Below are 140,879 nucleotides of genomic sequence, written 5' to 3' on the forward strand. Positions count from 1 at the left end.
GAAAGAAGAAGGAAAAAAACAGTGATGTGGAGGGCAGTGAAGTCAGATTTTACAGTACATTCAAATATATTTTACAGAGTATAGGCTATTTCAAAGGATGAGGCCGCGACAGGCCTACTGTAAAAGTGAACAGCTGATGGGATGTTGTTTGCAGTGGTGGAAAGTTAATTAAATGCAGGAGAATGTTGTACTTGACAAGTAGCCTACAAAAGAGAAAAATGTAAAGTACACTCTTTAATTCAGACTTAATAATTAACTTCAGAGAGAACAATTTATTTTTACACAACTTAATTCATATGACAAGAAAAAAAAAGGTCAAAAAATAACATGTGATAGACTGATAGAAAAAAAAAATCAGCCAGTGGCTCTTAAATATTTAGGATGGTTTACTTTGAATCAACCTTTTTAGGTGCAGATAGGTAAAATTATCTAATATGTTATCAATAATTCATACATGTATTTTAGCAGAGCTTTGTTTAATACATCTTCCCTTTCTCATCTAAAACCTATGACTCCCTCAGATTTATCTTGTTACCTTTTGGATGGGCCCCACACTCAGTTTGAGATCCATTAGACTTAGCTTTAAAAAGTATCAAGTAATCAACAAAGTAAACAAAGCTTCAACTTGACCTGCTTCAACAGTAAATGCTGATCACACATCAATGTGGAAATACTATAATATTTTCGACCAGCGCAAGAGTTTTAAAGAATTTTTTTTTTAAGTCTGGATTTAGAATGTTTTTATAAAAAGGAAATACCAACACACTATATACAATGACTTTTAGGAATTGAACCATGCTCACGACAGTGTCTGCTTTCCAATAAATACCTACATATTTATTATCAGTGTGTAATCTAAATGACATATGGCATGAATGTGTTTACACTAGGGCAAGCAGGAACTGTCTTGTTAAAGTGTTAAACAAACATAAAAAACAGCAGACAAGAGGAACTTCCAAAAATAGATAATAGTCAATATGCTGTCAAACTTTACGAGTGAGGAGTCTGCTTAGGTGTCTTTGGAGAATAGAAGCCTAGGCCAAGTTTATTAGTTTGAAGTAGCCTATGAGAAGTGGAAACACGACTTTCAGAAGGGAAGCCAATGCCATAGTATGTTGCAGCTTCACTTTCAGCAGGGGGACTACACTGGTTGAATTAGAAATGTGCTTCAGTATGTATGTCACTAATAGTCAAAAGAATACAATGATAGTTTCAAGACATTATCCTTAATCAAACAAAAACCTGTGATTTCCCTTAAGACAGGTGAAAGGTGAACAACCTGTCTGCTTGGGAAGGCAGCCAAGGGACTGCTAAGATGGGCTGGACTGTTCAGATAATGTAAGAAGTTTTGTTATTGCCTGCTTGCCCATTCAGGGGTTTGTTTGTTTGTATGCTCTTCCTGGGGTCTCCATATCGTCATTGACAAGACATCATTACTCAGATTTCATGAAAACACACCCATGACATTCATACTCACATTACAACAAAAGACACGACAAAAGAAATACAACACACAACATACAGCGCAAACTCAAAGACTGTCTAATACATACAGTAGCTCTACATAAATATTTTTCAATTTAATAAGGAAAGAATTAACAAAAGAAAAAAGTACCTGGCAACTACATCACAAGAAAAGAATGTTTTTACGATACTATTTATTGTCTAACTAAATACAATCTAAACTTTTAGTAAAAATCTTGTTTTTGAAATCAGAAAACTTGGAAGCCTAACAACTTTTAGCAACAATAATTTCAAAGTGCTTCACATAAACCATAGCTATAGACAAAAGAAACCTTTAAAAACGTTGTTTAAAAATCATTAAAACAACCATGAACAATCCCCAAGAATATCAAAGGTAAAAAGGTTTTTTAAAGATGAAAAAAAAACAGAAATAAATCATTAAGCAAAAACAAGACATTAAAATACTAAATATCTAAATAACCCGTAAATGTACTGTACATGTCCATAAAATTAGAAGAAAAAAAATGATATGCCACCATGACAATTACCACAACTGGCAAGTAGGACAACCTAGAGTGTGTCCTGAAGTGTTGGAGACTGAAGGAACATTAGCACACCAAAGCAGATAGTTTGAAAAAGAAAAATAGCCTAAACACTGTAGCTGCAAACAACATGAATAATCTCGCATAATCTCCCATGCATGAAAATGTGTATAGCCTACATTTATTGTTGAGCTAAGATTTTTTTATCCTTACCTTTGTCAGCGTGGAGTTAGGTCAGGTATGGGTCAGGTACGCACAATGGGATTGCCAGATAGATACAGGGTAAAGGTGCAAGAAAAATGTCAGCAATGTCTGTGGCATAAGGTTGTATTTCTCCATAGTCTATTAGCTTACTAAGATATCAATTATGTGTTATTTTAAGCATTTATTGTAACATATGGGGTAAAATGTCACTAAAAGTTGACCCAATACAACTTGAATATTTAAAAAAAGGATAGCAAAGTATGAATAAAATACTTCTTGTAAAGGGGTATATTTATGTTTTAGGTGACGTGCCTTTTCACCCCAGTAGCCTACAGTTCATGTAGACAACATTTATAAGACTATTTAGAGGAATGTGTAATGTCTGAGATTGCTAAACCAAGCCTTGGATTTATTAAGTTTAGCTTAGCAGTTAGCCTAACATTTAGAGACAGCAGTTCGCTTCATGAAAACTACAACATCACAAATCCCAATGCTTTAATTCATGTGTGGATGGTGAATTAAATAAATAAATAAAATACAAGTAGTTTGAGGATCGGTTTGTTGCATTGGAAGTAGGCTACAGCTAACATGATTATTGACTGAGTGGCAATTCAGTTGTGGCCGAGTTTACAAGCTGGCTAACAAGGCCGTTGTAGGTGTTGGTGGAAGTTCAGTAATTTCGCTTCTTACCCCTGAATGTAAATATTAGGCTTCTTACACTTTAACCGCCCTGTTTATAGTAGAGGAACTTGGGCCCCTAAAAGTTGAGATACCCCCTATCCGAGGTAGAACAAAGCATAACCATATTTTTTCATAACTTGAACATGTCTAGTTTATGAAACGGATGGTTGTATGAAAATATTTTACTGCAAAATAACTTTTTTTTTGATGTTTTATGCATCTTACCAAAAAATGAAAATAGGTCAAATTAGGGCTTCTCTGAAAGGGACAGCTCTAGCCTCATCACATGTATCTCTGGGAATCAGAATCAGAATGTCACCAAATGTGGACAGGATGTTCACAGATAGTTATTAGTTACAATTAAGCAAAGTTTTTATCAATACCATTTTCAATTTTTAAAATTTTCACACTTAAACACACATGCTGGTGACAGAGAAGAGGACGCTGTGCTTTTATGTCATGCAGTGAATATGTGAAGTTCTGATCGGAGTTCATTTAAAGTATAAATGTTTGTTATTTGACATTCCTGGTGTTCATCTTATTATCCATGGGTTCATATCTGGAGGAAGCATCTTTTGTTGTCACATGATTTCAGAGAAACGTTTATTAGATTCAAACAAACAGAATGTAAGAAAGAGAGGAGAGACTTGATAAGCTAATCATTTATTGCTTTGATAAAACATTTACAACACAGGTCGGACAAACTGTCATCATCACTTTATAGCACTTTCTGAAGAGAAGCTGCAGCCGTTGGTTCTGACCTCAATCTGACCTCGACCTCCTGACCCTCTCCTCCCAACATTTCCTGTTTCTCTCCTGCTTTCCGATCTTATAAAGACAAAAAGGCCAAAAAATATAACTTCAAACAAACAAAGAAACAGACGTGGTAAAGAGAAGAATTGTTGATAACCTCGGCTGCTTCAGCGCCACATATTAGTCAAAGGAATCCAAACTTGTTCCCTCAGAAATCTCATCCACACACGTCCACGCTTCAGGCTCCAATAACTCCAAGTGTGACGAGAATACGATCAAGCGTAAGGAGCAAGAGCAAAGAAAGAATCTTGTGGCCTCATGTGTCCCGCTCACAAACGTTTTTTCATTGACAACGCCACCCGACAAGTCGCCTCCTGTTGATGACTCCAATAACGTAAACGCTACTAGCCAAGCAAATGTTAGCCAGGAGCACCCAGCTAACTCCGTGAAGGAAAGTAACAGTGCTAATGACGATGGTGAGGTTGAGAATGAGATCATTGAAGACACAGCTGGTGATGGAAGTGGAAACTGTGATGATGATGATAGTCATAGGCCTATGGAAAATGCTCCTGCTGAGCTAATAAGGGATGAGGCACTCTCCCTTTCCTCCAATTTGTGTCTCAGGTGGCACTGACACTACTACAGGTGGTCACCCACCAACATCTGTTTCTTTCAAACTTAATACTGATATATTAGTACTACTAATTCAATTAGAGCTTTGTCGGTACAAGCTAGTGTCAGTCATGCCATATTCGCTGTTATGCTAATGTAAGTGAATATATATATTCACTTGTTTAGCGTTACTTGGCTTACATCACTTTCAACTGATACGTACGTCCTATTTCTCAAAAACTGATAAATGTAAGTTCAATATTGACTCGACTTTAAGCTAATTATTCTTCATTTATCTGTCGACCAATTATATGGCTCTTCATCTAGCTCAGAGGTGGGCAACTGGCGGCCCCCATCAACCCTCAATGTGGCCCTCAGGTCAATTTTGACATATCAATTAATTGGAATCATGAAGAAAACCTGCCATGAAATCATGAAAACCAGAAATATGTCCATAATAATATTTGATCACTGGTATATGTTAAGTTAAATTGGAGAAGAAATTGACTGTAATCATTTTTGTATTCTACAATTTGGCCCCCTGGCAGTGAGAATTAAATGAATGTGGCCCCTTGCTGTGACCAAAGTTGCCCATCCCTGATCTAGATATCGTTTTCGTAAACAGAAAGCTGACGTTAGCTTAAAACTTTCTGTTAGCAGTAAGGTGCTGCGTAGGTGCGTTACCTTTCAGGACTATACTCGCAGTATCCCCTTCCCGAAAGCAGCTACCGTAACTGCTGCTGCTTCAGGAAACGGGTTCGTTACATTGGCCAAAACATACAAGAGAGTGCTACAAAAACTAGCTGGAGAACTTATTAAACTACCTCACAAAATAGCTGCTTCAATTTTTTTACACTTTCTTGCTAATATAAAAATGTATTTTATTTTGTAAAGGTTTTGTGTTCTTTTTTAAGTATTTATTCCTAAACATTCAAATTTTGCCTGATAATTCTGACTACTGTGCACAAGTAATATTTTGACAAACATGTGCTCTTTATTTTAATTAGTTATCTTTTTGTTGCTTTTATCTATCTAGACATATGGACTTTAAAACAAATACATGTTTTAAAAGTTTTATTTCTGGGTAAAGTTGTCCTTTATGAGCTCCTTCGCCAATGTAGGACTCATGTACGTATTTTATACATTAAAAATCTCACCAACAGTCCAGTTCACACTAAACATGTCTGCCATGAAGTGTCTTTAAGAATGACACAAGAATGAGAGCTAAAAGCTTTGATTAATTTTGCACTTCACCTTTGTGTTTACATTAACTTTAAATTGTTACTCAACTAAATAATAGGTATTTTCACTTCTCCATATTGACAACTTGACTCGCTTCCAGATGAAAACAGTTATTATTTACATCGGCTACAAACCACAGGATCCATTATAGTCAAATAAATAGTTAAAACCAGCACAACTTTGAGCTACAGGGACATTTTCAAGTGCCGAACTGAACTGCTTGGTGGAAACGGGGCTTTTGTGTTCAATTGTTTTCAAAAGGTCTCAACAATGTACCTCTACTATGAAGACATAACCCTTTTTTACTGTGTTTCTTAGAGTTATTGTTTTCCAAGGGTAACCATACCTTTACTTAAAAAAAAACAGAGTTAACAAAATCAAATTAATACCTAAAAGTACTCATATATTATTTGAAAATGTATAGGCTACGAAATACTCTGTTAAGTAAAAGTGTTGCATTGAAAACCATACCTGTCTACAGAAGTATATAAGCATTGACATAAATGTAACCTAAATTAAAAATAGGCCGACTGTACACATTCCAAAATAAGACTCATTAGCATATTGTTTGAGTAAATAGGTAAATAATTATTGGGTAAGCAAAACTGCTGGATTGATATCTAATATTGCTGCAGGTCATGTTTGAGCTGCTATAATCTGGAAATATAGGGTATTCATATGTTGAATCTTTTAAGTAGGCTAATAGCTTACAAAAAATTAAAGCTGTGAATTAAATAGTAGATGGACCCACAAGTTGCCTCTGACGTGGTGGAGTAGAATCAAGATTAACTGAAATACTCAACAAGTTAAAACGAGAAAAAAAAAAAAACTCAATATTGGGTATTTAGTACAGTAAACTTTTCTACTCGTGTAAATTGAATTTGAAAAGTTTTAATTGTGTTAATTGTAACATTTTTGGAATAATCACCCCCGGTCATGAACCGAATTCAGAGCTCCACTCTGAACATGCTCACATTTTGTTGCCCGTGGTTACTGTTACTGTAAAATCAGACATTATTGAATAACAAGATGAAATATAGGCTACTGTTTCTTTGAAGCAACACTCCTCTTAATGAAAGAAAAGTTCAACTATGTACGTGTATTAGAGTATTAATTGATTTTTAAGCCAGCTAAGACAACCCTGACACCCCCGGCAGAGACATTCAGTTAGTATGGACCTGAACGATGACGCTCCGGTCCTTACGGTTTAATTTAGCTCCCGTATTTTTCCTGCTCGCTTTACCTTACAATTTCCCCTCGATGTAACATTTGTTTTCTTATCAAGGAGCCAAACTTAGACTCACTATCAGCTGAGCTTACGTGTTAACAAACGCGTTTTCTCCCCCATTATATTGTCGCTCCCGCATGCCGCTGCCCCCGCTGTCTTTTACTGCATATAGCTCGATGTATTTTGTGTCCCTTGTTTCCTCCAGTAACCCATGTCTGTGTGCATCCCGCCTCCCTGCGCTCTCAATAGATGGTGCAAGTCAAAATGTCCAAATCGCCCGTAGACCCACTCTCTGCTGTGGAAACAGGCTCTCAGTCGCACTATTTCCAGGTAAATCCACACACCTTTTATTCACAGCATTAGATGTTATCATGTCAATATGAGTGAAGAACGGTGAAGAAAATCGATTTGCTAATGTCTTGTTACGGCTTCTTGTGTTTGGAAATTGAGGCGTCGCGTTTTTGCGTACAGCTTGAATCTTTTTTTTGTACCTCTGCCTTCATTGAAACTACAGATAAAGGCTTGATCGTTGAAAAATCATCATAAACATGCTTAATATGCCTCCTACCACAAACAGGTTTCCCCTACATGTTGCTGTTTAAGAACACGCATCTTATGGATTCTGTTTGTTTTATCTTGTATTCAAAACGCATTTCCTGTTTTATTTACAAAATGCAGGAGAATAATGGGACATAATCTGGACATGTGTGCTGAAATTTGTAGGTGTAATGAAACGTAGGCTACAGACTGGCCATGACTCTGACTCACCTGTAGCCTGAATCTACTGGGCCTGTCTGGGCACACACACACACACACACACACACACACACACACACACACACACACACACTGCAACATCCAAGCTTTCCTATTAATCGACTGTGTTTAAAGTGGCCTGAGTAAATGTGTTTCCTGATTTACACCAACCAGTATGTGCAGATAGATTCATTCCATCATGTTATATTTGTGATATTGGCAAAGCGACAGCTGGTTATAGTTATTGCTTTGAACAAAGCAGCTCTTTTTCACCAGTTTTCCTCAGATGTATGCCTATATTTTGTCAAAATTACAAGTTTAGTACAAGCTGTGTGTATTCTGTCTGTCTTATCTTATATAATCTTATCAAATCTTATTTTATGATATCATCGTTACCTGCTGCTGTTCTCTTTCATCCCAGCTGCCCAGGAAGTTGCCTAAACGCAAGAGCCGCTTCAAACGCTCAGATGGCAGCACATCGTCTGACACAACATCCAGCTTCATCAAGCGGCAGGTAAGAAACAATTTGAACTATTTGTTGGCGTCTCTCTCCTTATTCATGCATGCATTTTATGTTGAATCTTTCTTTGGCTATCAGAATCATAGGGCTCATTATCACAGAGATCATGTAGGCCATGTTATTCGGCTGAAGGCTGAATAAAGCTGTAAGGATACAACAGCAGTTTCTGGATTGTTTTGTTGGAATTTGTGCGACACCTGTATTGTTTTTCCAAGCATTATATGCTACCGTTGTAATGAATCGTTCGAACTAGTTCCAAAATGACATTAGTAGTTCTGTGAGTTTCATCAAACACATGAATATTTCTGCCCTGCATCTTCATCCACTTGGCTGTTTCTTTTTTCTCTCAGTTGTTGTTTTGCCCAGCAGAGAGCAGCAAAGTCTTGAAAGTGGCAGTGTGTTACATCAAAATCCCAACAGAGCCCAGATTTTTTAATTAATGTTTTCAGGTCGAGCACGTGCAGTAGATGCAGATGGAGATTTGGTGTTACTTAAGACGATCTCTAACTGAACAAGCAGAGAGAGAAGGAGAATTCTGAGTATCAAGATTCCCCACACGCTCTCCCTGCGTGGCTGTGTGTGAATCATCTGGATCAGCTGATTTGATTGTGTAATAACCAAAACACCTTAAAATACTTGTTTCTTGAGATTAATTTGATTTGGGTGTCAGTGTGCTGCAGAGCTGGTTGTAGTGTCACTAAGAGCCCAGCAGAGGGGAGAACTTGATTCTCTGATACCAATGAGGTTTTGGGGAGTGAAGAGGTTTTACCTGCCTACAACTCATACCTAACCGCTTGACTGCAGTGCTTCTGAAGTCTTAATACAGCAAGGAGAGGTGATTTAGATAATAAAAGTAACCAGTGACTATCGGTACCGGCTAATTTTATGGCAGATATGTGCAAATATTACTAGATTTATTCACCAGTCAAAAAGCATTTGAGTATCATTGGATTACACAGTACTCTTTCACCAGCAGAGGGCGCTATATGGATTACAACAAGCATTATTACTCTCCAGAGTGTCAAGCAGTGGCTTGCCCAGTTACGTTCCAGTTGAGTGACCATCTAGTCGTCAATAAATATCTTTTCCACAAGTGTTTGATATCTGCAATTGATGGATCATCACAATAAATGTGTGTATCTATTTTTTATTTTAGGGATGCAACAGTACAGTAAACTCACAGTTCGATACGTACTTCAGTTTTTTGGTCACGGTTTTTTCGGTATGGTTCGTTTCTGATGGCCCGGGCTGTTGGAGTATTTTTTTTGTTTGTTTTGTTTTTCATTTTTCGGAGTTTTGTTCACATTTCACAGGAACAGCAAGGGGCCGAATAAAAACTTTTTTTTTTTTTTTTTTTTCAAAACTATTTCTTAATTAGATTTTAAGGCACACACAAAAACGGTTTCCATTAATACACATTCCTTGTGTGTGGTGTAACTGTTAGTGAAAAGAAGGCAGCTTTTAAGTAGTGCCATGTTGAAATGTACAAAAAGGAACACATTTCAGTATTTTAAAATATATTTTTTTGTATAATTTTCGCAGACTTTCACACAGAAAAAGGTCATGAAGCGTTAATATTTCATTGTGTATAGTAGCTTTGTTTTAACCGCTGCTTCTCCATTCAGGGGATCAGCCTTTATGCCTTTATTTTAGACAGGATAGTGGATAGAGTCAGGGAGAGAGGGAGAGAGAGAGAGTGGGGAATGACATTGAACAAGGGCTTAATGACAAGAACAGACTTATATAAAAAGCTGCATCATTCTCACTAACAGTATTGGTTACCGAACACAGGGCTTATTCACAGCTTCTTATTCATCTTTTTTTTTCTGACCAGCAATCGGTAAAAAAACAATATTCTGCTACAAATTAAATTAAATTCAACAGAAAATCACTGACAGAAGCTGGAGCCTAAGAAAGGAAGGATGGGACTCTTTGATTGCACTGTGGATGTGTATATGTGATACATACGTGTGTGTTGTTTGTTTTTGTGCTGTGCTGTCATTCATGCTAGCTGTGTCACACTGATGCTTTTTACACGACTAAAGTTCCATATGGAATAATAAAGTTATATGATAAGAATGAAATTGAATTTCAGATTTAGAATAACTTCCATTTTAAAAAAAATCATGAAAATTGTTGCTGACATATTGTTTTTGAGCAATAAAATATGTAAACTAATTGTTTCAGCTCCAAATGTATGTATGAATTCACTCCTTTTTGTAAAAAATACAAACCCAAATGACTAAAAATCAGCTGATTAATCAATCATGAAATTCTTCATTATTTGAGCGCTATGTCTTTGTTTTTATGTTTGAAATGTTCAATATCAAAGTTCATCCAAGAAAAGCTCCTCCCGTATATAAAAACCAAAAATGCCATGTCTGTTGAATTCAACCTTCAAAACTGGTGTGAAGCAGATGTGTAGTGGTGCCTGAAGAAGTGGGTATACTCTTGCTTTTTTACCCCAAATGTTTTTTTAAGGGTCCCATCCCGCAGAGGATAAACAGCCTTTGTGACATATACGACTGCTCTTGCATATTTAGTAAGTGTTTTCCAGCCAATTAGACCGTCCTTTACCGTCCTAGGAAAAGCATACAACTTAATATTGTCAATCAATCAATGGTGTGAATCACAGGGGATTTAGAAGTGGGTATACCCAATGGAGACTGAAAAATGAGTGGGTATACTCCATATACCTGCGTATACCCTGCACTACACCACTGGTGTGAAGGGAACACACTGTCTTTTTGACATCATTGTGCAGAAACGGTTTAAGTCCATTTTTTGTTCTTTTCTCTTTATGAGGTCCCACAATGTAATAAAAAAAAAATGTAAGCAACAAAACAATAAACAATTAGACACTAGACAAATAGTCAAAAAAAATCAATTTACTCCCCTATGTGAGGCAAACATCTGAAAACCATCATCCAGAAAATACTGACATCTTTGTTCTTTAGTTCTTTGCTAAACTAATGGTTGAAGCATTTAATGAAAATATAACTTAAAAGACACCTGATGAAACAGTTCATTACAATACAAATCCACTTTAAAATCTAATCATGAGCTTAAAACGACTGGAGGCAGGATCCTCTTTCAAGTTCAGCTTTATTTCAAGCATGAGATTTATACATTAAGACCTCTGTTTAATGCAAGGCATCGTTGGTGTGGGCGACTGTGGAGAAGAATAACTGTAATGGAGAGACGTTGGTGAGAAGAGGAGGGAAAAAAAAGGCTGAGCAGACATCTTTTACTGGAGGGGGACATTACTTATCCTGATCAGGGGGCTTAATGACAATTTCCAGATTCTTCGAGAATATTGCACGGCTTAAAATATTCATGATGCTCATTTTGAAGGCCTCGGGCGATGTGATGTGTGGGTTCATTGTTCGCACAAGCAGCACCTTTAGTTTCTTTTCATTCATTACCATCTCTCTGTCTGCACACACAACCCGGCATCAGCTCCATAGGTGATATGATAAAGTGTTTTATGCAGAAGGAGTGAATTTCACACACCAAGCAGATAGTTTTTTGTCTGTGATGGGGTGGGGTGTCTATGGAGGAGCAGTAGAGTATGACTCATTTCTGCAGCAGGATACAATAAGCAGCATGCTGCCATAAGTGTGGATATATGTGTTATATGTAGGGCAGGAGGCTTGGAAACTGGAGTGGAGATCTGCAGCTGTGTATGTAATAATAACAGCAGTTTCTTCATTGTTCCCTCTCCACCTGTGTATGTTGAATTGATCTTAAATTGATAGCAAAGTGATTTAAATCTATATAGGTTTTTTGATCAAGTGACGCAAAAGCTGCGTTGACTGTTGTGTGTGTAGTGGGATGGGGTGAGGTGGGGTAAGAATAGAAAAGAAGGTGTTAACGGTGTCTGCTCCAGTACAGGTTTGTCCCTGGTTAGGGGATGGGACACAGTGCAGTGTGTCTGCATTTTACAGCATGTAGTAAACTAAGAGGGAGGGACCGTCAGCAACAGCATCACAACATTAACTGAGTAAGTACAAATGACTCCCAACACAGTCAAGCTTCTTCTTCTTCTTCTTCTTCTGCTCCGTGTCTACCCACACATCTCTTTGTAGCATTTCTGTGGCATTGTTGCCGCTCCTGTCTCTATGTTCCTTTGTCTTCCTCTTTCACCTCACCTCCTGTTGTCAGCAAATGCTCCTGTTTCCCCTCATTCTTTACTTTTTGATTACCGTCATCTCATGTGCACTCTTCACGGGTCCTCGCAATGCTTTGTGATTGATCAATTGAACATACAGTATGCCTGATGTTGACTTTGATATTGATGTAACCACACAGTGATTTATTGCGTTGTGTATCAGCTAGCTCTGTGCATGTGTGTAACTTGCTGACGTTGAATTATGACTGCACAGTTAATCGAACACTTTTTGAAATTGGATATTTGGCTCCTGGATTTCCAAACCGCTGGAGCTTGCAGTTTTCTTTATGTTTTGCTCGGAGGGAAAGGTGTTTCAGCATCCTGAATAATACATTCTGCTATTGTGCAGAATCTACTTCCTGAAAATAAAGATGGAGAAATAAGATTTTAGGATTAACAGTCCCTGCATTTTATTTGATATAGTTTCAAAGGATCATGGAGTGTTTCTAGTTTTTGTACCATTTGTTACAGACAATGCAACTTAACCTTTCTACCAACCATTTTTAAGTAGTGCACTAGACATTTGAATCACATTTTCCTGCTCTCCAGGTGCCTATTGTTTTTGGCCTTGTTAGTGTTGGGATGGCTGGAAGGGTGCTTTGTCCTACTGAATTCTACAACAACTTGTAAAATGTTTGAAGACATTCTTAATCCCCAGAAGATGACATGAGGTAACATTGGTGATTCAGTAATCACCAATTCAGTTCAATTCTTCACAAAAGTAATTCAGTGCCGTCATCAGGTCAAGCCATTGGTTTTTGCACTTCAGTCCCCTCGTCTTTAATCCAATGGGGTTTTTTCATTGGCGTTGTTTGGTGGGATGCCTGGAAGAAGGTCTGAGGTTGTTCAAAGGCATAAAGTATATCGGTAAATGCCCCATACTTGAAATTGAAACTTAAGCATATCTCAAAATGGGCAGTGCAAGTGGCTAAATTAGACCACATAGGTTGTTCGTCTGTGTCATCACATCCAACACAGCAGGTTTGAAGCTTTCTAGTGGTGATGCTAAAGTCGTGCGACCTCAGAGAGTCTGGTTCCTTAACTTAACTTTTCACTTCTGGCGATGGGATTTTGTTGGAATTGTAAAATGATCATAAAAGTGTTGTTGGCTTGGGAAGAATGGCTAGCTAAATAAACATGCTATTACGATTAACTTGTTTGACACAGACATTATTTTTCTAAAAATACTGAAAAAGCCATGGACAGATCTCATTGTTGGTTATTTTGAGGGAACAAGGGTTGATGCAGACTTCCAGATGGCCTAACAAAAACATGTCATACCTGCAGCAGCTTACACAACGAACTTTTCCATCAGCCTCAGTTGCGTACTTGTTTTTTTGGGCTAATAAGCATGTGTAAGTAATGCTAACATACTTTACAATGATTGCGAACATAGTAAATATTATATATGCAAAACAATTGTTTGTCTTAGCATTGTAAGTGTGAGCGTATTAGCCATACTAGCATTCATGCAGTTAGCTTAAAGCACTTATTTGGCAATTTAAGCTGCGATTTACCAGCTATGTGGAGGTTAGAACCGCTTTAAGATACAATAAAAGCTACATAAAACTAAAGTTTTTTATGAAAAGGGCAAGATATATAATGGATACCAACTTACATAATATGTGTCAGATAATATTATTATCTTAAATGGGCTATAATAGACATATCTCTCGATATACATTTGTCTGAAATGTAATGTAAAGGAGTCCCTCAAGATGATCAGACATTAATCCATAGAGAATTTTCAACCAACTCTGCAGCTAAATTAAGTGTTTCGTCCACTTGCTACAAGCCCATTGTACATCGTGTGCTCAGCATACAGTACAACCAGCTAGTTCAAACCTTGGGGTATTTAGCAGATATAATTACTAATAGTTTTCTGTGGAGATGGTGAAGACTAAAACAGAGCTGAAATAAAAGTGAATTTGATCATCTTGCTTTCTGAAATGTTCACCATATTAACTATTTAAGATGGCAATAATGTGTGTTTTGTTATCGGGCGTACAGCTTGTTGTGTTGTCAAAAACATCTATAAACGCAGGTGTAATTACAACAGAGAAAATCAAAAGCAGATTTGGCTTATTCCTTTTGTTACAAAAACCTCTAAAGCAAATTCAATCAATCAGAGTGTTGCATGATCAAACACGGCTTTTACATTTATATGTATGGTGTTTTGCCATTTATATTTGTTGCTTTTTGAGACCAGAGCCTGTACAGTATGGCTCTGTTGGAAAAGCCCAGTATTGAGGTTACACCGCTTCAGCCAACAACAAAAAACACAATTAACTTACAGATAAAAAGATCCCTCAGGTTGGCACAATCCACGGCAGAACAGAATCCTGAGTCAATTTGAAGCAGATACTCGCAGTTTAGGTTGGTTCAACTTTTCTCCATTTACTATCAGCATGTCTGCATTTAAGAGTCAGTAACTTAACGATAGTAACGTTGTGCTACAGCCTGCTGTAGTCTGTGAACTTCTCCACACAGACTCGGTTGAAGTGTATGCACGTGTTTTACTGATGAACGTTGCTAATTTGTTGAATGATGTAATTTATATTTGATATGGTCTGTTGTTGTGTTTTATGGAACTTTTTTGTGCTTCTGTCTTGACCAGGACTCGATACATTAATGGGAATATTCCTGGATAAATTAAAGGTTAAACAAAATAAGTAAATAAATAAAAGCAACACAAAAACAGACATCCTTTGTCGAGACAGTAAGGTGTACTGGAAACGTTAGTCACTGCAATGCAGCGTACTGTCACCTAAAGTCTTTATCTTCAGTTACATTGGAAGTAACACTATTTTGTGCACAGTAACAGTATTTTGTGGCGGATATTTGACAGGGGTTCAGGACAGAGTGAGTGCAGCAAAGGTCCAAAGCCTCATGTCCAAACATTACCCAGCAATCCCAGCCGGTCTGGTGTTCTAACATCATTAAGCAGCTCTCTGACATAACGCCTTTCCCCTGCGCCCACCACCATATTTAAACCACTTCTATGTCTGTGCGTGTTTGACTGCGTTCCCAGTGAAGACAGGGAAGCCGTTACAGTGAGAAAAATTCCTATTCATGTCTTTATCAGGCTCTAGCGCAGTCCTCCTTATCAGCCAGGTATGCTTCTCTTTCTCTGACTGTCTCTATCTGTGTCTCCGTCTCTAGTGGTCATGCCCCCCACCCCCCACCTCTCCTGCTCTGTTTCCCCCTTCTTTTCCTCTATCTGCGATCGAGGATAGATATCTAGGTCTCACTCCACTCCTTCAACGCATTTTGTTATGTTCTAATCTCATTTTACCCTCGAGATAGCATCACTTTATCTTGTCGTATAAATCGTTTATACCTTCCATCTCTGCAACCATTCCTCAGTCACTCTCTGTCATCGTAAACATCCTTTTCTTCTCAGTATATCTTGTCAACGATATTTAACTCCCCCACCTCATCCTCTGTCTCTCTCTATATCTATCCCGTTCTTCCTCACCCTCCTTTCTCTCTCTCGGTGCTGCTCTGGTGCTGGTGCAGTGTTGCCTTGCAGAGCTTGTGAGTGCTAGAAATCAGATCTAGTTATCTAACATAGACACAAACACACACACACACACACACACACACACACACACACACACACACACACACACACACACAACTAAAATAAACGAGGGAGAGGTGTTCGCTTGCCTGTTCCCTGGGACGTAAAGCGGTACTGTAGATGACATTTTACCTTGGATTCTCTGTTTGTATTCTGAAGTGCAGGGATAGCAAAGGTGGCGGTTGTTTTTTTGTGTCTGGGCAATTTTTCATTTTTTTTTTGTATTTTGAGCCTGAATTTCTTTTTGTTGTGCTGCTAATTGGTCCTCCAGAGGATTTGTTTGTATATGTTGGCAAGATGGATGACCACGACTAAGTCCCTGCACTCTGGAGGAGAGGAAAACCAAACACGAAACTGTATTATTATGTGTTGTTTTTTTTGCTGCTTGCTTTGTGTGCAAAAACATTGTTTAACCTCTAAGTATTTCACTGTTTTACTTAAATGAATATATGGATGTTAGTTAGAATAATCTAAGGATTTTATTGTCTGCTTAATTTGTCACTATTTTCATTTGTTCATTTTCTTTTGCTGTCTCACGTCCTACACCTCTGTCAAGTTTTTGTGTTTTTGCTGCAACGGTCGTCTTTACTGACAGATTGAAGACTGAATTCCTGCACAGAAAACACATAGATACCAAATATAGGAGAGCTCACACACACACACACACACACATACTCACATACAGTACCCAATGTGCATCCAGAACACTTCTTCTGTTCATGTTTTTCTCTTGATAACTCTGCTTCAAGGGTTACTGTCACTGTTATTTTTTAAGAAATAACAAATAATTTTTATCATCGTAACATGTTTATCATCTGTTGTGTTGTTAAACAATATATTCCTGGTAGTATGGTAGTAAACCCATTATATAAGTATAGTACTGTAGGGAGCTGAAACGAGCTAAACGCTCCAATAATTGCTTCAGAAAAAAATGACAATTTTGCGTTGCCTATCATTTTGAAAAACTTCTAGTAAAACTCCACTTTACACTGACATGAAAGATGTTCTGGAAAAAGACCACGTCTGATTAAAAGCCTGCAGCAGCCCTTATCAAGAAAGTTTCACCATTTAACTGTATGTAAAACAACTCTTTGTTAGCTTTATCGTTGGCTTTTAGCATTATGTGCTCCCCGTCCCTGAAATACATTCTTAAAGCGCCTACAATGAAAAATGATAGCCAGCATATATTTTGCTAATGAGGAGATGTCCTTGGAGAATAAACAGGGGAATAAAGGATGTATATGTGCTGCACTGTGGGGGATGATGGAATGGATTGGGGCCAAGCAGGAGAGAAGAGGAAGCAGTTGCCTCCTTTGTGCTATATTTGGTCTACCAGAGGATGGCTGGTGTGGGAGAGCGGAGCATTGTGTTGTAGATCCACACAGGCTCACATACGAATGTGTTCATGAATACAGTACACGTATTTGCATGCACACCTGCACACACAGAAAGATAGATGAAAGCAGGAGTATATGCAGAAACAGCAGATCTGCATATCCAAACTCAGTGTAACACATCTCCAAATGTTTGACTCGACAATATGATGATAATGTGCATTAGGTTATGAAATGATCCATTCTAATACCGTGTCTGCCTCTGACTCTGTTCGGTTAGGGGTCGGCTGATTCGTACACCAGTAGACCGTCGGATTCAGACCTGTCAGCAGAGGAGGACCGCGAGGCGTATCGGCGTGAAGCCGAGCGCCAGGCACAGCTGCAGCTCGACAGAGCTAAGGTACAGCACTCTGCTACCAACTGATTGTTTTACCTTTTAACACAGCATTACAAAGTGTGGGAGCCATGTGTGTTCCTTTTCCGTTCACCCATCATCAGACCCTCCTGCAGTTGAAAGAAAGCTAATGTGATTTAACTAGATTTGTTTTCAAACTCCAAAGCATACCACATGCACAGCACTTTTTGATCTTCTCCTGCTTTATGTTTATGTCAACAAGAGACAGTGAACACAACAGCTTGTTCCTTAGCCTCTGCAAGCCGTGCACACATAAGCTATTTAGACACACTGACCACTTAAATGGTGACACAAGTAAAACATGTTTGTAAAATATCACCCAGTTCAAGCTCTTGAACAAGACAAAGGGCATAAATAAATCATGAATCCTGCCCAGAACTATGGTTCATACAATCTTCTACCTTTTGAAATACAGTTTCCATTACTGAAAAGTTGTTTGCCTGTCCTTGTACTTGAACTTCTATTAGTTAGTACTTATTGTTTCATGTATTGTTCTCGTAGTCCAAACCTGTAGCGTTTGCAGTAAAGACCAATGTGAGTTACTGTGGAGCTCTGGATGAGGACTGTCCCGTCCAAGGAGCTGCAGTCAACTTCGATGCCAAAGACTTCCTGCACATCAAAGAAGTGAGTTATCTTCTCATCATAATCATGACGACCTTACTATTTACTTTGAAACTAGAACGATGTACAGTACGTGACATGGATCGGTTGTTGCTCTAAACCTAACAGAAGTATAATAATGACTGGTGGATCGGTCGGTTAGTGAAAGAGGGAGCAGACATCACATTCATCCCCAGCCCGCTAAGACTGGAGGCCATGAGACTCAAACAGGAGCAGAAACAAAGGTCAGTTAACAGAATGGAGCTCCTCAGAGGATCGGTTTAAATAATATAAGTTTGATGATCTATTTATAGGTTTTTTGTTGTTGCAGGAAAACAGGGGGTAACTCCTCTAGTTTAGGAGATATGGTGACTGGAAACTGGAGGACCACACCGCCATCTGCAGGTGAATGTAAGTACTTCAAATATTCATCCTATTTATCCTGGAACAAATACTTTGCCTTCTGCTTCTGTTTTCTATCCTTGATTGTAATTTCCTTATTCTCACAAGCCAAACAGAAGCAAAAACAGGTAGGGGTCTTTTTCTGTACTATGATGACACAGCATGTGCTCAAAATACTGTAAATGATCAGGGACATTATCTGTGTCTCTGCAGGATAATTCAAAATATAATTACAAAATGCATTGAAAAACTGCTCCTGGATGCTGTGGGGTTGTGGGTTTTGCATTTGGGGCTAGTTACTGATAGTTACAGCAGCTACCAATGTTATTATAGCAGGAGTGACTACATTTCTAAAAGTAACTGTTAAATACAGTCCTAAGTGTTTTTATTGTGATTTTATGTGTGTTAAAAAATTCCTCTATTTTATTTAGCTGTAGTCTGCAGAAAACGCTAGCCATCTCTTTTCAGAACAAACAAACCCAACCCCTAAAATGTCTCACTCCTGCTCTCTCTCTCTCTTCCTCTCCAGGAACATGTTCCTCCCTATGACGTGGTGCCCTCTATGAGACCAGTGGTTCTCGTGGGACCATCGCTGAAGGGTTATGAGGTCAGCCTCTCTTAGTTTCACCTCCAGGAGAAGGAGAATGTCTGCCTCCCACCGTACTCCTTTTCTTTTTTTTAAACTATTGCTGCACAGCCTTATTTAGATCTTTGAATCAGAATGCATTTTTTTGTTAAAGTATGTTGTCACTGAGCATATGTCTGAGCAGTCTGCTTATGCGAGTACTTTGAGATAATTCAATAAAGTTATGAACAAAAATATTTAAGAATATGACAGTGCTGGGGTGGTCTTGGGTTCAACCCACCACTGTTGCATGTCCACTCTCTTCACTCGAAATGTAATGTGCCTCTTCACTGTGCTATCTATTAAGACTTTATTTATATAGAATAAAAAACAAAAATCATACTTTTATAAAAGAATATGATTGCACTGGTTCCTATTTAGTCCTCTAACCCTGAAATGCAACGCATCGCATTTTTTAGTTGATGATTAAACTTATGGAAGTTTGAAAACAGCATGTTGATTGCTCTTTCTTGAGTCAATTTTGGTAGAAAACTCAAGATTTCACTTGCTGTGTGGAGTTCACTTTAACTTCTCTTTTCCTCTTTTTCACGAAGTTACTTAGTTCAGTTCTCAAGTTGTGTTTTTTCTAAAAATAATTTGGCTGTATCGGCTTTATTTTAAGGACTACTTTTAACTCAAGTTGTTGTTTTCATAAAGTGGCATTACGGCTTGAAGACTTTTTTTTGTGTGCATTTTTTGTGTTGATGTGCGGAAGAAGAAGCTGTCCCTGCCTATTTTTTTTGTATCCTGACTTTCATTCCCTCTCATCGCCCGTCTAGGTGACAGATATGATGCAGAAAGCTCTATTTGACTTCCTGAAACACAGATTTGAGGGGAGGTAAGTAACATGGACAAATGATGTGTTGTTGGTGAGAGAAAGTCCTAAAGCTGACCGAAAAGCTTCATGGCACAATTTCCTTCCCTGCAGGATCTCAATCACACGAGTAACTGCTGACCTGTCTTTAGCCAAGAGATCTGTCCTCAACAAGAGACCCATAATGGAGAGATCCAACACCCGCTCCAGCTTAGGTGACCAAGCCAGTGTCTGCACGAAAAATACAGAAATATTTTGGTGTACGCAAGCAATGCCTTTAGTTAGAATGTGTCTTCTGTTTGCAGCGGAGGTTCAGAGTGAGATTGAAAGGATATTTGAGCTCGCCAAAACCCTGCAGCTGGTGATTCTGGACGCAGACACCATCAACCATCCCGCACAGCTAGCCAAAACCTCCCTCGCCCCCATCATTGTCTATGTCAAAGTTTCCTCACCAAAGGTACAGCAGGAGGTCTCATCTCTCACAGACATCACATTTACGCTGCTTCATCTTCCTTGACCTTCACCTCTATCTGCCCTCTCCTGTCAGGTGCTCCAGAGGCTCGTCAAATCCAGGGGGAAGTCTCAGAGCAAGCACCTGAACGTGCAGATGATGGCTGCAGACAAACTCTCTCAGTGCCCCCCTGTAAGTGGAGGAAGCGGACTCATTTTGTCTTGTGCTTTGTTGTTCATAATTTATCCTTACAGTAAGAAGCCATAATGGGGGGGGGGGGGGGGGGGGTAGGTGAATGCACATGGCCCCACAGTCTCATGCCCTTCTATGGGCATGAAAGAGGTGCTTCTCGATTGTATTTCGGAAAAACTTTGCCCTTATAGGTTTGTCTTCTGAACTTTCTTAACACCAAATTGACAAAATGTAACGTTTTTGTAATATCTTAAGAAGATTTTTCTTTTAAGGTTTATTTTTGGGGCTTTTATGCCTTTATTTTAGAGATAGGACCGTTGATAGAGTCATCAGGGAGAGAGAGAGAGTAGTGAACAGGAAAGGAGCCACAGTTCGGATTCAAACCCGGGCCATCCCGTTTGGAGGATTAGGGTAGTCACTGGTGCCTTAATAAGGTTAAACTGTACATTTTGATCAACTCTGCCATGAATGCTATGCAAGTATCCAGTTTGTAATGACACGGTCAGAAAGGCATGAGACTAACTGTACTTTACGTTTATTTTTCAAGTCAAATTTGGCGGTGGTGTTGTTCTGGGGTTTATCATGGAACATTTAAAAAGTGGTTCTAATGTTCTGCCCCTGGTTTATGGGAAGCACAAAAAAAGTAGAAACGCCACAAAACTGAAACAATGAGCTGTTGCACATCCTCACAGTCGAGTGTACAGGTGAAGCCAGTGGAGAGGTAGCTGGTTACACAGTCTTAGATATTGTGACTTTTTACACACAAATATAGAACAAATACTGCGGTGTAGAGACTTTCCCATGATAAGGGATTTAACTGCTTGCCAGTTGTACAACATTACAAAGATTTCATTTTTTCAGCGCTGTAGGTAAAACGACGTAATGACGTATTCATCATGCAAATGTTTTCTTTTTGCTCCCCTGCAGGATATGTTTGATGTCATTTTGGATGAAAACCAGCTTGAGGATGCATGTGAGCATTTGGCTGAATACATGGAGGTCTACTGGAGAGCCACTCACCTCCCAGGAAACACCCCTCTTAACCCCTTATTGGAGCAGAGTTTGATGACCCCACCTTCTGCCATCTCTAGCCTACAGGTGAGTCTGTCTGCATCTGTATAAACAAAGAGCAAGAGAGCATGAACATATTGTTTAAACAGTGTTACGTGACTCTTAAGTAGGAACCCTGCTCTGAACATGTTGTATGTTGTCACTGTCTTTACCAGCTCTTCCCATCTCCGATTCTCACTCCTTTGTTTTTGTTTGTTTCCAGTTGTCTTGTCTGTCCTCTCACTCATCCATGCTTAACATTTTTGCAGTTTTCTGAAACACAGGAATTAATTGAATGAGCGCTTACAAAACTGGGTGAGTAGTAGGGTTTATACAAAAATATAACTGTTTAATGCACTCTCGACCTGAACAATCCCCTCTGACACACCTCCCTACACCTGAATACGACACAACGGCTGAGACAATGAATGAAGAGCACTTTATTCATTCAGAGCTCACCTGAGAAAATATCTTTTTCTTACATTGCATCCTGCCTCCTTTCCTTAAGTTGATGGTCTCAGGTGAATCACTGCTCCACAAACTTTCAGGGAGAAAATTTGCAAAGCGGCTTCAGTTTCATACCATAACTGAGTATGTCCTGTTTTAAGTTTCCTTTTTTTTTATTTAAAATTTGAATGAAATGTCGAATCTGACCATCTGTTTTTCCAATTCATTCTTTTTCTCGCATGCTTTGTGAATGGTGTTTCCTCTCACAGCGGCACACATTAGCTTGGATTACCACCCGAATAAAAGGCATATGATCAATCAATGCTTTAATAATAGATCCATCATTATCCACACAACCATCATCTAAAACCCATAACATCCGTACAAATGCATTTCATGTCCCAGAATAACCACCTGACCATCCGTTCAACTATGTCACTGACATTTGTTCTGTTGAGTTCTGTAGTATTAATCTCTAAACACACTAACAGTGTCAACACATTACCAAAAAGGACTTTGAATTGTGTTAGCGCAAACACTGCTGCATGAATACCAACGTTGTCGACTCCCTATAAACTGCACAATGTCATTTCAGGTCTTTTTGTGGTCGAAGGGGCTTTGGCTTTTATTGGAATAGGAGGGCTGTAAGGTTACAATAAATGCGGGGAGGGAGAGTGGGGGGATGACAGGCACCAAACAGCGTCAGAGTTGGGAGACCGACCAGGACCAGAGTGACGAGTAATGTAGCCTGTACTTCAGGCGCCTGCTCTTCAAACTGAACTAAACCAGCACACCTACAAATAATTAATTCTATTGACTTTGGAGGTATTCTACGCTGGCTCTACCATAAAGTTCAATTTTGTTCTGTTGGTATATTGCTCAACAATTACTGGATGACTTTTCATTCCAACGAGTTACTAGCTGGTTTAGCCTTGCAGTAAGACTGTTGGCCCCATGTGTAGAGGCTAATGTCCTCGCAGTCATCCCTGGTGCAAGTCTGGCCCCTAACATATGCAGCATGTCATCCCCCCACTATCCTCTTCCTACATCTGCTGTCTCTCTCCACTGTCCTATATACTGAAGGCTCATATATACCAAAATTTTCCTTCAGAAAAAGAAGAGTATTTAGGTAATATTAGCATATTAGGCGTTCCAATGGAAGTATTTAGCTTGTTCATATCAGTAACTTCACAATATCTCATCATCGACTAGAGGCACCTAATTTGTATTTCAATGCATTTATTCACAAAAAGCATATTTTTAATGGTTATGCTTAAAAACATCAATATAGCATTAATAAGCACAGTTACAAAAAACAGTATTTGTTTATAAATCAGACTTTCAAAATCAGCACTTGTTTTTAATGATCCATGTTTTGATCAATGATTTCTATGCTCCCAAATTGGCTTCATCAGTGCTGTTTTGCTGCAGTGTTTGTTGCCGTCACAGCCAGCCCTTCTAGATTAAGATGATCAAAGTTCATTTTTTAAATAACCCAGAACTGCGTCTTATTCTTCTGAAAAAAATCTGCAATATGCCCTCTTTTTTTCTTTTTTATCTGATCTGCTGAAGGCTGTTATTTTCTACTTTCTCTTCAGTAGATTTATTCCCACGTTTTACTCTAAAACCCCTTTAGGATCAGATCTCTTTGCAGGCATGACAGTTCAACCAACATACTGACAATCGTTGTTTTACACAACATTTCCTTCAAAGTCCTTCTTGTTGAGTGTTTGCATTTATTTCGTTATCCCTGTGTGTTTACTGTCTTATGAAAACTGTCTGTGCTGTTAGATTAGCAGTTAACAGTCTGACGCTACTTTGCGATCTTTTCCTGGATTTCAGTGTTCTTTTGACCATTTCTTTTCTTCCTTTGTAATTAATCACATGCTCAAGAACCAGAACAAGAACCAGCCGCAGCCTCGTGAGGGGGTGGGCTTGCAGCGTAACGAGGAGGAGGAGGAGGCAGGCGAGGAGGCCCACTCCCCCCTGGAGCAGGACAGTCTCATGCCGTCTGACGAGGCCAGCGACTCCCTGTCTCGCGGCCGGAGGGGGAGCCCGTGCCAAAGGGGGGGCGAGGAGGAAGATGAGGAGGAAGAAGAAGAAGAAGAAGAAGAGGAGGAGGAGGAGGATGAGTATGCCTCCCCTGTCCATGGTCGCACATACAGGGACATGTACCCCCCTCACCGTGGGCACACAGGCAGCGCCCACAGTGCTAACGGGCACGAGTCACAGGACAGGCTGCTCCAACGTGAAGCTCAGCAAGGTCACAACCAGAGGAACAACCGCCAGCGGAGCCGCCCCTGGCCTCGAGACACCTACTGAGGAAGACGAGCCCTCCTCCATCGGCCTTCAGACCACAATGAGATCCCCCTTCCCCCCCCCCCCCACCCGCCTGATGTCGTATGCTCCCAGTGATGAGATTTTAAAAAGTTGTCCTTAAATCTGCTCTTAACTTTAATCAGACACAAACCAAATACGACATCTTTATTTAAAGCATTGCAGTCACAATCTTCTCAACTCGTAGATAATTTAAACAAAGGGGATGTCTCGACCTCTCCAGGGTCGAGTCATTCAGATAAAGTCAACAGGGCTACCAGCTGTAAGCAAACTCAAACTGCTTTGCCTAAGGTTCCTCTATCGTAGGATGTCTCATATACTGGCCTTAAAATTCCTTAAAAGACTTTTAACTATCTTTACTATTGCATGTATGAGTATAATTATTTTAAGACTATTTGCACATTAATGTCAGAACAGGAACTGAATGATCTTTACGGATAAACTTACGTAGGAATGTCTACTGTTGAATCCATGTATGGGAAATAGTGATGCATTTGATTACAATGTAGATATATACTGAATGGGCACCTGGTTTTGTTTCATTGCTACTATATTTGTTTGATTTTGTTGATATAGACTTTGTTGTTCCAGAGAATATGTTTACCATCTATCAGTCAGTATGTCCTGTGAAGACGGCAAATGGCATGTGGGAGACACACACACACACACACACACACAGACACACAGACACACACACACACACACACACACACACACACACACACACACACACACACACACACACACACACACACACACACACACACACACACACACACACACACACACACACACACACACACACACACACACACACACACACACACACACACACACACACACACACACACACACACACACACACAGACACACAGACACACAGGGTTGGACTGAATCTCTGAATGGTCACAAGTAGAGCCCGATCGATATATCACATGGCCCATATTGTTGGCAGATAGCGATCTACCACATATATAGATGTTTTCTGATATTGATGCATTTTTTCAGAACATGGGATTTAGAAAACTGGGTTTGAGCTTTTTTGGATACATCATCTAGCCAATGATGGATGCAATCAGATGCAATAGTTTGTGTTGTTAAATATAGTATTTAGTTCCTTCTGCATTTCTTTGCATTGTCATATTGCTGCAAAGTCTTTATAGAAAAGGTCATACATTCCAAGCTAAAAACAATTCTCTATACTGACTGCTATGTCAGAAATGGGTTTTTTTCCCCCCATTGAAATAAATATTGGTATCCACCAATAAAATCCAATATTGATCGGGCTCTATATGTTAGTATGAAACTGCAGTACAGCATCAGTGTCGCCTATAAGAACAGTACAGTGCATTCTGGGCACCCCTTGCCTTGGCTGTTGCACAATCACCTCTGAAATCTTTTTTTTTTTTTTTAAGAACGGCCAACCGAGAATGTAAAAAACAACTAAGGAAGGGAATGTTATCTTTTCGAGGATGAATGATTTGCCAAACTGCTTGTTTACATGAAATCATTTCCACATTTATCAAGCACATGCTGCACAGCTGCAGCTCCTCTTCAGATCCAGGCTTCAGAGAATGTAAGCTTGCATGCCTTTTGCACCTTCAAGCATCACCGGGTGTCTCCAGCCCAGCCGATCGCCCTGTAATTCGATTGTAGCACGTTATTGATTGTAGCATCCACAGTAACTTCTCTCACCCTCCTTTGTGCGTCTTTGACAAACATCACATTTACGTTGGTGTACTGCGGGTTTACAGATGATTATCAAGGCAGATCCTCAGGTGTACACACTCTTTGCGCTCCACAAAACAAATGTGTAGTGCTCCTAAAAAGGACTCGTAGCACCGGTTGACATGATTCATTCATTCTGTTCCTGCGTCATTATTCATCAGTGAGCCGATTATTTGAGTTTGGAGGCGATGCCAATGAAGTATCGAAAACCCCTTTTGTTTTTTGTTTTTTAGGAGTTTACTTCTTCCATGTCTCACAGGTATCTCCTTATCTAGTGTTCTGTATATTTTGAAGAGAAAAAAAATCAGCATGATTGATTAAAAAAAAACAAAAGAAAAAAATCTATGCAAGTGTTGCATGAAATTCTGATTGTTTCTTTTGAACGTTAAGTATTTTAGTAATGCATTGATTCTGATTCTCCTCGTTGTCTTGTAGTGATGGTCTTGTCTTTGGGGCTACTCACTCCTCACGCCACTAACAACCCTCTGACTAAAAATCATTTGATTTATCCATTTATAGTGGGGACACTTTTTTTTCCACAATATTGGTTTTGACACTCGTTGATGCACTTTTAAAAGTCACTGGCTAAAAAGAAAACTTACCGGGTCCCAGATCAGGCCTCTGTTTTTTTTTTTTTTTTATTATTGGTTAAAAAAAAGGGGAATGAGTGAATTAGTAAAGCCCTGCATGTGTTAGTTTACCAATTAGCTATTTTCATTCTATTTTGGCAGAGTATGTTTTTCAAAGCGGACCAATTTAGCAACTGATAAAACAGTTAAGGTTTTTCAATTTTTGAAGCACAATTTCTACAAGGGTTATAATTTAGTTTCCTCAGTCTTATTCTGTATGCAATACTAAGCCTAACATTGAAAAACTTTAAACGCCTTAGACCATCTGGACTTCCTCTTTTGTGTGAGTAGAGAATAAATAAAAAAAAATTGCACTACTTTTTTTTGGGATGGTTGCTTTGTAATGCAATAACTGCACTAAATATAGCCGTGTATCCACCAGACTACCACAGCGTGCTAGCGTGACCCAACACGCCTCTTCCCTCTATTTATCAAGAGACAGCAAATGTGTAAAAAGTGACATTTCCTGCCTGATGCTGTATAGAATGCTTTCCTTTTGAAAATAGATTTACAATGCTAAGTAAAATATGACTCAAACAAAATAAACATGACATTTTATGTACTTTTAATTGTGTGGCTCCTTTTTTTGTGTTAAACATCTCAAACAACTTTTGGTGCCTCTAAATTTGCCAGGTATGGATGAATTTGAAATTCTTTGTTTAACCTCTAACTGTTCATTTAGGATCTAAGATTAACTCATTACTTCAACACCTTTCTGCAGTGATCGTCTTCAGCTTCAGCCAAGTAGACAAAACTCTTAAAGCAGCAGGTTCAATATTACGTCTGTGACTGATCACGACTTGTTCAACAATACATATTGATTACAATTGGCAGGTAATAAAGTAGAATTACACAGCACAGTATTTCATGTATCCATGTCTACTGTTAGTATCCTTCTTTAATTTATCGCTTCATTTTTGCATCATTTTCAAAGTACTGTATTAGTGGTGTAGTGGAGCCTGAAGAAGTGGGCATACTCGTAATCCCCCCACCCCCCCCCCACCCCCAAGTGTCCCATCCAGCGGAGGATAAACGGTTTCTGAACAGTGACATAAGACTCCTCTTGCATATTAGGTTAGTGTGTACGAGCCATCTAGAAACAGAGCAGGGAGGGTAATCTCTTAACCATCCTAGGAATTGCAGCATCATCCTGAATATTGTTAATAAATCAATAGTGTGAATCAGAGGAGATTTATAAGTGGGTATACTCTATGGAGACTGAAAAATAAGTGGGTATAATCCATATACCTGCATATGCCCTGCACTACACCACTGCCTATTCTTTGTATTAATAAATGACTCTCCCTTTCTCGTATTTCTTTTTTCATTAAGAAACCATGTAACCAGGAAAATTCACTTTTAATCAACTCATCTACATTACTTACTTATATTAGTACATACAAAACCAAGTCTGAATTATTCTCTTGTACAGGTTTACTTTTTTTTTCCTTAGAGGGGCCATAAGGGTTAGCCCATCACCATCACCATCATTTAAGACTTCCACAGTCTTTGACTTACTTTAGTGGAGGGTAATGAGTCAGTAATCACTTCCATGTGTTGTTTTCACTTCATACAAATGTTTATATTTAAAACAATGAATTACACTGAAGCGATCATGAAGGGCCTTCACTTGACACATTGGTCTCTTCAACAGTCAGGAAATGATACGTTTTTGTGAGCAAAAAAACAAAAAAACAAAGCACTAACTACTTACCCACCCCCGCCTTCAGACTGACATCCAATTCCATTTTCTAACTGAAGAAGCCTTTATACAGTTCAGATCAGTGACATCAGGGTCCTGTTCACTTCTCATTTGAACAGAAGCAGAAACAAAAACATATCTAACACGGAGTCCACATTTATACAACTTGAAACTGAGCCCTGAAACAAGTGCAGCGAAGACGTATGCAATAATATGCAGCGTATGCAGCTAATAATCTGTATTTTCCACCCACGGAGTTATTGTTAAAAATAGATTTACAAAGGGGGGGGGGGGGGGGGAGCAAGTTGCAAAGAGGTGTAAATAACCTGAAGACAAAACTCAGGGTGTAAAACAGAGATGTGCGAGTCCTTAAGAGATGTGACATGATAAAACAGTCCGAACATCCTGCTGTGTGCTTGTGTACGTAAATCAGGCAAAGATTGTCTCCTCGCGTCTCTTCTTGGTCAGGATGGTTCCAGGTTTGTGCTGGGCGTCTGGGTGGTTGGCCAGCTCTGGGGGACAGTTGGAGACCGGGCTCTCGAGGATGGCCTGCTTCAGGTCGTAGAACACAGCAGAGTCTTCTTTCGTCAGGAAAGTCATCGCCACACCGCTCTTACCGGCACGACCCGTACGACCAATACGATGGATGTAGTCTGAAGGAGAGAAGGAAAAAATAAATAAAAAATGGACCCATAAACAAACAGTCTTTAAATTCTGTTTTCCACAAAGAAAATGTCAACAGTAACAAAGATTTGGAGTGAGGCTTCTTACCTTCAATGTTCTTTGCCATGTCGTAGTTAATGACCATGGAGACGTCGTGGATATCGATACCTCGACCAGCAACGTCTGTGGCCACCAGGATGTCTTTGGCTCCCGCTTTGAGGTTGGAGAGAGCAAACTCTCTCTGCTCCTGTCCTTTGCCACCGTGAAGTGTGCAAGCATTGTACTATGAGAGAGGAAGAGACAATTTCAGTTACATTCTTTTGAAAAATATTGTTTGGACTCTGGGAATTAAAGGATATAACAACTGAGTAATCCAGTTTTCCTCAAATGAATACCGTTAGGATTATTTTTCATTATTACTGATTTTTTTTTAAAATCATTTGGACAACATTAAAATACGACAGACTCACAATAACTTATTTTTTAGACTTTACTGAGATATGACGCAGCTTTGATCTAATAGCTCTCATGCTCATGATGGTTAAACTAGCATGATGTGCGTAAGAGGATTTAGTAACATTTTCTTATTAGCACTGAACACACACAAGTAAAGCTGTGGATCATTATGTACTTTGTGTTTTAGTCATTGGTTTTTAAACTTAAGTACAGGGTGAGGTCAACATAAGATGTTGGTGATGAGGAGATCAGAGACCATGCACCCTTAAGTCTGAAATCTATGAAAAGCTTTCTCGCTGTAACTTCAGCTTTTAGCTTGAGTAAAGGCTGGCTGTCAAAAGATGTCATCACCTCCTCTGTAGGTACAATTAAAACCAGGAGGCATGTAAAGAACAATGATTCTGTTTAACACAGTCAAAAGAAAGAAGTGACTTGATAGATTTACTAGTTTCTTATTAATATAGTATATAAAGTGAGTAACAGTTGAATATTTTTCAGCAAGTCTCTTCTGTAACATTTAACAGTTTATTGCATTTTCATTTGAAAATGGGGCTACGGTGCTACTCGAAATATAGATTTTTAGGTCATGGTTGTCATAAAGGTGAGTGTCTTTTTATAATTTACAGACTTTGAAAAACTTTCGGTCTCAAGCTAAATTGTGACGAGGTGACGAAGTTTGGGAAAACACAAACTTTATTATTATTTGGCATGATAGATTTCTGTTTTTGAGAGTGGGACGTGCATCGATCAGTGTGTAGTAAACTTTGGATCGGGTCAAACAGACCTGATGATTATCTGAGTTTTTGAGAATAAATATCTAAGAATGTAATTATATTAATAATATAAATGATGTGGTCATGTCTACAGCAACTTACCCCCATCTTCTCCAGGGACTTGGCCAGCACATCCACACCCTTCTTCTGGTTGACGAAGATGATAATGGGAGGCTCGAACCCATGCGCCAACACCTCCAACATCTTCTTCCTACACCACAAAACATTTTTTTTTTTTTTTTAACAACAGTCAGCATCACACTGACAGATATAAACATTATGTTGAAGATTTAAAGTCACATAATTTGTGAATCTCACCTCTTCTCTCCCTCTGACATCAGCAGAACCTTCTGTTCAACCCTCTCGTGAGGTTTGCCAGCAGATCCGATGTAAACCACAGCAGGGCGTCTCAGGTAGCTCCTGGCCAGCCGCTCCACAGCCGGAGGCATCGTAGCTGTGAACATGACCGTCTGAAAAGGTGCAAAAAAATAATAAAGACAAATAAGCGGTGAGAGCGCTCTCTGTTTTTAGACTGATGTTTCAAAACGTCCGACCGATCAACATACTTGTCTGTATTTATGTTTTCCAGATTCAAAGTTCATCATCATCTTCTCAGGGTCCTCCGCCTCCTCCGTGTCTGGTTTCTGATTGGTCACTGGGATGTACTCCAGAATCTTCTGGACGTCTGGCTCGAAGCCCATGTCAATCATACGATCGGCCTCGTCAAGAACCACGTATGTACAGCGTCCAAGAACCAGGTACCGGTTCTCCAGTACGTCGATCAAACGACCGGGGGTGGCGATCACAATCTGGTAAGAGAGGAAAAACAAAAACAAACAGTTACTGAATGTTTGTTAACGCAGCATGGACACCTTGTGAATGCAGCAGGACGAGGGGCTGCAGTAGAAAAGAAATCTGTTTTACTACAGCTTTAGAACTGCTGTGCTCTTTTTAACCCTTTGAAGTTTTGCACTGGATTTACAGGCTTTCAGCAGAGTGGCCTCATTTCTCACCTCACAGCCCATCCTGAGACGGAAGCCCTGGTCCTCTCTGGAGATTCCTCCAATTACAGCCACCGTCCGGATGCCGAGCGGTTTACCAAACTTTATGGTCTCCTCTTCGATCTGCTGTGCCAACTCACGAGTCGGAGCCAGGATCACAGCATAAGGACCCTGGTCTGAGTCTTCGATCCTGCACAAACAGCCAATCAGAGAGAAGAGGAATGTCATAAACGCTCATCTGAGTTAACTACGATGAAGTGAAGGTCGGTAGAAATAAAAGTTAATGAAACATTATGAATGGAATTAAAATGAACGTTTTAAGTTTGGGCTGTTACCTGTCAATCTTTGGCAGGGTGGTAATCCAGACCAGCAGTGGAATCAGGAAAGCAGCTGTTTTACCACTACCTGTCTCGGCCACACCGATGATGTCACGGTTCTGTAAACCAATAGGAATGGCCTGCCTCTGAATAGGTGTTGGATCCTGGATTTTGAGAGAAAAAAAAGGCAGAGTGACTGATTAATTGTGGGAAAGAAAAAAATCCAGTTGCAGGGTTAATTGAGAAACAAAAAAAAAAGGTAAAATAAATGAATTGTAGCTTTTAAAATCAAGAGCATGAACAAAATAATGTCTTTTTTTTTTAAACTCTCCATCACTCTGTATTCCTCTTTTAAAAGCTTCAACACAGGGGGCTCTGTGAGCTGACCTTGTAGCCACATTTTTCGATGACCTCCAGGATGTGAGCAGGCAGCGCATACTCCTTCCAGTTCCTGATGGGGTTGGGAATCTTTCCTCCCTTTGTGGTGATGCTGTAGTCCTCTCTGAAGATTCGCCAATCTCTGTCAATCATCTCTTCCAGCTTCTTCTGAGACCAGTGTCTGTCGTCCCAGCGCTGCTTGGCTTCCTTCTTACGCATCTTCTTGAGCCTCGTCCTGAGGGACAGAGAGGTTTGAGGTCAAACAGATGGCAAGGTGACTGTTACATATCAAGATTTGTGGGATTTTCTCTCAGTACACTTTAACTGTTAGCAAGGTTTAAACTGTTAGCAAGGTTTACTCACTCTTCCTGCTCCTTCTCTTCCAGCGTCCGCCTTTTCTCCATCAGGTCACCATAGAAATGTGACTGATCTCTTTTCTGCTGCTTCAAGTCGATGCCGGCGATGAAGCCTCGTCCGTAAAGCTGCACCTGATGCTTTTCTTTGTAGCTGGGGGACGAATGGGAGAATTAAACAGTTTAGACTGGTTCACATTCTGACCAAACACACACCTGCTTTGGATCGAAACAAACAGAGATCCAGAGGTTAAATGAGTTGACTCACATCGGGTTGTAGTCCACTGAAGTGTCTTCAGAAGCATCCCACTCAAAGACAAACTTCCTGTCGTTCAGGTGACGAGTTCTCCGGCGTTTCTTGAGTCCTCCCAGGTAACGCTCCTGCAATAGACAGACATTTGATTCATCAATTACATCACTTCATGTTGACTTTTAAAACAAGGTTTGATCATGTTTTAGAATCTTGAGGAGCACAACATTTGTCAGGGAAGTTTCTCATGCTTGGATCCAAACACAAGTCCACACTCTTACTTAGACTTTACCTTGATGGCGTGGAGTTCTTTGCTTTTATCTTTCTCCTCTCTGAGCTTTTGTCGTCCATCGTCGTCTTCATTCCCGTTGTTCTCCCGCTCCATTCTTTCTCTTCGCTCTCGTCTCTCTCTTTCTTGGGGATCCTCTGCAACACAAATCCTCAATTAGCATCCGCATCAAACTCTATAACAGTAAACAGATCATTTCTGAACTGAATGTAACTGAGGCTAATACACACCCATCATTTTTCTCCCCATGTCCTGGAACATCCTTCTCTTCTTCCTCTCCTCTTCCACCAGTCTCCTCCTCTCCTCCGTCTGTTGTTCCCTCCGTTTCAGAGCCTCAGCTTCTCGCTCGGCCTTGGAGAGGAACTTGGGCTGAGAAGAAACAAATGACAGTGAGGGGAAAGAAATAATAAACTGTTTAACATTTAAAGAAAAGGTAAAGAAGATGTGAACGTCAGGGAGGTCCTCACCTTTGCCTCAGCTTCCTCTTCTGCTTTCTTCTTGGCGAGAAGCTCTTCCAAAGACAGAGGCTGGACCTGAAAAGGAAGCAAAAAAAGGTCAAACAACCAAAATGACAACCAAAGATGCATGTGGATTCTGGTAAAGATTCAGCCTCACCTTTTCTTTCTTCTTTTTCTCATCCTCCTCCTCTTCTGCTTTTATATCCTTATCTCTCTTTAACTTTGCATCCTTTGACCTGGGGGAGAGGCTTCTGTAAAGCAAAGTGTATTAAACGGGTTTAATCAAGAGCGCAAACACATATTTAACACATATTACTGACACTTTAAAATACAAATAAATAGACAAACAGAAGGATGCCCTTTGTAATGACACCTACTATCATTTTCAAAACTTCAAAGTAATTTGTTGATGTCAATTATCAGGGCATTGCCAGAACAATTTGTAAAAGTGATCTAGTCTGGAAGCTCTCTGTTCATTTAAAAAAAAAAAAAAAATCCTAGGAACATTGGTGAAGAATATAATGCCTATTAAGCAACAAAATGTGAGACATAACAGATGGAGCACAAAATATATATAACGGACGTCTGTCAGATGGCAAGAATGACTTTATTCAGTAGCAAACCCTTACAGCAGTAACTTTCTCAGTAGTTTACAAAGGTAAATATTTACATACCTGGACCTCTTGCTGCGATCTTTATCTCGTCGATGTACATCTCTGTCCTTGCGGCCCCTCTCTCTGTCCTTATCCCTCTCTCGTTCCTTGTCTCTGTCCTTGTCTTTCAGGCGTCGGTCTCTATAATCAGACACATTTCAGTTTAATTCAATGTTACAATTCACTTCACAGACGCTTTTATCCAAAGCGACTTACTGAATTTAGCCATCAAGATTACAGCTGACCCTCTGCACCCCCTTTGGTCAGAGTATGAACTCTTGAATTCAGGGCGCAGGTACAGAATGCCCAGGATGAGGACTAAAAGAGGCATTACATCCTTTGTACCGCGCAGTATTCAGCTGCTTAATAAGAACTGATTATAGAGGACGAACTCGGCACTCTGCACTTCATTTAACTTGCTGAAATCCCTCATTGAATCATGTGATGCTTTAGTGTGTTTTTAAGTGTTCTCATGTGCTGTCCTGTACATTTTTTTGTTTGTATTGTGTTTTTTTAGCTCTCTGTGCAAGGCAAATTCCCCAAGGGGTAATAAAGGTTTCATTCATTCATCACAGAGTAGGTACAACACTAATCCATTCATACACCGCCACAGTAGCAGCGGGAGCAAATCGGACATGTCGCCCAGCTGGGGATCGAACCTTTCAACGACGACTCTACCAACCGAGCCACAGCCACTGGAAGCTCAGATTTGAGAATAAAATGCTGTTTTTGTTCATACACAGAAATTCTTGACCAAACACCGACTTGAATTTGCATGTTAAATAAATGTATTTATTTATACTATTTTTCCTATTTACTGATGTTGAATACACATAACGACTTTCATTCCTGTTAATGTCGTTTGTTCATTTATTTATTCAATTTTTATTTATGTTTGTCTCGTCAATTTTCATTATTATTATTGTTAGTAATATATTTATTTATTTTTTGATACTACTCTCGAATGTACTTTTATTTTTTCATGCTTATTTATTTATTTTTATTTGGTTATTGTATTTTATTTATTTACTTTTTTTTCTGTGAGTTTTCCAATCTTACACTTTTATTCTTGTCTTTAAACTAAGAGGTGTATTTACTGGTCTGGGAGGGTTGTGATACTGGGTTTTTGAATGTTTCTGAGGGGGGGAAAAAAATAAAAATGTTGACTGCATCCCAATTGCACTTCAAGTTTTGAACTTCCTCTAATTAAAATATGTTTTTTTTAATGAATTTATTGAACATTTTAGTTACCTTTCTGCAGATTTGGAGCGATTTCTTTCACGGGATCGATGTCGTTTTCGATCCCGCTCTCTCGATCGGCTGCGTTTCCTCTCTCTGTCTTTGGACACTGAAGATTCAGCCTCCTTCTTGTCTGCGGGGTCAGCTGCCATCTGCAAACACACACATGTAGCTTTGAGATAATGTTGTCAATGGAGAAATATTTGTTTAGAATAACACACCATCTTTTCTTTACATTAAACACAACTCGGTCTAAATGTGACCTAAATGTCAAAGCTCCCAGGTCAGTAAAGATGTATCACACAGGACGCAAATCAAAGATAAAGTAACACAACCTCTTGTTTCAAGTTTTTCCATTGAGAAGTGAAGCAAGCTAGCTACTTAGCAAAAAGTCTATTTGTCTTTGAAAAAAGAAAACGCCCAAACATGCAACACTAAGCGCATATTTCCTCCAAAGCTTTCCAATTAACAAGATAAACCCTGCAGCAGTGTGTAGTTTAAAACATTTGGAGCATACCTTAATCCCTTGTCAACAAAACAATTACGATTTGTCTGCGCTTCAAGAAGACGCCATGTCGTCCAACACGAGCAGAAGAAAGAAAGGGTTTGTGGGAGTTGTAGTACTGAGCGTTACATACTGAGCGGAGTAAAACGGCTTATAGAACTACACTAACCAGCAGAGTGAACGCATTTTCGCACGGACCCACTTGTTTGGTACTTGAATACCTAAATGCCTGATCAAAAAAAAAAAAAAAAAATAGTTTCACTATCTGTTTGCAGGTTTGGGCACAAGGTGGCAGCCGTGTTACAAGTTAGCACGACAGTGGATTTTTTTTTTTTTTTTAATAGCCTGCTGATGGTATATTCCAGTTATAACTACGTGACAAATATATACAAAAGAAACATTATTTGTGTTGGTGTATAAACAGTTTAATATGCGTGTTATGGCTGTTTTTGCTGGTACATTATCATTGCTTCAAAGCCTTTTGTAATTTACATCTATATGCAGTTGTAAATGTGGATAAAGTCCCGTTATGTCTAATAATAATATCTGTCTCAGTCTGTTTTAGTTCTAACTCATCTGAAAGCTTTAGGCCTATAGAAATGAAAAAGAGAAATTGACTAACATTTCTGCACATCTATCAGTCTATTGTTTACCACAGCATGGTGAAATAGGTGTGTCTCTTCATAACCACTTATAAAACACTGTACCCTGTAGCAGATTAACATTCAAGAAGTGCTGCTGATGCAGAGACAATGTTATATCCCCACCCCACCCACCCCTGTAATCTTACACATTCCTCTGGTGTGTAGGCTATATGTCCGTGTTCATGCTATTGTAGACAGATAAAATACATTTTAGAGGCTGCTTTATGTTTGACTACAGGTCGGATTGGCTAGCTGCTTATTTATATTCAGGACCTGTCTTTTTTATCCACCGGGAGATCTGGGGAGATTTATGGAGCATCTCTGAAGGTGAAACTGTTTCAGTAGGAAATGATCAAAGTTGATGGTTGGAGCGAAAAGAAATACACACAAAGGAATAAAAGATACAGTGGAAGAAAACAAAAGAGTGGTTACAAGTTAAAAGTCAGAGCTGTATCTCATCTGCCTACTGAGGTCATGGTATAAGCCTGTTTTTTGTTTCACCTGATTATATTTCATCAGTTACTTAACCAGTTTGATCAAATCTGAGCCCATTTATGTTTTGAAATGGAGGGAATCTGTGTCAGAACTAGTCATTGATCCTGATTCACAGCAGTCATTGGTCTTATCCTAGCATGATCAGAGGTCTTGCTTAAACTTAAAACTCTTTTTAATCTTTAATTACTTGTTCCAGTAAGCTCTGAAAGTATGCCAGTGAGTCAGCATGCATGGTACTTGAAGCCTAAATGTAAGTCAGGTATAACTGATTTTCTTATTAGAACCTGTAAAACCGGTGTGTCAAAATGTCTAACTGACAGTCTGCAATAGGTGGTGTCTCACACATAAGTAGGCTACATAAAATGTTAACAATGCAGGAAGTCGAGCCAGTCGATGGGAGAAGTCAACTCAGATAGGCTAACTGGTGAGTAGAATGGCAGGTCTTAGGTAACTGTAGAAGTTGCTAGTCAGATAATGTCAGATTCATTTAATGTTGATTATAATTTGGCAGGAACATTAATCATTGTTTTATATGTTGAATGTCTAAAGAATGTCTATATTATTATGTTTATTAAAGCAGATGTTGCAACAGAGATATTGAGTTTTTTTTTCTTTCTATTCAGTGCCTGTAACACTTTGTGTCTCTCTTCCAAGCGCTTACATGCATCACTCACACACAAAAACACTAGCTTTCTTCGTTGCCATGGCTACTCTACATTTTGCAATCAGAAGCATGTCTTATACAATGTCTACAATTGCCGGCAGCAAGTTATGCAAAGACTGAGGATCTGAGGATAGTTTAATTATAGGATTCATTTTGCATCTTTTGGTGTTTTAACAGTGAATATTCAGCTGAAGTACAGTGACCAAATGAAGGAAGAGGCCAAAACAAGACATTTACACACAGGGGCATTACATTGAAGATTGTCCATCGCAACATCCAAGTCAACTATTTTGTTAAACCTTTAATTATTTAAGTGTTTAATAAGTCTGCTGCTCAGATTAAATGTGTAATAAGAAAGATGGTGGAGATTCATTCTGTCAATAGGCAAATATAATATAATAATATTTCCCTCTGACGATAATTGTTTGATTATTATTTTCTCACAGAATGCTCTTCATGTTTTGTTTGCGTCATTGCCAGTTAATGATCGTTTAGGTTGGAGGCTGACCTGCTTTGTCCGCCGTTGCATAATGTTGATGATTACCTCATTCTGATCACTAACAACTGACTACTGATGACAGTTAAAGCTTGGCTTTGTGCAAGCGAAGAGATCGATATATAGGGTCAATTCTTGTGCTCCTAACACTTTCTATTTAAAGATACAACATGGAAGTGATTGTGCTCAACAACAAATATTTACTAGTTTTAAAGCCCTATAGAAACAGACCTTTGCTGGGGATCTCATGATTGAGTGGCACAGATATGGCTGCTGTTCTCCTGATGTACACATCACATCTCCAACAGTAACCCTCTTCAACTCCTAACTATAGCCGACCCCCATCCCAAGCACCTCCTGTGCCCGAGCCTTGGCTCCTCTCCCCCCATATTCCCTGATGCCAGCCATGGTTGTCTGATTAAAGGGCTAGAAGAGCACTCGCTCTCGACATGCCCTCAGGGTGTGCCATACAGGGCACATGGGCATGAAGTGGGAGGAGGCGGGGGGGGGGGGTGGATTAGGGGAAGGTGAACAGTGTGAGTAAATGTGAGTTTCTGATGGTGTCATCATATAGTGGATTAGAGGAGTGGGATCAGATAGTAATACCAGGGGGAGGCCATTTGTCTTGCAAAGGCACAAGGGGTCTTATCATTCCAGCAGACATTTGCTCCAGCATCGGTGTGCATGAACCTGGCTCACTTCGCTGCACTTGGGAACGAAACAGTATGCAGAGCAGACGAGAAAAACTGTTTAGTATACAAAGCACACGCTGACACATATTCATACACCAATTCACATGTACAGGGTCATGCATGGATGCCCTTTGATGCAAATACAGTCGTCACAGACACACTTGAACAGATAATGGAACCGCACTGGCACAAGGGAAGCAAGCAAATGAGACAAGCTGTAATGTATAGAATTAATTTCTAAAAAAATCACAGGAGAAGCCTTACACTTACGGAATATTTGGTGTTCAGGACCACATGCACTGTATGCTAATTCAGTTTAAAAATGCTTAATATTATGGTTCAGGGCGATTAAAAGGCTGTTGTGTATGCTGTCTGGTGATGTCTGTTTGCCTCACTGAATTTAGCCCAAAGCACACAGACATACACAGGCTGCAGAGCTGCCCTGCTGCATGAACCTGTCACATCAGAACAGCTTAAGACGGAGAAATCAGACAGAGAGATCGGATAGATTGAAAGACACTTCTCTTCACTGAGTCTGGTACAGTCAGAGAATGTTTTTTTTTTTGTTGTTGTTGGAGCCTTTAGGCAGTTCAAGGTGTATGAGAAGATGACAGCGATGAATCAGCTTTTGGAGAAATATTCAACAGGAATATAGAGTGACAGATAATTAGGGTGTAGAGAAGAAGATCAATACCCCACTTGTATCTGTTAATACAGTAAAAAGGACTACAGCCAGCCGGTTATTTTAGCTTAGCTTAGGAAAGAGCTAGCCTGGCTCCGCTAAAGCTAACTCTTTTATCACGGTACCAAACATACTGCAGACTTTGTGTGTTTCCCATGTGTTACATATATGCAAAAGTAAGCAAACCAGTTACTAGCGTGATATTAGATTACAATGTCAAAGATTTTAATAAAAAAATAAAAAATAAAAAACATCTGTCAAGCCACCATATATCATCTATTACACTGTGGCCCCATGATGAAGGCAATAAATGGCATTTGAGGTATCTCAAAAGTATTTCACCTTTATTTCACCACTACTCAATTTCCCATTTACTAAAAGACAATGGTTTATGAAATCTTACAGATGTGTTGTACCAAAAGCCTACAAGCGTATATTAACGTTAGCGAGGAGTGTTCACCATTGTATTGTGTTTAACATTACTGTTAGCTAGCACACTAGCTAATGGGTTTTCACATATTGTTCTACCACCCCTCCAGATTTTCACTATTAATTGTCTTTTCAGCTACATATCAATAAAAACGGCAGGGATTTGATAACCATCTGTCATGTTTTACCATTGGCATCTGAAACATATCATCCTTTTCATTACAGCATCTGAGCTTCCCAACCTGAACAATACACCAGTTAAAAATGGCAGCTGTTTGATTATGGTAAATTGCCGAGATCCAAAATACACTTGCAGTTTCCCTTGCTGCATAAAAACCATCAATAAGAACAAATCTGAGATCTTTAGGATTTTGACTTTGACCCTCAATAGACAACGGTGTCAAACGTATTAAATATCTATGGGCCGGAAAGTAAATCCAAGAATTTAGTAAAATGTCAAACAAAACCATGGATTTTAAAGACATACAGTGGGTTGCAATTACAGAAGAAAAAAATATGTGGGAAAACTATTTTAATGGCCATGTCTGCTGGATTGAACCAACGAGAGGCAGATGGTCATATGGGGCACTGGAGAATGTCGCTCCTCACCCAGCTGAGCCTATGACATATAACCCAATTTTCCTTCCAGAGACAGGAGTTATGACCCTTTTTGAGCAGCTGAGGCAAAGCCCGGCGTGTGTTTGTCTGTCTGTTTGGCGTGTGCAGGCATTTAAGGGGAGTGTAACCTATATGTCAGTCTGCAGATAGCTCATCAGTAACCAGGCAGCATAGCTCTGCAAACCCCCCTTCTTCTTTGCTTCACTCTCTGCTGCTGCGGTGCTGGAGAGGTCTGATAGGTTCATTGCGCGGATGTGTGAGACTGCATCATGTGTGTGTTTTTTTTATGGGTTTCTGTGCTGCCATGTCTGATAGATGATGTGCTTATGTGGTAATAGGCCATGCAGCACCACAACCATTTTCTCAGACTTCCCAAGAGGGTTTCAGATGGCGGTGCTCTTCCCTAGATCATCCCCCCCTCTGCATCATGATCCTCAACAGCCTCACCACCATCTCTGCTGCAGGCACCAATCATTCCAATGAGGAAGGGAAAAAATGTCTAGACTGTACAGATCAAGTAATGCTGACCTGTTCATTACTTCACATCAATATGTCAGTATCATGCATGTATGGTTGAGGGCTTGTACAAGTCTATTTTCAAGCTTGGACTGATTTCTGATATTTGTCATAGATGGGTAAGGAATTTTACCAGCAAGTTGGTGTCCTTGTTTCCTTTTGTGGTTAATCTTTAAACCATAAAATGTAAAAATCTATCTAATTTCAGGAAACAGTAAAGTAGCCCCCTGTTTCTGAGTCTGCTAAATGTAAATATGGGGAAAACAGCTCAGTTTAATGAACTTGATTTAAAGGAAGAGTACATTTTTACAGTGTGGGTTGTACAAATGGTCGATACTAGCCATTATAGCTTAGGTCATTATGCAGGAATGCAACTTGAAGGAAATATTTGATAGTTTTGAAATGCATTTACTTGATTTCTTAACCAGAGGTTGATGCAACACAGTATTATTACCAACAACTGTTAAGGTTAGCTTTGCATAAAAACCAAGGGGCAACCTCTGGTGTTGTAAAATGAAGCCAATGAAGAAGTGGTCACGATATTTTCTTTATGCAAAGCTAACCAGCCACTGGCTGTCACTTTATATCTAACATGTAGACATGAGTCATGGTTTAAAGCTTCTCTTCAAACTCTTGTTAAGAAAGTCAATAAATGCCTTTTCCCCCTTTTAACAAAGTCAGCAGCTCTAAAAGATAGAAAGCCTTGTTAAAAATGTGCATTCTTTGTCAGAGCACAGTTGCATTGCTTGAGTTCCACATCCACTAAGCGCTGGATGCGGTACAATTATGCCTTGGAGCAACCTGCCATGGATGACAGGCTCAATATGGCTTGTCAGAGGTTTATCTGATTTACAAAGACATGTTGTGTACATGAGCCAATTTTCTGATAAATAAGTGTATGTGTCTGTGTCAAAGAGACAGGCATGGAGACGGAGAAACGGTAAAAGATAAGGGAAAGCAGTGTTGTAGACAGACAGGCTGGCAGCTCTGTTTATCCTAAAAAGATCAAACCACTTCCATTTCCCCCCGTAGAAAATCAAGCGAGATGAATTCTATCTGGGACTAGTGATAAAGAGTTTAGTCCCACAATTTTTCTTGTCTGCGCAAAAGGTAACGGATAAGGAGGTCATGAGGCGCTGCTGTATCCTGTATGTGATAGTTCAGGAATGGCAAACATTCAGTCACTTCATCCATGTCATCTCACCAGCAGGTTCAGTGTGACAACAGGACATAGAGAGATCCTGATAAGCGTAGATATCCGTCCAGTGAAAGACTAAGCAAACATGGTAGTGGAGGTCAGGGAGGATGGTTAGTTACGTAAGAAGAAAGGAAAAGAAAAGGAATTTGCCCAGGCAGCAGTATATGAGAGAGATGGAAATGCTTAAGTTTGAATGTTCCTCAACCTCCTTGCAGCCTCAATCTAATGAAAACAAATGGCATGAATTCTGTAAAGACACCATTTATGCTAATCTGAAGCCTTAGCCACGTGATCACTTAACTTTATACAGTACACAAGATTTATATTACTTGTGTGTGCAACATATGGATTACATCATTTCAATCAATCAATCAATCAATCTTTATTTGTATAGCGCCAATTCACAACACGTTATCTGAAGACACTTCACAAAAGAGTGGGGTAAAATATCTTACTCTTTGTTATATTACAAAAGATTCGTGTTAAAGACAGTACTCCTTGATATATTATTTACAGAGACCCAACATTAATCCATCATGAGCGAAGCAACATTTAGCAAAGTTACAGTGGTAAGGAGAAACTGCTTTTAGGAGGCAGAAACCTCGAGCAGAACCAGACTCATGCTGATCAGCTATCTGCAGAAACTGTGTTGGGCTTGGAAAGTGGGATAGAGGGACTTGCAGAAAGAAAAAATGTATTACTCTACTGCTTAAGAGTATCCAATCTTGTGTTACTCCTGCATACTGTTAGGAAACTGAAGTAGTTAGTAATAAAACTACCTTTAGCATGCTGATAAGCTAACATCCTAGATGGACTAATTAAGAGGGGGAATGTAGTGAACACTTAATGGAACTTAAAAAGAAATGTGGTTAAATAATATTGTTTAGGGGTTTAGAGTCACTTTCAAAGAGTACTGTAAACTACATTTTAGAGGACTTACTCAGGAAATTTACAGTAAAAATGCAGCAACAGTCAGTAAATAACTCTACAAGGATTCTGGATTTAATGTGTCATATAAATGTCCAATTTAAGTCAAATTTGATTTGATTTCTCTTTCAAATGCAAACAAACACATTAATCCCACAAATACAACCACAATAAAACAAGATGCATAAAAAGACTCCCCAGATAAGCTTCAAAAAGTTTAATGAAGGGGACACAGCATTAAGAAATTGTGCTTTGTATTAGATATAAAGAGGGCTACTTAATGCATTAAAATGCACCATCTGACTGTACTGTGAGCGAATACATTTGATTATTGTCTTATCGTTCTTCCTCTTCTTCTTAGGAAAAAAAAGTCAACAGAATGTGACATGTTTTCCAAAACTTATCATGTGTGTAACATGATGTATGCATATGGCACTGGACATGTGTATGTTTGTGTACGAGTTTGGAGTGGGGGTTTATTCCTTAAGGCTGAATTCACGCTTGGGTGGTATAACATCCACAGGCTTGCTTTGACACCATACTGTGTCGCTGCCGTCATCATCTAATTATTGTGCGCACACTGCCTGATATGGGCTGGTCATTCATTTTCATTAACACAAAATCTTGCTGTATCTCATTTAACGCTAAGTTATAAACTATATATTATGTGTTAATAACCCTCTGGAGTTCACAGTTTAATCAGTTAGCCTTTCACTTAAATTCACTGTACAATCATTTTGTGAAATGAACCTTTGTGCCCTTGAGCTAGGATATTAGTTTGTTATCATTCTTTTTTAGGACAAAATAGACGATGTGCTGCCAAGTTATCAGTGTCTCTCTCTCTCAAGGAGCCTTGAATTTGATTACATTTCCCAAATAATCTTTTGCTCTAATTTGATACAGCTTCTGGCCATCCTCTGCATGAAGAGTGCTGTTTGTTAGTCATGAATAAAGCCACACAGACGTAAACAAAATAAAGCTCATTTACATCAACATTGACCCGGCTGTCCTCCCCAATTTTGTGCAAGAATTGTGCAAGTGCCTAATACATCGTGCTGATATTTACATGGTTTTTACTATGTGGCTTACATTTGTTTAATAAACCCCCTAATGAGAATATCTTCTTAATCAATTCATCCATCAAAGGTCTTGTTTTGATGGATTTAACAAGGAATCAAACACTGACTTGATAATGAATTTCAGACATATTTATTTAAATAAAGGTTAAAAGAAAGAAGTCGACATTAACAAATACAGAATTCACTCCATAATTTAAGCCATCAAAGGCAACTTCACACAGGCATTGTGTTTTTGCTTCAGTAACATTCTCTTTCATTATTTCTACTGAACAGCTTTATGAGGAAAGATATGTACAAAAAAAAAAGAAACTGTCAAAAACCAAGCAGAAGAAACTGAACTGACAGCTGCTTATTGAACCAAAGTAAGCTTGTTAAGCACAATGCACCAGACAGGAATGAAAAGTAAGAAATAATGACTGAAGCTGAGCTACAGAGGCATGTTTTAGATTGCATGCTGTTTTCAACAACCCACTCGTGGCTCCAACCAGGGGGGTCTTTAAAAGTCACCCAGAGAGCCCAAGCAGTCGCTACTCGCTGCGATGTCCAGCCCGTCAGCCTCGCAGTGGCTTCCCTCTAATGCTACAAATAAAAGGTGAAGCACCCTCTCGGAGAGCCGCCCCTCCCTCTCTCTCTATTAGGTGTGAACTTCAGGCCTGCCCCCCCCCCTCCCTTTCTCACACTGTTGCTAGGCAACACCTTAAATTCCAGTGTTGGTACATCCAGAGGATTCAGGGCTCCTTGGTGCAGACCCACTAATCATCAAGTCCTCCATTAGCTGAGCTGTCAACAGCTGCTAATGCCAGAAGACTCAAGTGAATGCTTGAACAACGGCTACTAAAAAAAAACACCAACAAGCAAGTAAAAACATCAAGAAAAGAAAACAACAAACCATTTAATACTGGACAAAACGTTGACTCGAAACTTTTAGAGAAATTGCAAAAAAATAGACCAAGATATTTTCAATGCATAAAAAGAGAAAGGAAAAAAAAAACTCTCTCCAGACAGGACCAGCCTGTTTGTGATTCAACTCTACTTTCACCTTTCAAGTTAAAATGAGTGTTTATGCGGCAATCCTGGAAATGGCAACAGTTGAAATTTGAATAACTGTCGACAAATTCAAAAACAGTTGAAGTGTGGTGACACATTTACAGCTCAAAACTGAGGACTATTTTCCTTCATACAATCATGAGGAAAAGGAATTAAAAACAAAGATGTTAACACTTTATTAGGAACATTTTAAAAAATAATAATTCTAGTTCAAATTTTGTAAAAAGAAAACAGTTTTTTTTTACTCTTCAAAGCTGATCATTTTAGCAGAGACAGTGACTGGATTCATCTTTCCTTTCACATTATTAAGCCGTATGGTTCAGGGTTTATAACACTGAAAGTTGACACTGCCGTGGTGATGGGTGTCTGATCTGTCGGAAACATGCTAGGACAGTCCTTGAATGGGCCAGGCCTTTGTGTGTATTTTTGTCACAACACGTCCACCCTAGACTACTTTTCGGTGGCTCATGCAAGTGCTGAGTCACATCGTGCTGCTTCAGAAGCGCCCTCTGTTCACCCTCCCACTGTCTTTGCAAATGACTGCTCCCACTTGCCAAATCCCTCCTTTCTCTCTCTTCCCTTTTCTTCACTGTCAGCTCTAATTTCCAGATGAGAAAACATTGAGGGGTCAGCGAGGGATAAGATTTTCAAGGGTCACTGTTGTGAATTCTACCAAGCTGCATTTCTGTGAATACTGTCACTGTCAGATTTACATCTTATGGCTCAGCCCGCATCGTGACCTTAAGGAGACATTCAGCTAAAGAGATGGATGGGAGAGGGCGGATCCATAAGAATTTCATATGGGTCTCATCAGGGTAATGTGGTCAGATGCAGTGTTTACAACCACTTTCCTTTGCAGAACAGACGAGGCACTGACCTTACTTCACTCACAGCCACCTTTAAGAGAGGAAGCAATACATTAAAGTGCAAGGTATGCCCCTCATGTAGAGGTGTATTTAACTGATTGCACATATTTCAACATTAGATTTTGTTCAGTCAGTCTCTGCACTGTGTGCTGGTGATAAATCATGATGGAAAGTTCAGTGTCAGAGTTGGTTATTGTGTAGAAAATGGTTCATGGAGAGTTGGGTGTTGCAAAGAAGAGAAAGAGATTTGAGACTCTCTTTACTTTACACACTCAGTTGAACCATCTGCAACCTGCTTGCCCTTGCCTTTTTTTTTTTTTTTTTGCTTTTTTTTTTTTTTTTTTTAAAACTTGCAGCTGGATCTCAGCAGTATTCACATGATGGAGCAGCTCTTGGACCTGTCTTTGCTGAACGTGGAGGAGAGGAGCTCTGTCTTGCTTGGCAGGTGTAGGAGTCTCTTGGAAAGGCGGCGGACGGGGCTTGGTTTCTCAGCAGGCTGTAGTTTGTTCATGCAGGCCAGAGCCGCAGTACGGAAAACGCTGTGGATGCTCTTCTCTGATGTGAAGGCGGAGCATTCCAGGTATGTCTCTGCTCCACACTGCTTCGCCAAGGACGACCCCTGTAAACCCCATGTAAAGTAGAAATATGAGCTGAACGAATGGGGAATTTCTATGAGAACCAACGGTAGACAGGTGACAGAAATCTAAATCGACTCAGAGGGGAAGAAAAAGTCACCGTGGAACTAACCTGTTCATGGGAGATGGGTGTCTGTTTCTGATTGGACAGCTCCATGCGTGTGCATACGTCTGTGCGCAGGTCTGTCTTGCAGCCTATTAATAGGATCCGTGTGCTGGGACAGAAGTCCTGGATCTCTGCTTTCCACTGCAACAGCAACAGACAGCAAAATACTAAGAACACATACAAATAAGGATGTTGTAAGCTGACTGATTGAGGAGAAGAATGTTACTGAAGTTTACTGTTATTCATACCTTCTTCAGGGCACTCTCTACTGTGTCTGGACGGCTGATGTCAAAACATAGAAGCACGGCGTCTGAGTCACTGTAGCAGAGGGGTCTCACGTTGTCGTAGTATGGGGAGCCTAGAGGGACAAAACAAAGTCATATAACTCGGGTACAACAGTATACTGTTATGTAAACAGGCAGAAAGTGGTTCACTTGGCTGAAAACAACATGTTTGAAAACCTTTCGTAAAGTTTTCACCTCGTCCGCAATCTCTTTCTTTAGTCCAAAACCCGCTGACACTTTGATAATGTCTTTACACCCTCGTCCTCCTCACTTTCACACTGTACAAACACAAACAGTCACATCCAGCCCTGCCAAACCGATAAGAGAGCAAATAATTACACTAAGCTTTGACACCTTCCCACTGACAGGAGTCTTTCCAGAAAAGTAAAGTAACTCACTGAATCACAGGCAGTTGAGCTCTTAATTAATATTAACATTATTAGGCAACAGCTGAACTTGATTCAACAAACTTTAATCCGAGTAAGAAAGAAAAAGTCATCCTAAATTTGTGTCTCTATGATTGTTTTTGTTTGGCTTGGAGGTTCAGTAGCAGACTAAGCTAAATTGAGACTGTATTGCTCCATGTTCAATTTCTGATTCGTCTGTTTTAAGAAATAATCTGTGCACGTACATAAAAAGACAGATACCATATCATACTTATCAAACATTTCACCACTGCATTTCACCTGTAAGAAGAAAAACAGCTAGCCAAGCTATGACCAATGGTAGCCAAAACTGCAATAGTTTTGGGATATGTGCCAAGACAATGCAGATTTTTTTTTTGTCCAGCATATTCATTTCTTGGAAACAGAAACGACCCCCCCCCCCTTCCTTCATTGAACAGCTTTTTTATTTACACTTTTGAAATACATGTGAATCAGTGTCATTAACGTCACTGTTGGCGACATTCAGAGATCCGTTACATAACTGAAGGTGTATTCTTACTGAAGGAAAAAGCTAATTCCAGTCATTGAAGGCGATGACTTTACTGATCAGCGGTAACGCTTTCTTTCCAATGTTTTCAAAATAATAACAGATGTTGCTCACCACCTCACTCAAACAGTCCTCCCTGATTACTGTCTAATTAATGCAACACCGTAGGACATTGAGAATTATGGTGTGAAGAAAACATCCGTTTCTCACATTTCCATTAACAGCTCAGCTTTTTGTAGAAGCTTTTTTTATAACTCCTAGGAAGGATCCTGAGCTAAAAACAGACTGACAGGATGTCCGCTCTCTATTGTTTTACCTCTGTCACCAAATCACTCCCCACACAGCAACACCAAGATTTAATTTCCTATACTCCTGTCCTCAGGGGCCAAATCTGCATCAGAGGATTTCCTTGCAAAAGAGGGTATAATAATTATATCAGGAATAGATACTTCCAATAAACTTCTACTGGAACTAACAGTAATGTTGTGTTGATTGAATTGGCATTCTCCTGGGATGTAAATAAAATAAAAACTATACCACCTAGAAGCACTGAATTCAGAGGCCCTTCTGCTTTTCTCGGCGTGTCTGAATCTCTGACTTGAATCTCAAAAGTAGGGCCAGGCTACTTACACAACTGAATCCATCAATAACATTTTATTTTGGTTGGAATCAAAGCGGCCATCACATAACTATCCAGGGTGATGTAAGGCTTGAGAAAGAGGAGGCAGAGAGATCTAAAGAGGACAACTTCTGGCACCCACCGCCTCCCACACATTAGCAGCCCCCTGCCTGGATACACAAATACGCACAAAATCCTTTTCAGTTTAGCAAATATTAGTTACATGCCTTAAACTGCCCTCTTTAATCTCAAAGAAAGATGGGAAAAGGAAAAAGAAATGTGTTTAAAGAACAGTAATCAACCCGTTTATCAGACAAATACTCATACTAATCCTAAAAAAAGCAACCCTCAGCTGCAGCCGCCATATTTGAATGAAGAAAACACAAACAGACGATGAAAAGAAACATAAAGAGGGATGGGAAAAGTATGTTTGTGTTGCAAATGTAAATAGGTCTTATGCAATGTTTCCTTGGGAAAGGGTGACTGTCCAGAAAGTTTTTACTCCGTGGGAGATAAACACACAGTTACATAAGACCTTTTTTTTTTTTAGGCAGCAAGCAAGGCAGTGAGGAGGTCGTGCATATCTTTTCTCACAGTACCCCTCACTTGTGCCTTCTGTTCTCTCAGACTGTACAGCCAAACACGTACACACACACACACACACGAACAACAACACATACACACACGCTTGCCCACACTCTCGGAGACTTCCACCCCCTGCATGGACGAGGCTTCCCCCTCTCCCCCCTGAAACAACCCCTCCGCAGGCCAACTGGCACTGCGCGACTTCCTCTGAACACAATGCCTCAACCAGTGCTGTTACGAAATAAATCTATAACAGAGCACATTGCTTTCTTACTGATCCTAATTAAGTAACATTTGGATAGATTTGAGGTCACTGTGTCACTATTAGGTATTTAACCTAAAAAAAACACCACACACAAAACATTTTTCATGACTGCACCTGAAGTGCTCCAAAACATTTAGGATCCAAACCGAAGTAGACGGGTGTCATCATTATACCATGTAACAGTAATTTTAATTAATCTGAGGAGTATTGTTATCTCTAATCAATGACTTTAACTGTCTATTTTCTGATTCTAGCTCTTCAACTGTTTGGATTTGAGGCGTTTCTCAACCTTCTGAGAAAAAGAAAAAAATGATTCTTGGATTGTCAAAATGTTTCCCTTAATATCTTTCTGTCAGTCAGCTTCCTAGATTAATCCACCATTAAAACTTTGAAATGAAAGTGTTTTTTCATGTTTTTCCTCTATTTGACTTAATATATGATTCTCTTTAGTGATCTGCAATAACTTGACTTCTTCCACAGGAAAGAGGCCTTACTTTGATCATAGTGAATTGTGTGTGTACCTGGTTGAATGAAACATTTGTTTACCCCTATGCCTTTTTTTTTTTTTTTTTTATAGGTTGGATTTTTTTTTTTTTTTGCCTTTTAGAGAGAGGACAGTGGATAGAGTCAGAAAGTGACGAGAGAAGGAGTTGAGCCACTCCACGCCACAAGTCGGATTCGAACCCAGGCGAGCACTAACCACTCGGCTACCAGCGGCCCCCCTTTCGCTTTCTTGAATGTGTTGACTTTTATTACTGAAATAGCTCAAACAGATTTATTAACTGGGGTCTTGTGTTATTGAGGCATTTTAATAAACAACAAAGATGGCTGTGAGTTGAATGTTTTTTAACCACTATCAAATCCTCCTCCATAGAGCTGACATGTTGGACATGGAAGCTTCAGTGTTTAGCCAGCTCTGCATCTTTCTTGAAACCTTTCTGCGTTCTAACCGCTCTCCATTTTTTTAAAAAGCATCTCCAATGTTTATCACGTTCCTGTTCATGGAGATTTTTAGAAAAATGTTGTGGCTTTATAGGTCAGTTAGAATCAGTTATATGTGAACCAGTTCTCTTGCCCGCTTCCATCTCTGCAACACCTATTGGTTTGCCATGAGATCTGGTCTCATGTCTGGCAAATCGAGGGGTGTCCAAAACATCTGAAATCCAGACTTAGAAAAACATACTGGCTGCTGCATTGTCTGAGAAACCAGCACTTCAACATAGCATGTTTCCTTAATGTCGGATGATATAGTGAGGTCATTTTATGATTTAATTCAGTTCATCTTACATATGGCTCCTTTAAGGAAAAAGAAACCAGTGTTTCCCCTACCATTTTATTAGGGGGGCAGTCAAGTTAATAAAAAATATATATATATTTTTAGATTTATTTTTGGGCTTTTTGTGCCTTTATTGTAGAGACAGGATAGTGGATAGAGTCGGGAATCGGGGAAAGAAGTCATTTAAGGACACCTTTTACGATAGAACAGCTGTCATTAAAAGTAACGCATGAACACCAAGATTCCGTCTACCTGCACCCCCCAAAGATGTAAACCTAGGGGAAACACTGGAAACTATTAACTTAATAATAGTAAACTAAACTAATTTTAATAAAATTACTATTCAATAAGATCCTTTTCAGAAGAATGAGAAATAATTGTGATCAAGCAAGCACTTGAGTATTTAACCTCCAGGTTAGATTTGTTGCATTTCTCAAATATACTATTTTCAAGTAATAATGTTTCACACAAATTATATTACATGGATGATTTTGGGCCACAGTTGTCTTCTGTGTAATCCAGACAGGCTGGTTGTCATTGCCTGCAACAATCCCCCAAAGAAGATCTCTCAACAGATTTCACAGCAGTGAAAAGCTGCTTAACTGCATCAAAACAAGATTGGCAGATAAAGACGTTTGAGTAAACAGCAACATAGCTGTTTTTTTCTAAAACAATGTGAAGGGGCTACATTTACAGCCGTCAATCGACTCCGGGCCGGCTGTGTCGTGGGGAGGGTAAACAAGTTCTACAAATCAACCCATGAATGCAGATCTGATACTGACTGCTTAACTCTCTCTCTGACACACATTGACTGAGAATCTTTAATCATTTGTAAGTCCGAGATAGAAGTACAAGAGTAGTTCACAGCCTTCTTTTCACCAAACAAACAGACAGTTTTATTAAACTGTGGGCAAGGTAAAAATATTTATATATACACAATTCTTACCTGATGTGTCCCAAAGGCTGAGCTCAACACGCTGATCTTCAAGCTCCAAACAGGCTGTGTAGTTCTCAAACACAGTAGGAACATAAGTCTGGAAATGGATAATAAAGGCAAGATATTAGAGACAGTACTGACTTCATTTAATATGAAATTAAAAAAACACATGTAGTACGTGAACAACGAGAGCAAATGTAGGCCTACATCAGAAGTTACCAACGCAAGTTGTTGAATCAACAGAAAAATGATCAATATGTTACTAAACGATTAGTGGGATATTTAAATGACGAGCATAGGCCAAATCAATAGGCTACACAAACCAAGGAATCACATCATAGATAGGCTATGGCAACAGAATACTCACACATATTATAATGATTGTACACTTGTGTTAGTGTAACAGAATGTGGAAGTTAATACACTAAACACATAGCCTGTAGTAAAAAAAAAAAAAAGACTTTGGTGGTAACACAATAAAACGAATAAGGCACCATGGGAGCTTTAGAAATGGCCTACAATAAGAGTTACAAGAAAAATACAATTATAATAGATTTAGTTCTGTGGAGTTATAACATAATGTGATTTATTCTTCCTTGTGCAGGTGAATTACTCTCATAAACAAGTGCTATGATTTAACTCTGGACAATTTTCAGAGGCAGCAGAAATAGGACGTATAGGACATTATGAAGTACTCGTCGTACCTCTGGATAGCAGTCTTTGGCCAGGACTTGTAACATCGCTGTTTTACCGCATTGGACGTCCCCGACCAGCACCAGTTTACACCTGGCGACAAACGGCTGCGTGAGTCTCCTTTCCTTCATGATGTTGAATTAAACAAAACGAACCTATCAGAAGCGGCGAATTGAGTCGGTAAAGTTTTGTATTTCCTCTCAGTTTCCAGCCGGGTGCTTGCTCAGTCGGTCTGTGAGTGATGAGAGAGGCAGAGCAGCGATCATCAGTGAGGGGGGGAAATCACTGCGGTGTTTTATATTGTCGCGCCGACCAATGAGCGCAGTGCTCGAGCCAGAGGAGGGCGGGGCTAGAGACCGCATCTTGTTTTCTGTAGTGGTCGACGGTGAGCTGCAGGGCTCCAGATACTAACATTGTTGTCCAGTCGTGAAATCTAACCAAGTGCATTTACCCAGTGCATGTTTCTTCTTTGTATGCCTCTTCAACGTCTACAAGGCTACATTTAAGGGAAAAGTTTTTACCCGCACTTCAATAGTCTGAAAGCTCATATTTTAGGGTTAACACATTCACATTCAAAAAAGGAGTTGATAGTATTTTTATTGTGCTCTCTTGAGGGAATGACGTTTTGTCTGCTGTTCTTTGTGTCTTGTTGGTATTTTGTCCTTTATTTTTTGCATGTTTTTGTATATTTTGTTCTGTTTGATTCAAGGTGAAAGGTTTTGATTATTACAATAATCTATTATTGTATAACCTGCACATTTCTGGTGGCCTAGCCCAAGTAGCTACAACAGATGCAAATTAGCCTTAGGCCCTATAGCCTATATGGTGGGGTTATTGTATTATGCATTTTCCCTGCAACAAGCAATTAATGAACAAGTAATATCAACCGATTTTACAGGTAAAGATACTGATCAAATCTGCATGGGTTTTTATTTGAAATTTGATCTTAATATTGTCTTAATGTTTCTCTGTCTATAAGTGTGTTGTGTGTGTATTACTGCCAAGCCATGGTGTGGTAGTGATAACACTGTGAGGATGCATGCATTTATATGTACATTAAAACATACGATTGACGGTCTGTGTGTAAATGTTTTGATAATATGGAGTATGCAGCAAACGGCCAAGTGCTGCCTCAGAACCCCAAAACAGAAGACAGATGGCTTCATTAATCTGAGGTAGGAAGAGAGAATTTGAGAGTGTGAGCCATTTGGAGAGGAAGTGGAGCATGGCGAGTTGAATGGAAACAACTGCTCAACTGTCACAAATGACTCTTTGATGCCATTAATGTACAAATGTAATGGGGACATGAGTTGCACCTGCTGCCTGCTGCAGAGAGAAACAGAAATAAACCGCGTGCCTCTCTGACTAGCTTTGTTGAAATCTTCCTTGCCTTCACAAACATGCACACAACACACCAATAAACATGCAAACTCTAACACACACATACTTGCACCCAATGTGTTGCTCCCTCATGCTCCACTTCTAATCACTGAGTAACAAATAACGTTCAACAATCTGTCTTCAAAGTGCTATGCATAGTTCTGAAATAAGATTTAAATCTTTTTAACCCTGAAATATAAATCGTCATGGACAGCTAACATGTTGACCTTCAGTGTTGGTCAAAATGCTCAACAGGCACCTGATGACAGTCTTTACCATACCCACGCCTGGTGGGTAAATTTTTTATTTGTTACATAACTTGCCCCTAAACCCCCTTAAGTGTCATGTGTGTGTGTTGGGCTTGTGTGTGTGTCAGAGGATGTTTGTTTGCAGAAAGTATAGTATGATGGTTATGGATGTTGAGACATGGGAAAGCTGAGTTAAAGAAGTCCAGGGATGTATATAATGCTTAAGGCTATATCCACCTCTTTCCATTACAAAAGCAATAAAGTTTAATGTCAACTGAGTGCTCATGAAGTTTTCTCCATTCCTCATCTACGTCTCTAATCTGATGGGCCCAGTTGTTCAAAAGTCATCCAACAGGATTAATCCTATCTGATAGGATCAAATCTTGAAATTTGGTTGTTCACAGTGAAAACAGGATCACATAATTGGATAAATCCTAATCCTGGTTGCTATCCAAATCAAACCTCTGGTTTGTGTTGGTTAAAACTTCTGAGTAGGATCAGGATTACTTTGATCCAAACAAAAATCAGAATAATCAAGATCATAGCAGAGGGCTGGAATCAGACTTGATTTTAGGGAAGAAATAAAAAAAATACAGTATGCGGTGTGCTTATGTCAAGTCAATAATAAAAAAGAATGAACAAATATTAATTTCAAAAGTTAAACCATTAAAAACATTGAATGCATATGTTCTTGGTGTCTACTAGTCAGGGTCATTTTCTGGTCAGAGGACTGACTGTTAAAAGAAAGACTATCCAAGGTCTTTTTGTAAATTCAAAAGGCCTATGGGGATCTTTCAAATTGTGTGGTTCTCAATTCAAAAAACTTTATTTGTCCCCGGGGGGCAATTCAAAGGCACACAGAGCAGTAAATTAACAATAGTGCAAGTAAACGAAACATTTTAACCTAAATAGAAAGCGTCAATTTAAATACAACTTAAAGCTTAAACTTAACTTAAAAATACAAAATATAAAAGAGTAGATATAAGTGGACAGTGATCGGACTAACAGATGTAACCAGAACTATGTGCAGTAGTGACCAGATGTAAACAAAACTATATGCAGTAAACGAGAAATAAATATATATATACACACAGAGCTATGTGCAAGTAGGCAAATACTAAATGATAAGTTATTAAGGTTCACGGTGAATAATGGAACAACAGAACTAATATATACAATATAACTGTAAAGGTAAGAATTAGATAAATAAAGTGACCGTAGTGCAATGATGGATAAGAACAATAGGAATAAATTAACAAGAACTGTATGAATACTGATATAAAATGGATAGAATAAAGTGATGTAGTGCATGAGACCAGATAAAGCAGAGGCAGTTAAGGTGTATGTCAATATAAAGGAAGTTCACAGCTGAGAGTCTGCATTGGGTGAGAGGTGTTGGTGTCTGTTGGGGGGGGGGGGTTAGGAGTTGAGGAGCTGGACAGCCCTGGGAACAAAGGTTGCTCTTCTCCTCTGTGTCCTGCAGCAGGGACAGCGAAGCCGGCGTCCTGAGGGGAGCCACTCAAACGCTGGGAAGAGAGCGTGTGAGGGGTCCTGCATAATCCGACCTGCTAGCCTGATTGTCTGTTGCTCATAGATCGATGTCAGAGTCCTTACAGGTAGTCCAATGATCTCAGAGCAGACTGTGACCGTGCTCTGCAGGCGGTTTCTGTTCTGGAGGGTGGTGGAGTGGAACCAGCAGGTTGTAGAAAAAGTAATAATGCTCTCAATGAAGGAGTAGTAGAAGGTCAGAAGAATGTTCTTACTGACTCCAAAGGAATTGAGCTTCCTTAGGAGGTATTTTCACTGCTGACATTTCCTGAGAATCTCCTCAGTGTTGGAGGCGAATTTCAGCAGGCTGTCGAAGATGGTACCTAGGTACTTATACTCCTCTACTAGTTCGACAGGATTCCCATGGATTGTGGTGATTGCTGATGCAGCCAGTTCCCTCTGCTTGTTGGAGAAGGTCACCACCATGTCTTTGGTCTTGCTCACGTTCAGTTCGAGGCAGGAGCTGTCACACCACTCCACAAACTCCTGAAGAACTGGTCCATGGTGCTGAGAGGGGCCTGACAGCAGAGACAGAAGAACTGTGTCGTCCGTGTACTTCACCAGGTGACAGTTTGGCTGTGTGGTTCTGCAGTCATCGGTGTAGAGGATGAAGAGCAGAGGTGAGAGCACGCCGCCCTGAGGGGAGCCAGTTGAGGTGTGTTGGAGGTTGGAGAAGGTGTTGTTGACCAGAACTCTCTGTGATCTGTTGGTCAGAAAGTCCAATATCCACAGGAGAAGCTGGTCGTTCAGATGGAAGCAAGTTGAAAGTTTGTCAGCCAGGATGTCAGGCTGCAGGGTGTTGAATGCAGAGGAGAAGTCTGCAAACAGGAGTCTGGCTGAGGTGTTGGGGTGCTCCAGGTGTTTGTGAACAGCGTCTATTATGAATGTTTTTGCATCATCGACACCTCTGCCTGCACGATAAGCAAATTGTAGCGGGTCCATCTGGGAGTCGGTTTCTCTGATGATGTGTTGTTTTATGATCCTCTCCATGGCCTTCATCACCAGAGACATGAGGGCCACAGGCCTGAGGTCATTCAGTGATTTGGCGGGGCTTTTCTTGGGGATGGGGATAACTGTGGAGTGTTTCCACAGCTGGGGGACTGTGCTGCTGTCCATAGAGCTCTGGAACAGGGTCTGAAACACGCCCCCTAGCTGCTCGGCACAGTGCTTCAGGATGCGGCCACTGATGTTGTCTGGACCAGGTGAGCTGCTCTCCCTTGTCCTCCTGAGGGCTCTCACCACATCCTCTCTGCTGAAGGCGAGTGCAGAGTCACTGGGCTTGAGCATGGACACTGTTCCTTCCTGCTGTGTGGTGTTGTCCTTCTCGAATCTGGTGTAGAATGAGTTGAGATCGTTGGGGAGAGAAGTAGAGCTGCTGCCTGCAACCTCGATGGTTTTGATGTTGGTAGCAGCAGTGTTCACAGCAGCCATGTTTTTGAGGCCCTGCCAAGCTGTGCGGAGGTTCCCCTGTGTGAATCTTTCCTCCACTTTGTTCTTGTACTTGAGTTTGGCAGTTTTTATGGCATGCTTGACTTCTCCGTTTACCTCCTTTTTCTCCATTTCAGAGCTGGTGAAGAAGACCCTTTTCTTCTTGTTGAGGACCTCCTTGAGCTCTTTAGTGATCCAAGGTTTATTGTTGGGGTAGATTGTGACTGTTTTGGAGGGGATGATGTTGTCCACACAGAAGGAGATGTACGATGAAACAGTGTCCACATGCTCATTAATGTTGTTGGAGTGGGCTAAGAGGTTATCCCAGTCAGTGGATTCAAAGCATCCTTGTAGTGTAAGAATGCTTTCGTTGGTCCACTGCTTGATGTTCTTAACAACTTTCTTAACCCTCTTTATTACAGGAGTACATGCTGGAGCAAGCAGGGCGACATGGTGGTCAGCAGAGCCAAGAGGGGGGAGAGCAACAGATCTGTATATGTTAGGAACTGAACCATAGCATTTATCCAGTGTCTTCCCCAGGCGGGTGCTGCATGTAATGTATACTGCTGGTAGCCTTTTTAGTGCTTTTTCAGGAGAGCAATGGTTGAAATCGCCCAAGATGAATTTGGGAGAATCCGGTGATATGAGTTCCAGTTTATTTAATAAGTTTGTGATGTGTTCAGTGGCTGTGGCTGCGTTAGCTCTGGGGTGGATGTAAACCAGGATGAGAAAAAGCTGTGGAAATTCTCTGGGGAGATAGAAAGGGCGAAGGGAGACAGCCAGAAGCTCAATGTCCGAGGTGCACAGTTTCTCCCTCACGACGATCGTCGAGCACCAGCGTGTGTTTACATAAAGACACACACCGCCACTATGTTGTTTCCCTGTGAGCTCACTGTCTCGATCAAGTCTTAAGGGGGGGGGGGAAGAAGCCATCAACGTGTAGCGTGTTATCATCGTCGTTCTTATTTAACCACGTCTCAGTAAAAGCAAGAACAGAGGCAGTCCTGTACTCGTGCATGTGGTTAATGTTAGTCTGTAACTCGTCCATTTTATTGTGGAGGGAGCGTACATTAGCCAGGATGATAGATGGAAGCGGCCGTTGTTTACATGTCTCCCGTTTAAGCCTGGCTCTGATTCCTCCCGTTCTCTATTTTTGTGAGCGATATAAACATGTTAATCAACAAAAGTATTTTAAGAACATAAAGATACTAAATCAAACCAGTCTCAAATGGTAACTAATTAACCATACATATTTTAGCATCCTCACTTTCCTTTCCCAAATGTTAACACCAAACAAACCAAATCAGAATTTAAGTTAATATAACCATTAAATCAATCTGTTTATCTATTTATTCAGTTATTTATCCTTTGCTTACAATGCAAACAAAACAGTTCAATAATAAATAGTTTGTTCAATATTAATTACCATTTACACTTCTAATTTAATTGTTTCATGTGAACACCACACTATAAAACCCAGAATGCATCACTATGAAATAAACAGCCTAAATTAAGTAGACCTACATGTAAACATTCTAAACAGATAATTACCAAAGAACACCGCACACTTACCAAAGGGATCTCTACTGTCTTCCTTTCATTGAAATCCGCGTGCAAGTGTCTCAACTTCTCACCTCACTCCTGCTCTCACACACACTACTGACACTCCTGTCTGTCAATTAGAGCCACTCAGCAGGTCTACACACCTGGCTCAGAAAGGTTGCCTGATTTCCTGACCTGCTCAGTGCTGCTCTCCAGTGTTCAATAAAAGCTTTAAATAAGGGCTGACAACAGAGATAACCTGATAAGTACTATTAAAGCTGCTTAACCTTCAAACACAAAATAAATTAAATTAGATATTTAACCATATTTTAATTTTCTGTGGTTCTTAGACTTTAACAAAACACCTCCCACCATCTTTACTGATGCAGAAAAGCTGAAAAAAACCATTGCTGGTGGATTTTAGTTGTGGCTAATTCTCTTTTCCCCCGTCCTTGGGAAGCAGAACAACTGCCCGTCGGACGTCTCTGTGAAGAACTGTGGAAGGGATTTTGAGCTTCAGTCTCTTGTTTGTGTTGACGCCTTTTCTTTTAATGTTCTGCTGGAAAGGCTTTATAGATGGGACTGGGCATTCTTCTGAAAGAGAGTTAGTCACCCAAACAGATGTTTTTAAGATACATCCACCTCACAAAACAACTTAAGTGTAACATTTTCTCCTCTTGGTTGTTATTTTAACTCTATTTATTTACTCCCGTAACTTTACAATGTAGCGGAAGTCCCTTTTGCAGTTTTTCAAAATAAAAGCACATTACATTTGAAGACCGGAAAGAAAGAGACTGAGGCATAAGGCAATAAGAAAAGCAAAATAAAAGCATCACAAAGAGCAGTTTTGAATCTCGTTTTTAGAGCTAACTGGGTTACTCACAATGGATGTTCATAAAGTTAGTGTCTAATTATCTTTTGTAACTTTGTCTTGAATTATGATGTGTCAGCTAACATTAGTTATTGGACATTAAATGAAACAGAAAGTGTTGATTTGTTAGAGGGGGGTAATATACTAGCATTAGAACACCCGCACTTTTAAAATCGCTGCTCCACCCCTGGGACTAGGTATCTTGGGAATGTGCGGACATTCACATCTCTCACAGCAAGTTTGTATTGAGCCCTCAAGGCATTCTGGTCTGCCAACCAAACAATGTCTCCAGCTGCCAGATTTCACTCCCTTGTATGCCATATGCTCCTCACAAACAAATTGGGTGCAGCCAACAGACTCCACTTCCTCCAGAACCTGTCCACTTCGGTTTGAATAACTCTTAACCTTTTGTAGAGGTAGCCTTCAAACTCAAAGCTTCCTGGGTCTCATTTAGGTCCAGCCCGACGCAGTAGCACCCCATAGAGCTCATGATCTCGTAATTATGAGATAATGTGTCTCATTTTTTTTTCTTTGGTGAATGCAATGCGCTTCCGTAACATATCGCCTCCGGGTAGCCTAATCTCCGGAGTTTTTCAGGAGATTTCCGTATGTGTCAAAAGGGTTCATGTTTACTTTTTCTGGCCCCTTTCACTTTTTGGGTCCCTCACACAAGTATCCCATACTACAACACCAATAAAAACTACTCTAAAACTAATGGTTTCAAAGAAAATACAAATAAATACTTTTTGAACTCAAACTGTCTTTAGCCCCTTAGGTGGATATTTCCTGATAATTTAGGCAATAGTTTGTTGCCCTTTTATAGTTGTTTAACAGTGAAATTGTGTTTTTATTCTTCTCATAAACCAGGTAACACTTTATTTTGATAGTCCGTCTGTTGACACTCAACAAGCTATCAGTAGATATTCAGTTGCATGTCAACAGTGTATCAGTTGATATTCAACATAACTTTTTTAAGTAACATACATTCAACTAACTAGTAGACTACAAGGTGCATTATCAGCCCTTTTATAGTTGTTTAACAGTGAAATTGTGTTTTTATTCTTTTCATAAACCATGTTATGTTTGGTCAAATGCAACATGTTATTTAATAGGACACAACATGGAGAGAATGGAAATACAGTTAAATATCAGTTAGCAGGCTAACCACCTAGCCTTAAACAAAGTTGAACTGCAAAATACTAACATTAACGAGACAAAATGTTTGAATCATGATATGCTGTTATATTTAATGAGTCTAAAGGCCTTTACACACTGAGACCGTTTTTTTCGTCCGAAAATGACACGTTAAAAAAGAAATACGATCCCATGTTATGTCAGTCATGTTTGCACACTGAAGCAGACACTTTCGTCCGTCATTATTTCTTTCGGAACAGGTTCGATTATCTGCGTTTTTTCATAGAGAGCAGCGTATCAAACTGGACATCACTGACATCCTGAAATACACCTGGAAGTGATCGGTATAATTCTGCAGTTTCTTTATCAACAGGTGAAACTTTCCTCACTCTTGTCTTGTTTTGATGTGGACGGACCCGGTTGGTTTCTTTTTCAAGGAGTGAAAGAACCGTTAAAATCATCTTCACCGCTTGCTCACTCTGCATGATGAGTTACGAGACCTTTTGTCTCATACTGCGAATTTTCAGAATAAATAGAAAAAATAAAGGCAGACTCAGTGTGCGAGGTTTTTTCGGGGGGGATTACGGATCCAAAAAACACATCCAGAAAAAACGTACTCGATGTGCAAAGGCCTTAAGACTGGATGGAGATGTCTGTGGAGCTCTGTTTGTTCAGATTCTCTTCACAAGAGACTACATTTCTCCCCCATTTTTCGATTTAATCTTCTGAGTAGTTATTGAACATTTCATAGTAAGTGGCTTGATTGTCAAAAAGTGATCGAAAAGTGTGTCTTTCCTTGTCGCCTTATACTTGCCCTTTATTTAAATGGCGTCTGCATAAGTGCCATTAAGGTGAATTGTTTCAATACTTGGTGTATCTTTTCCCCACAAAAAAATTACAGTTTTTAAAATGTGCTGTATGCAATTTATAAATGATTCAATTAAATAAATTGTATTTAAATTACATTGATATGGTAATATGATGTTTGATCAAAGACCAATCCCAAAAAGCAATGGATAAACACCAACTAATCAGGAAAATGTATGTAAGTTACATACAAAAAAATTACGACAACAATATTACACTCAACAGTCAAATAGGTAAGATATGTCAGATTTAATATTGATAGTTAAAAACCCAAACACCCAACATATTAAAGTACAGCATCAATTTACAGGTGTGACACTTCAAGAAATGATCTTATTATATATTGATACATCAAATATAATATAACCAAGAGTAAGGTCTTTTACCTGCTCTTTTTAGTTAAGTGTCTTGAGATAACATTTGTAATGAATTGTATACAAATAAAGTTTGACTGATTGATGATGATAAATTTATGATAAAGTGCTGCTGCATATGGACAGACACGGTATGAATGCTGTTTTTAAATTCAATCACCTTAATGTGGATCAGTAAAGCCTAAAAAGCAAGCAAAGATACTATTAAGCATTTGATTTACTAATGACTAGTAAACAATCTGATGACATTCAACATATAACAGCTTATATACTGTAGTGCCCCCCATGCCCCCCCTGCATCTGCTTATGAGAAAAGTGATCATTCATCATAGCCATGTGCAATTCTTTAGGAACAGTTACAACAAAGACATGATGATATAAAGACCATACTGCCTGTTGCATCGCAATGAAAAGAATATTGTGAGTTACTATCATACGGGAAATACCCAGACTTTCCTCATCAATCTGAAAAGATTACAACTTTTTGGATTAGTTTGGTTTTTGGTCGGACACAGCATGTCAAGTGAAATAAGTAAATAAGTAAAAATCAATCCTGGTTGGCAGTGACTAAGTAAGTTATCTCATAGACGCAGCTGTAAAAACAACTTGGGCAAAAGGAGTTGGCATAATCCCCATCACGCTGTCAATGACAGATGTTTCAGTATTTTAGTTTTTGGATTTCCTTATGTGCGGGGTTGGGAGTTGGTGTGGGCCAGTCACACCTTTGCAAGTTCTCCTTGAAGATCAGATTGTGTGGGCATGGTTGGTAATACCCTTGCTCACTGACGCAGCTGTAAAAATGATTTGCGTAACTTGAAGCAGTGTAGTGCCCATCTTTTTTTCAGACACAGTAGTTTTCAGGCGTAGTAGTTGTGGTTGTTTGGGTAGCTGGAGATTCGATGGTGGGAGTGGGAGTTGGTGTGGGCCAGTCACACCTTTGCAAGTTCTCGTTGAAGATCAGATTGTGTGGGCATGGTTGGTAATACCCTTGCTCACTGACGCAGCTGTAAAAATGATTTGCGTAACTTGAAGCAGCGTAGTGCCCATCTTTTTTTCCGACACAGAAGTTTTCAGGAACAGTGGGGTTGGGCGTAGTAGTTGTGGTTGTTTTGGTAGCTGGAGATTCGATGGTGGGAGTGGGAGCTGCTGTGGGCCAGTCACACCTTTGCAAGTTCTCCTTGAAGATCAGATTGTGTGGGCATGGTTGGTAATACCCTTGCTCACTGACGCAGCTGTAAAAATGATTTGCGTAACTTGAAGCAGCGTAGTGCCCATCTTTTTTTCCGACACAGAAGTTTTCAGGAACAGTGGGGTTGGGCTTAGTAGTTGTGGTTGTTTGGGTAGCTGGAGATTCGATGGTGGGAGTGGGAGCTGCTGTGGGCCAGTCACACCTTTGCAAGTTCTCCTTGAAGATCAGATTGTGTGGGCATGGTTGGTAATACCCTTGCTCACTGACGCAGCTGTAAAAATGATTTGCGTAACTTGAAGCAGCGTAGTGCCCATCTTCTTTTCCGACACAGAAGTTTTCAGGAACAGTGGGGTTGGGCTTAGTGGGTGTTGGCTTTCCATGACAAGAAAAATCTGGAAGAATAAGAATCCGATCTTGTTTTTAGTTGTCATTTAATCAGGTGTGTCCACCAAAATACAAAACATTAATGTGCATGAAAGTTGATATGTTGTGCTCTGAAGATTAAACATTTTACAGTTTATAGTAGTAGGACTGCTAATTATGATAAATAAGTGTATGAACGTACCCAAGCTGGTGAAGATCAAACAGAGACCTTTAAAAATACAAAATAGTGAGATAAAGGTTAAATACGAAAGGAATGAGAAAATGTAAAATATTTCAATTTCTTGAACCAGTCCTTAAGGAAAACATGTACTTGATCAGTGTGCTTACCTGCAGTAAGAGTTAGCTTCAACATCTTGTTGCTATTTGGATAAAAATAAATACAAAATATTCATATCAACTTGTGCAACTACACATCTTGAATTTTTGCTAATTCAGGTACCCAAAGCATATTATCAAAATGACCAGTACTAACTCAAAACATGTGGCTCCAAGAAAAATAGCTACAGAGTTACATTTTTTAATTCAAAAGTTTAAAGGCATAGTTTAATTTCAGGTGGTGCCAATTTTCACAGCTGTGGCACAAATTCAGTACACAATTATGCATCACAGATCATCACAAGTCAAACATAAAAGCTTAAAGTTTCTCCTCGACCTTTTGTGACAAATATGCCCCAGGAAGTCTTTAAGGCGAGATTAAGTAGCTTAAAGAACCAGTTGATGGAACTAATTTGAGAATCTTATTTCTCTTGTTGAGTGTTAATTAGTATCATCTCTGTAAAGTATGTCAAATTCATCAGGTGTGTCCACCAGTGTCACCATGTAGCTAGCTGCTGCCAGTGTATGAATTAGAAACTTAGACAAGTACACATCCAAAGTGGAAATAAAGTTGTTGCTGGTTTTTAGCCTTTTAAAAGTAACTGAAAGGAAAACACAACTCTACCATCACATTTACGAAACCAAGCACGTGCCTCAAAATATACAGTTTTTTCCTTGACTTGACTCATAATATTTTGACATACCTTGAAGATTTGAGGGTATACAGTACTGTACAGTAGTTTCAACCAGTAATCAACAGCGTCTGCAATCATTTGAATTTAAATTAGAATACTGGATAAGAAAAACACAATTAATGCCAGAAAAAAAACTGAAAGATATCTTAAAAAGGAATCATAAATCTGTTAATATGTGGGTCAGTGAATAAAAGTAAATGGAATACTTACAAAGTTAATGGTACAAGAATCATACACCTTTCTCCTCTCAGACTGGTCGATGACTGTCAGATGTCTGACTAAATATTTATAAGGGTCTGACAGGGTGTGGCAAAACAATATGGGTGGGGTTAATTAATGCAATGTGGTTGTGTCCAAAGCATTGTAACTGAGACAATTATGAAAACCGGTGCACTGATAGAAACTGGGTTACAGTCAATTTATCTTTAGACATTCCAAAATCAACTATGTCTTTCAATGAAGTCACAGAGGACGCTGCAATTATCAGTATTAATTTGCAATGATGACTCATTTAGATATCCTCGGTATGCAGTTCATGAACATCAAGACACATACCGGTTAAACAGCTGTCAGAGTTAATTTTTCACACGTAAAATGATTTCAGCTTGGTTGTTTTACGCTGTAAAGCAAAATCAGTAGAGGATCTTAACCAAATGTAGTATAACAGTAATTAAGCCTTTTTTATTCCTCAAAATCAAAGACGGCTCCTTTTTGGAATTGACTTCATGTGTCAAATGAGGCTAAGTGTCCAGAGAATTCAAAGGGAAGGGCACAGCAGCATAATCATGTTAGGAACATCTAATTACATTCTGATATTATACTGCTCTAGTTGTTTTTGATGCCTCAAAACGTGCATAGAAGTGATAAAGCTGGTCGGGGGGGTAACTATCACAGACCTGAACGGAGCTTTGTAATCCTTGATGGCCTCTTTTCCCTGCCACAGGCCCCATACGTCTCATGTACCTCAGAACCACACAGCCAAACTGTCACCTGGTGAAGTACGCGGACGACACAGTTCTCCTGTCTCTGCTGTCAGGCCCCTCTCAGCACCATGGACCAGTTCTTCAGGAGTTTGTGGAGTGGTGTGACAGCTCCTGCCTCAAACTGAACGTGAGCAAGGCCAAAGACATGGTGGTGACCTTCTCCAACAAGCAGAGGGAACTGGCTGCATCAGCAATCACCACAATCCATGGGAATCCTGTCGAACTAGTAGAGGAGTATAAGTACCTGGGTACCATCTTCGACAGCCTGCTGAAATTCGCCTCCAACACCGAGGAGATTCTCAGGAAATGTCAGCAGTGAAAATACCTCCTAAGGAAGCTCAATTCCTTTGGAGTCAGTAAGAACATTCTTCTGACCTTCTACTACTCCTTCATTGAGAGCATTATTACTTTTTCTATAACCTGCTGGTTCCACTCCACCACCCTCCAGAACAGAAACCACCTGCAGAGCACGGTCACAGTCTGCTCTAAGATCATTGGACTACCTGTAAGGACTTTGACATCGATCTATGAGCAACAGACAATCAGGCTAGCAGGTCGGATTATGCAGGACCCCTCACACGCTCTCTTCCCAGCGTTTGAGTGGCTCCCCTCAGGACGCCGGCTTCGCTATCCCTGCTGCAGGACACAGAGGAGAAGAGCAACCTTTGTTCCCAGGGCTATCCAGCTCCTCAACTCTTAACCCCCCCAACAGACACCAACACCTCTCACCCAATGCAGACTCTCAGCTGTGAACTTCCTTTATATTGACATACACCTTAACTGCCTCTGCTTTTTCTGGTCTCATGCACTACATCACTTTATTCTATCCATTTTAGATCAGTATTCATACAGTTCTGGTTAATTTATTCCTGTTGTTCTTATCCATCATTGCACTACGGTCACTTTATTTATCTAATTCTTACCTTTACAGTTATATTGTATATATTAGTTCTGTTGTTCCATTATTCACCATGAACCTTAATAACTTATCATTTAGTATTTGCCTACTTGCACATAGCTCTGTATATATATATTTATTTCTCGTTTACTGCATATAGTTCTGTTTCCATCTGGTCACTACTGCACATAGTTTTGTTTACATCTGGTCACTACTGCACATAGTTATGGTTACATCTGTTTACATCTGTTAGTCCGATCACTGTCCACTTATATCTACTCTTTTATATTTTGTATCTTTAAGTTAAGTTTAAGCTTTAAGTTGTATTGACACATTCTATTTAGGTTCAAATGTTTTGTTTACTTGCACTGTTGTTAATTTACTGCTCTATGTGCCTTTGAATTGCCCCCCGGGGACAAATAAAGTTTTTTGAATTGAATTGAATTGAATTGAATTGAATTGATTTGAATGTTGTCTCAGAAGTGACTGTTAATCTTCTCTGTTTGCTGCTGTTTTGGTCTCTTGATTCCTTGAGGGGTTGTTCCTTGCATTCCTGAGAGCGGCTCTGAAGGCTGCATCTGCCCTCTTTAGCAGAAAACGAACTTCCCAGGACTATTAGTATTTGTATCCTGTATCCTGTGTACGATCAGTAGGTCTATACTGCACAAGACCAGAACTCCTTAGAGCATAACATCCCACAGAATGTCATAATTCAAACTTTTGGGGGGATAAAGTTTGTAAAGTATATTCAGTATAACCTTATATATCTTTGTAACATTTGGTCAATGGTTACCACCTTTCCCTGGCAGTGTTGCCTTTTCAATGACCTGGAACATAAATGATGAGACATTGTGTCTTAAGTCAATCAAATAAACTGCTGTTGGGTAATCTCCATAAATTTCGGCAGCCTTTGTTGTCAGAGCTTACTATGCAAATTAAGACACATGACAAGTACATGGCTGGAAACCTTTAAATAAACTTGACAGTTGAGATGAGGCTAACAATTACCAGATATAGTGTAATTACCTAATGGTGCTTTCTACTTTGTAATTATTGATTTGTTTTTTTAAACCCCACCAGTTGCCATTGACAACAATCAACAATCAGTCTCAACAAAATGTTCCAAAGGCCGGTTTACTTTTCTAAGAAGTAAAGAACACACATCTTTGTAAAGAGGTGACATGACCTTGAGTACAACAAGTATGAAAGAAAATAATAATCCAGTGCAAAGTTCATTACAGCGCTGACTATATCCGACATAAATAACCGCAGTACATAAACTTTTAGTTTCAAGAAGTTACATGGCAAGAGCACTGAGGCTCTAGTGATTAGTGCAATCACCTAGGTTTTTGTGAGTAACCTATTTTATAGATATTATTAGACTTTTCAGAACACGTTTGCTATACCTGCTGGTTTCAGCCGTTTTAGTCTGCATCTGATTTTAAAACATCAGATATTGTATCCTTTCATGACATGTGATCTGAATCTTCCTAAAGTGGATTGGTTCACAAAAAAAGTGTGACACAGACTTATTTCACCAGGGACTTAACTCCTCAAACTATTGGAATAACTTGAGATAAACAGCTGAGACACAAATCTCTTGTACAAGTAAAAGGAGTAAACAAATATCTTTTATTGGGCTGTGCTGTTACAGTACCATGTAAAAAAAAACATTGAATCAAATCCAAACAACAAACTATCATCAAAACATGTGAAAGGGACAGTTTGAATTTGATATTTCCCTTGCGCAAAAAAATAAAAATAAAAATAAAAAAACTTCAATTAGTTAAAAAAAAAGGTTAAAAACCAAGGTCTAAACTCCCTATTAGTTTCCTTGTCCCTCAGCGCTTACATCACCATCATCTTATCTGCCATCAGCCTGAAACATTCATTGTACCATTTGTGCTCTTGTCCTTCTGTGAATATAAGAACACAAATAGCCTTTAAGTTTCCAGGATGTGAAAACATAAAGTAGGTGATTCTATATAATACTCTGAAAAGTTGAATTTCTTTATATTTTCAAAACAAATGTATTTACTGAGCTGTTACAATGTCGTTTGTGTGTATCGAAACTGTGTCACAAACCGGCTGGGACGGACCTATTTTTTGATCCCCTTTATATCTATCTCTCTTTTCCCTCTCTCTCACCTCCTTCCACTCCTTAAGTAGCACACCTCAAAGGCTGTTGAATAGACAGCATGTTTGTGACTTACGTCAGGTGGATAAAAAGTGCAGCAGCGTTGAGGCATGTATCAAGCATCCTGTCCTCACTACTGCTAATGAAGAACATTTAAAAAGGGTGTGATGACACACAAAGCATTCCTTTGTCAAATTAAGATGCTTTTTATTGTGTGCTATCATTGCCCTGCCTAGTGATTAAAGTGCATGACCAAGGCATGTGGAGATGGCTGTTCTCTCATCTTAAGACAATTGGCATCACAACATGCAACAAAGCACATCTGTAACACAAGTATAGCAACATTTTTATGTGAGCATGACGGTAATCGAAACTTCCTAAAGTATAACGACAGTCTCTGTTTTTGTGTTTAAGAAACTTAATCCTTAATCCTTTATGGTTCTTGAAGTTAAAGATTTTTTTTCTTGTCTAGTTTCATTGTATACCAACAACAACAAAAAAGAGTGCCATCATTTTGTTAGTTATTTGGAAATGTGTAACCACTTACCAAAAAAATAACATTACAATCACCTTTGGTCATTCTAAAGGCACACGGAGTCCGTGTTACGACTTCAATCTCGTAAATGAACGAGTTCGAGACCAGCCTGTGCAAAAATGATGAAAGTAGAACTCTTAAAGTCTTTAAAGAATAAAAGAATAAAGTCGTTATTTTAGTCTCTATCAGGAGAGCAGCAGCATCCTGTTCTCAAATGACAAACATGGAGCATCTTGTCCTAAAGGTTTCAGTAATAAGGAAATCGGCTACTTCCTTGTGTAGTCGGTGAAAACAGTTAGTTCAAGATAAGTTTTCACTTCAACTTGCAAGACCTTGTTTATCTGTAAAATGATCTATGAACAGGACACAAACTGACTCTGAACATGAGACACTTTAACAAGGCAGACAAGTGCAGATAACACACAAAAATAGTTGTGTTGGGGCTTTACTTATGCACATATGAAACTACACATGCTTTTGGCACATCATCATCTTCACATTGTCATAAAATATCAGTACCCTGAAAAGATACTGCAAGAAACTGTGGCTTTTCCGAAGAAAGAACCACACAGACTTGGAGGAAGTTGGAAAATACTTTAAAAGTTTCTACTTTCATCGTTTTGCGCAGGCTGGTCTCGAACTTGTTAATTTACGACTTTATTCTCGTTAATTTACAACTTTAATCTCGAAATTAAAAAATAAATAATAATTATGTTTGCCCCCCATTTGTTGACAATTCTGACATCAAGACGGGCATTTAATTCTTTTCTTTTTGTTGGGCTGACTTGAGCACGTGTTCATGTGCATTTTACAACTCGGAAACTCCGATGCACATTGTTGCACTCACCACACACGCACACCTTTGATGAAGTATGCTATGGTTTACAATGATTTTAGACCAGCTGAGGGGGTTTAACGCTTCTTTATCAAGGACGTGATAATCTCCACTTGTAATGTAGTTTTCGTTTTTTAATTAGATGATGAAGTTAATTATTCATTAAATTGTCAAATAGCGGAGTTTCGTCTCGTCATCGTCATAGTGGACTAATTTAAAAAGACCTTCGTCACCAAATATTTTCGTCATTTATTTTGTTGACGAGATTAACACGAGTAGGGCCTCTTTGAGCCAATGAAGTAGATCAGGGGTGGCCAACACCTGGAAGTGATCGGTATAATTCTGCAGTTTCTTTATCAACAGGTGAAACTTTCCTCACTCTTGTCTTGTTTTGATGTGGACGGACCCGGTTGGTTTCTTTTTCAAGGAGTGAAAGAACCGTTAAAATCATCTTCACCGCTTGCTCACTCTGCATGATGAGTTACGAGACCTTTTGTCTCATACTGCGAATTTTCAGAATAAATAGAAAAAATAAAGGCAGACTCAGTGTGCGAGGTTTTTTCGGGGGGGATTACGGATCCAAAAAACACATCCAGAAAAAACGTACTCGATGTGCAAAGGCCTTAAGACTGGATGGAGATGTCTGTGGAGCTCTGTTTGTTCAGATTCTCTTCACAAGAGACTACATTTCTCCCCCATTTTTCGATTTAATCTTCTGAGTAGTTATTGAACATTTCATAGTAAGTGGCTTGATTGTCAAAAAGTGATCGAAAAGTGTGTCTTTCCTTGTCGCCTTATACTTGCCCTTTATTTAAATGGCGTCTGCATAAGTGCCATTAAGGTGAATTGTTTCAATACTTGGTGTATCTTTTCCCCACAAAAAAATTACAGTTTTTAAAATGTGCTGTATGCAATTTATAAATGATTCAATTAAATAAATTGTATTTAAATTACATTGATATGGTAATATGATGTTTGATCAAAGACCAATCCCAAAAAGCAATGGATAAACATCAACTAATCAGGAAAATGTATGTAAGTTACATACAAAAAAATTACGACAACAATATTACACTCAACAGTCAAATAGGTAAGATATGTCAGATTTAATATTGATAGTTAAAAACCCAAACACCCAACATATTAAAGTACAGCATCAATTTACAGGTGTGACACTTCAAGAAATGATCTTATTATATATTGATACATCAAATATAATATAACCAAGAGTAAGGTCTTTTACCTGCTCTTTTTAGTTAAGTGTCTTGAGATAACATTTGTAATGAATTGTATACAAATAAAGTTTGACTGATTGATGATGATAAATTTATGATAAAGTGCTGCTGCATATGGACAGACACGGTATGAATGCTGTTTTTAAATTCAATCACCTTAATGTGGATCAGTAAAGCCTAAAAAGCAAGCAAAGATACTATTAAGCATTTGATTTACTAATGACTAGTAAACAATCTGATGACATTCAACATATAACAGCTTATATACTGTAGTGCCCCCCATGCCCCCCCTGCATCTGCTTATGAGAAAAGTGATCATTCATCATAGCCATGTGCAATTCTTTAGGAACAGTTACAACAAAGACATGATAATATAAAGACCATACTGCCTGTTGCATCGCAATGAAAAGAATATTGTGAGTTACTATCATACGGGAAATACCCAGACTTTCCTCATCAATCTGAAAAGATTACAACTTTTTGGATTAGTTTGGTTTTTGGCCGGACACAGCATGTCAAGTGAAATAAGTAAATAAGTAAAAATCAATCCTGGTTGGCAGTGACTAAGTAAGTTATCTCATAGACGCAGCTGTAAAAACAACTTGGGCAAAAGGAGTTGGCATAATCCCCATCACGCTGTCAATGACAGATGTTTCAGTATTTTAGTTTTTGGATTTCCTTATGTGCGGGGTTGGGAGTTGGTGTGGGCCAGTCACACCTTTGCAAGTTCTCCTTGAAGATCAGATTGTGTGGGCATGGTTGGTAATACCCTTGCTCACTGACGCAGCTGTAAAAATGATTTGCGTAACTTGAAGCAGTGTAGTGCCCATCTTTTTTTCAGACACAGTAGTTTTCAGGCATAGTAGTTGTGGTTGTTTGGGTAGCTGGAGATTCGATGGTGGGAGTGGGAGTTGGTGTGGGCCAGTCACACCTTTGCAAGTTCTCGTTGAAGATCAGATTGTGTGGGCATGGTTGGTAATACCCTTGCTCACTGACGCAGCTGTAAAAATGATTTGCGTAACTTGAAGCAGCGTAGTGCCCATCTTCTTTTCCGACACAGAAGTTTTCAGGAACAGTGGGGTTGGGCTTAGTAGTTGTGGTTGTTTGGGTAGCTGGAGATTCGATGGTGGGAGTGGGAGTTGCTGTGGGCCAGTCACACCTTTGCAAGTTCTCCTTGAAGATCAGGTTGTGTGGGCATGGTTGGTAATACCCTTGCTCACTGACGCAGCTGTAAAAATGATTTGCGTAACTTGAAGCAGCGTAGTGCCCATCTTCTTTTCCGACACAGAAGTTTTCAGGAACAGTGGGGTTGGGCTTAGTAGTTGTGGTTGTTTGGGTAGCTGGAGAGTCGATGGTGGGAGTGGTAGCTGCTGTGGGCCAGTCACACCTTTGCAAGTTCTCCTTGAAGATCAGATTGTGTGGGCATGGTTGGTAATACCCTTGCTCACTGACGCAGCTGTAAAAATGATTTGCGTAACTTGAAGCAGCGTAGTGCCCATCTTCTTTTCCGACACAGAAGTTTTCAGGAACAGTGGGGTTGGGCTTAGTGGGTGTTGGCTTTCCATGACAAGAAAAATCTGGAAGAATAAGAATCCGATCTTGTTTTTAGTTGTCATTTAATCAGGTGTGTCCACCAAAATACAAAACATTAATGTGCATGAAAGTTGATATGTTGTGCTCTGAAGATTAAACATTTTACAGTTTATAGTAGTAGGACTGCTAATTATGATAAATAAGTGTATGAACGTACCCAAGCTGGTGAAGATCAAACAGAGACCTTTAAAAAGACAAAATAGTGAGATAAAGGTTAAATACGAAAGGAATGAGAAAATGTAAAATATTTCAATTTCTTGAACCAGTCCTTAAGGAAAACATGTACTTGATCAGTGTGCTTACCTGCAGTAAGAGTTAGCTTCAACATCTTGTTGCTATTTGGATAAAAATAAATACAAAATATTCATATCAACTTGTGCAACTACACATCTTGAATTTTTGCTAATTCAGGTACCCAAAGCATATTATCAAAATGACCAGTACTAACTCAAAACATGTGGCTCCAAGAAAAATAGCTACAGAGTTACATTTTTTAATTCAAAAGTTTAAAGGCATAGTTTAATTTCAGATGGTGCCAATTTTCACAGCTGTGGCACAAATTCAGTACACAATTATGCATCACAGATCATCACAAGTCAAACATAAAAGCTTAAAGTTTCTCCTCGACCTTTTGTGACAAATATGCCCCAGGAAGTCTTTAAGGCGAGATTAAGTAGCTTAAAGAACCAGTTGATGGAACTAATTTGAGAATCTTATTTCTCTTGTTGAGTGTTAATTAGTATCATCTCTGTAAAGTATGTCAAATTCATCAGGTGTGTCCACCAGTGTCACCATGTAGCTAGCTGCTGCCAGTGTATGAATTAGAAACTTAGACAAGTACACATCCAAAGTGGAAATAAAGTTGTTGCTGGTTTTTAGCCTTTTAAAAGTAACTGAAAGGAAAACACAACTCTACCATCACATTTACGAAACCAAGCACGTGCCTCAAAATATACAGTTTTTTCCTTGACTTGACTCATAATATTTTGACATACCTTGAAGATTTGAGGGTATACAGTACTGTACAGTAGTTTCAACCAGTAATCAACAGCGTCTGCAATCATTTGAATTTAAATTAGAATACTGGATAAGAAAAACACAATCAATGCCAGAAAAAAAACTGAAAGATATCTTAAAAAGGAAATGAATCTGTTAATATGTGGGTCAGTGAATAAAAGTAAATGGAATACTTACAAAGTTAATGGTACAAGAATCATACACCTTTCTCCTCTCAGACTGGTCGATGACTGTCAGATGTCTGACTAAATATTTATAAGGGTCTGACAGGGTGTGGCAAAACAATATGGGTGGGGTTAATTAATGCAATGTGGTTGTGTCCAAAGCATTATAACTGAGACAATTATGAAAACCGGTGCACTGATAGAAACTGGGTTACAGTCAATTTATCTTTAGACATTCCAAAATCAACTATGTCTTTCAATGAAGTCACAGAGGACGCTGCAATTATCAGTATTAATTTGCAATGATGACTCATTTAGATATCCTCGGTATGCAGTTCATGAACATCAAGACACATACCGGTTAAACAGCTGTCAGAGTTAATTTTTCACACGTAAAATGATTTCAGCTTGGTTGTTTTACGCTGTAAAGCAAAATCAGTAGAGGATCTTAACCAAATGTAGTATAACAGTAATTAAGCCTTTTTTATTCCTCAAAATCAAAGACGGCTCCTTTTTGGAATTGACTTCATGTGTCAAATGAGGCTAAGTGTCCAGAGAATTCAAAGGGAAGGGCACAGCAGCATAATCATGTTAGGAACATCTAATTACATTCTGATATTATACTGCTCTAGTTGTTTTTGATGCCTCAAAACGTGCATAGAAGTGATAAAGCTGGTCGGGGGGGTAACTATCACAGACCTGAACGGAGCTTTGTAATCCTTGATGGCCTCTTTTCCCTGCCACAGGCCCCATACGTCTCATGTACCTCAGAACCACACAGCCAAACTGTCACCTGGTGAAGTACGCGGACGACACAGTTCTCCTGTCTCTGCTGTCAGGCCCCTCTCAGCACCATGGACCAGTTCTTCAGGAGTTTGTGGAGTGGTGTGACAGCTCCTGCCTCAAACTGAACGTGAGCAAGGCCAAAGACATGGTGGTGACCTTCTCCAACAAGCAGAGGGAACTGGCTGCATCAGCAATCACCACAATCCATGGGAATCCTGTCGAACTAGTAGAGGAGTATAAGTACCTGGGTACCATCTTCGACAGCCTGCTGAAATTCGCCTCCAACACCGAGGAGATTCTCAGGAAATGTCAGCAGCGAAAATACCTCCTAAGGAAGCTCAATTCCTTTGGAGTCAGTAAGAACATTCTTCTGACCTTCTACTACTCCTTCATTGAGAGCATTATTACTTTTTCTATAACCTGCTGGTTCCACTCCACCACCCTCCAGAACAGAAACCGCCTGCAGAGCACGGTCACAGTCTGCTCTAAGATCATTGGACTACCTGTAAGGACTTTGACATCGATCTATGAGCAACAGACAATCAGGCTAGCAGGTCGGATTATGCAGGACCCCTCACACGCTCTCTTCCCAGCGTTTGAGTGGCTCCCCTCAGGATTTATTCCTGTTGTTCTTATCCATCATTGCACTACGGTCACTTTATTTATCTAATTCTTACCTTTACAGTTATATTGTATATATTAGTTCTGTTGTTCCATTATTCACCATGAACCTTAGTAACTTATCATTTAGTATTTGCCTACTTGCACATAGCTCTGTATATATATATTTATTTCTCGTTTACTGCATATAGTTCTGTTTCCATCTGGTCACTACTGCACATAGTTATGGTTACATCTGTTTACATCTGTTAGTCCGATCACTGTCCACTTATATCTACTCTTTTATATTTTGCATCTTTAAGTTAAGTTTAAGCTTTAAGTTGTATTGACACTTTCTATTTAGGTTCAAATGTTTTGTTTACTTGCACTGTTGTTAATTTACTGCTCTATGTGCCTTTGAATTGCCCCCCGGGGACAAATAAAGTTTTTTGAATTGAATTGAATTGAATTGAATTGAATTGATTTGAATTGATTTGAATGTTGTCTCAGAAGTGACTGTTAATCTTCTCTGTTTGCTGCTGTTTTGGTCTCTTGATTCCTTGAGGGGTTGTTCCTTGCATTCCTGAGAGCGGCTCTGAAGGCTGCATCTGCCCTCTTTAGCAGAAAACGAACTTCCCAGGACTATTAGTATTTGTATCCTGTATCCTGTGTACGATCAGTAGGTCTATACTGCACAAGACCAGAACTCCTTAGAGCATAACATCCCACAGAATGTCATAATTCAAACTTTTGGGGGGATAAAGTTTGTAAAGTATATTCAGTATAACCTTATATATCTTTGTAACATTTGGTCAATGGTTACCACCTTTCCCTGGCAGTGTTGCCTTTTCAATGACCTGGAACATAAATGATGAGACATTGTGTCTTAAGTCAATCAAATAAACTGCTGTTGGGTAATCTCCATAAATTTCGGCAGCCTTTGTTGTCAGAGCTAATATGCAAATTAAGACACATGACAAGTACATGGCTGGAAACCTTTAAATAAACTTGACAGTTGAGATGAGGCTAACAATTACCAGATATAGTGTAATTACCTAATGGTGCTTTCTACTTTGTAATTATTGATTTGTTTTTTTAAACCCCACCAGTTGCCATTGACAACAATCAACAATCAGTCTCAACAAAATGTTCCAAAGGCCGGTTTACTTTTCTAAGAAGTAAAGAACACACATCTTTGTAAAGAGGTGACATGACCTTGAGTACAACAAGTATGAAAGAAAATAATAATCCAGTGCAAAGTTCATTACAGCGTTGACTTTATCCGACATAAATAACCGCAGTACATAAACTTTTAGTTTCAAGAAGTTACATGGCAAGAGCACTGAGGCTCTAGTGATTAGTGCAATCACCTAGGTTTTTGTGAGTAACCTATTTTATAGATATTATTAGACTTTTTAGAACACATTTGCTATACCTGCTGATTTCAGCCGTTTTAGTCTGCATCTGATTTTAAAACATCAGATATTGTATCCTTTCATGACATGTGATCTGAATCTTCCTAAAGTGGATTGGTTCACAAAAAAAGTGTGACACAGACTTATTTCACCAGGGACTTAACTCCTCAAACTATTGGAATAACTTGAGATAAACAGCTGAGACACAAATCTCTTGTACAAGTAAAAGGAGTAAACAAATATCTTTTATTGGGCTGTGCTGTTACAGTACCATGTAAAAAAAAACATTGAATCAAATCCAAACAACAAACTATCATCAAAACATGTGAAAGGGACAGTTTGAATTTGGTATTTCCCTTGCGCAAAAAAAAGAATAAAATAAAAAAACTTCAATTAGTTTAAAAAAAAAGGTTAAAAACCAAGGTCAAAACTCCCTATTAGTTTCCTTGTCCCTCAGCGCTTACATCACCATCATCTTATCTGCCATCAGCCTGAAACATTCATTGTACCATTTGTGCTCTTGTCCTTCTGTGAATATAAGAACACAAATAGCCTTTAAGTTTCCAGGATGTGAAAACATAAAGTAGGTGATTCTATATAATACTCTGAAAAGTTGAATTTCTTTATATTTTCAAAACAAATGTATTTACTGAGCTGTTACAATGTCGTTTGTGTGTATCGAAACTGTGTCACAAACCGGCTGGGACTGACCTATTTTTTGATCCCCTTTATATCTATCTCTCTTTTCCCTCTCTCTCACCTCCTTCCACTCCTTAAGTAGCACACCTCAAAGGCTGTTGAATAGACAGCATGTTTGTGACTTACGTCAGGTGGATAAAAAGTGCAGCAGCGTTGAGGCATGTATCAAGCATCCTGTCCTCACTACTGCTAATGAAGAACATTTAAAAAGGGTGTGATGACACACAAAGCATTCCTTTGTCAAATTAAGATGCTTTTTATTGTGTGCTGCCATTGCCCTGCCTAGTGATTAAAGTGCATGACCAAGGCATGTGGAGATGGCTGTTCTCTCATCTTAAGACAATTGGCATCACAACATGCAACAAAGCACATCTGTAACACAAGTGTAGCAACATTTTTATGTGAGCATGACGGTAATCGAAACTTCCTAAAGTATAACGACAGTCTCTGTTTTTGTGTTTAAGAAACTTAATCCTTAATCCTTTATGGTTCTTGAAGTTAAAGATTTTTTTTCTTGTCTAGTTTTATTGTATACCAACAACCACAAAAAAGAGTGCCATCATTTTGTTAGTTATTTGGAAATGTGTAACCACTTACCAAAAAAATAACATTACAATCACCTTTGGTCATTCTAAAGGCACACGGAGTCCGTGTTACGACTTCAATCTCGTAAATGAACGAGTTCGAGACCAGCCTGTGCGAAAATGATGAAAGTAGAACTCTTAAAGTCTTTAAAGAATAAAAGAATAAAGTCGTTATTTTAGTCTCTATCAGGAGAGCAGCAGCATCCTGTTCTCAAATGACAAACATGGAGCATCTTGTCCTAAAGGTTTCAGTAATAAGGAAATCGGCTACTTCCTTGTGTAGTCGGTAAAAACAGTTAGTTCAAGATAAGTTTTCACTTCAACTTGCAAGACCTTGTTTATCTGTAAAATGATCTATGAACAGGACACAAACTGACTCTGAACATGAGACACTTTAACAAGGCAGACAAGTGCAGATAACACACAAAAATAGTTGTGTTGGGGCTTTACTTATGCACATATGAAACTACACATGCTTTTGGCACATCATCATCTTCACATTGTCATAAAATATCAGTACCCTGAAAAGATACTGCAAGAAACTGTGGCTTTTCCGAAGAAAGAACCACACAGACTTGGAGGAAGTTGGAAAATACTTTAAAAGTTTCTACTTTCATCGTTTTGCGCAGGCTGGTCTCGAACTCGTTAATTTACGACTTTATTCTCGTTAATTTACAACTTTAATCTCGAAATTAAAAAAAATAATAATAATTAGGTTTGCCCCCCATTTGTTGACAATTCTGACATCAAGACGGGCATTTAATTCTTTTCTTTTTGTTGGGCAGGTGTTCATTTTACAACTCGGAAACTCTTTTTCTCGATGTTTCCGACACCACATGAATGCAGCAGAAGCTCCAGGGGACGGGGTTTCACAGACCTGCAGGCGAGAGGCTCCGATGCACATTGTTGCACTCACCACACGCACACCTTTGATGAAGTATGCTATGGTTTACAATGATTTTAGACCAGCTGAGGGGGTTTAACGCTTCTTTATCAAGGACGTGATAATCTCCACTTGTAATGTAGTTTTCGTTTCGTCACATTTTCGTCAATTAGATGATGAAGTCCATTGGGAGCTTTGCAAGTTTAGATCGGACGAAGGGAATGTAGTGCTACATCCTAATCCAGCCTTTCTCCATAAGGTTCTCTCTGATCAAAAATATGAACTTTATTCTTTCTTCTCTCCACAAGAGGAGCTCAGGAGTGTAAATATTGTATATTTGTTTGTAGTGTCAGGATTGTAAGATTGATTATATTCTTCATGAGGTGTCTCACAGAGTTCTTGAACATGTTGAATAAGTTGCTGGGGGGTTAACATGCTAGAAACTAGGCTAGGTTACATTGTAACCCCGGTTCTCTGTGTGAAGAGACTATCTTAATCTTGAGGTTGCTCAGACTCAAGTGTTGATCAGGAAAAACTTAAGTGATAGTGCACTGGTCTCATAAATGTATAGGATATCTGGGCAGTCGGCCTACAACTTATCTTGTGTATGTCAGTTATTCACGCTTTCAGGGGTGGATATTCCCTGTAAATACGGAATATGTAACTGGAGAGGTAGTCTCTCCGGTCACAGTTTCAAAGCTACCTACAGGACATTCACCTAAGTAAGCTTTGAAATGTTGTGAAAGCCATGCAGTTTGGGGTGAAAGACTCACCCTTGAACTCTGGAACTAGGCAGTGACTCACATTTCCACCAGCAATAAATCATGATGAGCTTTATTTTGGACCACATATAATTGTATAGCATCAACAAATTCACCAACAGTGTCAGCAAACATCTTATGTGGGCATGATAGTAATCCAACATATCTTTAATGGCAGCCTCTGGTTTTGTGTTAAGAGATCTAAATTCAGGGATGTCATTGAGCATTTTAGGAACTTTAGTATTTAGATTTTTTTTCTACCTTCACTGTTAAACAAAAACAACATATACCCATAAAATTACATTAAAAGCACCTTTGATCATTCAAAAGAGTGAAGGTGTAAGGTAAGTGTTCATAAATAGTGAGCAGGTTGTTATAGCCGATTATTACAGGGCTGTGGTAAATAATTTCATATAGCAACAGTTTGCTGTCCCTTGATAGCAAGCTGTGAAGTGTTGAAGTTAGAGAAGTCTGCATGAATACATGGCTGCATCTGACCGACTGTTTCTAGCTTGTCAATGTCGAAGTCATTAGAATTAGGGTTCCTATACATTATATGCATTAAAATACAACAAAATTGTTAACACAGTGTGAAAACCCATAGAGGACAACGAAAGACAAAGGGTGTTAATTACAAGTACATTTCAAGTAATTTCCAAGACAGTATACTAAAAAAAATCCCTCCCGGCTTGCAGGGACAGAATTAACATAATTCAAGTAAGATGTGGTTGAGTGCTTTTGCATTATGTAAATCAGGAGATGATTAAAGAATATTAACATAAACACGAGTGCAATCATCAAGCGGAAATGTTTCAGTAATGCTTCTCTATTAATTGCTATTGTACATTTTACAGCTCAGTGATGCTGTAAAGGATAAAGTAGTTCGTTGACATTTGTGCACAGGTATTTCACAGCATGTTATGCTAATGTATTGCATGTAGCTCAGTCCTCACTCTGATTATCTACTTTTACAATGATTTAAAAAATAAATGAATGAATATAGTGCATACGAATTGAGGTGTCTTGATTAGTCAGATGAGCACAAAATATCAATATGATATCTATTTGATTTTTTTAACATACATTTCCCATGCTATAATATATGGTAATTTTTGATGAAAGGGTGATTGCTCCTTTACATATGATGTCAGAATGACTGTAAAAAGAATGGTTTGCATGCAAAATATCTTGACATTTTCAATCTGTCCATTTTCCATTTTGAGTGAAATGAAGACAAAATGACAGGCATGAAGAGAAACGATAGAGAAAGGCAAGGATGACGACAATGGACGAGTAACTAGATGAAAAAGAATGAAAGAAATTATGAAGCTAGTCAGGAACAATACAATAGAGCACTGTATTTTATATATTAAAAGTATAATAGCAGACGAGAGCTCTCATAGCTGTATGACTATCAAAATTCAATTTGAACAGTGCCTCTTCAGTCTGATGGACCTTCAGACTGTGGCTGGATTAATCTATCACAAAACATTATAAAGCAATTATTACTAGTTCTCCACTGTGTGAACCACCTAGACTGGCTGGCAGGGGGAAAAGAGCTAATTGCTTAGTTGAACCCATTTTTTCTCCCAAAAGAAACAAATTAAAGAGAGACAAAGAGACAAATTAATGCAATTTAGGACCCTACACCTCCCAGGTCATATACTGCGTTCAATTTGTAAAAACAGGAAAGGGTTTATTGTGTTTGCTTTTCAGCATTTTAACTTTTATTGTAACTGTATCATCTGTCTGTTGCCTAAAAAAATGTATTCAGTCGGCTAACATTCATTATCTGCAATCATGACAAAAATACCATCACATTTCCTAAATCGTTGGTTAGTAAATATTCTCATGAAACTCTCCTGCCCCCTAACGGCGTGGGAAATAAATTACACTGTACACAACTCGGGAATCTTTTGCGATGAAGTCAGCAGAAAATAGAACTTGTTGTCCGATTATTTCACTTTATATATTAAAATGAATGCTTTGTCCATGTATGTAAAATAAAAACAGCTTCCTGTTCTTCTCAAATCGATAAAATACCAGAAAACAAAACACAATCTGTGGAGTTTTAAAGATAAATATAAAGATAAAGATACACTTTATTGATCCCCCATGGGGGACATTTTTTTGCGTTACAGCAGCTCAAGAAAACAGGAAACAGGAATATAATTATTAAAAATAAAAATCAAACATATTTACATCAGTTAAATAAAAAAAATACAAAATCGCACAAACTGGTGAATATAAGAAAGAAAGCAAAACATGTTTAAACTTACATTAAAGATGGATTATGAGAATTTGACATTACTTCTTTTATTCTTTTGCTGTTTTTATTTCATTATTTGATATACAAGGACGGCAGTAAAAAATGACTGCATATCCCATGAACCCTTCCTTGACACTTCCGGTTCCTCTCATTCGTTTTAGGCGTTATTATTAGAGCAAAGAAAACGTCTTAAAAGTTCTCATAGAGTAAGGGACTCAAGAATGTAGGATGTCTTGTAGCTATATCTTTCTTTTTTTTTTTTACTGGCTTCTCAAACGGAAAAGTGAATCTGGAAAGATCACGAACAAACGAATTTCCGCTTTTGGGTGACGTCAGTGTCGCGACCTTACCTCATTGGTTCCTCTTCTTTGCTTCAGAGTTTTCCCGCGCTACTTTCGCTGAGAAAACAAACCGTACTGAAGTGTAAGCTTGTAGCGGTTGCAAAACCTGCCATTCAATCCAGTTTAGCCGTCTTTCTTATTGTCAGACTATGCCGTCTTCAGGTTATGACTCGGCGTCTCTGCCAGATTTGTTACCGCTGTACTACCGAAGGTTGTTTCCTTTCTCCCAGTATCACCGCTGGCTAAACTATGGAGGAGGTAAGAGGCCTTCAAAGATAACAAATAGTGGCAGCAGGTTAAATGATGGAACGATTCGTTTGTGCCCTGGTGTTGTGATAAGAGTCCCATGACGGAGTATCCGGGTATTAATGAATGTGTAACGTTGTCCTCTCTCACCTCAGTACAGAAGAATTACTTCCAGAACCGAGAGTTCTCTTTTACCCTCAAAGATGACATCTACGTCCGCTACCAGTCGTTCACCACTCAAACAGAGCTGGAGAAAGAAATGCAGAAGATGAACCCTTACAAGATCGACATTGGAGCTATATACAGTCACAGGGTGAGCTTGCATGAATCTAACCTCGCTGCCTCGGGCTTGTTAATGTCCCATGCAGACATCTGGATAAAGTGTTGTGTGTTTGCGTACCACACAGCCCAATCAACACAACACTGTCAAGTCAGGAACCTTCCAGGCCCTGGAGAAGGAGCTGGTGTTTGATATCGATATGACTGATTATGACGATGTCAGGAGCTGTTGCAGGTAAATCGATTGTGTCATTTGTTGCTGCTGTACACCCTTGAATAATTTCCAAACAACCACCTCATAATTCCTCATAATGAGTGTGAAATGTTCATGTTAGTGCTGCAGACATTTGTTCCAAGTGCTGGACGTTGATGACCATCGCCATTCGCATCCTGGACAGAGCTCTTCGAGGTTTGTTGGGCCGTTGATTTGTCTCAAGCATCTGCAAGACTTTCAGATAAAGCTTTGGCAAACACTTTTTCCCCCTTAATTATTATTATTATTTTATTTTTTTAGAGGACTTTGGTTTCCAGCACCTGATGTGGGTTTATTCTGGAAGAAGAGGAGTGCATTGCTGGGTGTGTGATGAAGCTGCCAGGAAGCTCTCTGTGGCAGCTCGCTCAGCGGTTGCAGAATACCTCAGTCTGGTTAAGGTAACTGGTTTAGCTTGTTTCCTAGATCATTAGGACCGAAGAATATGAATCTTCTTTTTCCCCCACTGACTGCCCGATAGGTTTTTAGAAGAGATCGACAATAGTAGAATTTATACCATCAAACCGGAGATGCAGGGTCCCACGTTTCAAGAAGGTTAGACTGAAGTTCACCGGTCAATTCTAAAATTGAATGCGGAGCTGAATCCCAGATGAAAGCACGTTTAAGGCCTCTGAATGTTTTTTATTTTTTTATTTTTTTATTCATCCTTTATTTTAGCAGGGAGGACCCACTCCCATATAATGGGTGCAGCAACTCTAAAGGCAGTCTTTCCCCATTCAGTTCTAAACCTTGGTGTTTTCAAAGTTATCCAGTTTTGAGACCTTGTCGAATGGCTCGATATGTTTATGGACAGGAGAGTAGTAAGGTAAGAAGGGAGTTTACCTATGAGTGCCTTGTAAATAAACAAAATACTGTGCTGCTTTCTTCGTTGACTCAACGAGGATCAGCCTACAGAACGATAACGGTCACAATGATGAGTTGGAAATCTGTCGCCTGTGATAAGGCAAAGAGCACTGTGGTATAAGGTTTGTTTGAATGTTGTGTCAAATGTTTGTATCTTTGTATCTTGTCTTAATTTTTGTGTTGCAAATGGAGCCGCTGTGGTGTGAGACAAATTTCAGACCACGTTTGACATTAAAGTTCTATGAATCAATAACAATAACTTGTCAGAAATTTGATGATTTTGATAACGTTTTTTTAGGGAGGTGAAGAGACAGTGAAGAAAGTTGTGCTGACAGATCCAATTCATCCTCTCATCAGGTAAGAATCGGGTTATTTGTGGAGGGCAGTTTGAGATTAGTTTTGTTTCAGTGTTTATGCCTCAGATTGTTGCTTCTGGCGTTTATGTGGCTTCAACTGTCTTAAAAATCTGTACATGCAATGTCAACAGAGAATCTTTGACAGTGGTGGAGCGATACTTTTCCGGCTACGCGCTTCAGGAACAGGATATTTTGGGTCGCAAGGAATCAGTAGACAAAGTGCTGGGACTGGTGCCTGAAGATATCCTTTTTTTTTTTTTTTGTTACAAAATTCTGCGCATTTGTTTTCTGAACATATTTTATGATCATAAGAACTTGTTTTTGTTTTGTTAAAAGTCACATAGCTTTGTGAACACAACTGGACTTGACCTTAATTCAGAACGAACATGTAAGAAAAGAATTACAGAAGGACTTCCAGAACGAGAAGAAACCAGAGAACCGGTGGAAATTGATCAAGGACCAAGCCAGCAGGAAACAGGTTTGGAATTCTGCTCTCGTTACACAAGGACATTTGTTTCACCTTTTCGAGGGCTGATTACAAAACATTAACGCTCTATCTTCTCTAGTCAACTGCAAAAAAGGGCCAATACTTTGAGAAGGAAATCATGCTGCAGTACTGTTATCCCCGGCTGGATGTGAACGTCAGTAAAGGTGTAAACCACTTGCTAAAGAGCCCCTTCAGTGTCCATCCCAAAACTGGTGAGCATGAGTGTAATCTCATTAAGATGGTGTGGTTTAACACACGGCTGACAAAGTCTCACTGTGACTTCTTTCAGGGCGCATCTCTGTCCCCATGGACCTCAAAGAATTAGATACATTTGATCCTTTTGCAGTTCCCACGATCAGGTAAGAGTCCATTTAAGGGCTGGCACTCTATTGTGTGGAGTGTTTTTGAAACTCGATAGAGCTAATGTTACCACTTTGTGACTTTTTTTTTTTTAAGTTTGATCTGTGAGGAGCTGGATCGACCCAGAGCAGGAGAAGAGGAAGAGAAGCAAGAGGACGCCAAGGAGATGGAAAATGAGAAGGACGCAGCAGAGAAACGAAAGATCAGAGGTGAAATCAGAATTTTGGGCTTTTTGCATCAAACACATGAACTTTCATTTTGCTTGGGGAATTTAATATTCTTGTTAATAGTGAATGGGGGGGTTCAATTGACGGGGGGGAAATATCTACTACATATTGAACATATCTTAAGCCCATGTTTTTAAGCTCATGAAATACATGAAATAATGCCAACTCAGCAGAAAAGATTTAGTTTTTTTCCCCAGAAAACTGATGACGTGCTTTAAGATCAAGGCACAGATTATTCGTTGCTGTTAGATGTCGTCTAATCTTTCAGGGCTTTCACACTTCCAGAAATCTCCTGAAAAATTCTTGATATTTCCAGGAGGGGGTTGTATATGTGAACGCAAACAGCAGAATTTTTCGCTCGGACTTCACCCGGAGTTTCTCTGGCCAGACCCCTAGTTTATTTTTCCCGCAGCAAGTCCGAGTGGGCTGATGTGAGAACGGCGCAGGATTTTCTACATGTAAAAATTCACCTCGAGCCAATAGGAGGCGGGAGTGACGTTTCTATACTGTGACTGCTGCACTGTGCATAGAGTGTCTGCACGCGAGCACTACGATCTCCGTGCAATTAAACGGCTGCATTATGTTTTCTGTCCGCCAGTATGTAGTTCTCCACTTTTTTGCTGATGTTGTCATTCCGTTGGACTACACTTAGCATTGATATAAAGGCAAACATTGTCTTAATAGCGTCGTGTAGCGGACTCTGTTGCTTCGTCTGCTACTTCTTCTTTTTTTTACGCCACGTCTTACCTCAGGAGACCCCCAGCCCCCCCTCCTGTCTGAAGACAGGTGTGAGGTGCAATTGTGATCAGGAGAATCTCCGGAGCAGTCCCCCTCAATTATCTAGATATCTTCAGGAGTGCATATGTGAAAACAGCATTGGTAAATCTGATCTATGAATCGTTGACTTCCCTGGTATGAGCGGGCCAACATCCTGAATGTACATCTCAAAATGAGGCCCATGTGGTCGACAGCATCAGAAACATGCTGAACCTCAGTTTAGTTTCCTTTTATTTACATACATGCATACATGTATAGTATGAATTTGTTTTTTTATGTGGAAGACTGTAAGCAGATTTCTGAGGCCTCTTCCACCTCTTCTTCTTTTTGTATTGATTGGATTTCTGTCCTTGGTTGTTTTATTAAAAAATAGAAAGCAGGATAATCAGTCTAAAACTCTGAGAAACTCACTGATGATTTATTTGTTCAGATTACAAGAGAACAAGCCTGGCTAAGTATGTGAAATGCTTTGATCAGTTCCTCGATGGAATGGCTCGCTCGTGGAAAGGAGAACTTCTCAGGAAAAGTGGTGAGTTTTATTCTCAGATGATGATATGAGCCTGATGCAACTTTTTGTAAGCTATTTGTTTTTCTGCAAAGTGTGTTCACTCATGTTTTCAGTCTTTATCTTTTTATCTTGCTTCCTTTTTAGATCTTCAGAAAGAATTTTGAAGAGGATCCACAATCAGAACAGGCTCCGTTCTGGGCTCAAGCAGATACCTTCTAGATAAAGTGTTTTACTCTCTAATGACCCTTTACATTCATAAACAAAACAAAGATGAATCTTCTCCTTCCAGTATGACTCTCTAACTCTCTGACTCTCTAAACTGATTTTATAATATTTGTCTTCTTGTTTTCTACATTTTTGTACAGTCCTTGTGAAAATAAATTTGGTATTTCAACCCTTATTAAATCTTGTTCCCTAATTTATATTAAATAATTACAGAAGACTTTTTCGCAGATTGAACTGTTACATTTTTGTTTGGTTTTCTTCCCCTTTGCACCAGCTTGTCTTTGAAAAATGTGTTCTTTATTTTTCAGAAGTTATATTTGCAATCCTATGATGTTATTTGGGTACTTTTGCTTTGTAGAAATCAGTTTATTATAAAACTTTAACTTTAAAGTTCTGTTTACACAGATTAGTGTCTCATGTAAAGAGGTAAATACAATTCTAATTTGACCAATTTTCACAGTTCCTACAATCTCATAATATAACATGCAGTTATTATTTTCAATATGTATTTTAACAAGTAAATTTGGTGATTTATTCAAGATACTAAATATACTTTTTAGAGGTGTATTTACATTCTGTTGTACCACTGCTAGGAGACCTAATAATACTATAATCAAAATGTAAATCAAAATTCCCTTATATCTTCATCTACCAGCTACAGACATATGTAGCATTTTAATTTGGTCTCACATGCCAGATAACCTTTAAATTATTTTTGGCACTGATACAGCTACAAAGTGGAGTTTTGGTCATGTCGGTAATGATTACCTGTGTTTGGGGTTTGGGGGAGTATTCAGATCCTTGAGATGAAGTATAAATCAAATCTGTACTGTGGAAAATGCTGCGGGGAAAAAAAAGTCATGTTACAGAGTTTGAGGGAAATCTGTAAAGTAAAGGTGTAAATTACCACAGAGTAAAGGACACAACTCCATACGCTCATAGCTGTATTAAGTGTGTAACTTTAGTAAGATGCTGTTTTATTTCTTTGACTGGTTTGTAAACATAAGGACAAAGACACAGTACAAAGACGCATTAAAGTATACCTGTACAAATGCTCAAATACAAAATTTGACACTTGTGTTCATATATTCACTCAAGTACAAGTATTCAAAATAAATGTAGTGATCTGACAAGTGTTTGGAAGTCAAGATCAACGCTAATTGAAACTTTATATCCCTCCATTATGTATCATTTACACGTTTCATCATTATATGCAGAACTTTTCACCAGAGTCAACTTCAGGGTTTTCCTCTAGTTCCTTCCAAATAAACTGATCTGCATGTATTGTTTGGAGAAATTTCCAGCTTCCCTTTCTAATTCATTTTTTTTTTTTAATAAGCATTGAATCCGAATTAATTTTATTAATTGATTTTATTTTATTAGTGATCTGACTCGGTAAAATACTACTTTATTCTTGTAGGAGATGGCTAATTTTTCTGACATTTGTAAACACACGTATACAAAGTAATGTACTACAGCTAGAAAAATCACCTGAATGTGCCTTTAAACAACCCGGATGAAGTACCCCCCCCCCCCCCCCCCTTCCCCCCCCCCTTCCCCCCTCCCCTTGCTCCAAACCGGATATCACTGCAAAGCCGGGGTCAGAATTTCTCTTTTACAGCCATCTTGGATATAACGCCCCAAGTCGGTGAGTGTCTCCGCTGATAATCCATCAACATCCAGCCGCTTTTTAAACATTTTCCTGAGTACCAACTGTTTTATGTGTTAGAGTAAAGTCGGACCATCCATCTCGTACAGCTATTATTAATTTTGAGTCCTCCCAGCCGGAGATATATGTCCCGTTGTAGTGCCCTACCCTGCTCAAAATGGGGGAACATGATGATTACCAGTTTACCAGCAGACTGTCGGGGCCGCGCAGTTAACTGTGACAAGTGATACGACGCGGTCTTTTGTGACAGCACGCTTTTTTCAACTAAACACGTTAAAAATAATGAGAGAAGGTCGTGGCGAAACTGGAGTTATTCGCTTGAAAGTTGCCGCTGTGTTGAGGCTAATGGAGCTAGTTAGCCAATGGAAGCTAGTGTTGCGTCAACAAGAGAGAGAGCACGCTGAGTTAAAGAAGCATGGGGCTGTGTCACCTGTTCAGACAGCTACGACAACTGCAAGTCAAGTGTCTCGTTTGGGCTGACCAGTCCGTGCTGACGCAGAATATCGCAGACTTTTTATCCCCGTGTGTCTAACTTAAAGCTTTTAAACCAGCAGGTGCTTGTAACACTTGAAGCTTAAATACTGTTTTGGTTTTTTTTCCCCCTCTCATTAGCAACCATGCCCGGCGAAGCCACAGAAACGGTCCCTGTTACAGAGCAGGAGATGCAGCAGCCTCAAGTGGAAACTGGTTCGTATTTCTTTTTCTTTTTTTCTCCCTGTATGTGCATGTATGACTAAATATTAACCATAGGGTCCTGGATTTCGGTTATCTGTTGAATAAGAGGGACGGTGTTGCAAGATTGGTGTAATTATGTTGTATGGGGAGTTGACTCAGCTGGCTGGACCCTGAGTTTAACTAACAGGTGACGGAGAGATTTTGAGTGTCACTAGCAATGGGTTGGGACATTTGTAACCATGATTTTGCTCTTGGGAGGAGGAGGGGGTGGGTTGTAGTGTTGATAACCCAGTTGTCTCAAATAGAGTAATCCAGGACCCATCTTTTGTTGTAGCACAAACTCACATTGGTGTTTGGTGAACTAGCACTGACGAGGGGATTTGGCACACAATGCATGTGTATGTGGTTTTCCCTGTGAATGATATGAAACTCACATATGCAGAGACTGAAATTAAACCTTCATAGCCATGGCTCGGATGAGTCTTTGTTGCATATTTTTTTTTATTATCTTGAACTTTGTGTAATCTTACTGTAGAGTAATTGTATTCTTTTAATGTTTACCCAATTCACGTGGATAGACAAATGGTCAAAGCTTGGAAGTAATTTTCATAACGGAGTACATCTTTGGGTAATGTTTAGCGTTCTGAACATGGGGCTGTTCAGACAAAAAAAAAGGGGTAATAGCTGATTCATACAGGGAATATGGATTTTTTTTTTCTATGTTTGAAAGTATACTGTTTGGATGGATTAGGCAATGATACAAAAATAGTCTATACAGCAGGAAATTACAAGTGTTAGGAAGTCAAGATCAACGCTAATTGAAACTTTACATCCCTCCATTATGTATCATTTACACGTTTCATCATTATATGCAGAACTTTTCATCAGCGTTAACTTCAGGGTTTTCCTCTAGCTCCTTCCAAATAAACTGATCTGCTGATTCAAGCGCATGTATTGTTGGGAGAAATTTCCAGCTTCCCTTTCTAATTCATTTTTTATAAACATTGAATCCGAATTAATCTTTATTAATTGATGGCATTTTAAGTCAAACTGCAGGTTAAGTCAAACAGTGCTAGCAGTGGTAACAGTGTCACTTATTTTGGGTTCAACATCTTCAACATCCATAAATCAGGAGCACCTGTTTGCTCTTAGTGCAACACATTCCGTGAATCGTATGGACCAAGTGTCAATGGTCAAATGGTCGTTTCAACTCTTCTTGATTCATTCTTACTGTCTGCATTTATCAACAGTATGTAACTTAATGATAGTAAAGCTGTCCCACAGTCTGCTGTAGTCTGTGAACTTCTCCACACATACTCTGCTATACTGCACTGCGTCATATTTAAACACTGAAGGTATAGCACGCAGTAAATGCACACTCAACTTTTCATTTACAAGTCACAGCTCGTGGTACACTTCTGTTACATGTTTAACATTGTCAAAGCTCAATCGGGGGGAAAAAACAGATTTAGTATATAAAGCAAATTTATTAACCACAGTGGATTTTTGAGTTTGTAATATTGAAATGCTGGGGGACCAGAGCCAGTTCCAGAGAGTGGCAGGGGTGAGCTGGGCACTAATATCTTCAAAAAATATATATTTTCCATAATTTCAAATTAAGTAAAAATGATTTTACTTAATTCCGTGATCTGATCCAATGGAACATACCTTATCAACTCACTTAAAGGTACTGAAAAGAATATATTTAGCCAGGTGACAAACTGTAAAACACAGAATTAAAAAAAAAAAAAAATACAATCTGGAAAAATTAAAACTGATTTGATAGAGCCCTACCTATCTCTAAATAACATTCCTTTCAAAAATGATTCAAGAATGATGTTGGATGTTAAGTTAACTCTTTGAAAGTTAAGTTATGATGCAAGATTTGAGGGTTTTAGTCAGTAATTGTATTTACCTACTTACATGCATTGTCTACTGTCTTGGTATAATGAAGGTCTTCTGGCACTTACCTCTCAATTAACCACTGCATGGAGTTGGGACACATGAATGTTTGTTTTTTCTTTGAGTGCACACAACACTCATTTTTAACATGGGCAAACCAAGAGTCTGTTCTTCGTCGCAGAACCTGTTCACAAACTCATTGTTACCCTTCACGTGTGGAGCACAAGTTCGTTTTCAGTACACCCTGAGGTGAATTTCTCCCCAAACAACTACTTTGATTTCCCTTTGTCTTGTTACACCTGCCTTTTCTTTATCAGCTGCAGTACTGAATTCTCCTACTCCTCCTGATACAACCGATCCTATAATGAGCAAGACGACCCCTATGGAAAACACTTCAGAAACTTCTGTTCCTCCTCAAGAAACAGGATTCCCAGAAGAATCTAGCATTCAGGCTACTGCTGATCAATCAAATGGTGAAGCAGCAGTCCAAGAAATAACCAAGCAGTTAGAAGAGATGACACCTGTTTCACAGAAAGAGGTGACTGCTGAGCTAGCAGTTGCTCCAGCTGATGTACCCATTCCTGAACAGTCTGTGCCCTCTGCTGAAGCTCCAATGTTGTCCTCTGAAGAGTCTCCTGCTGAAGTAGCAGCTCCTGCTGAAGTAGCAGCTCCAGCTGAAGAAGCACAAAGTCAAGAGTCAATTGTTGCTGCTGCTGCAGAGTTGGTCTTCCAAGTAGTTAAGCAGGCTTCTTATGAAGCAAATGCCCCTGGAGATGAGCCAGAAGCTATACCAGAAAAAATCCTAGATGGAAAAACACCATCTGCTTCTGAAGGCGTCACTGTAAACACTGAAGATGTGATGGCAACTGATTCTCCAATGTTGGAGGTAGAAGATCAGAAGAATTTGGAAACGGCTCAAGATCAAGTGTTGCCTGCTGATATGACCATTGACACAGCTATTCAAAACGAAAAGCCCAACAAAGAAGAACCTGTTATACTTCTTTCAAAAGCCATTCAGTCAAAGGTGACCTCCAGATCTGATGGCCCCACTCACCACCTGTCAGGTTGGTTTATGTGAATAGCAGGCGTTCTTCAATTTTAAATGTACCTCTTTGAATCGAGGGAAGTATTTTCCAGAAGTGGATACATAAGTTGTACAAATGAACACAATGGTTGTGCATTTATACAGTATAGTCAGAGTAATATAAGAAGCTTGCCTGTCCTTCAGGACATTCTCTTGTAGGTGATGGATGGATTTGTGTTAGGGTTGAATCATCACTTATTTTAAAATTAAATTGTTTTCCTGTTTCTGTATTTTAACTTTTCCAAAAAGGAGTTTGTTTTTCTTTTATTTAACTTCTTAAAGAAATCACAAAATTATTAACTCTACACAAAACAAAGCTGTTCTTGAAAAATGTTGTTCAGTTCTACCTTAAAGCGCTTGCGGGAAGTATTTGTACTCCGGCTTAGGTATTAGCAAGTGGGACGTTTTCATCGTGATGTTTGCATTGCAAGTTTTATCCTAAGTGCATCTTGACTTAACACAGGATGTGTTTTGTGTGGAAATAATTGGTATTTGTGGTGCATTTTGAGTGGCAATTTGCATCAAACTCTGAAGATAGGCAGGTGTGTCGTTTTCCCTAACCCTTCAAATCGCATCTTGGTTTATGATTATTTAACCCGCACGAGTAAGACGTTAAATTCTCATCCAAAAACTTTAAAGAAATATTTTTCTATTCAGCTACACCTCCTGCCCCAGCTTCCTCCCAGAAACCTGAGGCAGCTTCAGGCCCTGCAAAACCCAAAGGCAAAGATGCCAAAAGTGCCCAGGGTTCTTCTGCCCCAAAGGCTGTCCCTGGAAGAAGAAAACGCTCTTCCATGTCTGCCTCTTCTTCTTCACCCACCTCACCAAAATCTGCTACCTCAACTACTCCCCTGTCACCTTTAGTATCTCCCCTAGCGTCTTCACCTGGTAGTGCTTCTGCTAACCGCTTCACCCCAAAGGTTGTCAAAGCTGGCAAACAAGGAAAGCCTAAGAAAGGAGAGGCGTTTGTGCCTGCTCCTGCCCCTGTGGAGTGCAAGGTGTCGGCAGCAGATGAACAAGTAGAGGCAAAGCTAACTGTAATTGAAGCTAAACCTGCTCCTGAGCCAAGCAAACCCTCACCAGCTGCTGCAAAGCCAGTTGTACCCCCAGCTGCTTTTAAAGTTACCTCAAAGCCTGCTGTGGCTGCTCCAGTTTCATTTTCTGATACTCTTGATTCCAGCCCCCTGAAACCTGTTGAAGTTAAGTCGGCTTCAGTAAAAGCTGCCCCTGTTCTTGTAGCTGTTGATGATGAGCTCCCTCCACTTATCCCACCTGAGAAGTCAATGAAAATGCCAGAAGTCGTGTCCCCTGTTGAAAGCAGCAAAGCTGAGGCCACAGTTAAAACCACACAGCCTGAAAGTGCTAAAGTAGTAGCTGAGTCTATTAAACCAGCTCCCACTGAGGCTCCTAAGGCCACACCAGCCCCTGTTGAAATGCCAAAGCTTGTAGTTGAGCCGGTTGTTGAGGCTAAACCTGCTCCAGTTGAGGCTAAACCTGCTCCAGTTGAGGCTGTGAAGCCAGTTGCAGAGGCCAAGCCTGCTTCTGTTGAGGTTCCTAAGCCGGTTGTTGAGGCTAAACCTGCTCCAGTTGAGGCTAAACCTGCTCCAGTTGAGGCTGTGAAGCCAGTTGCAGAGGCCAAGCCTGCTTCTGTTGAGGTTCCTAAGCCGGTTGTTGAGGCTAAACCTGCTCCAGTTGAGGCTAAACCTGCTCCAGTTGAGGCTGTGAAGCCAGTTGCAGAGGCCAAGCCTGCTCCTGTTGAGGATCCTAAGCCAGTTGAAAAGTCTCCTGCTAAAGTTGTGAAGCCTGCTGTTGAGACCAAACCTGCTCCCGTTGAGGATCCTAAGCCAGTTGAAAAGTCTCCTGCTAAAGTTGTGAAGCCTGCTGTTGAGACCAAACCTGCTCCAGTTGAGTCTCTCAAATCAGCTGCCCCTGAAGTCAGCATGCCAACCCCTGTGAAGCCGGTCACCACAGCTGAACTAGTTGAGGTTAAGGCTACACCTGCAGAGGCTGCCAAGCCTACTAAACCAGCAGCTGAGCCTTTACCCGTCCCATTAAAATCTGCTCCTGTTGAGCCTGCTGTTCCTGTTCCTGCCCCAGCCCCACGTAAACTCACATTTGCTGAGGCCGTTGCAGCCCCTTCTCCAGTTAAACCTGAGGTAGAGTTAATCAGTAATAAACCTTCTGAGCCTGTCTCAGCACCCAAACCTACCCCCACTCCTGTTAAAACCCCAGCCAAGGTGGAGCCTGTGATCAAGAACGACAAGGGTATTTTCTTCTTTCTCTCCTTTGTGTGCCTTGTGTTTTTCCAACTGTCTCTACTCTGCGGGAACTGCTCAGATGCATACCGTTAGCCATGTTGTGCACTGAGGAAGACGCGTAGTGGTCAGGCTGATGAATGCTATCGTATAGGAAGGTAATTGTGTCACACCTTCAGTATTTCGCAGATAAAATAAATGACCCTGTTATTTTACGTTTTCAAGATATGAGGGGTGTGCATTTCACTCGGGTAATATGCATAATATAAATTGAATCACTATTAACTGATCTATTTTCATTCCTCAGGATTGATGCAGAATATTTCCTTGACAACTAGCAACTGTATAAACACTGGGTGTAATTTAATTTTTCTTTCTGCTGCTGATTCCTTTAGGATCCGGCACTGAGTCAGACAGCGATGACTCAGTCCCTGAGCTGGAGGAACAGGACTCTGCACAGACACAAACACAGCAAGCTCAGGTGAGTGTTCAGTGTGGTCTAACACATTTGTGTATGTTGACTTAAGGTGAAAAAAAAACATTTTGTAAAACATATTGGGCAGATGTTTTTCCTTTACTCTTCTGTGATGATTAACACAGTGACTTTCGTTCTTCTGAGTCTACTGATGCCAACCTTTCTGTCCTGAGAAGAGTGTTAAAAGTAGTTGCATAACAATGTGTCTAGTTTTTATATTTAAATTCTTAATTCACTTGACATAAAATGTTGTCTATTACAGCTTGCAGCAGCTGCAGAAATAGATGAGGAACCTGTCAGCAAAGCCAAACAGAGCCGCAGTGAAAAGAAGGCACGGAAGGTAAGGCCCTCAGTGTGCTATTAATGTTATTGCCACTTAATTACTTCTCATTAACTAAATAAATTGGCCACATTTGTGAAATGATGCATTTCTTGCAGGCTATGTCAAAGCTAGGTCTCAGGCAGGTAACGGGGGTCACCAGGGTCACCATTCGCAAGTCAAAGAACATCTTGTTCGTCATTACCAAACCAGACGTCTACAAGAGCCCTGCGTCAGACACATACATCGTCTTCGGTGAAGCTAAGGTATGTCCAGCACTGATGTAAGCCACATTAACCGATATCCTATCTAGTCTAGGCTTTTCATGAGGAAGAAGAATACTTGTTAAAGGGTTCAGGTGATGATACTAAAGGGATGGTCAAATAGGTATATCATTTCCAAATGTGTTGACATCCCTTTTTTTTTTTTCCTCTCTGTGCCACAGATCGAAGATCTTTCCCAGCAAGCCCAACTTGCAGCTGCAGAAAAATTCAAGGTACAGGGGGAAGCTGTATCAAATATCCAGGAAAACACACAGACGCCAACAGTACAGGAGGAAAGCGAAGAAGAAGAGGTAAGATGTGCCGATATACTAATATGCACACCTTGCTTGATTCACCAAAGCTATAATGATTCCATTTTGTGTATCGTTACAGGTTGATGAGACCGGAGTTGAGGTCAAGGACATTGAACTCGTTATGTCCCAAGCAAATGTGTCGCGGGCGAAGGCTGTACGCGCTCTGAAAAATAACAACAACGACATTGTCAATGCTATTATGGTAAGATTCCAGAAACTCTTATATCTAATGTTATTAAATAGGTTATGCTGACCTCTGTATATTAATGTATAATCATGGAAACCTCTTCAGTGATGATTGATACAGTGACTTTCGTTCTTCTGAGTTCACTGAAGCCAACCCTCTGTACTGAGAAGAGAAAAATGAATTTAAAAGTGACTTATTTTTTCATGCATCAGTCTAACAAACTGTTTTTGTTGTCTTTACAGGAGTTGACAATGTAAGGGGGCCCTGGCAAAGACGGGTTGAAGAAAGGTTGCTGATTTAAGCTCATTTATACAATTTATACCCAAGATGGAAATAAAGTTGTGGCTTGATGAAATGAAGTGTTGATGCATTGTCCTTGTTTTTTTTGGTCTATGATGACAGATTTTTAACTTTGTAGGGAATAAAGCTGGTGAAGTGATACTAGATGCTTATGTGCGAGAACTATACCCAACAAACACAAAGAATACGAGTAAATACAAGTATTTTCCAGAGTTTTGTTTATGTCCAATGCAGAATTATAAAAAAATATGCAAACCAGCCTAAAGACCACAGGCTTCATTAAACCAGTTTATCTAATTAAATGGTTTGTTCATTGTGAACATTGTAAAATATAAATGTAATGGGATAAGCCTGAAGGCTCTGATAAAGTATGAAGAAGTCAATCTGCTACAAAGAAATGTAACTTATTTGATCTATCTGATACATTTTTGTTCATTTGAACTTTTTGACTTGGTGCATGTATGAAACCTAGTCAAAAGTTTTCAGGGGCTACCATGGCTAGCATTGGTGGGTCTTCAGAAAAAACTACATTTAATACAATTCACCTTTAATAGCAATGTCCTCTGGAAACTCCATGATCCCAAAGTTACAGCATAGAGGTGACATCTCCGTTTATTTTTCTCAATTTGATAAAGCTCCCTCAAGAATTACAGGATCCACTTCATCTATTCGATCTTTCCAATCCTGCAGCCAAGAAGAGGTCAAAATGCTCCAGCGACACTTGTAAGAAGATCAACTTAAATCCTGCAGCCACACCGGCAGTTCATCTAGTTGGGACTAGTAACTGTATGTGTACTATAGTGGCACTTAGTGAGGCAGAGTAGCCTAAATGCTAATGATTCTTATGGCTTCTGGTATATAGAGTTACCATAAGTAACTTCCTGAATCTTAAGCGTGATGCCAGTAAAACTCATCATCACAGAATAGTGTCACACCCTGAAAAACCTGTCCTCTTGGACATGGTCCAGGTATGCCAGGCTGTATTCATCTTAAAGGTTTTAAGTCTGCCCTTGGTTAAAGCTGGACACATGCTGATTTGTTCATTTCCATGACTAATGAAAGACAAATAAGAATGAAAGTGTTGCAAGTTTAATTTTAAGTCTTCTAATTGATTGGACAGTGACTTAAACTTACAAAAGGTGGCAAAATCTGGACAAAGTTGGAAGTCTCGATTCCCTATTCACTCAAAATTGTGTTTGCTTATTGTTTCTTGGCTGAGGTGTTTGATCATCCTGTACTAAATGATGAATTGTTGGTTTGAATTGAGTAAATAGTTAACCTTTCAACAAAAAGACCCAATACTATCAAAAATGTTATAAGCAAAGACCCTTGTGTAGTCAATTAGTAAAACAGATCATGTCTATTGATTTGGATCACTTATTGGATCTTAATTTAAAAACAAAAGGTAGTTTTGTCGTCCCCACTATCATGAACACAAGAGAATGGTGATTAAAAATGTACTGTGGCATGTGCTGTGTTGCGTTTGTTTTGTCCATAAGTTTTGTTACGTGTGGTACATTTGAGTGTAGTTGTGTAGTGTTTGTTGTTACCTCAACGCATAGTTAATTTACTTGTATTTAGTATTATATATTTTACTTTTTTCCCTTTTTTATTTATATGTATTGCTTGTTTTTCAAAGTGTTCCGTGTTAAAGTTAGTTAAATGTATTGTGCTCCAGATTTGGTAAAACCAATGTGTAATCGAGTTTAATAATAGTGATCTCAATATGAATCTAAATAATCGTGATTATGATTTTTTTTTTTTTTGCCATAATCCAGCAGCCCTAACCTGAATGAATTGAATTTGCTTTCAAGTATGGTGTTTTAGGTAGAATAGAATATAATTACTTTATTGATCCCAAACTGGGAAATTGTGTTTCAATGAGATGAGATGAGATTTAACTTTATTGTCATTACACATATACAAGTAAAGAGTAACGAAATGAGGTTTAGCATCTCACCAGAAGTGCAAATAAGCAGAAAGTGCAAGAATCTGTGCTATGTACAAGTAATTACAAAATTTACAGATGTAGACTAAAAAAAAGTGAATTATTGGGTATATATGGTTGGATTAATGGGATGCTATAAATATAAATAAATGTAAGAATATTCTTCAGATCTTCAATCATTAGTATATTCACATTGCTGCTGAAGAGAACACGGAGCTGACATTGTGATTTCAATAATATATTAGTAATTACTATGTAGTAATGAAAACATATTTTTTTTTGCCATTTTTGTTGTATTTAATAATCATTGTATTTTTTTTAATTAGTTTTGTGCATGAACCAGCACATCTATCTATTCGCTCATTGTGCTGTATTCTGTATTTTTCTGTGATTAGGGACGAGGGTATTTGAAGGGCTCATACTAATGAGTGGTACAGTAAGTTAAGTGTGGTCGACAGCAGATTACACACTTGCCTCCTTCTCATCACCCGCAGCTGTGGATGAAAGCTCTAGAAACGTCTAGTACGCTCTAAGTACGTCATACGACATTCACGTCGCATTGATACGCAAGAAGATCCGTACTAATCTAGAGTCCAGAGCTAGAGGCGTTTGCATTGCATTTGCTTGTTGTTTGTGGCCAGTATTCCCTGTGTTTTGCGAGCGCAACCATTCTGCACTCAAGACTTTTCTTTAACTGCGAAAAAGAAAGCTTACTTCACATCGAGACATGTAAGTTGTTTAAAAAAAAAAGTATTTTAAAGGCGTAAAGGACGAAATGTGGATTGAACAACCTGCTAGGCTAGCCGACGTTAGCTGTGTGACAACATGCTTTTTCAAAGGCGGGAGGTTGGCCTCGCCTCAGTGAACTGTGAAGCTAATGGTGCCTCGCTGTCTAGCTAGAAGCACACAGACTTGAGTGGAGAAAAACACTCTCTACCATTAAGGTGATGGTGAAACACCCGGGAGTCCTGGCGTTACCCGTACACGCTGCTTTGAGCCTGCGGGATGAATCAGGCGCACCGCATGGCTTCAACGTAGTGTCTTAACGTAAAGGGTGTTAGCTCCACTAGCTAGCACAATGTTAGGTGGGCTATGACTGAACTGGTGTTACTACTGTGGCACAAGACCTGATTCTTTAGGAGAAACTGGAAGCTGTAGTTGTAATACAGTCTGAATGATGACTATATATATTTGGTGGCTTAATCTCAAACTTGTTAGATACGTTTGTAAGGGTAGCTTCCTTCCACTGCCTCGGGTTGGTCGGATCATTCCTAAGAGGATTTTGATAACCAGGCCAGATGAATATAGTGTTTATACACATACACATATTATCAATCACCCGAGTAAGTCATTAATTTGTTATTTATTTATAATTCAGGTGTAACTATTTACAGTGAATATTTTATCATGAAGGAGGGTCAGTCACAGATCAATGAAAATGTTTATTAGTTTCCAGTGTTTTTAACATTTATTTTATTATTTTTATTTTATTTATTAGCACACATATAAGAATACATCAAAATAGGATTAACTAAAACATAAAATGTGTGTCAGGAGAGGTCAAGAAGCCAACAGGCTGATACAAGGGACCTCACCTCTTAAGAGACAAATAAATCAATTAAACAAATCACACAATCTCAAAACAAAATTGAATATAAACACATACACAGTAACCTATACACGTATTCATACACACACACTTAGACACATACATACAATAGAAAGACTGAGAATGTTAACCCTCTATCAGCTAAATGAGACAGGCATTGATCTATTAAAAATGGAGTGAATGAGTGAGTTGATGGAGGGAAAAAAAAGAAAACAATATATTTTATATATGCAAAAGTTTGACCTCATGGATTAAATGTGAAGACAGTTTCCTTTTAAAAAATCTCTGTAGACGAAGAGCCGTTAACAACTCGTCTTTTGGAATAATAACACTGTCATATGTCTTGTAGTTTCACCCCTTTAAAAGCAGACTGATCTCTGCATTCCTACTACAAATGATTAACACATATTTAATTGAGTACTACTAATCATGTAATGGTGAACTTTGGCTATTAGTCTGGGACTTAATCAAATGTGACTTAAGCATTATGAAAGCGTATGCAGGTACAGTGTAAATAGATAACAGTGTTCCTAATACAAAGAAAACACGATGCGTAACACATTAGAGACACATTGTGGAATACACTTGGGTGTGTGCACATGATGTTTTACTTTCGAAGCTGTTTGATATAAGATCTTACTTTGTAACTGGATGCAGTGTGGCAACCAGATCCAAAGGCTGTTTGGCAGCAGGCTGTTGTGCCTGAATACTTCTCCGTCTGTCACCAGTCATTTTGACCCGTATTATACATTTTTAATGCAAGTTGTGTGCCTGATGAGAAGCTGTACTCTTAAAAAAAAAAAACAACACACAACTAAGGAAGGTTAGGAACTTTAGACAGGTTGAATTACAACAGGTGTCCCAATCTAGCTAGAACATGATTTACACCTCTGGTTTTGTGACAGGCTGTTAACATGTATTGATGTTTGATGTTCATTTGTTCACAGGCATCCAGCAACTGCCAAGTGGTACGATAGGAGGGACTCTGTTTTTATAGAGTTCTGTGTAGCAGACAGCAAAGATCTTAAAATCAACTTTGACAAAACAAAGTGTGTTTTCAGGTATGTGTCCCTCATTCTGGGTCCTCTATTTGGTAATGTTTTATTTTATTTTAATTTTGCCATAATTGAATCAACTCTCATTCCTTCTTCTTTCTTCTTTTACAGCTGTATCGGGGGAACTGACAACGTCAAAATTGAGAATGAAATAGACCTTTTTGAAGCAATTGATGAAAATGTAAGTAACGTATGGTCTAAAATTTTCTTTGGAATATTATTTCTTTGAAACATTTTGTGAATTCAGTCTTTAATAAACTTCATTTCTATTTTCTTTAAATCTTTACAAAGGAATCCAAACACAAACGCACAGATCGCTCAGTGTTGTGCTATTTACGAAAAGCACAGCCAGGGAAGGCATGGCCGAGGCTAACGAAAGAAAAGGCCAAGGTTGGTTTGACACAAACACGGTCAATAAATAGAAAGGGCAGTTTTCTATCATAACAATACAAGTTTCATTAAAATGTCAACATTGTTTTCATAACAATAACATGGAGCTTTTGTATTTTTTACAGCTGAGTTGGCTCAGCGTTGACTTCAACAACTGGAGAGACTGGGAGGATGACTCAGAGGAGGAGATGGGCCAATTCGATCAATTCTCAGATGTGAGCTCTATGCAGTAATGATTTGAAAGCATTATTATTTGCTGACGTATTAGTCTTTGAATTTATTAAGAAATACGGGCAAAAACTTTATTCAAATAAAAAATAACTTGGTCAAAATCATAAACCGGCCCTACATATCCAAACTGACAAAAAGGATCTTTAGATAAAGAAGGTAATATTTCTGTCTAAAAAGTGTTTTAATCACTTCTGTCAGAATTTGATGTTTTTCATCATTCTCGATGTAACCGCTGAATTTGACTCACCGGTACTTGGTTTAAATTGGTGCAAATCTAATTACTTAAAAGGTACAGATTATTAAACTGATCTAATAAGGGCATGCCTTTGTGTCAATGGCAACAGCTGTATGTCATATCTATTCCACTGCACTGTCACTGTCTGAAAACACAAAAGTATCGAACAAAACTTGTGAAAAGAAGGGAATTGAAAATTGGTTATGACCTGGAGTTAGGGTATTGCTATTATTAGACAAAACGGGAGATTGGTGCACCCCTAAAAATGACCAGTTATAAATATATTAAGGGCTGCAAGAACATATAACTATCGTATATTGTTTCGCAATTTGGCTGCCAAATCCTGGGATGTGGTCGGTGTCTCTCTCCACCTGTAATTGCATCATTCTGTGTGCCAGCTTGACAAATGTGATTGACCTATGGACCAAACTTAAAGGTGTAATGAATGGGATTTGTCTGTTGCTGTTTGCAAACACACCATTCCGAGTTGGCCTCTCCTCCCTCTGCAGCCACAGGGAGAGGAGCTGTGGTCTTGTGTGCTCAAGTGGGAATAACAAAAGGAGGTTAATAAAAAAAAATTAAAACTGATTAGTTAACTGTTTCATGGTGGTCCTCATTCATACTTTCAGGCTGATACATCAGTGCTAAAAGTTTGATGCCAAATAACATCCTGAAGGCGCAACAAAAAAAAAAATCAGAAAACACAGACAGGACAGAGTCTCTGCAGATAATAATGAAGCCATTTGATTGAACACAATCATCAGTGAGGATTAAGACCGATGTTTACTTTGCTTTCAGGGAAATCCTACTCATAATGTATCCCTTGTCCTTCAGTCCCTTGTTTTTTTCTTGTTGAAGCATTTCAAATAAAAGTAAATGATGTGGCATTAATTATTTGACGTTCATGTTACAGATGATGCACAACATGGGAGGTGATGATGACCTACCTGATCTGGACGGTGCAGAAGATGTAAACATATATTTTCTTCTTTCACTTCTTTTCATGAGCGCTAACATATGTTTGTACCAGTGCAGTAGATTAAGGCTGTCTTCTTTCTTAAGTGAACTCCGGTTGATTATTTTATTAAAAGTAACATTTCAAACCTCATCTCCTCCTTTATCCTTATAGGATGAGTCCGCGGATAGCGATGATGAGAGTAAGTTTTCATGAGCCTTTACATAACTCTACATGATAGTTCTACTTTTTTTCTTTTTTTTGTTAATTCATCCGTTGTAACTTAATGTTTGACTTTATTTCTGCTCCACTTCTCCTCCAGAAATGCCTGATTTGGAGTAGAAGACTGTAAGACTCTGGAGAGAAAATGGAGGAACGCAGGGCAAGAGGAATCTCAACAAATGTATATCTTGAAAACGAAGGCAGTGACAAACAAACTGTACATATGAGTCTGTAGCCATATTTAAATCCATAGCCTCAGCTCCAAACTCTTGGCCGACCTGTCCACTGAAGGTTGATATGCATGGTATTGTACAGAGCAGCTATCTCCACTTCCATTTGCTGTACTGCACCTTCTTGGGTATCTTGTTTTACTGTTCAATATTACAAGTAAGCACACATTATTTGTTGGAAAAAGCTGTGTAGTAGTCCTCAAATGAGCAATACGTGTTAAGAGAGAATTTGTTTTCTAATGGATTGTGGTTTCAAATGATTAGGCCCACCCTATTCCCAATGCTGTATTAGGTAAGTCGATCGGTGTAGTTTTGATTTCATGATTGACAAAGACAACTATAGATGTACTTAAAAAAAAAAAAAAAATTAGATGTATTTACTGATTGGATTCCTCTAAAGCTTTCCATGTGCCGTGAATTAGATTTTCCAGGAAGCCAGTCTTTGTTTGTCGTGGCTTAACCTTCCAGCTTACATGTTTCCCTCCACTTCTTTTTTTTTTTTTTTTTTTTTTTTAAATTTCGGTTTAATTGGACAATTCTGAGATTACTGCAGAAATATTTGCATCTTCTGGGTTATGAGCCTCATTTGTAATCTGAGTGAGTTCCATACATTTCACATTTTAAAAAGCTCTTCTCTCCGTACCCTCCTGCAGAAACAAGGTGAAATGTCTTACATTGAGGCTTGAAGCTTGGTTGGACCTCAGCATCATGTGGTTTGTTGCTTTTCTCCAGGTTCTTTCCTTTTTGTTCATTCATCTAGAATGATCCTCCCTCTTTGAGGGAGATTTGGGACGTTAGGCGACGTGTAATGACCAAATTATATTTGCACTGTCAATAAAATGTAAGGGGAGACAAACGGTGTTGAATTACAGTGAAAGTTCTTTTTTATTGTCTACATCTTTCTAATAAACTGTTCAAGAATCATTTTAAATGCATTTTTCATGATTTATTTTATTAACCTCATGTACAAACATGTGCCTTTGTTTTGAAATGGGAGGGTCATGATTATTTGGAAAAGGGATTCATTTGAAAGGAATGTGAAATTATCTTGGTTAATGTGTTTCTAACATGCAGCATTAACAATTAAGTAACTAACTTAATTGTATGTGTGTGACGTTTTGAATGAACTAAAACTAAACTTGTATGAAGAATCGTTACGTTTTAAAAATATAAAGCAGTGTGCAGTCATGCTGCATAGACTATTAAATATGAACTCTTTTTTTTTAGGATGGAGTTTACGCTTAAGTAATTATATAATATAACGTGTTTGTAATGAAATCGTTTTTAAAATAATATTTACCTTCTTATGACGCCAGTACTCAAGAAAACGTTTACCTTGTTATTTGCTGTTAAAAGATTTATTTTTTCTTTTAAATTGTAATTGTTGAAAACTGCTGTATCTTTCGGCGCTAGGACCCAGAAGCCTCCAGGATCCTCGGCCCAGAAAATTAGCATACTTCCTCTTTAGGCCTGATTTCCTCCATTTCACTTCTGTGAAGTTGCCTGAAATATGCTACATGAATTTCCTATCGTCATCAATAAGCACGTTAAAATCATAGAGGTTAAAATACAATACGTGAATGTAAGTCTTATCCATGTAACCGATACAAACGAACTAAATAGATTCTAGTTTGCTTTCATTTATTTTGCTTCCCTTTGCCACTATCTAACCTTGTCAGGTTCCCCTTAAAATACCATCTAATTCTTAAAAGGTAAAGATTTCAACTTGATTTTATTTATTTTAGACATATCAAATAAAATCAAACATATCAAAAATACAAAACAAAATGAAAAGCACGAAAATACAATAAACAAAAAACAATGTTCAAATTATTTCACAAAAAAAGAAAAAGAAAATTACATATATTCAATTGATATGCCTGAAAAGGAGTAGGAAGAAGTATAAAACTTATTTAATCGCGTATTAAATAAGTGTATTTGATATTTGTACAACCTTTATCCTCAACCTAAAGATGAATGTTGAGTAAAGAAACTACAAAGTGTCCACATCATAAGCCTGACACCGAAAGTTCCGATTTTCCTACTTGAACTGATACTTAACTGATGTACATTGTGTTTTATTTTTATTTTTATTTTTAATAATTTTATTCTCTTTTTCCTGTTTTCTTGAGCTGCTGTAATACAAAAAATGTCCCCCATGGGAGGGGGGGATCAATAAAGTTTATCTTTATCTTTAAAAAAAAAAAAAAAAAACTCAAACCGATTAATCGATCATCAAAATAGTCTTCAAATGGTTTAACATTGCGGCGATGTAGCGAAAACTAGTAGACTAAAGTAAGATATCGTAACATAAAGCGTCTTCTGTTAAGAACATTTTGTTCTTTGTAATTATTTTAGTAAAAACAAACACTAATATATGAAGATGATAATTATTATCATGTTATAATGGTTTAATATCGCATCGTATTCCTCCTTTTCTTCTTTTTCATCTTCTTAAGAATATTATTATTATTATTATTATGATGATTATTATTTATTATGATTACTACGATAAGCTGTTTTCTTGTGAAGTTCCCTGCAGGACTGTGACCGGATGTGTTTGTTGTTGTCGTCGGGATATTGACGCAGCTACTACTCGCTCTGTTCTGTGATCATGGCTGCACTGGACCACACCAGCCATGTTTGCTAATTTAATACCCAAAGGTTTAGGGAATAGTTGTTTATTATTTACCTGTGTGCCATCCTCACCCGCACATATTTGCTTTTAGATGAAGGTTTAGGTAAGCCTCCACCTCTTCGATAATCCAAGGACTGAAAGGTTGGGACCCTTTTCTCTTTTTTTTTTTTTATCTTGAATTATCAACGAAACTTTTGATGATGGTGGTGATGGTGTGGGCAGATGATGCTCTGCAACAACAACAACAAAAAAAATGTGTGTGTCTGTGTGTGTGCTGTGCAGCGTAAACAATGTAACTTCATCTGGGCTGCTAGCTGCTAGCCCCGTGAACAAAAGGGGGGGAGCACGCCTCCATCTGTTAACAAAGTGAGTCCGGCTGTGTTTACTCCAGTCGCTGTCAACACTCCGCTACGTAATCTATTTTAATCATCCGACCTGTCCGCTGATAACGGGCACCAATGGACCCACAGCAGCAAGCAAGCAAGCGTGGTGGTTGCGGTACCTGCTACCTGTGCTATCGGCTAACGTCGCAGCTTGTGTACCGCTCCTCCTCCGGGTGTAACGTCAAGGATGCTACCGACAGCTAGCCATCTACCTAGCGTGCTTTTCTTTTTTTCTTTTTTTTTTTTATTGTGATGATTTAGCTGAAATAACCTTGGAATTTGGATTATTTGGTTTGATGTTTTCGTGGGAAAAAAACTAAAGTTGAGTGTGATATCTTACGTGTCCTGTGTCGGTTGTTAAAACAGCCGATTTAATTTAAAAAAAAAAAAATGTTTCAATTCAGAAACCGCAGCTAGCGCGTTTTAGCCAGCAACACGGCGCCCTCTGCGATATGGCCTTGTGTTGAATTAGGAAACGCTGTGTTCACAGAGTGAGACTTTTTTTTTTTTTTTTGTATTACACGGCGACATGTTTTAAGTAACACCTCCTTCAGTTGGGGGTGGTGGTAGGAAATATTGCTCGCTAATCCTGGTTCATTGTTGGTGTTTTGGCCGTGTGGCTGCCTGGGCCAAAACATTTCTCATGCTAGGATTGAGGATTGAGGATTGAGGGGAGGATGTTGCTTCCAAGTTAGCAGCGCCCTCATCAGAGGTAATGATATGAAGAGCCTGTTTTTTTTTTTTTTTGTTATCGCAATATCCCCGATTATCCATTACTAAGGCCTGGGCACAATCTGCTGCTGGCTGCGACATTTTGACGGATGTTAGAAGGAAATGGTGTTGTCACAAGATGCTGTTGCCAAAATGATCAAAGGAGATGTATTGTACTGATGTGATGAATTTGTCTTATTGCGTAGCGCTGTAAAAAAACAACAACATATATATATATATATTTAAATGCTGATTCATCACGTGTACAGGCGTCTTCGCTTCTTTTAAGGTGCATGTATTTAGCAGGAAGTGGAACACGAGAGTATTTGAGTGTTTATTTTCCATGTTTTGTTTTTTTTTATTTATTTATTTTTTTTTAGATGGAGTCAAATAATCATTTCAACTATGGCACCCACTCCTCAGCTAACTCAGGACTGAAACTCTCTTCAGGGGATTCTCTTTATACTAACGGGTCCTCCATGAGTTTTCCTCAGCAGGGGAAGAGTAAGTATTTTATTACAAATAACAAAAAAATGTTCATTTATGAACTTCAAAATGTACTCTCGTGTGCTATTTCCATTTAACTTTCTGCTTTAGTCAACCGTCACAATATTCAACTTTTTATTTTATGAGTCAATGCCAATGTTCTTGTGTTTTTTTTACAGATATGAATGGCGAAATGAATGTGAATGGCGTTACTACTGTTCTCGGGTCTGGCGTGCCTGGTTCCAACCCCCCGACTGCTCCTTACCCACACATGAGCAACCACCACCAGGGCAGCATGGGCTACGACTACTTGTGGGGAGGCCACCCTCAGTACGGTCCAGCCATGGGCACACCTCCTGGGCACGGGATGCACCAGAAGCAGTCCGCTCCTGGGATGGTGCAGCCTCAGTCACAGCACCACTTCCAGGGACGTGGACAGTACCAACTGAATGGGGGTGTTGAAGCCTCCCACCAGCCCCCTGTGGCAGGCCCACCAAACATGCCTCTAACTGGGAGTCAGTACTGGAACAGGAGCAACCCTAGCCCGCAGCAGATGAGCTATAATTCCCACAGTATGTATGGGAGCTACCAGAGTCAGGCACATCCTGGAATTACACCGTCACAACATCACCAGCAGCAGTCCTTACAGCCTCCGTCACAGCAGCACCTCCACTCCCATCGCCTCCCACACCAACACCACCAGCAGCACCAGCAACCACAGCACTATGGCATGTTGCCTAATGGGATGCCATACTACCAGCATCAACCCCAGCACCCTTCCCTGCCATCTTCCCCGCAACAGCCACCCCAGCAGTCTCAGCCCCAAAGCCAGGCTCAGATGATTCCCCCTGCTGCGCAGAATTTTACTCCTCCACGTGGCAGCCCACAGCACCACAGTTTAGGCAGGGGAGGCACTGGCAGCCCCCTCCCCGTTGGGATGTCGTCGGCACCAGTGATATCACCATCAACAGCGCAAGAGAGTGGATCCCCCAAGGGCCACAGCAGGGAGCGGAGCCCCCATGCCGGCAATCTAGGAGTCTCTACTGTCGTTCAAGGTGACCATTTTACTCTCTGTGTTTTTGTGCAACTTTTTGACTCTTTTTTTTTTTTTTTCCTTTAATTGTTTTCCATAAAAGTAATAACTATTTGATTTGTGTCTGGAACTGTTTGGTTCTTGGTTTTGACACTAAAGTTTTCGTTTTATTTGTGGTTTCCTCATAAATTTAACACTTCTCTCCTACTTCTCACTTCCTCCTTTTAACGTCACCAGTTGAGCTCTACTCACACTGTAATTTGGTTTTCTCCCTCTTGAACATACTCGGCAGTTGCTGATCAGCCAAGTGTTTAAACATTTCGCAGGGGAAAAAAAACGGCAAATGATGCCTCGCAAGTTATTTATGATACACGAGTGTTCAGCATTGCGATGAGTGCCCAGAATCAACCTGCAGGTGGCGCTGTTGGACTATTAAAATGTATAAAAACTTAGTGAGGTGTTATGTCAGGAATAGCTTATAACTTCTGGACATGTCGGTGTATGAAATGTGTTGTTATTCTAAATGATCATTTTATTTTAAAACAAACTTTAACTAAAACTACCCCCTACTGTGGATTCAACAGACATTTTCTTGTTTTTTTTTTTTTACTGACTGTTGTCTGGATTCTGTTCTCTTACAGGGCATACAAGAGAAGCTGTGAAGGAGGTAGACACAAATTATAACGGCACAGAAAGAGCATCTATTTCCCAAAGGCTGCCCAAAGGTGATAGTTACCTACCCCACCCCATGGGACCTACAAGTGATTATCATCAGCCTTCTGAGCAGCCTGCAGCGCCGCGACCAGAGATGTCTGTCAGAGAGACAGCCGTGAAAACACCCCCTAAGTCCATGTCCTCCCAGCTCTCTGCATCTACACCTCCTGCAGCAGTGTCAACGTCTACAGCCCGGGCCTCAACACCTCCTCGAGTCTCTGCCGCTCCTGCTTACTTTGATTCTTCCACATCCCCACCTGTGCCCCCAGTGTCACCCCCTGATGTCGAAGCTGCCCCGGCACAAATCACAACACCTCCTTTAATGATGCAGTGCCCCAGGCCTCCCGCTTCTGCTGCAACCGATTCGTCTCCTGCTGGATCCAATCATCTGTCAGCAGGGTCCTCTTCCTCCTCCTTGCCTGCATCGGCTCCAAAGTTGTCTACACCTCCTGCTTCAGCTGATGTTGTGTCTAAACCTGCATCGGGTTCTTCTGTCTCAGAGTCTGTCGCTCATCAGAACACGTCCTCATTGCCTCCTGTAGCATCAGGACCTCCCAAAACGGTCTCCCCTCCCGCTCTGGTGCCCACGTCTTCTTACTCAGTGTCTGCACCTATCTCACCTCTTCAACGGATGGTTCAAGGGTCCAAGCCACCTCTGCTGACACCTTGCTTTCCAGACAAATATGGAGGTCAACTTGAAAAGCATGGACCCCCCAAATTATTGTCCACATCCTCAGTAGGCGAGAAGCCTTCAGTATCATCAGGGCCTCTAACCGCAGCATCACCTGGCTCTTGTTTATCTACATCTGCATCTCCCATTACTGTGTCAAAAGCTCCTTCAGCATCCACACCCAAGCGTCAGACAGACACTCCACCAGCTGCTGACTCTGGTCTTCCAACTGCCTGTGCAGCATCGTTACCACCTGCCACCGTGAACCTCCCCTCAGCCCAGGAAAGTCCCACAGTCCGACCTCTGTCCACCCTACCTCTTCTAACCACTCAAGCCTCCAGGACTGCACCCGCGTCTGGCCCTCCTGCCTTGGTTTCTGCGCTTTCAGGAGTAGTCCGAAGTTCTGGCGTTGCGCAGCGTTCTTCTGACACCACCGCTCCTCATCTTCTTAAGTCTCCCCAGCCAGAGCACCGTGATCACAGTGACACTAAGAGAAATGGGAAACAAGAGGAAAACTTCCCTCAGCTTGATTCTGGCACAAAAAGCATGTCACAGAGAGTAGAAGCTGATGATCAGAAGCCCAGCAATGAAAGGAGAGAATCTGAACAGCAGCATATGAAAAGCATGGTCACCTGCAAAGTGGATGAGGAGCAGATGCCTCTCAGACAGTCCTCCCACCTCCACATGACAAGGTTGGAACTGACTGATGAGGACAGTTTTGATAACTCTTCCCAGTTTGACACCCCCTCTCAAATTCATGTCAGCTCTGTCTTCGAGGAGGCCTCGCACGAAGAAGATGGTAGCTTGTGCGTGGATGACTCCGCTCTCTTTGACAACAGCTTCCCCTCCAGACAGGACACTTCTCAGTTTGACAACACTTCCCATGCAGAAGAAGAACAGTCTACTGCGTTCGACACCACTAGAGACAGCAGCTCCTCCGCAGACGACTCCAGAGATGACACGTTGAACTCCACCAGGGAAGGAGAAACATCTGAGGCAGGCGAGACCAAGGACAGCTTCCAAATCCCCGGTGACTCCATGCTGCAGTCGTCTCTCAACGACAGCTCTCAGATGGAGGATCCCTCTTTGGACTTCAGCGATGTGTCCAACTCACGCTCACTTTTGTCATCTCAGCCAGGTATTCTTCTTCAAATTTGTGTCACATGGTGCGACGTAGTCTTAAAATAAGAGTGTAAATATGTTGTCAAGCTGCACAATAAATGAATCTTTATCGTGATATAAGCCTCAGCAAAAAATTAATCACATGCTAAATGTGTTACAATAAATAAGAACCATCATGTAATATTAACCAGCAATGCTTTCTCAATCAGACAATGTTCTCTCCTATGGTGCTGGCTTAATGTGTAGCTTTATGTATTATTCATTGTCTCTCTGTTTCTATGTAATCATCCCATGTTTCTCGTTTTGCTCACAAAACTCTCCATTGTTGTTTCATCTCAGGCGCAGAAGCCGAGTGGGAACCCAGAGGACTTGATGCACCCGACTCCGTTGGACGCGTCAGCCAAAAGACCACACTAGATGAGAGCTCGACTCCGCCGAGTTTCAAGATGAGAGACGAGAACTTCATCGCCTTCAGTACGCCAGCAGAGGGCCCCGCTGTCCACCCGCTCCAACCAGTGACTGATCAGACTGTGTCGGCTGCTGCAGGACAGCTGAAAACCCCAGGGAAAACACGCAAACCTCGTACTCCAAAAGCGTTGTGGACGAAAACCCCAGGTACTGAACTACTTCAACACAGTTTGAAGAGGTTGTAAAAAAAAAAAAGAAAAAGAAATCATGATAAATCATAATTTCTGAATTATCCAACTAGATAAGATAAAAGAATCTCCATCTCCCTGTGTATTAAACCTTCCCTTCATCAATTCTCAACCAAATATCAGGGAGTTGTCTCATGGAATGAGTATGTGACTTTAATGAATCTCCCTCTGTCTTAAACTTTAAACAAAAACAGGCTGAGAAACTCTTTGCTTGTTCCTTCTCCTCTGCATGTTAAAACTTCTGCACTTTCTATGTGAAGTCATAACTTAATTGGTTGTCTCATTACCTTTGAATCTGTCTATAGGTGTGTTTTTATTTATAAGCCATTTACAGGTTTCTCCCACACCTGCACACCTGCTTCTCTAGTTTCTTTACGTGCCTTGTATTTATATTCCTGTGTGTCATACATATATAAAATATATATTGTTTCCCGTCTACTTATATACCATCTTGGTGTTTTTCTCTTTTATTCTAAGCTCCAGAGGGGACCCAGCGGAAGCCCAGGGGCCGAACCCCTAGAGTGGTGAAGGCTGATGAGGAGGGAGTAAAGAAAGCGGAGGGGACAGGAAGGGGCAGAAAGAGGAAGAAGCCTCTCAAAGGCGATGTCAAAGAAACATCAGATGGATGTGGAGAAGCCGGGCCATCCACGGAAGAGTTCGATACCGTCACGGACACGATTGATGCTGTGCTGGCAAACGCTTCAGCTATCGACACATCAGTGGAGAAACCCAAGAAGGGGAAAAGGGCCAAGAAACAAGACAAGGAAGGAAACCTCGTAAAAACACCCAAAAAGGACAAAGAAAAAGCTGCAGATGGCGCAGACGAAAATGACGACGACAGCTCCACTGCAGGTAACGAAGGGGTTTGTGAGGGCGTTGCACGTCATTATAATGACACTTTATTGTAACTTTTTAACAGTTTAACTCTTATAATGGTTGTGCGCTTTTGATCTGACAGGTGAATCTAGAGGACGGAGGGTCGCGACTGAGGAGCAGGTTCAGTTCCCAATGCAGCACGGGTACGTTTCCTCATGGAATGTATTCATCATATTGTTGAAAAAGAAGCCTTCCTGTGCTAAAATGCGTTTAATTTAAATCACCAATGAATAATGATTCAAGACCTTCCGCAAAATACTTCCGCAAACCCAAATCTGAAGTGTATTTCCTGCACAGAGTTCTGTTCAGAATCTGATCCTTCCTCTATAAATAAATAAATAAATCTGATATATAAACTGTGAAGCCCTTAATATGTGATCATTTTCAACCCCAGTTTTACTTAAAAAAAAAAAAAAAAAAAAAAGAGAATTGGTGATCCTTAACTGTCACTAGATATTTTTAAAAGTAGCTTTAAAGTTTCCATTGTAGGCCTTTGGTATGCTGTCAGTGTTGCTGTCCCCTGTTTCCTGCTCTATCCACTGTCCTATTAAAGTGCCCCCCCCCCCCCCCCCCCCAAAAGAAAAATTATAAAAAAGCAGATTTCAATAACTTGTAAATATATTTACAGATGCCTCACTCTTTTTGTGTGAAAAAAGTGTTTTTTGGAACAGCCACTCTTTGCTGCTCTGTCAAAGAAAACAGTCATGTAACAATGAACTCTCTGAACTGCAGTTGGAAGAGGGAGATTCGTGTGAAGAAAACGGAGGACCGCATGAAGGGTGAGACCTGGTATTACACGCCCTGTGGAAGGAGGATGAAGCAGTTCCCAGAAATAATCAAGGTACGTTTACCTGGCTATCGAGCAAAACCTTCAGTCATCAGTTTATTAAAATCCCTGCTTGTCAAGGCAAATACATCTGCTGATGTGTTGTTGATGTCAAAACACCGACCATGATGCCCTTTCTCTGTTCTCCTGATGTCTTCACGCAGTACTTGAAGAGGCACACAGACAGCGTGGTGAGCAGGGAACACTTCAGCTTCAGCCCACGCATGCCTGTTGGAGATTTTTATGAAGAAAGAGAAACTCCTGAGGTCTGTTTACGAAGCCATTCACCAACAATAACTACCTAACTGTTAAAATGATGGGTTAAGAACTGTGAAGAATACATTTAAGGGACTAATCAATCTCTTGTATATGTAACAGGGTATGAAGTGGACCCTTTTGGCCAACGAGGAGGTTCCCTCTATGATCATGGCCATCACCGGCCGGAGAGGTCGTCCTCCAAACCCTGACAAAGAGAAACCTCGCAGAGCTCGTGGACTGAAGGCAGGGCCGCCCCGCCGCCCGGGTCGACCTCCCAAACCGAAGATGGTGGACCTCCTCAGCAAAGTTGATGCCAAGCTTTTGAATCGGCTTGAGGCAAAGGGTGAGTGGATGCAGGCTGCATTAGGTAGCGTGTATGTATAAGGATGTGTCTGTAGCTTGTCGTGTAATCTTTTTTTGTTCCCCTTTGCAGAAGCTCTCACAGAGGAGGAAAAGGAGAAACTTGCAAAAATCAAAAAGAAGATGAAGAAAAAGGTGTGTATCGTTACGTTCAGAGGTTTATGATCTAACTGTGATGCCTTTGACTTGTAATCCTGAATTTGTTCTTGTATTTTTGTTTAGGCAAGAATGAAGAGAAGGGATGATGCAAAGATTAAGAAGATGAAGCTTGAAAAAAGGAAAGCCAAGGTAGAGAATACAACTCGACACAGAAAGAATATCAGAAGTGTCCCTCTCAGCTGCGCCTTGTCCTCAACTCAATCTGTTCTTTCTTTCCTTTCGTGGGTTCAGCTTGAACAAAATGCCAAGCACGTCGAGCTGAAGGCTGAACCGACGGACCCGACAGCGCCACAGGTCACACAGCCAGCACCTGCAGAGCCCAAAAAGCCCGGCCGCAGGAGGTCAGTGAAAGTCGAGGCTCCTCCACCAGTACAGCAGACCGATGAGGAGAGGATAGCCCAGGGTAAGAGGGTGCTGGGTGCCCGCAGTAAAGCCAAGGCTCTGGCTAAAGCTCAGGCAGAGGCAGAGGCTGCAGCTCAGGCCGCTCAGGCAGCCAAGAGGGCAGCAGAGAGGAGAGCGCAGGCCCAGAGACGCCTGGAGGAGAGGAGGAGGCAGCAGCTGATCGCAGAGGAGCTGAAGAAGCCAACAGAGGACATGTGTCTCACAGACCACAAAGTGAGTTTTCTTTTTTTTAATGAAACCTGCTTTATTAGCAGTGTGATATTTTAAAGTATTAATGACTTTTTACATTTTTCTCAATCAGCCTCTTCCAGAGCTCTCCCATATCCCTGGTGTGGTTCTATCTGGCACATCTTTTGCACACTGCTTGACTGTGGTTGAGTTCCTCCATGGCTATGGAAAAGTGATTGGTCTCAATGTACCCAACGACATCCCCAGCCTGGCTACGCTGCAGGAGGGGCTCTTAGGCCTGGGGGACAGCCAAGTAGAGGTCCAGGACCTGCTGATAAAGCTGGTGGAGGCCGCTCTCCACGATCCAGGCCTGCCATCATATTATCAGGTGTGTTATACAGTAGGAGCAAAAGATCTCTGCTATAGTGAAATCCCTGATAAACCAAAACAAACTTCCTAATCTACTTTTTCCTCTCGTCTCACCCTTCAGTCGGTGAAGATCCTCGGGGACAAGCTGGTTGAGTTGGAGCTGACCCGCAGTACCATCTCAGAAGTTCTGCGGATCTTCCTTGAAGCGCACGGTTTCAATACCGAGGTTTGCAACACGCTGCGGACCAAAACATTTCACGCCCTGCCGCCTGACACCAAGGCAGCCATCCTGGGTTTCCTGGTGGAAGAGCTCAACAGTAGCAACATTGTGACGAGGTGAGAACAATAACTTGTTATTTATTCTGTAGGCTTCTCTTTACCCTACATGTTTGTTCCTACCTCATGACTTTCGGTGCTAATGTGTAAATGTTGAATTTCAGTGACATTGACAACACATTGGAAAACATGGCAACTTACAGGAAGAACAAGTGGATAATTGAGGGGAAACTGCGCAAGTAAGATTATCTTTTCACTCTTCAAATACAGAAAATATCACAGATAATCTGTACTGGTAGTTAAAGGCACACACTGATTAATTTTCCCTCTTGCAGACTGAAGGCAGCCCTAGCACGTCGCACAGGACGCTCAGAAGAAGAGCTGTGTTTTGAGGAGAGGAGGCGCAGTGCTAGAGTGGCCGAGGAGGAGAACCTCAGCCTGGAGGAGAGCGGCCTGGTCATGGAGAGAGGCAGCCGCAGGTCACGCAAAGAAGAGCCAAAACTCAGTGATGTATGTATTGCCTCCTGTGCTTTTTTTTTCTTTTTCTTTTCTTTTTGCAGGTGTAGAAATGGTTCCAACATTTAATTTGTATCGCTTGTGTTTCAGAGTGAGAGCCCTACTAATGCAAGCATTCCAGAACTTGAAAGGCAGATAGATAAGCTAACCAAGGTGAGTCCGCTGCTACTCTAGTTACATCGTTTTACATTTTGTGTTCTTTTGTATTAAATATCCCTCCTTTTTCTTTTTTTTTTCTCTCTCCACAGCGCCAAGCGTTTTTCCGTAAAAAGCTGCTACAGTCGTCTCATTCCATGCGGGCTGTGTTGCTGGGCCAGGACCGGTACCGACGCAGATACTTGGCTCTACCTCACCTTGGAGGAGTTCTGGTCGAGGGGCCAGAGGAGCTGCTGAGTGAGTCTCTGTTTATATATTCAAAGGAAATGTTATTTCTCCCATTTTGATATTCAACAAATTTGTTCCTATGTTTTATCCAAACTCTCAAATTTGATCTCGCAGCTTCAGAAGATGTTCTTATAGCCGAAGTTCCCGTCACCTTCCTCAAAAAGGAGCCCAAAGTTGAGGAGACCACCATGCCTACCACTCCCCCTCCGACTCTGCCTTCCTCCGCTACCTCCACCAAGGCCGAGACCTTCTCCCCAGAGGAGGACCCCCTCCCTGGCACCGCCTCCCTCATGAGCAGACCACGAGGACGAGGACGCCCCCGAAAGATCAAACCAGAAGTAGAGCTTCACCTCCGCACGGCAAAGATCCGGCGCAGGCGTCGAAGTAGCGCCCGGTCTGGAGGGGAAGAAGGACCTGGATCACCGAACAGCGGAACACATGAGCTCACGCAAGCTGCCTACCAGAGCTGGCTCAGCCAATCACAGGAAGCGGTGACCAACGGCACATGCTCAGCAGCAGGCGACGCTCCAGAGGGTAACCGGCCGGAGGAGAGTGTGAAGGAGATGGCAGAGAAACAGGGGCACTGGTTCAACCTGCTCCCCAAACAACCATGTGACGATAACTCTCTGACCGAGCACCAGATACCAAACCCACCCAGATCCCCCCCAAAACTCCTCCCTCAGATCCCAAGTCCTCTGCCTTCACTTGCTGATCCACTTGTGCAGGTTTGAAATAATAATCTTACCACAATTACATTAAATCATTCTTTCTTACGATGTATTAATAAACAACGTCTTGCTTCCCCTCAGCCGGACCAACTTCTACCTGGCCTGGCCTCTTCTGACCCTGTGACACCAGCAACACCGCAGGACGTCCCCCCTACACCCCTTTCCCCAGCTGTTCTTACTTCTGCCCAACCATCCATACCCCCTCAGTTTCTTCCAGCAGCCATTCCTCCTGCCAAGCCTGCCCCAGCCACCCCCGGCAGGGCAGTTCGCAGGCGGAGGAGAGGCAGCAGGGGCAGTAGTCCCGCTCGCAGAGGGCCGAGAGGAGCTGCAGCGAAACGCCGAGGTCGACCTCCAAATGCCGTGTTTCAGGAGCTGGAGCAGCAGTACTTCACTCAGCTGGTGGTCAAACCCATCCCAGCATGTATGTAGTACCTGCTTGTAAAATGATTTGTATCATGTTTTCTGAGTGATAAACACGCAGAGCCATTGTTCTTTTTTTTTTTAATTATTAATTGGCTGTGTCACACGTGTTTCTTTTGCAGCTATGGTGCGGGGCTGGTGGTGGATCAAGGATCCAGCCGAACTGTACAGCACCTTACAGGCGCTTCACCCGAGGGGCATCAGGGAGAAGGTGCTCCATAAGCATTTGGCCAAACACATGGAGAGTTTGACTGAGATATGCACGAAAACTATCAACGGTGAGTGTTGTTGGTTATTCCTTTATCGTACTTGCACGGTTGGATTTGCCACCCAACAACTGAACTCTTTCCAATAAATGTTTTGACTCGACATCATCCAGACATCTCTTTACACGTTTTCCCCTTTTGTGTTTCATTTCCTTAACAAATGTTTGTGTCATTTCCGGCTAGACCCGATGTTTGAGTTGAAGGTTGAGGAGAAGGATGTGCTGATGGAGGCTCTGCAGCAGCCCTGGCAAGTGCAGGAGAAGACATTGGAGACTGACATCAGCACCCTCCAGTGGGTGGAGGATCTGGAGCAGAGGGTCATAGCAGCTGACCTACACCTCAAGGTGAGAAATCCCCTCACCTTTTTAACATTTCAAACTACTACAACTCACACTGCTTTAAAAAAAAAACAACAACATGAAATTAAGTGTGACTTTTTCAAACACAATAAGAAGATATACAAGTAGATATTAACAGTGAATTAAAGAGGTGAGATAAAGATAAACTTTATTGATCCCCCGTGGGGGAAATTTGTGCATTACAGCGGCTCCCGAAAACGGGGGACGGGAATATACTTATTAAAATAAAAATAGAAGTTTAAATCAAATCAAACATATTTACATAATTTAAATTAAAAAAATACAATAATGTAAAATTACACACTAACACAGTGTGTAGCATGAGGTGGTGATGTTGTTAGAGAGTCCGTCTGTTAAGAGCTGCAGAGATAATATTCCAACATGTAGATAATAATTAACAAAAAGTTTGGTCTCCTCCTTAAGGCAGAATTTCCCTCATTCACCTGTCAAAGTATCAAATAAAGACATCCTGAAGAATAGTTGAATGAAATTTCCATCCTACTATCAAATATTGAAGTATTAATCTGCCTACATGGTCATGTCCCTGGGTTTGTGTGTATTTTAATCTCATCCTCGCCAATATGAAAGTTAGCCAAGAATAATTGTAGTTCTTAGTGAGTAATAATCATCATTGTTTTTTTTAAGGCTCTTCCTCAGGGTGCAGTAAATGAAGCAGAACCTAATGGAGAGACGCCGATGGCAGAATTTCAGGTATCATTTTAATCACTTCTATAAAATGATTGTTCCGTCTTCGATACAGGAAGTTACGCTAAACATCCGTATATCTGTCTCCCTCGCTGATGCTTACTCACTCTCTTTCTCTACTCAAGCCCTACACGATCCCAGATCCGGACTCCACCCGGGACGACCTCCAGTACTACGAGCACGACGCCGACCCGCAGGACGACTGGACCGTGCGGACCAAGAAGGAGTGGTCGGGCCTGCCACGTATCGCCACACACCCGCTGGACTTAGCCATGCTGCGGTTGGCTAATCTGGAGCGAAACATTGAGAGACGCTACCTGAAGGAGCCGCTGTGGAACCCCGCTGAGGTGATGCGACTCGCTCCTCTCACCCCGACTCCGGGAGAGGAGCTGACCATGGATGTCATCAGGTTAGAATGACAGACGTTCTTTAGGGTTAAGATGTTTCTTGTGCAGTAAAATAAATGAGTTCATTAGTAGTTTAATTGAAATGACAGAATGATGCAGGGGGATTGTATGTATTTAATTATTGTATTTATTGACTTTTTTTGTCTCCATTATTGTCTTTCTTTCAAAATTACTTTTACTTTTTTTTTTTCTTTGACGTTGTATTATGATGTCATCACACTGTTATTCAGTTAACTGTACTTCTTGCCTGAACTAAAAAGACAAAAAGGGTTTCCAACATTATTGTCGTAATGCTCTTATCTCCCAGTCTGGAAAGTGAGATAACGTCTCGACTACGAACGTGGCGACAGGCTCTGGATCGCTGTCGCAGTGCTCCACAGCTCTGTCTGTGCTTAGTTCAGCTGGAGAAGGCCATCGCCTGGGAGAGATCTGTGACTAAAGTGGTAAGAATCTTTCCCACTAATCCTTCAGTGCACCAAGTAACACAATTCAATTAGTTGCGATTCCGACCATTAAGACTTCTTCTACGTGATCGCAATTTATTTTATTATTATTATTTTTTTTAGAACTGCCAGGTCTGCAGGAAGGGAGACGATGACGATTGCCTATTGTTGTGTGACGGGTGTGATCGTGGCTGCCACATGTACTGCCTCAAGCCCAAAATCACCCAGGTGCCAGAGGGAGACTGGTTTTGTCCTACCTGCGTTGCCAAGGTCAAAACCAGTTCTGTGTTTCTGAGCAAAACTTTCAGAATAAATTAGCTTGTTTTTTTTTTTGTTTTTTTTTAAAGTTTACTCTTAAGAATATTGTGCTTCCATTTTTCCTCCAAGTAACCTGAACTTTGGCACTCGTTTCTCATCGGCAAAATCCCGCTTTCTCATTTGCTGTCTCACAGGACGAAAGTGATTCCCCGCGCTCGTCCAAAAAGAGGACCAGGGTGAAAAAGAGGAGATACGAAGATGACAGCTCTGAAGAGGAGACGACGACGCCAACATTGCGGCGCAGTAGCGGCGGCGGCGGCGGCATGGCAACACGGTACAAGGAGCCAGCGGCGCCCTCCTCATCTTCTCGTTCCTCTGGAGACGGAGGCGGCACTAAACGTCGCCGCATGACAACACGCAACCAGCCCGACCTCACCTTCTGCGAGTGAGTCACGCCTCCATCTCTGTCGAGTTGTTGACATGCAGACTTATCTTTTCCTTCTTTAAAATCAAGTTTGTTTGTTTTTTCTGAACCTTTTGCTGTGATGGATCTTTGGTCGTGATTGTATTTCGTCTCCCTGCAGGATCATTCTCATGGAGATGGAGTCTCATGCAGATGCCTGGCCATTCCTTGAACCCGTCAACCCCCGACTGGTGCCAGGCTACCGTCGCATCATCAAGAACCCCATGGACTTCCTCACCATGAGAGAACGACTGCTGCAGGGCGGGTAAGAGCAGATAATCTGACACATTTCATCACTACTTAATTCATCCTCTTGTTTTTTTTCATACAAAATACACAGTCACATGTAGAGGTGGAATCTCTCACTCAAAGTAATTATCTTTGACCAACTTGACTTGTATTTGAAATATAAACCTCCACGTTTAAATCAGAAAGCCATACAGCCTATATCAAAGTCTTCCCCTGTCAGCCCTCTCCTTATACTGACGACAACATGAAGAAGTGGCTTTCTTAAAAACAGGAAGAGAGAAAAAGAGGCTGAGAAAACAACATAAATTACACATTGTTAAATCTCCTTCTCCTCTCTCTCTTTGTCTCAGGTACTGCAGCTGTGAGGAGTTTGCGGCAGACGCTCACCTCATCTTCAACAACTGCGAGATGTTCAACGAGGACACGTCAGAGGTGGGGATAGCTGGACACGCCATGAGGCGCTTCTTTGAGAGCCGCTGGGCGGAGTTCTACTCGAATAAAGACAAATAGGAGCCTGCAGCGTTTCCCCTCATGGTGGGGCTGTATACTGTTGGTGCTTTCGGCGTACCAGTCAAACACTCTCTCCATCACTGCAAAGACTCTCTGGAGGTTCTTCCAGCTATGTGTATTCTCTCATGTATAGGTGTATATGTATAGATTTTGGCTATTTGTCTGTTATTGTCCCCTCTACGGGCCTCTTATTTTCCAGGCCCACAACTGAACTGGCTTGAACTTCTTGTACTCATTTCCCAATCACGGAGAGTGACTGCATGTACACGGCACACTTTATCTTCCTTCCTTTACATGTCGTCTCATCTTCTCTTCAACACCTCATTTCTTCTTTGAGTTCCCCTGGCTGTCACGTCCCTTCACACGCTCCATGTCGTTGCGAGGCCTTCGGTCAGGTCCCCCTCCTCCCCCCTCCCTCCTCCCCCCTCCCCCCCCTCTGCGGGTTGATGACACCGTCTCGGGCCCCGAGTGCTTTGGCTTTCAGACTCGCGTTGAAGGTCGGGGACTGATCACACACTATGGCAGCCTCACCGCTGCACACTGGACCTGCTCGGCACCACTCGACAACTAAATGGATCAAAACTCCTCACAGAGCTCGGGCCATTTCTTACCTGTTCAATAGAAATGTAATGTAACGTGGTCTTATGCATAGAAGTAACTTTTTTGCTCAATATATTTTTATTATATATTCTATATATAAATATATATACAGATTACAATAGCTGGGATTATTTAATAGCAATAGCTTGTAGTGGATGTGTACAGATGACCTTATAGAAATGTCTTGACCATTTATGAAAGGCCAGTTAAACTTAAGGAATCTCTTCTTGGACTGTCACGAGTAGACGTTGTATAACCTCCACTTAAAGTCGTGCACTCACACTCTTCACCAACATACACATGATTTCACACACACTCACACTCACACACAAACACACACACCTGCTGCTGCTGTGTGAAAGACACTGGTTTCTGAAACAGGAGGATTTGAAGTTTGGCTCAGATAGTCTGCTCTGATAGGCCCACATTTTACTGTCCTCTCTTGTTGAATAAACGGCAGAGTGACACCTGATCCGATAACAGACTGTACAGACCAGTTCTAAATCGCGTCTCTTACGTAAGACAAGACAGTGTTTTCAGCTTCAATACTTTAATTGTGATGTGATGAAAATGACGCTTTGGCTTTGGTTTGTTCTTCGCTTGTCAAGGCAGGAGAAACATCGCGAAGGTAGTTATGTGCAAATCTGAAATCCTCCCACTTTTAAAGACTAACATTGCAAAGTTGCTCTGATAATGATTAAGACGTTGCATTCCTCCCTGGTTTTCAGTCTCACATTCCTTTTTGATTTTTTTTTTTTTTTTTTTGTGCTTTTCGAGGGCCAGCGTACGATGTTGCGGGGGCATGGTTGATGTGCTCTGAAGGCCACGGGACGACTCCACAGTCTGGGTTTTATTTAAACACGTTTCTTACACTGAACTCTGATCCGTTGATAGGAAATCAACATTCATGTTCCTCAGTACACGTTAAGGGACAGACGTTTTTTCAAAAAAAAGAAGAAAAAAAAAGACGACATGAAAACCAAACGTGGTGTTACGTGAATTTTTAATAATGTACAGTTTTGGTGACTTTAAATTTGTTCCTTTATATTTTTAGGACCAATTCATCATTTTTAAGAGGAGGTATTACAGGACTCTGTTGTATTAAGGTGATGTAACACGTGTGCATCTGTAGAATGTACTGTGAGTTGAATAAAACCACATCTAGTAGAAAGTATTATTTCCCTCTGGTCTTGGATCTGAATGTTTTTGGTTTGCCTTGTTTGTTGTCTGTGAATGTTTTGTGTTGCTGTGTTTGTCTGACTTGTGTATGCTTGGATACATTCTCTAAGGATCCTGCCTACTTGCCCGATGCATACTGGGAAAAGCTTCAGCTCCTCCTGACTCTCTGGTTGTGATGCCCATGGCTAATAACTGGTATGAATGGACTCAAGAAATACAGTCAATGTTGGTTAAATTAACAAAAAGGAATATGGGGTTAGGGCGTGCGCCCCATGTACGGAGGCTGTAGTCCTCCAAGCGGGCGGTCCCGGGTTCAAATCCAACCAGTGGCTCCATTCCAGCATGTAATTTCTCTCTCTCCCCGATTTCTGACTATCCACTGTCATATCTCTACACAAACTCATAAAAAGCCCCCCAAAAAAAAAAAAAAAAGAATTACAACTATTTTACTTCTACCTTATATAGAGTACAGCTAGCATGGCAACAAAGAAGATAAAAACCACAACATATCACTTGAAAAAATTGGAAACTGATATGAATGCAATGTTTTTATACTGTACGTTTTACTGAAAACATGATTAATGACACACAATCTGACCTTTCTGGAAGGTCATGTGTGCCGTTGTCATAATGTGTTCCTGTAAATGTGAAGAATGGTAGATTGGAGGATTGTTCTCATTCAGATTACTTCAATTACTTTTCTTAGTCATAAAAGACATGAAGTAGATCACACAAAATAAGCCATTATATCACCACAGTCTCTGTGAACCAGCACTAATCATTCTACCATTCACCAATCAAACAATCAAAGAATAAACAGGCGGACTGTTGCAAAAGAAAAAGAATCCCTCATTGAAGGGAAAGATGTATATTAATTTATGAGACGCCTGTAAAGCATCATATTCAAGTGTATATGCAGTAATCCCTCTCCTTGTTGATTTACAAAACCGGGCACGTTAGACCACAAGCCAACATGCCTTAAAAAACAACCTGACCGACCATGTCTGTATTATTCATATATGTATTAGCGCTACTAAGTTCATTGTCAATAATTTATTAGAAATAAACGGATTGACTGATGGGTTTTTTGGTGTTTCGTGACCACTCATAAGCACATTTCATACACAACTATGAAACACTTAATATTTGTCAAAATAAATAAAGTATGAATTGTGAGGTACATTTGGGGGTGCCGACAGGTTATGTCCTCCTACTTGTGTATTCTCAACACAACAGCAGCATACATGAAAATAAAGTAAAACTTTTAAAACACCTATTTTTAATGGCAAGGGGATATATATATATATATATATATATATATATATATATATATATACATTTTTTTTAAAAGTCTCACACATCCTTAACCTCATACCTCTACTATAACTCTGAGTATATCCAAACACAGGCCTACTGTGAACTTTTACATTGAAGGGGAAAAAGAGCACTTAAACAATGATGGAAACATGTTGAAGTATGTGGGCGGGGCTCTGCAGCTACCTGGAGGGTCCTGTCTGAGGCACATGCTGCAGGGAACGTCCTACCATCACTCCCAGCTGCTCTTCAGAGGAACAGACATAAGAGCGACACACACACACACACACACTTATATTCTACCTTTGAATCTAAAAAGCACATTAAACGGACATAAATAATTAGCGTTAGACAGACAAAGTGTTTTTGGTCTCATGGTACATTCTCCCTCTCCCGTTGCCCTCTATGGCTCTCTCAAATCCTTGAGCTGGCACTTTTGGAGAGTGTGTGTGTGTGTGTGTGTGTGTATATATTTGTGTGTGGGAAATTGTGTCAGTGTCAGCACTCTGCGCGAAGGGGGCTGAAAACTCCCCACGCCAGCAGGTTCCAGTGTGCCCCCCGCCCAGCACACTCCACACAGTCAGGCTTAGCCCCACAAAAGGGGGGATAACGGTTAAACAGTTGCCGTAGAGAGGAGGGGGTGATCCACGGCATAATGGGGGCTCGCCAGAACCCCACAACCCCCCTCAAAGCCTGCAACCAGTTCATTCTGGAGTCTGTTTCGATGCAGAATATTGCTACCAAAATTATGTCCACTGCCTTGATATTCCTGCTGCAATGGGAGGAGGGAGGAGGGAGGAGGAGGAGGAGGGGGGCAGTTACATGTTTAACACATCAATAATCAGATGTTGGCAATAAACCAAGACTTGTTGGTTATTGTGGATATTTTCATCGTCAGTTTATCGGAGGAATTCTGCCTTTTTTTTATTGTAACACATCATCACAAGGTGCGTGTTTGTTGCAAATGAAAGACTGAAAATAGAAGCATGCACAGATGCAGCATCACAATAGGTGCTATGGTAACAGCATCATGAAAGAGTTTGTCCCCATGGTGATCAGAGCAGGACCTCATAAGTAGACTGTGGAGGGACAGAAAGGTGGGTGGGAGGACATCATATTCTAGTTCTTTCGGTTTAGCGAAAGATGCACATTGATTCTGATTGTTTTTCTTTTGCTACTCTTAGCTGGAAAGCCCCTCTCTCTCCCCTCAAACCTAGACTGTTAAAGGCATTATAAAAAGACAGACAGACATTGTTTTTTGTTTACATCTAAGTATATTTGATGGCGAAATGCCGCGTGTGGTCCGTTCTCTTCTAATTGATATGAAAATGAGGTGCCAGGTGCTCAGGACGTGCAAGTGCAATTCAGCTCAACAGGAGAACAAGAAGGGACAAGCCACAAATTCTCTAATATGTATGCATGTTGTGATTTGAAATGAAGATGGGTTGAAGATCGTGGATTGTAGATTGTGCGTTTTGGGCCGCTGTATGTTATCTCTAACAAATTAGTGAACTCTGTGGTGCAGCTAATTCTAAAATGAGAATGCAAACGGGATGAAAACAATGTGAAGCCAAACAAATGTTAATGAGGACTATAAGGCTGATGATGATGATGAGGAGAACTGTCTTAGCCATCTCCATTAATATGCAAGTTATCGTCCTGACCTGAGCTGAAGGTAACCTACATCTGTCCTGTGCTCCGTGCCTCGGGGGCTTACAATAACTACAGCTAGCAGGCTACCAGGAACTGTGTTATGCTGTTTCCATAAGAATCAGCTGTACTCTAGTTTTCAACTCAAGCAGAACTATTTTGGCTTACAGATTTTTGTGTTGACCCAGATTTGGATCTTGAGTGTTTGAGATTGTTATAATAAATTCTACTTCACCTCGCTTCCTTTTGCTGCTTTAAACCTTCATATAGATTATAGATGCCAATACTCAGTTTACTAGGAGGTATACAGTGGGGTCCTGCAAGCCTATTTCTTAAATGCCATTAGATGAACAGACATTAGATGGGCCGATGACACCAGAATCTTTGATATATGCCTTCTCTGTGGCCCCCCCAGCATCCATGTCTATTCATTAAACTATCTTAATGGGCAAACATTCTCAGTACCTGTTTTCCTGGAATAGGGTTCAGAATTCTTTCTTTCTATTAAATAATTATTTTTATGCCTTTATTGTAGAGATAGAATAGTGGATAGAGTTGGAAATCAGGGACAGAGAGAGTGATGAATGACATGCTGGAAAAGGAACCACAAGTCTGGGCCGCCCGTCTCGAGGACCACAGTCACTGCACATGGGGTACAACCCCCAACCACTCGGCCTACGGCGCCCCAGTTTTAAAAATTGTAAGACCAGAGGAGGCCAGAGATGTGAAAGGACTAAAGTGGTCAAAACAAAGATCTGGTGATTTGTAATAAAAAGAGCAGTCAGTAATTATCAAATACATGTGGTCTGGAATTGGCAAATATTGAGACTACTAAATGCTTACAAAAGTAGGTTTCAGTTAACAAGAATGTACATGTTTATTTGTATTTCTACATTTTATCACAATGGCAAATACATTTCATTTTAAACAAGATACTTCTCGTATGCAGCATTTGTCCCCGTCTCTGACTGACAGACATCACTCAAAGCTTTCAGATGCTTCCAGCTGGCACGTCAACTCTAAATGCTCCACATTAGTTGCAGTGCTTTATAAATCTGATTAAGTTATGTCACCCTTTGTCACAAGTGGTTATATTATGTTATGCCCTCGCTGCATTTTTTCAACCATTGTGCAAGCCTCTGAAGTGGCCACAATCACTTGAGTTTAAGGATAAGTGAAAGGCTCATGATGATTTTCTGAAGATGTATTAAATTGTTCAAGGTCGGCAGGATGGGAGTGAGGGGGTGGGGGGGGGGTGGGTGGGTGGGATCGGGTCAGTGTTATACGAAAAACCTTGGAGAGACACCTTTGAAGGTCTCCCACTTGTTAATGTTTGTGCAGAGGACGATTTGATAGGGCCGGAGGTGCTGGGTAAGGAGAGGGTAAGGTGAAAGATAGAGAGAGAACGAGAGAGAGAGAGCGAGAGAGACTGAAAAAGGGGAGGTGGGAGGCTTATCTCATCAAAGACCTCTCAGGCTCTACAAGTTGCTGACGGATGAGGCAGAGACCCTGAAGCCCTCAGACCCTGAAACCTTCACAGAAAGACCGACGGACAGACAGAAGGACCTACAGAGATAGCATAAACCTGAGGATAACATATTCATTTAGGTGGAAATGACGTGGCATGAGGTAAACATGTTATTTCAATACCTTAGTGCTAAAATCTTAATGATTTGCATATCTATTTATTTTTAAATTAAGAAAAAGTGCCTAATTTATGTGAGAATTATATGGTATTTTGAATTGTTCCAGAAAAGCTGCACTCTTACAAGCCATTATGGTTATGAAGTGTTAATGTTAGCATTAGCATTTTAATGCATTTTTGTCAAGAACACATCAAAGAAAATGTGTAATAGTGTTAATATCCAGGGTTTTAAATGGTTAATATACAAGTTAAATGGACTTGTTTGTTTTACATTAAGAGATCAAATAAGTGATGTCATTTAAATGTTTTGCAGCTTTTCATAGCAGTAGATAAACATAATCATCAGCATAAAGTCTAGATAGAAGCGCACTACAATCAACAAATACATCACGTTTGTTTATGTGCTTTACCTGTGTAGCTACGCAGTCGTCAGTTCTGGCGTGCCATGATGGCAGAGCTGCTGGGCACACTGGTTTTAGTGAGTGCTGTGCTGGGGGCATCAGTTCCGGGCCTAGGAGAGGGCCCTGTGGGACCCCTTTACCCAGCTATAGCAGTGGGAGTGGTGATTGTTGCAGTGGCACACTGTTTTGGAGAAATAAGTGGGGCGCAGGTGAGTATCTAATAGGCAAACATTCGTTTGAATGACTTATTTGACCAACCCTTTTCTGTCGGTAACACAGCAGTTATTTGTGATGTAGTCATTACTTAAAAAAAAAAAAACAGTACCACAAGTTACTAAGTACCTTAGTTGGATGTGTTTAGAGTCTAAAAAAAGGATTACCCATTGTTGCAATTATTGCTCATTATGTGATTATATTATTAAATCATAATATATTGTACCATAATATATATATATATATATTACATTATTATAACGAAATACCAAGACATCCATTTAATTTACTCAGTATTAGTTGAAACTGCTTATACTATTTACAGTCAGGTAGTATAGTCCCGTCTTGTGACCTTTGTCCCAAACAAGGTCACAAGATGGGGCAAGAAGAGAAAACAAATACTCAAATCTGTGCAGATTTTTTGGTCATTTTCAAATATTGCACAATTTGACCTCTTTGGGAGAGTTATGAAAACATATGAGAAAAGTACAGGAGAAATTTCTATTTGGTTAATCTGCTTACAAATCATAGGCTAATCTTCATCTTCAAACAATCCTCTAAATGGAATGTTTTCAAATACAGACTTCAAGTGAGACTCAGAAGCTAGGGCAAAAGGTGAAGGAATGAAGACAATTTTCTTTGCAGAAAACCATACAAAACTTAAAATATATCTTGGAATATCTTTTTTTTATGATGTCAATAGAACTTTATGTGAGCAATTATTTGTAAAGAGACATTTTACATGTAGAAAGCTTGAAATATGAGAGCACATGTAGCCTCAGGAAAATACCTTAAACTGTTGTTACCCCTTTTCTGAAGGGCCACTACCCAGTCAAGGGCTCTCCAAAACTAGGAGCTTGGCCAAATAAGCATTATTTAATTGGACCATAGACCCCTGAAATGTGTGTCAACTGTCAAGCTGCTACAACTACACTTGGTTTTTGATGGTGTGAGGAGTCACAACCCAGTTTATACCAGTTTATAAGAAAAGTGAATACTAATCACAGCTGCCAGATGAATGTAAAGAACTAAAAGTAAAATATCTTCCTCTGAAATGTTTTGGTGTAGCAGTGAAAAGTAGCAAGAATTGGAAATATTCAAGGAAAGTACAAGTCCCTTAGTAATAAACTGAGCTAACTTTCACTATTACATTTTACTTTTTGTGTTATTTCATCATAGATGATATCATACTTTGTCTAAGAGTTTGTGCTTGTTCTTTCTGATCAGGTGAACCCTGCAGTGACTCTGTCTCTGTTAGCCACTCGGAGGCTGGATGTTCTCCGGGCCTTTGTTTATATAGCTGCACAGTGTTTGGGGGCTTCTTTGGGAACTGGGGCCCTCTACCTGGCCTTGCCACTCAAAACCACAGCAGAGCACTTCGTCAACAGGGTCAGTTTTAAGATGATTAGTTTTTACGATTTATATCTTTTGTCATTCTTGGTAAAAATGCCACTCATATAAAATAAATATAGTATTATTTACTCATAGTAAAATATAAGAAACCCTGCTCTTTTTTGTGAAGTGTCATGATATAACATTTGCTATGAATTTGAGCTTTACAAATAAAGATTGATTGATTAAAGTTGTCCTCTTTCCTGCTTCTCTTAAACCTCCCTCAGGTTCCGTTAGAGCTGAATGCAGCGCAGGCTCTGGGCATAGAGGTTTTATGCACCTTCCAGTTGGTCTTTACTGTGTTTTCTGTAGAGGCTCAGCGACGAAGGGAAAGTCAAGAACCAGGAAACCTCGCCATCGGATTTGCCCACACAGCCGGAGTGCTAATAGGGGTAAGAAGGCCATTCAGGTATTTTATTGAAGCAAGAGATTGTTGGTTCGTTGTCATATCATTTCAGTGCAAAGAAAGTAAGAGGAAGAGAGTGTGTTGCAAATGCATCAAAGGGCCTGGGTTGTAATTTAACCCTGATCACAGTGTTAAGAGCTCACACTTTAATGATACTCGCTTAACCAGGTGAGCTTCCAGTGTCCAGGTAAGTACACTGGACAATGTCATACACTGTGTGTCTGTGGCGGAGGATATTTTCACCTTAATCCAAAAAAACCTTCTGCGTCTAAAAAGGCATGAAGAGGTCATTAAAATGAGTGAGTAACTTCAAAGAGGTCAAATGCAGCACACTGTACAAAATAAACCAATGATTGTATTAATTATTTGTTTCCGTGTTGTTTTTGTGTCAGGGGCGGTTCTCTGGTGGGAGTATGAATCCTGCACGTTCTCTGGGTCCAGCTATCATCACTGGCTTCTGGGAAAACCACTGGGTGAGAGACAGGCTTAAAGTCATTATCTGTCTCCATGGTAACAACTGTCTAAGTGACTTTCCCATTTTATTAAAACATCTTAGAAGTATCATCAGATGCAAGCGCAATGAAAGAAGTTAACAAAGTACTTCTATACTCCAGTTCTATACTCCGAGCAGCAAGATATGTCACATTTTCTTGTCTTTGTTTAAGTAGTTATGATGTCTGGTTTACATGTATTGTTAGCCTTACATTTATCTTGAAGTTTTCTGATGATTGGACAACAAGGTCTTCCTCCTTGACCACTGCCACCATTTTTAATTAAAAGGGGGAATTCAAACATTGTGTTTATACTACTTAAAAGTAGGGTGACATTATTGGTCCAAGGCAGTCTCAATAAATACTGCTTTATGTGTGAAACCAAGCAGTTATTTGGGTTATTCTAAATCACCTATTGCTTGTATATTTCTCTTGGATTATACTGATGTCTTTCTTTCCTCTGCCTCCTCTCAGTATATTCTGTTTTCCCCCCCCCCACCTTCAGGTTTATTGGATCGGGCCAGTGCTCGGTGCTATACTGGCCGGAGTTTCCCATGAGTTCTTCTTTTCGCTCAGTGCATCTCGCCAGAAGCTGGTGGCCTGTCTGACCTGTAAGGATATTGAGATTGTTGAGACAGCCAGCATGACCGGATCATCACTTTCAACTGTCACACAGAACGCCATCAGAGCCAAACAGGCCAACAAGCAAGAAAACAACTGAGAAAACAACTTCTTTTACATAGAAGCATCCTGCAGTATGGCAGTGACTCTCTAGGAAGATGCATTGGGTGCAGATCAATAGTTGTTTTCATCATTGATGCATCTGTGCCAGCAGCTGTGAAAGTTACATTGTTCAAATATGAACCCATTTAGTATTAAAAAAATAAATCATATAACTTACAAAAAGATACAGTAGCGGAAATTGTGAGGAAAATGTGTAATTTAAAAATAGATTTTTGTTTTGTTTAAAACAGCTAATTAAAAATGTAAGTCCAGTCATAAAGATACATCTTCATATACACAAGGAGTTATACCTTCAGAGACAATTTGAGGCAGGCTGAAGTTTAGGAGGAGCAACTGAACAATAGAAGATTAAATGTAAATGTGACTCATTTAATGTTTGATCAGAAGGCGCTTCATGTTGTTCTTAAAGCTCCCGTGTCCATTTTGGTGCCTCCTGGACAAAGCTGTACATCTTATCTCTGTTGATTTTGTCTTGAACGTGTGTGTAAGTCGTGTTCAAACAAAAAAAATCTTTGCACTGAAAAATGTAGCTGTTGGGGCAACGTGCAGTAATGAACTATTAGAAATAGTCTATCTTTTTGCCGATGGTCCTCTTTGCTTTTGTAGGTCATAAAGGTCTAAATTCGATTCATCTGTTGTCAATTAATGTTGATAATTGTGAGAGAAACGCAGACTTTACTTTCTTAGAGCCTAGGATAGAATATTAGTCACCAAGCAAAACCCAACTGTAACGATTGAGTGAGAAAGAAAAGTTTTATATAACATTTAACATCTAAATATTTTATAAGCAAAAAAAGCCATTCAAAACTATTGGTCATACCAGACCAAGTGAGGCTGCAGCTGTTTAGGATTTAATTGAGTATAGGATTTCTTTATGTATTTGTTCCTAAAAAAAACAACATAAATTCTTCTGTCAAATAAAACACAGATTTACTTTATAAATTCCAACAATATGAGGAGATCTTTTAGGCCCCCATCATAGTTGTTTCATAAGCTTGGTGCGTCATTTAGATGGGCTGCAGGTTTCCCATGCTTGCCTGTCACAAGAGAATTTAAAGTAGTAGCCAATAATGCTGCATCCAGTATCGTTGAGTTCACATTTGCACATCATTAGAATTTCAAATTGAAATCATGTTGAAAAACACCCTTGTGTCTCCTCGTGTTTGACAGTCTCATTCCATGTTTGTGATTGCTTTGAAATGCTAAAGAGGTCCTGCTCCCTCGGTTCAATGATGCTCTTAATTTGCCTAACATCTCTTTCATATATATGCCTGTGTGGTACCTATTCACAATCAAATGAACCTTCATACCTCTAATAGCTCCACACATAGAACACAAGCTTTGTTCTTTAAAATGGACCGCATTGAACGTACGAGCGTGTACACTCTTGTGTGTTTGGATTTGTAAGAGACAGAACTCCATGTTATTACTCAGCCTTTATTTGTATTTGTGGGGTTTGAGTGTAAGTCCCCATCTTTGTCCTGTACTGAAATATGTTTTTTTCCCCCCCAAAATACAAAAATAAACTCATGTTTCACATTGTAATGGTTTTATACCCACCACTCCTCAGCGCCTATCTATTAGTGCTAAGTAATAAAAAACAGTTGTTATGATAAAGAAAATATTTATTGTGTATAATTGTTAATATTTGAGTCTATACATTTTTGTATTTTACAGTCTAAAAGACAAAAACTGGGTTAGCAATCTTATCATCTAGCAGTGTGATTTGAATACTCATGCAGAGTGCAAGCATACTCAAACATTAACTATTCATACACACAGAGACGCACACACTTGCACACATACACACACACACGGTACACAATTACTGCCACATTGCAGCCAGCATTTTGCATTGTGTGTGTTCTTTCTAACATGTATAAAAGGGTGTTAAAACGGCAAGCTCAGCATTCTGCTTTCATCACCCCCTGCCTCGCCTCTCTAACCGCCCCCCCCCCCCCCAAACACATGCACGCGCGCACAAACACACACACACACACTTCCACCAACGATGATGTCTCTGGACTGGTCAGCTCTACTGGACCTCCCATTTCCCTAGCTCCTAACACACAGAACTTTCAGGGCTTTGGTCGTACGTCCTTCTGCAAAACACACACAAAGACAAATACACTTCCACAAACTGAAAGCGTCTGCAGAGCATCTCCAAGAAGCCCCTCGGAAAAGAATACACACTCCCACGTGTTTTATGAATTCCTGCTTTTCTGAAGTTTGGTTTTTCCACACTTTTCTTTATATGCTAGATAGACTGACTTCAAGACTCAAAAGTCTGAGGGGAATGTCAAGTTCAGGTCTAAGAGCTAACAATCACCTATGCAACAACTTCTCCATTTATATTACATCATAATTAACAGAAGCAATACATGTGTTGAACACTTCTTAGCTACAGCTTTAGCATTGTACATTTCAAGCAATGCTTTGCTAGCTGCTACCCTTTTTGTTTTAAATTGATATATGTTTTGTCTTGTCTATATGTGGCCCACATGTTTGGGAAAGACAATAGTTTCACAGGGTCAGGCCTTTCAATGTATGGGTCAGTTCAGCGCTGTAAGCTTTGGACACTTCCGTCCGGGGCCCCAACTGTATTATCTGCATGTGTGTATATGTGTATGTGTGCGTGTCTTTGTGCAAGCATGTGTGTTTTGTGTCCTTGTCCATCAGCATTTGTGTCCCTCGATTATGACAGTTTTGATATGCCAACAGATGACATACGCCCCAAAGAAAACTTTCTCCTCTTAGCTTCACTTGCTCTTCTCCAGCAGGCTGTTCTTTCCTTGTGTCCCACTCCCCAACTTGTAGAGACGAGAAGACGCAATACTTCCAGTTGTCTCTTCATCATAAAACTCTCCACCTCCCACTCATCGATTTACACCTTTTCTCGCTTTATCTGATTCTCTTTTCAGATACACCACCTCTCATTGGGCCTCGGTCTGTTATTGGGGGGGGGGGGGGGGGGGGGGGGGCAACGGAGGGGTTAAGTTTGTTTGGTTAAGGGTGTCCAGCACTGCCACCCCCCGCCCTTGGCCCTACAGGGGGATTATGTCGTCACCTGGGGCCCCTAGGGGGGTATTATAAAGCCCCTGTCTGGCCCTCTCCCCTCCGTCAAAGAGGCTAAAAGGTCCACCAGACACTTCGTCTATCCCCTTCTCTACTTGAGAAACACCCCTTTAGCATTGATGCACACCTCCTCTTGACAGCTCATCCCACTTGAGACCTCCACCCTTACTCCCACATTTCATCACACCTATGTCTTTGCAACAGGCAGACAGAGGTGGCAAGCCAACGCAGCTAAGTTGACTTTTGTTTTTGTTGATTTGTCTATTGACATTCTAAAATCCTGTTTCATCTCAGAGCAGGCTCCGATTTTATTTTTTTGGTCAGCCATACAGCTGACGTACAGGAGGAGATCCTTAATTTTGTTATTTTGGCACTAAAAGAGGACCTTTAAAGGTATAAATTCTCATCCTAATTTGATCTTTGCGATATTTTTTCTTCTTGTGGAGAACATTTGGTGAACAGTCATCATGTGGGAGTTTCGTTCCATGAATTTTTGGCGGGCGGTCTTCGCAGAGTTCTTCGGGACCATGTTCTTTGTATTTTTCGGCATGGGTGCTGCCCTGCGTTGGACCACCGGGCCTCATCATGTCCTTCATGTGGCCCTGTGCTTTGGGCTAGCAGCTGCCACCCTCATCCAGTCCATTGGACACATCAGTGGGGGACACATTAACCCTGCTGTCACCTTTGCTTACCTTGTCGGCTCACAGATGTCTCTTTTCCGCGCCATTTTCTACATGGCTGCACAGTGCCTGGGTGCAGTGGCTGGGGCTGCTGTGCTGTATGGGGTCACACCTGGAAACATGAGGGGCAACATGGCAATGAACACGGTAAGAACTCATTATGGATATTTCAGAAACAAGTGTAGGATTGTTTGCAAGGTGAGGTCAAAGTTTTTTTGTGGGGGTTGGTTTCATCCATGAGTTTCCAATCTTGGTATCAGCTCAGGTCAAATCAATCCAGGTCAACTGTTGAAGCTATTGTTAAAACTACTTTAATGAACAAATACCTGACGTTTAATTGCATCTAATAACTCAAAGTGTTTCAGAAATGAAAGAGAAAGTCAATGATTACAAGCAGAAAATTCCATCTGTGTATCTCTAGCTGCAGCCTGGCATCAGTCTGGGAATGGCCACCACTGTGGAGGTTTTCCTCACCATGCAGCTGGTGGTTTGCATCTTCGCTGTGACCGACGAGAGGAGAAATGGACGCTTGGGGTCTGCTGCCCTTTCCATTGGCTTCTCCGTCACCATTGGCCATCTTATGGGGGTGAGACAAATGCAAACATTGCACTATTATTGCATTAAATATTGTGATAGAAAGCTGTGAAGCTCTAGATTTCCGGAACTTTTAGGACCATTAGCTGTACAACGCTTATGACAAAAGCGTCTTTTTAATGAATTGTAGATGTCTTATTGAAGCTTGACCAAGGAGAGAACCAAGTGGTAGCAGAACACAATTCCTTCAGATATTAAATTATATTTAGTAATTTAACGAAAAACTACCATAACAAGACAATCATTTGGGTTGCAGATGTACTACACCGGTGCTGGGATGAACCCTGCAAGGTCCTTTGCCCCTGCTGTGCTCTTCAGGAACTTCTTAAACCACTGGGTAAGACCTGCAATAACAGAAAGAAAGAAAGGATAACCTAACACTGTGTAAACTGCTGATTTAAAAACAAAATTCTGCCTGCAGGTGTACTGGGTTGGGCCCATGATAGGAGGTGCAATGGGTGCCCTCTTGTATGATTTCATGCTGTTCCCGCGCATGAGGGGCCTCTCAGAGCGCCTCGCCACACTGAAGGGCAGCCGGCCCCCAGAGAGCGAGACCCAGCAGGACACCCGTGGGGAGCCCATCGAGCTTAAGACACAAGCCCTATAAACCTGCCCCTGCTCCCCTTCTCCGACTGGGGCCCAGGGATGAGGGACAGGGCCCTGAGCTATGCCAGTCCTACCTCCACCGCCCCCCCATGCCTTCACACATCATTGCACAAGACTAACTCAAATACTTGCATGTAAACCAACACATAAGAATTTTGCAATGTAAAACCCGACACACAAACAGATTCAAAACCTCCAAACTGAACAGACAACAAGGCTCCTCTACCTCCAAAAGTCTTCACTCTGTATTCTGAACTGGACATTGTAGTTTTTTTTCTCTTTTATATATATATATAAATATATAAATGGTGACCAGAACCAAAACCAGCAGCCGCCTTGTCTGCCAAAACCCACCTCCTTCCTCCTCCCAGCAAAGCCTTCATCAGCATCCTGAAATAGAGCAGAGAGGTTTGGGGAGACAGGTGTTGGAAGTGTGGGGGCAGGATTACAGTTATTATTAAGGGATGCGGGTATGATATGAAAAGAGTAAGAGGGCATGGGGCAAGTGAGGGTGGAGAAGAAGTGTGGGGGTTGGGATTTGGGTAAGCTAGAAGGGGCAACACTGGGTTTGTGGTCGTTTCAAGTTGGGTTAGACCAGTGAAGATGGGCATGATTTACATTATTCATCTGATTTATCTCCATTTTAGTTTTGTTTTCTGCACTTCAGACACAAGACGTGGATGTATGATACGATTAGATTTTTCCAGGGTTTCAATATTTTCAACCACTACATTTTATCTGTGGGTTTATGTTTGTGTGTGAGTGTGTGTGGACACTTCTGCAGTTCATATGTGTGAGAGTGAGCGTGTGCATGTGTGCGCCTGCCTGTGCGTATGAGCTTGTTTGCAAGTGAGTGTGTATATGTGTGTTATGTGTGTGATCAAGATTGCAGATACAGTACTTTTTATTTCAGTTTATTTTCATTACCGCTCTCCTGTTATGTACTATTAACTTCGTTAATGATGTCAACAGTTTTAAAGACATGATCAAATCTCTTCCCCTCACTGTGGTATTCGCTATGATTTCATTTTTACATAAAACATCTGCTTCTTTGTGACGAACCAGCGCAACCAAAAAGAAAATGTTGTATCCCAGACTTTGATAGTAGTTCTGTTCATTGCAGACCAGCTGTGCAAGCTTTACATTGAGTCTCCTTTTATTTTTTGATCCTTATTGGGAGCACAAAGTGTTTCAAAACCTTTCAATGAAAATAAACATAAAAACTTGGTACATGGTATGGGTCATTCTTGTTCCTTTTAAAGTTGCATTTGGTGGAGCTGTTGAGCATGGACAAAATGTGTGCTGCATTTAATAATTCTGACCAGGAGGGGGCGATGAGAGCTCATCTGTGAGAGCATAGTTTGAGACCGAGAGCCTCACTTTCAAATAGTAATGTTTTTTAAAAGAAAATTAACTATATAAATAACAGTGGTTTTCACAGTGGTAAAAAAAAGGTTTGAAGTTTGAAGTATGTAGGGAGAAGTAGTGAAGGGAGGAGATGTTTGGGTACGACAGGGTTCACCCATAGGCGGGAATTATACTCATGTTTGATAAGATATGTGGTTAAAACTGACATTTTATGTTTATCTTCCAGTTGCCTCTGGTCTTGTTCATTGCAGCTGTAAATGTAATTCCACCTTCAAGGCCCTGAAAAAAAATAAAAATAATAATAATACGGTTTTCTAATTTTAGCTTAGGGTAAACAATTGCATACACAATCAGAAAACAACAATAAATTATTCCTGCTATCAAGTATGGTCTGGGATAGCCTATATATCATTTTCTGCTGTGCCACAGAGCTTCTCTGTTGTAAAAAAAAAAATTAAATAAAAAAAAAATCCAAAGATAGAAATATCTCCCAACAAGTGGGCTACATCAGTAAGTTTGAGGGCCATTTTTCTAAAAACTGCAGATCATGTCCCATGTATAATTGTCAGTTTCGTCATGCAATTTTTCAAAAAAAAAAGTAGGAATATCGCAGGCGTGTTATCGTACATGTTATATGAGTCATGTGATTATCCATTAGCATGGTTTGTATGTTTGAGTCATTGTTTTTACTTAACAATTCCCAAATATTCAATAACAGCGAACAATGCAATGAAAACACGTCTTGACAGCCAGCATGGCTCTGTCCAATTATATAAAATAAATTAATTTAGATTTACATGGAATTGTATACTTTGTTTATTAAATTTGAACAAAACAAAGTAAAGAATGATATAATGAAGTGGCAACTTTCTGATTTACCTTGGGGATATATCTGCCAGGAGGGTAAACAGGCACAGACCGGAAGTTACTACTTACAACAAAGAACAAGTCCTAAACAAAAACAGATATAATTATTAATATTATTATTATTTCACAAGTAATCAATAACTTTTTCTTAAAAAAATTGCTTTATTTTTTTTTAAAAGGAAAAATAAGTAGAAATGGCTAACAGCATTGAAAGAGCATTTTGAAAACCTAAAAGTAATGACTAAATAAAATAAATAATTTGCTTCAGTCATGGGAATTAATTAACTATTATCCATTATCCATTAGCAACTTATTGCTAATGGATAAATTTAAATTGAAAATGTAAATCAATGGATATCTTTTCTTATTTTTATTTTGAAAAGAAGGGTGAGAGAAAAGTAAATTGAAAAAAGTTTTTAAAAAGTTACCTCAGTTAATTGGTTAACAGATAAAATAGCTAAGTAATGCAATACTAACTACCTACATTTACTTTTAAAAACAACTGTTGAACCAGGCCACAATAATTGAAATTAAAAAAGTAAGCTAAAATGCTTGAAAAATGACTATTGGATAAAGGACGGTAATAATATCAGAAAGTAATGGATTTTTTTTTATAGCTAATTTAAGTAAGATACAGGCTTGAAATTATCAGCTGAAGACTTAATGTTTTTAAATCTCCAGGCGTCTGCCTTTTAGCAGAGGTCTCCCAGATTTGAACCCCAATGAATTTGTTAATTGATCACACTCAGAGAAAACAAATTGCATGCCTTACTTAGAAATATTCCTTTTATTTTGCATATTTCTTCTAAATGTCATTTATGGCATTGGTTTATGAGATGACTAAAGTTATGCCAAAGCACTGTGAACCTCTTGTCATCATTAAAGCATCCGTCTGTATTCTGAGGCTTGGACAACAAAGAAACCACACTGAGCAGTACAATGGACTGGAAAGGAGCTCGGTCCTGACACTGCATTGCTCTATGTCTCTCTCTCACTCACTCAACCACAGACACCAAATACTCTCACACATTTTCAGTGACAACTAACATCTTAACACCTACAGATACATTAACCTGATATGCAAGTTTGTAATTATATTTTCACAAAACCAAACTTTCCCCTATACCAAATCCAAGAGTAACCTGTCAAATAAGCCTCATTAGCCGCTTTATGTCAGGGCTATTGTGTTTTAATTTTCTGAGTATTGTTCAAGCCGAAGTATAACAAAGAAACGATATAGCAGTGTATTCTACCTTATTAAGGGTCGACCATTATCATTTAAATTGCATATTAATCTAAACTTTGATTATCACTGTGCAATGGCTTGCCAGGAGATAGAAGGAAAATAGGGGGGTTGTAAAGAAAATGTTACCCATTTCAAGATGAGAGACTGAATACAAATGATGAACTGAACATGGTACAGAGGGAGTGAGAGATCTCTAAGGCCATAGACAGAAATGTAACCTAAAGAAGAAGGTTATTGGACCAGCGTTTCAGAAAGACAAACTAGCTCTCCGCTTGGCTAATATCCAGCATTCAGTCCAGTACCTTTGGAGAAACTGCAGCTGCAGCATCATGTCAGGCATATTTCTTATTATTTTTACCGAGCCGCTCTCCAGCTGTTTCCAGCCTCAGCACTAAGGTTCAGGCGTATAGGGCAAAATTGTCCAGTAGATTATTGTCACATACTGGTCCCCTACTTCTGACATTTTTGAAAAACATTCAGATTTATGCTGATGACTGTAGCAGTAGAACATTTTCATTAACTATTAAAACAATAATATATATAAAAACAGGAATAAAAGTACTCTCTAAAAGCCCTTTTGATTTAACAAACTCTCTTCCTGGCTATCCAGTCACAGGCCAAGAGTCACATTGTTTTGAATCATCAGTTTGGCAGCTCCAGCTCCGCGCAGGGCAGCTCACTGCATGCGGTCAGGCTGGTGCAGTGGGTAATGAAGAAAGGCCTGCGGAGCGGCAGACATAGTGGCGAGTGCAGCTAGAGGAGGGTGGATGGCAGCTGGGGGGGTTGGAGATGTGGTGAGAGCAGGCGCCGTACTGCCCGGGGAAAAGCTGTAGCTGAGGTAGGCACCCGAGGGCGACGGTGAAGAGGTGTAAGGGTACTGCTCCAGTCCTGTGGGGGCATAGTGGCTGTATGCAGAGCTGTAGTCCAGGTAGGGGGAGGCGAGTGCTGCTGCTGTGGGGCTGAGCTGGGACTGAAGGACCAGGCTGGGCTGGAGGAACGTCTGGGGGTAGACATAATGCTGGGCAAACCTGGCAGACAGAGGAACAAGGTTTAAAACCAAAGAAGTAGCAATAATTTAAAAACAAGTTCCTCAGCAATAAGTTTGAAAAGTAAATTCAAAATCTTTTGTTTTTCAGATTCTCAAAAATAATTTTCCTAGGATTGCGAACTCAACTTAATCTTTTTTTTGTATTTTTACTGTTGATATATATATATATATATATATATATATATATATATATATATATAAAGTAATTCTTACATGCCAGCTTGGAATGGAATTCTATTTATTTATCTTCTGACATTTTTTTTTTTTGCAATATCAAAAGTTAAAAAAAAAACATTACCTGCAGCCTCAACGCTAACATGACAAAAAACTGCATGCCTACAGATAAAAGAGGGCAAACCTGGGAAGCAGCATTCTTTGTGAGTTTTTTAAACAAAAGAACATACTACCTCCCCTCTCATCATTTATTTTGGTAAC

General features: G+C 40.0%; 12 protein-coding genes and 2 non-coding genes across 18 annotated transcripts in view; 9 read left to right on the forward strand and 5 right to left on the reverse strand.

Annotated features, from left to right (window-relative positions):
- Positions 1-6,684: 6,684 nt before the first annotated feature.
- cacnb3a (calcium channel, voltage-dependent, beta 3a) lies at positions 6,685-27,349 on the forward strand. Of its 3 annotated transcripts, none has more exons than XM_020640840.3 (14): positions 6,685-7,056; positions 7,904-7,996; positions 17,371-17,490; positions 18,007-18,129; positions 18,235-18,350; positions 18,437-18,516; positions 18,616-18,635; positions 19,037-19,114; positions 19,912-19,970; positions 20,061-20,161; positions 20,252-20,403; positions 20,494-20,589; positions 21,517-21,687; positions 21,909-23,967. In XM_020640840.3, the coding sequence occupies exons 1-14, from the start codon at positions 6,976-6,978 to the stop codon at positions 21,936-21,938; spliced, it is 1,320 nt and encodes a 439-aa protein (XP_020496496.1). In that variant the 5' UTR covers positions 6,685-6,975; the 3' UTR covers positions 21,939-23,967. The 3 variants fall into 3 exon arrangements, with proteins under 3 accessions (XP_020496496.1, XP_020496494.1, XP_065817167.1); XM_020640838.3 differs by lacking the exon at positions 21,909-23,967 and adding an exon at positions 23,980-27,349 and having other exon boundaries at positions 6,691-7,056; XM_065961095.1 differs by lacking the exons at positions 6,685-7,056; positions 7,904-7,996; positions 21,909-23,967 and adding exons at positions 15,165-15,287; positions 23,980-27,349.
- A 771-nt stretch (positions 27,350-28,120) lies between these two features.
- ddx23 (DEAD (Asp-Glu-Ala-Asp) box polypeptide 23) lies at positions 28,121-35,970 on the reverse strand. The gene is made up of 17 exons (XM_020640837.3): positions 35,830-35,970; positions 35,325-35,464; positions 34,095-34,214; positions 33,578-33,671; positions 33,430-33,495; positions 33,193-33,331; positions 32,966-33,099; positions 32,692-32,804; positions 32,434-32,577; positions 32,080-32,305; positions 31,711-31,856; positions 31,388-31,565; positions 30,941-31,183; positions 30,693-30,844; positions 30,477-30,585; positions 29,254-29,428; positions 28,121-29,135 (listed from the first exon to the last, which is right to left on the reverse strand). The coding sequence occupies exons 2-17, from the start codon at positions 35,462-35,464 to the stop codon at positions 28,912-28,914; spliced, it is 2,403 nt and encodes an 800-aa protein (XP_020496493.1). The 5' UTR covers positions 35,830-35,970; the 3' UTR covers positions 28,121-28,911.
- Positions 35,971-44,371: 8,401 nt separating this feature from the next.
- rnd1a (Rho family GTPase 1a) lies at positions 44,372-52,764 on the reverse strand. Its single transcript, XM_020640845.2, has 5 exons — positions 52,515-52,764; positions 51,820-51,907; positions 47,160-47,269; positions 46,918-47,052; positions 44,372-46,789 (listed from the first exon to the last, which is right to left on the reverse strand). The coding sequence occupies exons 1-5, from the start codon at positions 52,632-52,634 to the stop codon at positions 46,544-46,546; spliced, it is 699 nt and encodes a 232-aa protein (XP_020496501.1). The 5' UTR covers positions 52,635-52,764; the 3' UTR covers positions 44,372-46,543.
- Positions 52,765-61,769: 9,005 nt separating this feature from the next.
- On the reverse strand, positions 61,770-64,787 carry LOC136181132 (chondroitin proteoglycan 2-like). The gene is made up of 5 exons (XM_065961555.1): positions 64,689-64,787; positions 64,488-64,546; positions 63,796-63,827; positions 63,650-63,676; positions 61,770-63,476 (listed from the first exon to the last, which is right to left on the reverse strand). Exons 3-5 carry the CDS (start codon positions 63,818-63,820, stop codon positions 62,737-62,739), a joined length of 792 nt encoding a protein of 263 aa, XP_065817627.1. The 5' UTR covers positions 63,821-63,827; positions 64,488-64,546; positions 64,689-64,787; the 3' UTR covers positions 61,770-62,736.
- A 6,179-nt stretch (positions 64,788-70,966) lies between these two features.
- On the reverse strand, positions 70,967-74,012 carry LOC136181130 (chondroitin proteoglycan-2-like). Its single transcript, XM_065961553.1, has 5 exons — positions 73,889-74,012; positions 73,690-73,748; positions 72,998-73,029; positions 72,852-72,878; positions 70,967-72,678 (listed from the first exon to the last, which is right to left on the reverse strand). Exons 3-5 carry the CDS (start codon positions 73,020-73,022, stop codon positions 71,939-71,941), a joined length of 792 nt encoding a protein of 263 aa, XP_065817625.1. The 5' UTR covers positions 73,023-73,029; positions 73,690-73,748; positions 73,889-74,012; the 3' UTR covers positions 70,967-71,938.
- An 8,151-nt stretch (positions 74,013-82,163) lies between these two features.
- Positions 82,164-86,972, forward strand: prim1 (DNA primase subunit 1). Its single transcript, XM_020640834.3, has 13 exons — positions 82,164-82,471; positions 82,615-82,772; positions 82,867-82,973; positions 83,074-83,147; positions 83,253-83,389; positions 84,151-84,209; positions 84,340-84,449; positions 84,595-84,686; positions 84,775-84,907; positions 84,985-85,054; positions 85,152-85,264; positions 86,490-86,588; positions 86,712-86,972. The coding sequence occupies exons 1-13, from the start codon at positions 82,363-82,365 to the stop codon at positions 86,729-86,731; spliced, it is 1,281 nt and encodes a 426-aa protein (XP_020496490.1). The 5' UTR covers positions 82,164-82,362; the 3' UTR covers positions 86,732-86,972.
- A 1,385-nt stretch (positions 86,973-88,357) lies between these two features.
- Positions 88,358-96,294, forward strand: naca (nascent polypeptide associated complex subunit alpha). 3 transcript variants are annotated; one of them, XM_065961027.1, is made up of 9 exons: positions 88,359-88,440; positions 89,074-89,148; positions 92,780-94,387; positions 94,773-94,858; positions 95,115-95,192; positions 95,291-95,437; positions 95,617-95,745; positions 95,828-95,950; positions 96,178-96,294. In XM_065961027.1, exons 2-9 carry the CDS (start codon positions 89,079-89,081, stop codon positions 96,190-96,192), a joined length of 2,256 nt encoding a protein of 751 aa, XP_065817099.1. In that variant the 5' UTR covers positions 88,359-88,440; positions 89,074-89,078; the 3' UTR covers positions 96,193-96,294. The 3 variants fall into 3 exon arrangements, with proteins under 3 accessions (XP_020496487.1, XP_065817099.1, XP_020496486.2); XM_020640830.3 differs by lacking the exon at positions 92,780-94,387 and adding an exon at positions 91,356-92,102 and having other exon boundaries at positions 88,362-88,440; XM_020640831.3 differs by lacking the exon at positions 92,780-94,387 and having other exon boundaries at positions 88,358-88,440.
- Positions 94,956-95,029, forward strand: LOC114920582 (small nucleolar RNA SNORD59). Its single transcript, XR_003808895.1, has one exon. It is a non-coding gene; the product is annotated as a small nucleolar RNA SNORD59 (small nucleolar RNA).
- LOC114920581 (small nucleolar RNA SNORD59) lies at positions 96,034-96,106 on the forward strand. Its single transcript, XR_003808894.1, has one exon. It is a non-coding gene; the product is annotated as a small nucleolar RNA SNORD59 (small nucleolar RNA).
- A 2,461-nt stretch (positions 96,295-98,755) lies between the features above and the next one.
- On the forward strand, positions 98,756-104,034 carry ptges3b (prostaglandin E synthase 3b (cytosolic)). Its single transcript, XM_020640812.3, has 8 exons — positions 98,756-98,912; positions 100,740-100,853; positions 100,959-101,028; positions 101,139-101,237; positions 101,363-101,452; positions 102,617-102,673; positions 102,833-102,860; positions 102,981-104,034. Coding segments are annotated over exons 1-8 (480 nt in total). The 5' UTR covers positions 98,756-98,910; the 3' UTR covers positions 103,001-104,034.
- Positions 104,035-105,702: 1,668 nt separating this feature from the next.
- On the forward strand, positions 105,703-122,699 carry baz2a (bromodomain adjacent to zinc finger domain, 2A). The gene is made up of 30 exons (XM_020640813.3): positions 105,703-105,889; positions 107,223-107,346; positions 107,508-108,383; positions 109,003-110,883; positions 111,207-111,482; positions 112,001-112,375; positions 112,482-112,542; positions 113,132-113,240; positions 113,390-113,491; positions 113,604-113,826; positions 113,917-113,978; positions 114,066-114,131; positions 114,234-114,617; positions 114,706-114,960; positions 115,063-115,277; positions 115,382-115,456; positions 115,553-115,727; positions 115,824-115,886; positions 115,982-116,126; positions 116,232-116,842; positions 116,927-117,266; positions 117,388-117,543; positions 117,715-117,875; positions 118,536-118,601; positions 118,721-119,004; positions 119,310-119,445; positions 119,569-119,715; positions 119,898-120,148; positions 120,288-120,431; positions 120,766-122,699. The coding sequence occupies exons 2-30, from the start codon at positions 107,223-107,225 to the stop codon at positions 120,923-120,925; spliced, it is 7,923 nt and encodes a 2,640-aa protein (XP_020496469.2). The 5' UTR covers positions 105,703-105,889; the 3' UTR covers positions 120,926-122,699.
- Positions 122,700-126,991: 4,292 nt separating this feature from the next.
- LOC109989174 (aquaporin-4) lies at positions 126,992-132,593 on the forward strand. Its single transcript, XM_020640833.2, has 6 exons — positions 126,992-127,297; positions 127,732-127,923; positions 129,155-129,316; positions 129,547-129,711; positions 130,118-130,198; positions 130,722-132,593. Exons 1-6 carry the CDS (start codon positions 127,283-127,285, stop codon positions 130,935-130,937), a joined length of 831 nt encoding a protein of 276 aa, XP_020496489.1. The 5' UTR covers positions 126,992-127,282; the 3' UTR covers positions 130,938-132,593.
- Positions 132,594-134,064: 1,471 nt separating this feature from the next.
- mipb (major intrinsic protein of lens fiber b) lies at positions 134,065-137,142 on the forward strand. The gene is made up of 4 exons (XM_020640835.2): positions 134,065-134,862; positions 135,137-135,301; positions 135,566-135,646; positions 135,731-137,142. The coding sequence occupies exons 1-4, from the start codon at positions 134,503-134,505 to the stop codon at positions 135,914-135,916; spliced, it is 792 nt and encodes a 263-aa protein (XP_020496491.1). The 5' UTR covers positions 134,065-134,502; the 3' UTR covers positions 135,917-137,142.
- A 1,772-nt stretch (positions 137,143-138,914) lies between these two features.
- The window catches only part of rbm38 (RNA binding motif protein 38), a 16,597-nt gene continuing 14,632 nt past the window's right edge, over positions 138,915-140,879 (reverse strand). The window contains exon 4 of the mRNA XM_020640820.3: positions 138,915-140,424. Coding sequence (XP_020496476.1) covers positions 140,073-140,424 — 352 coding nt within the window. The 3' untranslated portion in view covers positions 138,915-140,072. The remainder of the gene's footprint in view (positions 140,425-140,879) is intronic.

The sequence above is a fragment of the Labrus bergylta genome, chromosome 12 (assembly GCF_963930695.1).
Source record: "Labrus bergylta chromosome 12, fLabBer1.1, whole genome shotgun sequence".
Lineage (NCBI taxonomy): Eukaryota > Metazoa > Chordata > Actinopteri > Labriformes > Labridae > Labrus > Labrus bergylta.

Bases quoted from the DNA above. Each gene is read 5' to 3' on its own strand.
- cacnb3a (XM_020640838.3), top strand. From the start codon at position 6,976: ATGGTGCAAGTCAAAATGTCCAAATCGCCCGTAGACCCACTCTCTGCT. The intron at 18,130-18,234 runs GTGAGTTATCTT...TAAACCTAACAG, and splicing joins ACTTCCTGCACATCAAAGAA to AAGTATAATAATGACTGGTG. The intron at 18,636-19,036 runs GTAGGGGTCTTT...CTTCCTCTCCAG, and splicing joins CCAAACAGAAGCAAAAACAG to GAACATGTTCCTCCCTATGA.
- ddx23 (XM_020640837.3), bottom strand. From the start codon at position 35,464: ATGGCAGCTGACCCCGCAGACAAGAAGGAGGCTGAATCTTCAGTGTCC. The intron at 34,215-35,324 runs GTAACTAAAATG...GTCTGATTATAG, and splicing joins CGCTCCAAATCTGCAGAAAG to AGACCGACGCCTGAAAGACA. The intron at 33,332-33,429 runs GTGAGGACCTCC...GTTTCTTCTCAG, and splicing joins AAGAGGAAGCTGAGGCAAAG to CCCAAGTTCCTCTCCAAGGC.
- rnd1a (XM_020640845.2), bottom strand. From the start codon at position 52,634: ATGAAGGAAAGGAGACTCACGCAGCCGTTTGTCGCCAGGTGTAAACTG. The intron at 47,270-51,819 runs GTAAGAATTGTG...TTGTCCCTCTAG, and splicing joins CAGCCTTTGGGACACATCAG to GCTCCCCATACTACGACAAC. The intron at 46,790-46,917 runs GTTAGTTCCACG...TGGGGTTTACAG, and splicing joins CACCCATCTCCCATGAACAG to GGGTCGTCCTTGGCGAAGCA.
- LOC136181132 (XM_065961555.1), bottom strand. From the start codon at position 63,820: ATGTTGAAGCTAACTCTTACTGCAG. The intron at 63,677-63,795 runs GTAAGCACACTG...GTATTTTTAAAG, and splicing joins GAAGCTAACTCTTACTGCAG to GTCTCTGTTTGATCTTCACC. The intron at 63,477-63,649 runs GTACGTTCATAC...TTATTCTTCCAG, and splicing joins TTTGATCTTCACCAGCTTGG to ATTTTTCTTGTCATGGAAAG.
- LOC136181130 (XM_065961553.1), bottom strand. From the start codon at position 73,022: ATGTTGAAGCTAACTCTTACTGCAG. The intron at 72,879-72,997 runs GTAAGCACACTG...GTCTTTTTAAAG, and splicing joins GAAGCTAACTCTTACTGCAG to GTCTCTGTTTGATCTTCACC. The intron at 72,679-72,851 runs GTACGTTCATAC...TTATTCTTCCAG, and splicing joins TTTGATCTTCACCAGCTTGG to ATTTTTCTTGTCATGGAAAG.
- prim1 (XM_020640834.3), top strand. From the start codon at position 82,363: ATGCCGTCTTCAGGTTATGACTCGGCGTCTCTGCCAGATTTGTTACCG. The intron at 82,974-83,073 runs GTAAATCGATTG...TGTTCATGTTAG, and splicing joins GATGTCAGGAGCTGTTGCAG to TGCTGCAGACATTTGTTCCA. The intron at 83,390-84,150 runs GTAACTGGTTTA...ACGTTTTTTTAG, and splicing joins AATACCTCAGTCTGGTTAAG to GGAGGTGAAGAGACAGTGAA.
- naca (XM_065961027.1), top strand. From the start codon at position 89,079: ATGCCCGGCGAAGCCACAGAAACGGTCCCTGTTACAGAGCAGGAGATG. The intron at 95,193-95,290 runs GTAAGGCCCTCA...CATTTCTTGCAG, and splicing joins GTGAAAAGAAGGCACGGAAG to GCTATGTCAAAGCTAGGTCT. The intron at 95,746-95,827 runs GTAAGATGTGCC...GTATCGTTACAG, and splicing joins AGGAAAGCGAAGAAGAAGAG to GTTGATGAGACCGGAGTTGA.
- ptges3b (XM_020640812.3), top strand. The intron at 100,854-100,958 runs GTATGTGTCCCT...CTTCTTTTACAG, and splicing joins AAAACAAAGTGTGTTTTCAG to CTGTATCGGGGGAACTGACA. The intron at 101,453-102,616 runs GTGAGCTCTATG...TTCATGTTACAG, and splicing joins AATTCGATCAATTCTCAGAT to ATGATGCACAACATGGGAGG.
- baz2a (XM_020640813.3), top strand. From the start codon at position 107,223: ATGGAGTCAAATAATCATTTCAACTATGGCACCCACTCCTCAGCTAAC. The intron at 107,347-107,507 runs GTAAGTATTTTA...TTTTTTTTACAG, and splicing joins TTTTCCTCAGCAGGGGAAGA to ATATGAATGGCGAAATGAAT. The intron at 112,376-112,481 runs GTAACGAAGGGG...TTGATCTGACAG, and splicing joins CGACGACAGCTCCACTGCAG to GTGAATCTAGAGGACGGAGG.
- LOC109989174 (XM_020640833.2), top strand. The intron at 129,712-130,117 runs GTAAGAAGGCCA...TTTTTGTGTCAG, and splicing joins CAGCCGGAGTGCTAATAGGG to GGGCGGTTCTCTGGTGGGAG. The intron at 130,199-130,721 runs GTGAGAGACAGG...CCCCACCTTCAG, and splicing joins GCTTCTGGGAAAACCACTGG to GTTTATTGGATCGGGCCAGT.
- mipb (XM_020640835.2), top strand. From the start codon at position 134,503: ATGTGGGAGTTTCGTTCCATGAATTTTTGGCGGGCGGTCTTCGCAGAG. The intron at 135,302-135,565 runs GTGAGACAAATG...TTTGGGTTGCAG, and splicing joins CCATTGGCCATCTTATGGGG to ATGTACTACACCGGTGCTGG. The intron at 135,647-135,730 runs GTAAGACCTGCA...TTCTGCCTGCAG, and splicing joins GGAACTTCTTAAACCACTGG to GTGTACTGGGTTGGGCCCAT.